The 144,179-nt window shown below is 46.0% G+C and overlaps 7 protein-coding genes and 2 pseudogenes across 12 annotated transcripts; 3 read left to right on the top strand and 6 right to left on the bottom strand.

Moving 5' to 3' along the window:
• Positions 1 to 74,275: 74,275 nt before the first annotated feature.
• Positions 74,276 to 79,307, top strand: LOC123049511 (uncharacterized). The gene is made up of 2 exons (XM_044472418.1): positions 74,276 to 74,498; positions 78,606 to 79,307. The coding sequence occupies exons 1-2, from the start codon at positions 74,433 to 74,435 to the stop codon at positions 79,185 to 79,187; spliced, it is 648 nt and encodes a 215-aa protein (XP_044328353.1). The 5' UTR covers positions 74,276 to 74,432; the 3' UTR covers positions 79,188 to 79,307.
• A 10,890-nt stretch (positions 79,308 to 90,197) lies between these two features.
• On the top strand, positions 90,198 to 91,832 carry LOC123053622 (2-oxoglutarate-dependent dioxygenase DAO). The gene is made up of 3 exons (XM_044477119.1): positions 90,198 to 90,752; positions 90,841 to 91,159; positions 91,262 to 91,832. The coding sequence occupies exons 1-3, from the start codon at positions 90,418 to 90,420 to the stop codon at positions 91,502 to 91,504; spliced, it is 897 nt and encodes a 298-aa protein (XP_044333054.1). The 5' UTR covers positions 90,198 to 90,417; the 3' UTR covers positions 91,505 to 91,832.
• Positions 91,833 to 93,158: 1,326 nt separating this feature from the next.
• LOC123053620 (protein THYLAKOID ASSEMBLY 8, chloroplastic) lies at positions 93,159 to 95,295 on the top strand. Its single transcript, XM_044477116.1, has 2 exons — positions 93,159 to 93,536; positions 94,470 to 95,295. Exons 1-2 carry the CDS (start codon positions 93,228 to 93,230, stop codon positions 94,860 to 94,862), a joined length of 702 nt encoding a protein of 233 aa, XP_044333051.1. The 5' UTR covers positions 93,159 to 93,227; the 3' UTR covers positions 94,863 to 95,295.
• Positions 95,296 to 99,226: 3,931 nt separating this feature from the next.
• LOC123053621 (factor of DNA methylation 1) lies at positions 99,227 to 102,765 on the bottom strand. Of its 6 annotated transcripts, none has more exons than XR_006425717.1 (4): positions 102,083 to 102,765; positions 101,847 to 102,011; positions 100,685 to 100,789; positions 99,227 to 100,532 (listed from the first exon to the last, which is right to left on the bottom strand). XR_006425717.1 is itself a non-coding variant. In XM_044477118.1 (3 exons), exons 1-3 carry the CDS (start codon positions 102,368 to 102,370, stop codon positions 100,512 to 100,514), a joined length of 399 nt encoding a protein of 132 aa, XP_044333053.1. In that variant the 5' UTR covers positions 102,371 to 102,765; the 3' UTR covers positions 99,227 to 100,511. The 6 variants fall into 6 exon arrangements, 2 of the variants coding, with proteins under 2 accessions (XP_044333053.1, XP_044333052.1); XR_006425716.1 differs by having other exon boundaries at positions 99,227 to 100,539; positions 101,847 to 101,936; XR_006425715.1 differs by having other exon boundaries at positions 101,847 to 101,936; positions 102,083 to 102,764.
• Positions 102,766 to 102,995: 230 nt separating this feature from the next.
• LOC123049510 (NAC transcription factor ONAC010-like) lies at positions 102,996 to 104,071 on the bottom strand. Its single transcript, XM_044472417.1, has one exon. It carries the CDS (start codon positions 103,984 to 103,986, stop codon positions 103,369 to 103,371), a length of 618 nt encoding a protein of 205 aa, XP_044328352.1. The 5' UTR covers positions 103,987 to 104,071; the 3' UTR covers positions 102,996 to 103,368.
• Positions 104,072 to 115,369: 11,298 nt separating this feature from the next.
• LOC123049509 (NAC domain-containing protein 67-like) lies at positions 115,370 to 115,959 on the bottom strand (annotated as a pseudogene).
• Positions 115,960 to 122,465: 6,506 nt separating this feature from the next.
• On the bottom strand, positions 122,466 to 123,083 carry LOC123055820 (uncharacterized). The gene has a single exon (XM_044479668.1). The coding sequence runs from the start codon at positions 123,081 to 123,083 to the stop codon at positions 122,466 to 122,468; it is 618 nt and encodes a 205-aa protein (XP_044335603.1).
• Positions 123,084 to 132,361: 9,278 nt separating this feature from the next.
• Positions 132,362 to 133,040, bottom strand: LOC123049508 (NAC transcription factor NAM-2-like; annotated as a pseudogene).
• Positions 133,041 to 137,472: 4,432 nt separating this feature from the next.
• Positions 137,473 to 138,516, bottom strand: LOC123049507 (uncharacterized). Its single transcript, XM_044472416.1, has one exon. It carries the CDS (start codon positions 138,429 to 138,431, stop codon positions 137,814 to 137,816), a length of 618 nt encoding a protein of 205 aa, XP_044328351.1. The 5' UTR covers positions 138,432 to 138,516; the 3' UTR covers positions 137,473 to 137,813.
• Between the last annotated feature and the right edge of the window lie 5,663 nt (positions 138,517 to 144,179).

Here is a 144,179-nt window from a genome sequence, read left to right as displayed (position 1 = left end):
CTTTCTAAACGACCGTTTGATCCAAAATAATCCCTGCAATCTGTGAAACTTGTTTGTGCAAACCTTAGACAAAAAACTGCATCTGTTAGCCATGGCGGCTCATATCGCCGGCTTAAAAGAGGCCATGCTTTGTGAAATTTCCGGCTCATTCATAATAGAGTTTTAAACAACTTGAATCACTTATGATATCCACAGTGGCTTAGATAACCCGACACAATTAGCCATATATCATTAGGCCCCTTCATAAACCGCCATCTTGAATACTGAACTGAAATCTTCCTCCGGCTTAAATTTGAACCGGAAATTTTCTTTTGTCAGAGGCTTCCGTCTTTCACAATGCCGCCCAAGGCTCCCAAGGCACCCATTACGTGCAACTGGGTAATATCCAACGTTACTGATAATACCTTAGATGACTTCGTGAAGACGGGTTACCTGCCTAAGAAGGAGGTCATGTCCTATCATGCCCCTGACCCGTCCGAAGAAAGACCTCAAGCAAGAGACGGAGAGGTTGTTATATTTGCTGATCACATGAGCCGGGGTTTTGCACCTCCCGGCTCGAAGTTCTTCAGAGATGTTCTGCACTTTTTCGATCTGCGACCTCAAGACATTGGACCCAATTCCGTGTCGAACATTTGTAACTTCCAAGTGTTCTGTGAGGTGTACCTTGGAGAAGAGCCCAGCCTACTACTCTTTAGGGAGCTGTTTTACCTGAACCGCCAGAACGAGTGTGCCAACGGGCCTAGCTTGGAACTTGGCGGAATCTCAATTCAACGACGGAGAGATTGCCTCTTTCCTTATGCTGAGCCGCCAAGTCACCCAAAGGACTGGAACCAGACCTGGTTCTACTGCCAGGATACTTCTCCGGCTGATGAGAACCCTCTGCCCAGCTTTCGCGCCCTGCGTCTGGAGTCAAATCACCCCCTGCCAGACAAATTATCTCAAGCTGAGCGTCAACCACTTATCCCCACCATCAACAAGATTAAAGCTCTTCTGGGAAATGGCCTTAACGGCGTTGATCTGGTCCGGGTCTGGATTGCTTGGCGGGTGATCCCTCTAAGCCGCTGCCCCGGCTTAATGTGTGATTACACGGGCCGGAAGGATGATCCTCTTCGGCACAGCCCCAACGACTTACCTGAGGACGTCGTCGATGACATGACCAAGTCCCTTCTAAACGAGAGCTTAGCAGATTGCGGGAGGACAGGCTTAAGTCCCTTCTGCGAAGCTAACCCGGCTCCGGCGGTAAGCCACTGATCTGAGCACCTTACTTTCCATTTAAACAATTTTTGTCTTAACTTCAAGAAACCTTTGTTGTATTTTTCAGGCTAATGATAAGTTCTGGAAGGTCAGGTATGACCATGAGGCTGCTAAAAAAGCCAGTAAGGTTAAAAAAGCCGCCAGGAGAGCCGCTCCCCGCAAGAAGGGAAGTAAGCCTAGCGCCTCAGACCTGCTTCGGCTGGATGATACCTCCGAGTCAGAGGTAGCCCTTGATTCTTTAGGCTCTTCTTTTTTTGTCTGTTTTTAACCACCTTATTAACACTAATTATCAGCAGGATGATACCGGAGCGAGTAACCCGGTGATTGAAGAGGTAACTATACTTTCCTCCGACTCGGAGCCCTTGCCAAGGCTGAAAGTCCGAAGAGTAACCCGGAAAGTAAGGTTTTCACATCCTTTAGCTTATCAAGATCCTCAATTTCTTTTGAAGCGACAGATTCATGAGAGCCGGAGGCAAACCCGGACCAACAAGGATGCAGACCTCTCCTCCGGCTTACCTGAAGCATCAAGGAAGCGCCAGACCGAGGTTATCTCCAACTTATATCCTTTTCATCCTTTGGCGGGCGTCACTCGTCAACCGCTCAATTCTTCTGATTCAAACTATCAGGAAACTTCACCTTCCTTCGGGGACTCCATGCAATCTAACTTGCCGGCTTTCAAGACCGCACCCGGGTAATGATGATCAGCTTATGTTGTGCTTATCTTACTCATGTTTTTGCACTAACCTTTTGACTTTCAGTGCACAAGCAAAGCTCAGCAAGAGGGCAAAGAAAAGTAACCCGGTCGAAGAGCCGGTCTTGGCTGAACCCAACGCTTCTGCCTCTGAGCCGCCGTCTGCACCAGCTCCAGAAACATCCGCTCCAACTGAAGAACAAGCCATGGAGGGTTCTGATAACCCGGAGATTCCCGGCCCAGCTCATCCGGCCGATGACCCGGATGTGGTGATTACCCGGACCGAATTTGTTGAACCGGGAAGACCCACCGTGCTGGCTAAATGCTCTGCTAAGGAGGAACTTCTGGAACGCCGCAGAGCCAGGCTGGACATTACTAACTATGCCAATCTGAGCATTGGAGATATTGTCGCTGGTTATATTGGTCAAGTGCACAACAGCCGGGACCTGGAAATTGACATGGTGAAGCAGATACAGCAAAAATCTGAGGTACAACTCTCTTGCTTACTCCATAGTCATCCTTACCATGCTAGCCCCCAAGTCTATTACTTATGATAGAATATGTTGTAGACTTAATACCGGCTTACCTGGTAACCCTCAAGGGCCGGGTTAAACAGCATAGGTCACCTGATTCTTTCCTTACTTTAACCAGGTAGTTGAGCAATTTGACACATTAGCCCCCAAGTGCCAAGTACCTTTGCCTGCAAAGTGCTTGGGACTTATTTTCATGAACCGGCACTATAAATAAAGCTTCTCCGCCTACATTAGCCCCCAAGTGCCAAGTGTCTTTGCTTGCAAAGTGCTTGGGACTTTAGTGTTGCATGATAATCACTCAAACTGTAACCCGGAACTTGTACAGGCTGCCTGCAAGAAACTTGAATCAGAAATCTCTGATCTGAAGACCCGCCTGAAGACTCAGGAAAATGAGTCCTAGAAGGCCAATGCCAAATTTGAGTTCAGTGTCTCTGCACAAGAAAAACTGAAGAAAAAATTTGAAACAGAGAGAAAAGCCTGGGCCGATGAGAAGACTGCCTTGCTCAGCCGGGCTGAACAAGCGGAGGCTGCTCTTACTGAAAGAACCGCCGAACTCTCCGGCTTAAAACGCCATGTATCGCAGATGGTCGCCGCAATCTTCGGTAAGTTACTCTGTAAGCTTCTAACAAGTTTACATCTTTTACGTATGATAAGTCCCACCATTGCCATCAGCTCACCTGACTTTGTAATGCAGGTCCCAGGAGTTCCAACCTCAACCAGAACATGCTGACCAAGCTGAAGGCGGTTTACACTTTGGTGGAGCAACTTTACACCGGGTCACAACGTGCTTTAGCCGTTGTGGCTCTGTCCAATGAAGTTCCCACTCACCTGGCAGATGTACTCAGGCGGCTTGCCGTACTTCCTCAGCGCTTCCAAGAGCTGAGACGGGCTTCTGCAAGAGCCGGAGCCATAGCTGCTCTGAGCTGGGCCAAGGCGTTTCTACCGGAGCTAGACCCGGCTGACATCGCTCTTGGATACCCCAGCCTGAAGGAAGACGGCACCCCCTTTGACAAGAAAGACTTTGCCACCTGTGTGAAGAGCGTGCGCCCGGTGGCCACCTTGATTGGGAATGACACAGACCTTACCAAGTATCAGCCGGGCTATGACGCGGAGAATCAGAGGATACCAACTCCACGCTATGAAGCAGTCAGCCTGATCCCTCCGACTCATAAGCATACCTTCGCCCCAGAAGTTGACCCGGCCGGGTTAATTGATGATGAGGCTCAATTTGAAGCTTTGAGCGGCATTGACTGGAAATCATCAACCTTCCAGGTCATGGAAACAGCCGGAGGAGCGGAGAGGGATGAGCCGGGAGCTTCAACCCAACAAGCACCTTGATTTCTTAGGCGGCTCATGGTTACGCCTTAAAAACAATGCCTCACCTTTTGGACTCGGGGAGTCCTATAATAGAGTAGGACAAACACTTAATTTTGTCGTGCCATCGTGCACATGTGGAGTGCTTAACTCCATTGAAGCTTCTCTTTTATATTCCTCCGGGTTATGTTTGATCATTTACTTTCCTTAAGTTTAAAGAACTGTCTTTCATTGTCCTGCATAGAAAAAAAATCACAAGTCTCTAGGCGGCTTTCCGCACTGAGAGTCATATATTTTACATATAGCCCGGAATATTAACCAAAGTCATAAAAGACCGGCTCTCAATTATATCTTCGAGGTAACCATAATAGCATACCTGCAAGCCTTCAAGTACACTTCCGGTTTATGTAACCCAAATAATGAGGTTGAGAACTCAACTCCGGTTCACCAACATCGATAATGCTTAATGTGTGCTATCAACATTGTTAATCAAAGTTAAGCTGGCGGAGTAAGAACCGCCCTTGCACACTGTTGATATGATCAAAAGAACTTGTTGCAAACCAAAAGATCAAAACATAGGGGCTTCTGGTTCGAATACGACCAGAGAACCGTCCCAAAGGGGTTAAGCTAAGATTCGAATGCGATCATATAGCCCCCAGTGGCTTTGGCGTTGCCTATCAAGAGGGTACCGACAGCTATGTTCTCTTAGGTTTGGATACGACCCATGTTTGAACAGGAAGTGTTGGGGATATACCCCGCGGTATGACCCGGCCGGAAGTATGACCCGGCCGTACTTGGCGCTTCACCGTGACCCGCCGGAGGACTGGCGACTCACGGGTTTGGGAGCTCACTGTCAGACGACTCACGAGCCTGACAACTCACGGATGACCCCGACGGCGGGTCAAATAGAAGACTAGGCCCAAGGCCCAGAGGGCCGGCTCATGTTATGGTGGGCCGGCTTAAAAGGAAAGGGATGACGAATATTTCCTTTACGAGGAAGCAAGACCCGGACTTGTAATTAACTTGTAAGAGAAGATAGACTAGTCCTAGCCCTACTAGGACTCCACATGTAACCCGCCCCTCTAACTTATATAAGGAGGGGCAGGGCACCCCAAGAGGGAGAAGCAACAAGAAATAATCTCTAGGGCTAAACACTGAGAGCCGGAGCCGGCGACTCTCCCGTGATCATAATGAGACCTAGCCACAAACAGCATGTAGGGTTATTACCGGATGATGTTTCCCGGGGCCCGAAGCTGTCTAAACCCTTGTCTTGTGCGTTGATCCGCCCTGCGTCTCTCATCCCAATCAACCCCTCTCAAGCTACTACATCGATGCGCTGGCCTCACGACTAAGTCCTCACGCTAAGGACATCTGCCGTGACAATTCCACGACAGTTGGGGCCCACCATGGGGCCCGCGCACAGTGGTGTTGAGTTCTTGGAGGGATTTTATCTAGGGTTTGAGAAGTTTGCATCCAGATGAGGAAAAGACCGGTTTCTTGGAAGGATCTGCATCAACGTTAAAATTCACTAGAGATTTTTTTGATGGTGTTCGTCGATTCGTTTGGCAAGATCATCAGAGAAGATCTCGAAGGGCGAGGATTTTTTCGTTCAACAAGTATTCACCAGGTCGGATGGACGCATGTCGCCAATAGGCGCAGGGCCAAGTCTCCGTCGAGCGATCAAGTCAAAAAATATGAGCAAAAGCACTGTTTCATCGCATCCAAGGGTTTCGAGTACTAGTGCATCGTCGGTCATGCCATCTGAGACCGAATTGGTCTTTTTCTTTGTCAACTCCGTTTGGATCCATCAGGGAAGATTACTACGGGAAGGACACGTCTCCGTCTGGATCTATGCTTTCAAGTCGGCCGCAGGTCACCTAGCCAGTGGCCTCCGAGCCGCGGCAACGACCCGCCACCAGCTGCTACACCTCTGCTGAGCCACCTCCGAACAAATCGCCATGGCTCCAGGGTCAAGCCACTTCAACCACAGGCCCTGCTAGCTCGCCGGCCTCCACAAGTCATCTGTGCGGCCTTGTTCCTCCGTCCCCATCCCGCACCGAGTCGCCGATGACTTCATCACCACGGCCCCGTGTTTTCGCCGCCTCTATCGTTTCTGCTCCAACCACCACGCGCTTGGACCGCCGTGCTCGCCTCCTCGATTGCAGGCCTGCCCTGCATCTGAGCCGCCTGTCTGCTGAGAGCTGCCATTATTTCAATCAACCAAACCAACCAACTCAGCCTCAATCCGAGCCGCCTTCCACTGTCGGGCTGCTTCAAGGGCCGTCTGCGAGTCGCCGCCGGGCCTTGACTGCGGTCGAAGCTGCTGTCCCATATTTCCGTGCGCTGTTCCAGCTGCTGCGGTCTACCTCTGCCTTGGGCTTGCTTCAGTCGTGCCACAACGCGCCGCTAGCTCGCCACCACTGCCGGATCAAGTCCCAGGATTTTTTTTCGCCTATAGCCGTACATCAACAGGTTGCTGCTACTTGTGAATATGTGGTTGTGGCAGCAACAAGAACTGCGCTGTACAACCACACGTGCTCAGACAAAAATTGCAAGGAAGGCCATGTGGGGCGGCAGCATGCTGTTAAAAGCTGCAAGCCCGATGCTACGTGGTGAACAATCAACAATGTCCACAAATCCCTTTTTTCCTTATGTGGTAGCCAGGCACTCCTCTTACTACAGCCGTCGCTCCATGTACCAAACAAAGCAGTCTCAGATCAATACAGCTTCTGTTAAGGCCAGCCACACAGGGGAATCTAATGACAAAAGTATCCATGATAGCCGGGTTAACCAAGCATAGTCATGTGCTACTAGCTCATGTGGAGAAGCAAATCCAAGGTCCCCCACTAATAATACTTCTCACGAGGGTACTATCTGAGGGCCATTAGTACCACGTACATTGGAAAAATCATCAGGACGCGCACCAAGCATCATTGTCCGCGTTTGTCTGACAGAAATACCAGATGTTTATCAGTATTGAGCCGTCGGGGCTACGTTGAGCCGCCTCTACTGTGTTGAGCCGCCTCTGCTGTGTTGAACCGTTGGGGCCGCGTTGAGCCGCCTCTGCTCTGTTAAACCGCCGGGGTTATATTGAGTCGCCGGCCTGCCTGAGCCATTTCTGTCGCATTGAACAGATCATATGTCATCCGAACAAATCAGGTGAAATCCATCTAAATTTATTTTATTAACACATATTGTTTTCATCAAAGAACAATTACTTGGTCTATGATATTTTTTCACAGGACCATTATCCCTTACAAAAAGGTGTCACAAAAGGGGCATGAGAAAATATTATTTTTGCACTAATGCTCGTCCTGCGCAAGTTGCCACCCCCGCTACATCAACACACGCGACTGATTTATGGTCCGTGCCCATAGCCAGCTTGCCTGCGTCCGTGCCGCTTACAAACGCCGTGGCCGTCTTTCGCGACCACGCCGGCTTACAACAAGGAGGACAACTCACATGTCTGCGACCGGCTCACAATGTGACGGACAACTTACCCGTCCGCCCCCGCGGCCGACTCGGCGTCCGCGTCGCTTACCGCTCCTGCGGTTGACTCGCCCGACCGCACCGACTTACAACGCCACGGCCGGCTCATCAGTCTGCTCCCACGGCCGGCTCGACCGTGATTGGTTTCAGCTTCACCGTGATGATCATCAACTCCGCGGTGGATAATTTCTGGCCTGACATATCAGGTGAAATCAATCCAGTAAATTTTTATATATTATATATTGTTTTCTTTAAAAAGAGCAATTACTCTGGCTTGCGAGGTTTTTGATACAGGACAATTGTTCGCTACATCAAACACAACGTGGTTGACTCGCCCATCCGCGCGGCTTACCTCGCCGGCGATCGATTCGCCCGTCCGGACCGGCTTACAACACCACGGCCGGATCATCTGTCTGTGCCGTCTCTGATGCAACGGTCATCTTTACCATCCGTCCCTCGCGGGTTGGTCTATATATATACACTGGGCCGCACCTGTATGCATGAGCTGTCTATTGAATATGAGCGAGTCATTGCTTGGGAAGCCCGGTTTTTTTCCAACAAATTGGAGGCGAATTATCATGTATTATCAGCCGCCGTCTGCACTGGATGGTTCAATGGGCAGGCGCACAAGTCGATGCCACTACAGTTTGGTTAACTTCAAAACATCCAGTTGGAAGGAACCATTGGCCGAGTTGCTGACACGGCTCATACGGGATCATTCATAACCCGCCGCAGTCACTTCAACCTTCTGCGGACTCACATTGCGCTATCAATACCAATGATATACACCTTATTCTATGGTCCATATGGAGAATCTCAAAGCCAACTCCTCGAGTCGTCTTGAGACTCGGGGGCTACAATGATATCACTCGGCATCATTGGTCGATTTCAATGCATTCAAGAACTCCGGGTCATTGGAGGGAAAAATAACCCGGTCCCGGAGGCTACCGCCATATTGATGAAAATTTAAAGGCCGTCAGAAAATTGCCGGTTCAAAATAAAAAGTCCGGTTTAAAATCCGGTTCAAGAGATATCTCTCTCCCGTAAAGTTTTGAAAGCTTTCAAATCCGGTTCAAACATCCGGCTCAAGGTAAATTTATATCTTATAAAGCTTTGAAACTCTCAATATCCGGTTTACAAATTTCCGGTTCAAAAAGAGGTTGTTTCTCGCAAAGTTTGAGTTCTCAGGAAAAATTAAAGGGACCAAAGAGAGTCTGTTACAAAGCACAACTCAAATATAGGTACCCTGCTTTAATGACCATTGGGAGCTGATCGTATTCGAATTTAGCTTAACCCTTTTGGTGTGACCCTGATCGTATTCGAATCAGAGTCGTTAAATATTCACATGATCACTAGGGGGCTTCCTGTTCAAACATAGGTCGTATTCGAAGCAAAGAGAACATAGTTGTCGATACCCTTTTGATCGGCACACTGCCGAGCTCATTGGGGAGTTTCTTGGTCATATATGAACCATAGCTCAACCCCCTATGGGAACCGACGTGGATCGTATTCGAATCAGCGTCGTTAAACAACTCTCAAGGTCATTTGGGGGCTTCCTGTTCAAACATAGGTCATATTCGAACCAAAGAGAACATAGCTGTCGGTACCCTCTTGATCGGCAACGCCAAAGCCACTGGGGGCTACATGATCGTATTCGAATCCTAGCTTAACCCCTTTGGAACGGTTTACTGATCGTATTCGAATCAGAAGCCTTGATTTTCTTTTTGTCGGGATTAAGTTTTTTGGATGCCATCTTTTGGGTTTTGAGACTTTTTGCTCATATCTGAAGCATATATATATATATATGTGGTTTCTATTAACCCACCCTGGCTCTCGACGAACAAGTCGCCAGCATATGACAATATTAATACTTGGAAGGTTTGACTTCTAAGTTTTGGGTTATCACCCTTACTGCAGAGGTATCATAAGCCGGCAGTACAATTCAATATCACAAGTATGATATTGTTTATACATGATTATGTAATGAGCCGGCCCTGGCTATGGACTTTAAGCCGCCGGTATGTTTTGAATTGCGCCATTGGAATCATGCGCGTATCAAAGATTGGGTTATCACCCTTACTGTGCAAGTCACATAAACTGACAATGCAAATTCAATATCACAGGTATGATATTATAGTTATGTTTCAAAGTTATGATTCATAACAGGCTTATCTGTGACTCCTTTTTTACACATCAGTGGTCATATGTAAGATATTATGACCCGCCCTGCGGTAAACTGCCAAGGGTTCTTGTGATCTACTTGTGTGCAGGATAAGACTACATTTGGATGGTTACCCGCCCTGGCTTTTGACATTAAGTCGCCAGGGCGTATGTTGTTTAAACTCTGTGCAGGATTTGCAGAACTATGACTTATATAAATATTTAAGTCCAAGCTCATCATTAAAATTGATGCTTCAAAATGATTATCCGTTCTAGATTTTCTCAAAGGCTATAAGCCGCCGGGTTATAAAAATTCTGGCTTACAATGGAGGCGTATTAAATCGCCATCGGCCAAGAGCCACCGGGTATTTAAAACTCCGGATTCACTTGTCAACAGATAAAGTATTCAAAGTCGCTTCAGCGCAATGACGATTATTTTTGGATATGATTTATTCTACACTAGAAGGAATAGTCCCGAGTCGCTGCAGGCTTACGACCCGGCACTTGGGGGCTACATTATTCAAGTTAAGATTACATCAAATATGCAAGTCCCATGTCACTGCCGGCATGCACCATGGCACTTGGGGGCTAATGCAAAGTCATTTTTTGCTCACTTCATTGAAGACCCGACTCATCACATCGTAATGAGCCGGCCCTTGAGGGCTACCAATTTCTCCTGGCAACAATTCAAGACAATTCTAGGATGACCCGGCTACACTACTATGACTATAGCCGACTCATGGGGGCTACACAACTAGATTTTATTTAAAGCCATGGTGATAAGTCCCGGCTTATTCATGCTGATTAAACCGGCTCTTGGGGGCTACAGGTAATATGGATATAAGGGAGAAATATCTTCAAATTCTTAGTTTTGAGTAAATCAGATTAACCTGGTGTCTGCAAAAATCATAAACCGGCGTCGGCGACAATTATAACTTGGCATCATCTATTTATAACCCGGCAATTTTGGTACTCATAAACCGGCAAGTTTTATATCTTTAAGCCGGCTGAATATAAGTTGAATATTTGAAGACCAATATTTTTGTCAAGTCAGAGCATTGAAAGCCGACTCAAGTGGATTATCTCTTACAATATTTCTCAACAAGAGACCAATGTCAGCAAATTGACTCTGAAGCTGGCCTGTTGACCCGGATTTTGAAAGGAAGTATCTGGATTTTTTGCATTGGCAAAATTTGAACATATCTGCTAAAGAGATTTGCTATGAGATTATGGATACATATCAAGAAGGAGGATGACAAGGACTTAAGGATGATGAAGTGCCGGCTTACAAAGAATATTTAACCCGGAACACAACCTGTCAAATTTGTTCTTGTGTTTGTATTGCAGCTTAGTTTAACATGGATAAATCCAAATTAAACTGGGGGCTAATGTTGGGGATATACCCCGCGGTATGACCCGGCCATACTTGGCGCTTCACCGTGACCCGCCGGAGGACTGGTGACTCACGGGTCTGGCGGCTCACTGTCAGACGACTCACGAGCCTGACGACTCACGGATGACCCCGACAGCGGGTCAAATAGAAGACTAGGCCCAAGGCCCAGAGGGCCGGCTCATGTTATGGTGGGCCGGCTTAAAAGGAAAGGGATGACGAATATTTCCTTTACGAGGAAGCAAGACCCGGACTTGTAATTACTTGTAAGAGAAGATAGACTAGTCCTAGCCCTACTAGGACTCCACATGTAACCCGCCCCTCTAACTTATATAAGGAGGGGCAGGGCACCCCAAGAGGGAGAAGCAACAAGAAATAATCTCTAGGGCTAAACACCGAGAGCCGGAGCCGGCAACTCTCCCGTGATCATAATGAGACCTAGCCACAAACAGCATGTAGGGTTATTACCGGATGATGTTTCCCGGGGCCCGAAGCTGTCTAAACCCTTTTCTTGTGCGTTGATCCGCCCTGAATCTCTCATCCCAACCAACCCCTCTCAAGCTACTACATAGATGCGCTGGCCTCATGACTAAGTCCTCACGCTAAGGACATCTGCCGTGACAATTCCATGACAGGAAGCCCCCAAATGACCTTAAGAGTTGTTTAACGATGCTGATTCGAATATGATCCACGTCGGTTCCCAAAGGGGGTTGAGCTATGATTCAAATATGATAAAGAAAAACTCACCAATGAGCTCGGCAATTTGCCAATCAAGTGGGTATCGACAGCTATGTTCTCTTTGGTTCGAATACGACCTATGTTTGAAGAGGAAGCCCCCAAGTGATCATATTGTTAACGGCTAGATTCGAATACGATCGTAAGCCGGATCCACCTCCAAGTGACCATGTAATGTTGTAATGGATAACACATTTACCTTTGGAGGAGAAAAGGACAGAGGTCATGCTTTATTATTTATCATAATATATACATGGCTATAGGAATATGTAAATTATGAGAGCCGGTGGCTCAAGTGTAATAAGGCCGAAGCTGAGCTATGTTCCACGGCCGACGGGTCTCTTCCTCCGACTTACGTGAATCTTTGTGCTCCCGAACATCGATAAGGTAGTATGACCCGTTGTACAAGTTCTTGCTGACCACAAAGGACCCTTCCCAAGGCGGGGATAACTTGTGTCCATCTGTTTGATCTTGGATGAGCCGGAGCACCAGATCACCTTCCTGGAAGACCCTGGAGTTAACCCGGCGGCTGTGATAGCGGCGCAGGTCTTGTTGGTAAATCGCCGAGCGAGCTGCTGCCACATCATGCTGTTCGTCCAACAAGTCAAGAGCATCTTGGCGCGCCCGCTCATTATCCGCCTCAACATAAGCCGCCACTCCAGGCGAGTCATGACGGATGTCGCTAGGGAGGACCGCCTCCGCTCCATAAACCATGAAGAAAGGCGTGTAACCCGTAGACCTGTTAGGAGTAGTATTGATGCTCCATAACACGGAGGGTAACTCCTCCACCCATCAACCCGGCGTCCATTGCAAAGGGACCAAAAGCCGGGGCTTGATGCCCTTCAAGATTTCCTGATTGGCTCTCTCAGCTTGACCATTGGATTGAGGGTGAGCCACTTATGAAACATCAAGCCGAATAGGCTCTCGTTGACAAAACTCCTCCATGGCGCCTTTAGACAGATTGGTACCATTGTCAGTTATAATACTGTCTAGAAAACCAAAGCGAAATATCACCCTCTTCATGAACTGAACCGTTGTGGCTGCGTCACACTTACTAACTGGCTCTGCTTCAACCCACTTTGTGAACTTGTCGACCGCCACCAAGAGGTGGGTCTTCTTATCCTTGGATCTTTTAAAAGGCCCAACCATATCAAGCCCCTAGACCGCAAATGGCCAAGTAATTGGAATCATCCTCAATTCTTGAGCCGGCACATGAGCCAGTCGCGAGAACCTCTGGCAACCGTCACATTTACTGACCAAATCCTCTGCATCAGCATGAGCCGTCAGCCAATAAAAACCATGACGAAAAGCCTTGGCCACAAGGGATTTTGAGCCGGCATGATGGCCACAATCCCCCTCATGAATTTCACGTAAAATTTCATAACCTTCCTCAGGGGAAACACAACGCTGGAAAGTTCCAGTGACACTGCGACGATGCAGCTTGCCATTGATAATTATCATTGACTTAGACCGCCGGGTTATTTGCCTGGCCAAGTTTCATCCTCAGGCAATTCTCCATGGGTCATGTAAGCCAAGTATGGTACTGTCCAGTCTGGGGTAATGTGGAGAGCCGCCACCAACTGTGCCTCCGGGTCAGGAACAGCCAAGTCTTCCTCTGTAGGCAACTTAACAGAAGGGTTATGCAAAATGTCCAAGAAAGTATTAGGCGGCACCGGCTTTCGCTGAGAGCCCAGCCGGCTTAATGCATCAGCCGCCTCGTTCTTCCTGCGATCGATGTGCTCTACTTGGTAACCCTGAAAATGTCCAGCAATGGCATCAACTTTACGGCGATAAGCCGCCATGAGAGGGTCCTTGGAATCCCACTTGCCTGACACTTGTTGGGCCACTAAATCTGAGTCGCCAAAGCACCTTACCCGGCTCAAGCTCATCTCCTTAGCCATCCGAAGACCATGGAGCAAGGCCTCGTACTCAGCCACATTGTTAGTACAGGGAAACATCAACCGTAGCACTTAGCAAAACTTGTCACCTCGAGGGGAAGTTAATACAACTCCAGCCCCCAATCCCTCCAATTGTCTAGACCCGTCGAAGTGAATAGTCCAGTGTGTATTATCCGGTTTCCCTTCAGGCACCTGCAGCTCTGTCCAATCGTTGATGAAATCCACCAATGCTTGAGATTTGATAGCAGTGCGTGGCACGTATTTCAGACCATGAGGCCCAAGTTCTATAGCCCACTTAGCCACTCTTCCTGTGGCTTCTCTGTTTTGGATGATATCTCCTAGGGGAGCAGAACTAACCACAGTGACAGGGTGACCCTGGAAATAATGCTTAAGCTTCCGGCTTGCCATGAATACCCCATAAACAAGCTTCTGCCAATGTGGATACCGTTGCTTGGACTCAATGAGTACTTCGCTGACGTAGTAAACCGGCCGCTGAACCGGATACTCCTTACCCGCTTCCTTACGCTCCACCACCACAGCCACACTGACGGCTCATGTGTTAGCGGCTACATACAGCAATAAGGGCTCCTTGTCAACAGGAGCAGCAAGGACTGGGGGCTCAGCCAGCTGTCTCTTCAAATCCTCAAAAGCAGCATTAGCAGCATCATTCCAGATAAAGTCATCTGTTTTCTTCATCATCTGGTACAGTGGCATGGCCTTTTCGCCCAAACGGCTTATAAACCGGCTCAAAGCGGTGATGCGACCCGCCAGACGCTGGACGTCGTTTATGCACTCCGGCTTAGCCAGAGAGGTGATTGCTTTGATCTTTTCCGGGTTAGCTTCAATGCCTCTGTGAGAAACTAGAAAACCCAAGAGCTTGCCTGCGGGAACACCAAAAACACACTTGGCCGGGTTAAGCATCATCTTGTAAACCCGGAGATTATCAAAGGTTTCTCTAAGATCATCTACCAAGGTCTCCTTCTCCCTAGATTTAACCACGATATCATCCACATAGGCATGAACGTTGCGCCCAATCTGGTTATGAAGACAATTCTGCACACAATGCTGGTAAGTCGCCTGTGCACTCTTGAGTCCAAAAGGCATAGACACGTAACAGAAGGCTCCAAAGGGAGTGATGAACACCGTCTTCTCCTGGTCCTTAACTGCCATTTTAATCTGATGGTATCTAGAATAAGCATCCAAAAAACTTAAGCGCTCACAACCCGCCGTAGCATCAATAATTTGATCAATACGGGGGAGAGCAAAAGGATCAGCCGGACAAGCCTTGTTTAAATCCGTGTAGTCCACACACATCCGCCAGGTGCCGTTCTTCTTGAGCACGAGCACCGAGTTAGCTAACCATTCTGGATGAAAAACTTCAACAATAAACCCGGCCGCCAAGAGCCGGGCTACTTCCTCACCAATGGCTTTCCGCCTCTCCTCATTAAACCGCCGGAGGAATTGCCTGACCGGCTTAAATTTCGGATCAATATTGAGAGTGTGCTCAGCGAGTTCTCTAGGTACACCAGGCATGTCAGAAGGTTTCCATGCAAAAATGTCCCTGTTCTCACGGATGAACTCGATGAGCGCGCTTTCCTATTTCGGATCCAGATTGGCACTGATGCTGAACTGCTGAGATGAGTCACCTGGAACAAAGTCAACAAGTTTAGTCTCATCAGCTGACTTAAATTTCATTACCGGCTCATGCTCCGTGGTTGGCTTTTTCAAAGACGTCATATCTGCCGGGTCAACATTGTCCTTGTAAAACTTCAACTCCTCTGTTGCACAAACAGATTCAGAGTAAGCCGCGTCACCTTCCTCACACTCCAAGGCTATCCTTCGGCTGCCATGAACCGTAATGGTCCCATTGTGACCCGGCATCTTGAGCTGCAAATACACGTAACACGGCCGTGCCATGAACTTGGCGTAAGCCGGCCGCCCAAATAAAGCATGATACGGACTTCTTATCTTAACCACCTCAAAGGTCAGTTTTTCCGCCCTGTAGTTGTACTCATCTCCAAAGGCCACTTCCAGCTCGATCTTACCGACTGGATATGCCGACTTGCCGGGCACCACGCCATGGAAAACAGTATTGGACTGGCTGAGGTTTTTATCAGTTAAACCCATACGACGGAAGGTCTCATAATAGAGGATGTTGATGCTGCTGCCTCCGTCCATGAGCACTTTAGTGAATTTATATCCCCCAACCTGAGGAGCCACCACCAAGGCCAGATGACCCGGATTATCAACCCGGGGAGGATGATCTTCCCTACTCCACACAATAGGCTGCTCAGACCATCTTAAATAGCGTGGAACCGCCGGCTCAACAGCATTCACAACCCTTTTATGGAGCTTCTGCTCTCGCTTGCACAGACTGGTAGTAAACACATGATACTGCCCGCCATTGAGCTGCTTTGGATTGGTCTGGTATCCCCCCTGCTGCTGTTGCTGATGACCCTGGCCGGACTGCTGATTAAAGCCCCCTTGAACATTCTGAGAATTGGAATTTGAGCCGCCGCCCGGGCCATTGTTGCCATTGAAAGCATTGGAATTCTTAAAGGCCTTCATGATTGCGCAGTCCTTCCATAGATGAGTGGCCGGCTTTTCCCTAGAGCCATGCCTTGGGCAAGGCTCATTTAACAATTGTTCAAGCGTCGGGCCTGACCCGCCGGCTCGGGGAGGTGGTCTCCCCTTGCGCCGGTGGTTGTTACCCTGTGAATTGGCGTTGGCCACAAATTCCATACTGCCATCAGCCTTACGCTTGTTACCTCCTTGGTTCGCCGGGTTATGCTGGGGGCCCTTGCCATTGCCATTCCGTTTTCCCTTCCCTGTCCTTTCATCATCCGACGCGGGATCCTTGGTACTATCAGAGTCGGCGTACTTGACCAGAGCCGCCATCAGCGTACTCATATCATTGCAATCGCGCTTGAGCCGCCTGAGCTTCATCTTCAGGGGCGCAAAACGACAATTCTGCTCTAACATTAAGACTGCAGAGCCGGCATCCATGTTATCAAATGAATGTATTATCTCTTTGACCCGGCGAACCCAATGGGTTGTAGACTCACCCTCCTGCTGCTTGCAGTTAGTCAAATCCACAATTGACATAGATTGCCTACATGTATCTTTGAAGTTTTGGATGAACCGGGCTTTTAGCTCAGCCCAAGACCCGATAGAGTTCGGTGGCAGCCCTTTCAACCAAGTGCGGGCAGTCCCATCTAACATCATGGTGAAGTACTTGGCGGTTGCCGCTGCACTGACCTCCAGCAACTCCATAGCCATCTCGTAACTCTCGATCCATGCTCCGGGTTGTAAATCAGCCATGTAATTAGGTACCTTCCTCGGCCCTTTGAAATCCTTGGGCCGACGTTCATTACGGAGAGCCGGCACCAGACAAGGAACACCTCCAGTCCTCGTAGGTATACCCGCGTCGATGGAAGCCGTCGGATAAGCCGGGAGTGGCTGGTAAGCCGTCAACTGAGCCGCCTGCTCCGCCTCTTGTCGTGCTCTGTCTTGGTCTACCGCGTTAAAAGCTCCATTATGAACCGGGCCGTGGCCTGGAGGCAAGTCACCGCGTCGGACATTGCTAGAGCCGGTCGCTGAGACCATGTTTCTGCTATAACTCGGGCTCCGGCCTGGACGAGGGGTTGAATGAATCTTGTCCCGGCTATATGAATATGCCTCCTGTTGCACCAGAGCCGTCTGAAGAAGTTCTCTGACCCAGCGGGTTTCAACCGCCGTCGGAGAGTCGCCATCGATTGGGAGAGCCGCCAGTCGCGCCGCCGCGGCGACCATGTTTTCCAACGGGTTGGCGTAATGACCCGGTGGTATTGGCACGTACTGAGGCGGGGCAGCGTTCACCCGGGGAGGCCCCTTCACTTGGGGCTGAATTGGCGTTCCAGCCCCGGGCGCTGTGATCTCTGGCGGGTTACTGGGCCCTGCACCAGGCGTGCTGAAGAGGTTTCGAGGATCGTAAACCGGAGGGAGTCGAGATTGGGCCTTTTGATGCCTCCTTCTCATGACCTCATTGGACGCGTTCTGATCCATCGTGAGCCGGAAAGACTGCGCCTGAATCAGCTGAGTCTGGGCGTCGAGAGCCGCCCTTTCTGCAGCCATCCTGATCCCTTCCGCCGCCAGATCCTCCTTGGCCTTTGCTAGATCCAACTTTAACTGTGCCACCTCCGCGTCATGCTGAGCTTGATCCGCTGGGGCGACCGTAGCGGTTAACAGGGCCGTCATCTTGTCTGTGAGATCCATCAGCACCTGAGCCGGCGAGGGCACAGGGCTTCCTGCCCCGGCGGCGGGGTTTTGAACAGGTTGTGCGCCAGCCATGAAGATTCCAACCCGGCTCGGCGGCTCAAAGGGGTCCGGAATACTGTCGCCATCGGAACAACCCCTGAGCCTGTCATCTTGAAGTTGGTATAACGAGTCGGTCTCCTCTGTGGATGACTCGCCATCAGAGCGAGCGGCCGTCTCCTCGCCAGATCCAGATCTTTCAGAGAGTCCTCCATGGACGCATCCTACGAAAGCATGCTTCAAGGCAGGCAGAGTCCGGGCGGGTCGTGCACGCTGAGCCATCTCGATGAGATCGGCGCAGAGGTCCGGCTCAAGGCCCGGCTCACCAATCTTGCCAATAAAGACATGGATTCCGCCGAAGGGGACCCGGTACCCGTACTCGATTGAGCCGGCGTCGGGGCCCCAGTTTGCAACGTCAATGTAGAGCTTTCCGCGACGACTCTTGGTCATCCGGCCCACAGCGTATCCCTTGAGCCCTTCGAAGCTGCCCTTCAAGAACTCAAATCCACCGTGCGCTGGCCCCACGGTGGGCGCCAACTATCGTGGAATTGTCACGGAAGATGTCCTCATGCAAGGACTTAGTCGTGGAGCCATCGCAGCTAGGAAGCTTAAAGGGGTTAAGCGGGACAAGGAACATGAGGATTATACTGGTTCGGCCCCTTACGGTGAAGGTAAAAGCCTACGTCTAGTTGAGGTGGTATTACTTAGGGTTTCGATGACCAGGGAGCTAATCGCTATGCCTGGCTCTCGATCTGTTGTCTCTCCCCCTGAACTGCCGCCGGGTCATCCCTTTATATAGAGAGGTTGACGCCCCGCGGCTCTCAGAGTTCCGACCGGCTTATAACAGTATCCGGCTCGGACTCTTAACTACTCTTGCCTTACATTACAAGTATTGCCATAACGACGGTTTATCACTACGGGCCTTAAGCCGCCTCCGGGTCTTAAGCCCATTATTGATCCGCCATCCTCAAGCTTGGTACTGAGCTTCACGTGATGATCATTATGACGCAACCCGACCCCTCCTGGGCGGGTGACTTTAATGGTTATATCCTCAACAGTCTTGCTTAGCGAAGCGAGCGAGTTTCTGAAACTGGGTATTGTATTGATACACGGACATGCTGCCTTGCTTGAGATTGCGGAACTCCTCACGCTTGCTCTCAACAACACTTTGTGGAATGTGGTGAGCTTTGAAGTCTCGGCGGAAATCATCCCAGGTAATCACACAACCTCCTCTGGAATCTTTGTATTGTTGATACCACTCGGCAGCTTGATCCTTGAGTTCAAAAGAAGCGAACTTGACAAAGTCCTCAGGCCTGACATTGCTACATTCAAAATGCTTGTTGATGTCCACGAGCCAATCATCGGCGTCTGTGGCCTCGGCACAGTAGCTGAAAGACTTCGGCTGATTTGCGAGGAACTGGTTGAGGGTAGCAAAGTGGGGCTGATTGTTGCCTTGGCCTTGATTTCCTTGATTGCCTTGCCCTTGGGTGCGCTCTTGCAAGAGTTGCAAAATCATCTGAGCATTGGCGTTGGTGGCTGCCATGATAGCTTGCCATGCCTCCGGAGGCGGAGGTGGTGGCGAAGGGTTCGCCTGACACCCTTCATTGCGTTCCGGATTCTGACGCGTTGGCGGAGCCATCCTGAAGAGGGTGACATCCGTTAGCATCTTGATAGACAAATAGACAAGTTGAATCAACGGATAGAAATTGCAACAAATAGTCTTCACAATAAACATTCGAACGACGATGAACGAATGAATTCCATAGTAAATCATCACACTTCCATAAGGTGAGAAGCCACTTGATAAAGGGTTGATGAATAAAATAACAAGGTGCAACTGGAACAAATAAGTGGTAAGGATTACCCAATCACAAACCAAATATCTGCGGGAAGAAATGCTAAGAGCTACTTGAATCCCACCTATAAACTCCCGACACTTTCTGGTTATGCAATCTGGTGTTGGGGATACAGGGGACACAAAATATATCACCCAAACTAGCAATCCCTAGATCCAGCTGTATCCATCCGTCAACACATAACCAAGAAACCTTCAGATATCGTGTACCTCAACCTTCGAAAAGCATCCGTTATACGAGTTATGGCAATACTCCCGAACTCCCGCCCCAGTACTGGGTGGCGTCGAGGTGATCTCACCAACAACTGCATAAAAGAGATTTTTGATGTCGGCGAAACTCAGGTATTCCAGAACTGCAACGATAAAATTGTGACGACAACACCTCGGAGCTCAACTCCCCGGGACACTGCCACAACCCCTAAATGTCAGGAGGCACCAAGAACAATGTTCTCGTCACAAAACCATCGGAACGATTCCAAGATACCCGCGTGATCCTAAAAAAATTTAGTGAAATTTGAGGAGAGAAGAGTCAAAACTTCTACGTCAGGATGCCTCACCAGAGCGACGAAGGGACTGAGGAGTAAAAACAATCCTACTCTCCGATATATATAATCCTAAGACTCAAAACATTTTTGTTCTAGACTCAACAACGCCAGCGATTCGATCAAGCAGGGGGCTCCTAAGTCGGGGATGGCTCTGATACCAACTTGTAACGCCCACGATGCGGCTATATCTCCCACGTGTCGAGGCACGACTTAGAGGCATAACCGCATTGTAGGTATTATCGCAAGAAGGGTCATCTTCACACAATCCCATGTAATGAACAAGAATGGGATAACGAGAGTAGGCTTTGTCGGGGAACGTAGTAATTTCAAAAATTTCCTATGCACACGCAAGATCATGGTGATGCATTGCAACGAGAGGGGAGAGTGTTGTCCACGTACCCTCGTAGACAGAAAGCGGAAGCGTTAACACAACGCGGTTGATGTAGTCGTACGTCTTCACGATCCGACCGATCAAGTACCGAACGCACGGCACCTCCAAGTTCAGCACACGTTCAGCTCGATGACGTCCCTCGAACTCTGATCCAGCCGAGTGTTGAGGGAGAGTTTCGTCAGCACGACGACGTGGTGACAATGATGATGTTCTACCGACGCAGGGCTTCGCCTAAGCACCGCTACGATATTATCGAGGTGTAATATGGTGGAGGGGGGCACCGCACACGGCTAAGAGATCAATGATCAATTGTTGTGTCTATGGGGTTCCCCCCTGCCCCTGTATATAAAGGAGCAAGGGGGGAGGCGGCCGGCCTAGGAGGAGGGCGCGCCAAGGGGGAGTCCTACTCCCACCGGGAGTAGGACTCCTCCTTTCCTTGTTGGAGTAGGAGAAGGGAAGGGAGAAGGAGAAGGAAGGAAGGGGGCGCCCCCCTTCCCTAGTCCAATTCGGACTAGTCCATGGGGAGGGGTGCGGCCACCCTTTGGGGTCTTCCTCTCCTTTCCCGTATGGCCCATTAAGGCCCAATACGAATTCCCGTAACTCTCCGGTACTCCGAAAAATACCCGAATCACTCGGAACTTTTCCGATGTCCGAATATAGTCGTCCAATATATCGATCTTTACGTCTCGACCATTTCGAGACTCCTCGTCATGTCCCCGATCTCATCCGGGACTCCGAACTCCTTTGGTAAATCAAAACTCATAAACTCATAATAAAACTGTCATCGTAACGTTAAGCGTGCGGACCCTACGCGTTCGAGAACTATGTAGACATGACCGAGACACGTCTCCGGTCAATAACCAATAGCGGGACCTGGATGCTCATATTGGCTCCCACATATTCTACGAAGATCTTTATCGATCAAACCGCATAACAACATACGTTGTTCCCTTTGTCATCGGTATGTTACTTGCCCGAGATTCGATCGTCGGTATCTTAATACCTAGTTCAATCTCGTTACCGGCAAGTCTCTTTACTCATTCCGCAGTACATCATCTCGCAACGAACTCATTAGTTGCAATGCTTGCAAGGCTTAAGTGATGTGCATTACCGAGAGGGCCCAGAGATACTTCTCCGACAATCGGAGTGACAAATCCCAATCTCGAAATACGCCAACCCAACAAGTACCTTCGGAGACACCTGTAGAGCACCTTTATAATCACCCAGTTACGTTGTGACATTTGGTAGCACACAAAGTGTTCCTCCGGTAAACGGGAGTTGCATAATCTCATAGTCATAGGAACATGTATAAGTCATGAAGAAAACAATAGCAACATACTAAACGATCGAGTGCTAAGCTAACGGAATGGGTCAAGTCAATCACATCATTCTCCTAATGATGTGATCCCGTTAATCAAATGACAACTCATGTCTATGGCTAGGAAACATAACCATCTTTGATCAACGAGCTAGTCAAGTAGAGGCATACTAGTGACACTCTGTTTGTCTATGTATTCACACATGTATCATGTTTCCGGTTAATACAATTCTAGCATGAATAATAAACATTTATCATGATATAAGGAAATAAATAATAACTTTATTATTGCCTCTAGGGCATATTTCCTTCAGGCTTACAATCACCACTTCACACAATACATAAATTAATTCATACATCATCCAAAATGCACACATAGACCGACTACGGTCAAATCCAAATGAAAATAAGAAACCCCAAATGCTAGATCCCCGATCGTCCCAGCTGGGCTCTACTACTGATCATCAGGAAAAGAAACATAGTAACGACCGTGTTCCTCGTCGAACTCCCACTTGAACTCGGTTGCGTCCTCTGCACTGGTATCGTCGGCACCTGCAACTGTTTTGGTAGAATCTGTGAGTCACGAGGACTCAGCAATCTCACACCCACGAGATCAAGACTATTTAAGCTTGTAGGAAAGGATGGTGTAATGAGGTGGAGCTACAGCAGGCACTAAGCATATATGGTGGCTAACATACGCAAATGAGAGCGAGAAGAGAAGCAACGCAACGGTCGCGAAGCTAGAAATGATCAAGAAGTGATCCTGAAACTACTTACGTTCATGCATAACTCAAACCATGTTCACTTCCCAGACTCCGCCGAGAAGAGACCATCAAGGCTACACACATGGTTGATGTATTTTAATTAAGTCAAGTGTCAAGTTCTCTACAACCGGACATTAACAAATTCCCATCTACCTCATAACCCCGGGCACGGCTTTCAAAAGATAATACCCTGCAGGGGTGTCCCAACTTAGCCCATTATAAGCTCTCATGGTCAACGAAGGATAAACCTTCTCCCAGGAAAACCCGATCAGTCTCGGAATCCCGGTTTACAAGACATTTCGACAATGGTAAAACAAGACCAGCAAAGCCGCCTGAATGTGCCGACAAATCCCGATAGGAGCTGCACATATCTCGTTCTCATGGCACACCGGATTGTCCAAGCTTCCGATAGGCGAGCCCAGAGTTGCCCCTGGTGGCCACCGGCGACTGACAGGTTGGATCAATACTCAGAGGAGCACTGGCCCGGAGGTTTAAAATAAAGATGACCCTCGGGCTCGCGAAAACCCAACGGAAAAGGGCTTAGGTGGCAAATGGTAAAACCAAAGTTGGGCCTTGCTGGAGGAGTTTTATTCAAGGCGAACAGTCAAGGGGGTCCCATAAATCACCCAACCGCGTAAGGAACGCAAACTCAAGGAACATAATACCGGTATGACGGAAACTAGGGTGGCAAGAGTGGAACAAAACACCAGGCATAAGGCCGAGCCTTCCACCCTTTACCAAATATATAGATGCATTAATTCAATAAGAGATATTGTGATATTCCAAAAAAATATCCATGTTCCAACATGGAACCAACTTCAACTTCACCTGCAACTAGCAACGCTATAAGAAGGGCTGAGCAAAAGCGGTAACTTAGCCAAACAACGGTTTGCTTGGAAAGGATGGTTAGAGGCTTGACATGGCAATATGGGAGGCACGATATAGCAAGTGGTAGGTAGCGCAGCATGGCAATAGAACGAGCAACTAGCAAAGCAAAGATAGAAGTGATTTCGAGGGTATGGTCATCTTGCCTGCAAGGTTCTCAGAGTTGTCGAAAGCTTGATCCTCGTAAGCGTACTCAACAGGTTCCTCATTCACGAACTCATCTCCCGGATCTACCCACGGCAAGAACACAAGCAATGGAACCACAATCAATCACGGGAAATGCACAAGCAACATGATGCAAAACATGCATGATATGCGAGATATGATATGCGATGCATATGCATGCTCCGGAAGAAAAAGGATGAACAAGGCAGTAACTTGGCAAACCAAGTATGCCACTGGAAAGATGAGATGATTTCGGTCGAAATCGATATAAAGATCACCGGAAACGGATGCACGGTTTGCAAATGGCAAGCAAAACAAGAATGACACGATTCTGCGATTAACAACATGACAGCACTTAGAATACATCAAGTAACTATGCTACAGCACCCCAACATAACAGCAAAGCATATTGCAGTAATCTACAGGAGATGCTTGACAAAAGATGAACACTGAGCTACGGCTAGATCACCCCACAACATGTTCAAACAAGCATGGCAAAAGTGCAAAAGATATCAGGTTCACAGACTTGGTGAAAATACTGGACATGGCTGAAACAGCATCAGGTAGCAATGTTCAGAGCAAGCAAAACACATGCTAAGGGAACTTAACATACTAAAACAAGGCATGACATGAATCTACTAAATGCATGTAACAAAAGTCCTTTACTGACCATGAGCCAAAAAGGTACAGAAGATATGATGACACCCATGTAAACATAGCAAGTCTCGTTAACAGGTTTCAGACTTGCCAGAAAACAGAGCATGGCATTAACAGAATTATGAAGGCATCTTGGTGAGCTCGATTCACTCATCACAAAGCAATGCATGACAAAAAAAGCATACCTACAGCAATATGGCATGTTTATGAAGCTAAACATAGCAAGAGCAAGTTCATAGCATGTATGGATCAACTACAACAACCTTGGCAAAATTGAATATCATGTTAACAAGCTGCCAGGAATATTTTTATAGCAAAAGTAGAGCAAGATTAAGACATGCTATGGCACTCCATAATTACAAACAAGGGCATGGATGGATAGAGCACAACTATATCTACAAAACATGCTTACTGAACATACCCAAAAGAAGCATGGATCTCACTGTAGACACATGGATACATGGTAACAAAATAACAACAGTAACAGCCTCGGCAAAATCCTAAGTCCCTGAAAACCGAAACATCACGAAGCCTAGTTTGCATGCTTGTTCTAGTCACCACATAGATCACAAAAATACATGGCATACACCTCTGTAAAGATGGCATGGCATAGATCAAAACACCTGTAGAGCTCATGCCCATAAGATGCACACATCAAATGCAACAAAAATAACAAAACACCAAGTTCTATGCCCATCCAGATCCGGCGCGTGAACCGAGGTTCGCCGGGGTTCCTCGCCGGAGATGGAGAGGAGGAGGCCGGAGGAGGCGTCGGGCGGACGGCGACGGCGTCGCCGGAGATGGAGGCGGCGGGGACGGGCATGGGCGCCGGAGCCGTCGGAGATGGAGGCGGCGGGGATGCCGGCTCGGGCGCGGGCAACTCCGGCGATGGAGCGGTCGCCGGGCGGCGACGGGGAAGGAGGAGGAGGCGCGCGGGCGGCGGGGGAGCCTCGGGTGCGGGCGGCGGCGGTCGGGCCCCGCGGGCCAGACGCGGGCCGCGCGGGCCGGCGGTGATGGGGCGGCGCAGAGGCCACGTGTCGCGCCCCGATTGGTCGGGTGCGGCAGCGGGATTCGTCCGGCTGGACCGGACACATCCGGCTGCGGAGAGAGGAAGGGTTAGGCTTTTGATCTGCGTGAGAAATCCGAGAGGGATCACATATTTATAGGTAGAGGTAGCTAGGAGACTCCAAATGGAGTGCGGTTTTCGCCCACACGATTGTGATCGAACGACCGAGAGCATGGAGGGGACTTAGAGGGGTTATTGGACTGTTTGGAGGGGGGTTTGCTGCAACACATAAAAGGACTTTGCGGTTACCCAGTTAACCGTTGGAGTATCAAACGACCTCCAAATGGAACGAAACTTGACAGGTGGTCTACCGGTGGTAAACCAAGGCCACTTGACAAACCTCGGTCCATTCCGAGAATGTTTAACACCCGCTCACGAAAAGAAACAAGAGGGATGCGCCGGTGCATGTGGGAGTGCCGGATTGCAAAACGGACAACGGGGAAAATGCTCGGATGCATGAGACGAACACGTATGCAAATGAGATGCAGATGATGACATGATATGAGATGCATGACATGAACAAAAAGCAAAACGAAAAGCAAAACCCGACCACGAAGGGAATATCATAACACATAGCCGAAAATGGCAAGAGTTGGAGTTACAAATATGGAAAGTTACATCCGGGGTGTTACAAGGTGGCTCCTGAGGACCTGTCCTCGTCGACCGGCACCTGCTTGGTTTCTGCCTTGTCTTGGGTGAACGGCTGCTTCTTCTTGGTAGGCGCGGCCTCCTTGGCCTCAGGGGTACCGGAGTCGGCGGGCTGCGCCGCCACTGCAGTTTTGAAGGCAAGCTTGAGTGCTGTCACGGCCTCCTCGGTGTCCCCCTTGATGGTGAGGACACCTTTGCTTCCAGGCATCTTCATGAGGTTATAGGCCGGATGAGTCGCTGCCATGAACTGGGCCAGAGCTGGGTACCCGAGGATGGCATTGTACGGGAGGCCGATGCGGGCGACGTCGAAGTCGACCAACTCGGTGCGGTAGTTGTCGCGCGTGCCGAAGGTGACGGGGAGGCGGATCTGCCCCAGAGAGTGGGCAGCGCCACCACCAACTCCTGAGAAGGGCTTGCTGAGGATGAGCCGCTCGGGCGGCACGTGAAGGAGGCCGAAGGCTTCCAAGGACAGCAAGTTGAGGCCAGCGCCGCCGTCAATGAGGGTCTTGGTGACGGCCACATGGCAGATGGTGGGCGTGCAGAGCATCGGAAGCGTGCCCGAGCCGGCGGTGGAGTCGAGGTGGTCCTCTGAGCTGAAGGTGAGGTCGGCCTTAGGCGCAGCCCAGCCGGCAGAGCCCCCGAGCGCTTGGAAGCGGCGCCAACCTGGCGGAGGAATGACTTGATGTGGCGATCCGAAGGAGGCGCCTGAGAGCCTCCTAGCAGGGCCGCGACCGCGTGGTGCGCCGGTGCGGCGTAGCGTGCAGTGAAGAGGTCGTGCAGCTCCTCCCAAGACGCCACCGTGGATCCGGGGAGGTTGAGCAGCGAGGCGCGCGGCTCGCCAGCGAGGGCCATGGGGAGCCAGTTGGCCATGACCTTGTCATCGCCCCCGGCCTCGAGGATGGCCTCCTCGTATGCTAGCAGGAAACCTGTTGGGTTCGCCGCGCCGTCGTAGCGCGGCATCCTCTTGGCTTGAACTTGGTTGGCCACCGCACCCGCCGCAGGGCGGGGGCCAGGGCTCGGAGCCCCCTGGCCCCATCATCGATGCTGGCCGTTAGAGACGATGATGGGGCACCTGCCATGCGGGCGGAGTGTAGATCGACGGAAGAGAAGCTCCGGCGCACCCCTACCTGGCATGCCAAATGTCGGATCTGGGGTTCCGGCAAAACCCTTAAGGTTCGAACTCTGGGGTGCGCGCGAAGTTCTTTCCCTCCTACCGATCTACGCCCTAGCTCGCTAAGATCTCGCGGACAAACTCGACGAACTCGCAACACAGAAAGACACGAGATTTATACTGGTTCGGGCCACCGTTGTGGTGTAATACCCTACTCCAGTGTGGTGGTGGTGGATTGCCTCTTGGGCTGATGATGAACAGTACAAGGGGAAGAACAGCCTCTTGAGGTTGGGGTGTTCTTGTGCTCGACGAACTTGTGTGGGTGAGATGCCTCTGAATGAGTTCTAGACGGGTTGCCCTCTACTATGGTGGCTAGCTCTACTTATATAGGCCCTGGTCCTCTCCCCAAATATTGAGCGGGAAGGGAGCCAACAACGGCGGGCAATTTTGAAAGGGGACAGCTAGTACAAGCTATCCTGACAAAAGTGGTCTTCGCCTGCAAAAGGCTCTGGTGGTGACGCCGTCTTGGGCTCCATGGTGACCTCCGTCTTGCCGTCCTGCTGGTCTTCGGTCTCGTTGCACCGATATGGAAACCTTTGCTTGATGCCTCGGTACTCCGCGCATGCGCCTGCCTCCCTAGCACCAAAGAGGAAACAAGGACGCTGTGCGCGCTGGCGCCCGCCTGGTGTCGATCGCCATTGCTCACGTCACGAGAGCCTTGCGAGGTTTGCCCCGCCTTGATATCTCCGCTCCTTGTGAGCCTGCCGAGCGTGGCCGCTCCAGAGGAGGTCTTGCACCGTCCGCCCCGCGAGGCTTGGCCCCTCGTGAGGGTCTTGAACGCCTTGTCGAGGAAGATGGACCGTATGGCCTACTAGCATAGCCACGTCGTGGGCCGCAGGCAGGCAAGTCTGGGGACCCCCATTCCCAGAACGCCGATAGTCTCCTCTTCCAGAGTGCTCTTTGTTGAAGCAAAATAAGAAGCGTAAAGTTCCTCCTGCGAAGGTGAACAAAGGTGTGAAGAAGCGTGCTTGTGTCGAAGCTGAAGATCCTGTATCTGAAGAAGATGATATCGAAGTTAACTCCGAAGATGAATATGCAGTGGTACGTGTTTGTACTGTATGTGACTTACTAGTTGTACTTGCAATGATTTAATTGTGATGTTGTTTTAAGAGCTAGCCAGGTTAGGGCTGGTCATTGTTTGCATCAATATAGGTTGTACTGATGTTGTTTTAAGAGTTGAACTTGTGCAATCTTTCTTTTTTTGTTTCTTGCCTTCGTATGCTTGTTTTGTTTTCTATATTCATTTAATTAAGTTGTACCTTCTTTATTTTGATTTACAGCCTGTTAGCGTTATGGGTCCGGTGAAGCCGGTGAGAGGCAAAGCCGGAAAAGTTGCTTTGGATGAAGGTGAACTACAGCGATTGAACATAACTATGCAATGTTCTTTGAGAGAGATTGATGTTTGTGCTAAATTGCTTGAGAGTCGCCATGTGGCTAGGGTCCACGCAGCTGGTTTTGGTTCTATCTTCAAGTGGAAGGTGAAGTCTAACATTTCCCGCCCTCTGATGGGAGCTTTGTATCTAAGGATAAATCCTGAGACGATTACTCTTGACATGGGTGAGGCTAATAAGAAGCTTCGCATCACTAGCAATGGTATACAACAACTATTTGGGTTCCCTCATGGTGGTCGTTCTGCACCAAGGCCGTCAGAGGACGGATATGACGAAGCTCTGATGAAGTTAAGATCGGAGCTTGACATTAGCAGGAACAAAGATATCAAGACAACGGATTTGAGGGATAGGCTCACGGTGCTTGTCAAGGATCCTAGCAAAGATGACCTTGCTCTCAAAGTGTCCTTCATTATTGTGTTTATGAAAGTTGTGTTGCCTGGTGCTGCCCCGTGTGTTTCCAGAGAGGCAGCAATGTTTGAGGATCTCGTCATTGAGGACATGGCTAATATGGATTATTGCCAACTGATGGTTGATGAGCTTAGAAGGGCTGTTCTCAGGTACCAAGATGGTGTTACCATGGGGAAGGCAATCACAGGCTGTGCTATAGGGCCTGTACTAATGTACCTTGACTGCCTTATCCGTGGCAAGACTCTGGAACCTGACATGCGAGTCCCCCGCATATGCTTCATGGATCCTGACAAGCTTTTCGATCTGGCTGATGCAGATTTGATAAAAAAAGGCAACGCAGATCCAAAGACTTGGGTGTTTGGGAAGCTTCCGGTGAGTTTTATTTCTGTCGTGTCTTGCAGACCTTTTTTATATAGGTATAGCTATTTTTGCTGGAGTGAACATGTGTACTGGAGAGTTACCTGTTTAGATTTTGTCATTTCTTATGCTTTGTGAGGTTTAGGTATGATTTTTAGTACTGTTGTTTTATGTGTGGTTGAACTGAATCTCTTTGTTCAACTGAATTGTTTGTAAAAACTAACAAATTGGCACTGATAGTGAAAGATCGTTAGAGCTGTTGATTTGAATCTTTTAATATAATGTTTATTTTTTCCTGCGTGTTGCACTGATTAATTTACTCTTTTTCGCCTTGTTCATAGTGGAAAACTCAAGAGGAGGTTGTCTTTTTCCGAGTGTATAAACGGCCAGTCCTGGAGATGCCGTCGTCTCAGGTTCCCAAGATTTCATCTCTGCACGATGAGGTGAGAGATGACCGTGGTGTTGAGGGTTCTGGTTATGATCCCCCTGGCCCTAGTAAGGCTAGTACTTCACAGAGGCAGGGTTTTGGTATTGATGTAGCTGTTTCTACGTTGGAGCGCGCTGAGCATATTTTTAGTAATGTGTGTTCTGAGCTGAAAAAGGTCCCAACTACAGTTGAGCATCTGAGTTGTATCAATGGTATCCTTCCTGAAGGTCATCAATTTAATGTTGAGGAAGCAGTGGAATATATTAAGATGGAGAGAATTTTAATTAGTGACATGCGTGATGGTGCTGCTCAACTAATTCAGAGCTCGGTTCGTCTGTTGAACAACATGAAGCGTTTCAAAAGTATGCAAGACTCTCGCTGCAAGCCTTATGAAGAAAGTGCAAACGTTGTTATCGGCAGATTGAGCAAGATGAGGCTGCTGCCACCGACAGCAGGGCTGGTGATGGTTCTGAGACTAATGTTTCTGATCACCATACGAATGATGTTGGCTTGGAGCGCCCTGTTGTTGATGTGAGTCAGTCCTCGATGTTTACAATTTTTACTATGTTGTTCTGCTGTCGGTATTGTAGTTGAACTTCCTCATCTTCATCTGATTATTAATTTTTCTTTCATGCAGGATGAGGCTGCTGCCACTGACAGCAGGGCTGGTGATGGTACTAAGGCTAATGTTTCTGATCACCATATGGATGATGTTGGCTTGGAGCCTCCTGTTGTTGATGTGAGTCAGTCCTTGATGTTTGCAATTATTACTATGTTGTTCTGCTATCAGTATTGTAGTTGAACTTACTCATCTTCATCTGTTTATTATTTTTTCTTTCATGTAGGAGGCCAATCATAATGTTGAGGCTGTTGTTGACCGTGGAATTAATGATCCATCTACTGATGAGTGCATGTTTATTTTTATTTTTATTTTGTTTATATATATTTTTGAATTTTCATGCGCACCAATGTGCCTTACATGTTCATTTTTCTATCCCATGCCGTTAGTGTGGTTTAATTCCTTGTGTTTATTGTTGCTAATAATAGCATTGTTTTTTTTGCTTCATTACTATGAGTAAGGGTCCTGTTGTTGGCGACGAGCCTTGTTCGACCATTGGTGATGTTCCTTTGAATGTTAGTAGCAGCAAGATCGATGATGTTGCTGTGAATGCTGCTAAGGTTTGTTTTTCTGTGCACCTCTTGCTAGCTTTTTTTGATTGTTAGTTTTTGCTCATATTATTCACTTATTCTGAATTTTTTTCAGATGACTGATGTTGAGCGTGAGGCTACCGTTAGTGGTGGAGATGATGCTTGTGGTGTTCCATTGAGTAGTGGGCACGATGTTGGTACCAAAGTTAGTGATGAGGTTGTTGGTGCTGCCAGCATACTTGATGCCAAATCGTCTGGTGTTGGTATTGCTAGGAATGAAAATCTTTCTGATTGTGAAGATTTCCCGCCGGAAAATTTCCCGCCTGGAGGGCTTGATTACGGTGATGCATTGCATGATGCCTCTGGCGTGGAGCAGGTACCATCCGAGGATGATGATTTACTTCTGTCGATTTCTTCTGGCCCCTTGACGCAGGAGGCGCTCGTGTCGTCCCAGGATTTTCTTTCTTCAGAGCCTAAAGCGCAGCCATAATGCTGTCCTCACAAGATCTTCCATCATCAAACCCTAAAACTGGAGGCATATTGGTGTGATCACAGGAACTCCCGTCCTCAAACTCTGATAGTTCAGGTAAGGACATGTAAATGAGGCGTACTTCTCATTTATGGCATTTTGGACATGTTCACTTGTAGTTCTTGAACTTATTATTTTTTGTTTTTCTTTGCTATTACGAGGTTGCGCACGAACCGTGTGAAATGGTTAGTTTGGGATTTTGCTCGTATCATTTCTGTCTTTTTTCTCTCATATGACTATTGTTATTATTGCAGTAGTTTTAATTCATGTCATCTTTTGTGTTTTCCTAGTGACAAGCCAATGTTTCAAAATCGCGAATGTGATGCCAATGTTGGTTCTATTGCTAAAGCATTTGTCCCCACTGGCATGCTCAACTCGGACAGTGCTAACGTTGTTTTATATTCTCTACGTCAGAAATACCTAGACACTAACAAGTTGATAGTTCCCAGATGGGTGACGGTCAGTATTTTTTTTGTCGATTGGATGATAACTTACTTTGGTAATTTTCTAACTGTTGTTGTTCTTTTTCTACAGCAGACAAAGATCCGTGATGGAAATATTGATGGCAATGTGATACAGTGGTTCACGAGATCAGGGGCTGATGGTTTTGACCAAGTAGGTGAACTTGAACTTATTGTACTCATGAAGTAGAACTGTCATGTTTTTCTCAAGTTTGGGAGGTGGGAATGAACTTGAGTAGGCTGCTTTTGTCCCTGTACTTATGAATGATTTGTGCTTCTTTTTTTAAAGCTGCACTTATTGTCGCAAGGAAATTGAACTGATATGTTTGTTACAAGTTTGGGCGGTGGATATAAACTTGAGTATCATTTATTTTTTGTAGTGGGTTGCTTACTCAATTTCCCTTTTTTTGTCAGCTTCTTTTCCCTACTTTTGATCCGCCATCATTTGCGGCTGCCATGAAGCCTAGTGACGAATCTGGGCATTGGTACTTGATTGTTCTGAATTTGAGGTTCCGTCGTTTTGAGTGTCTTGATTCACTCCGTGATGAAACCTGGAGTGATGCAGTTAGATTCTTAAGGACTATGACTGATAACATAAAGAAGCTTTGGAGGGAGTCCAGCATAGACAGGGCCAAACCGTTCTCGCCGCCGCATATTGATGGTTTCTCTTGCGAGTTTGTGCGGGTGCCGCAGCAGAGAAACACGTGAGTATCCATTTTTAATGATTTTTCTTAGTTGTTTTTGTTGTTGGGAGGATGGTGTTCCTGTTTTTTCGAATTTGTGATGTACCCTTTTGTATTTTCTTTTGTTAACAGGCATGATTGTGGCTTCTTTATGCTACAAAACTGCAAGACCTATCATTGCTGGGAGGATGGTGTGATTGAAATGTTGGATTACAGCCACGAAGACATTCTTGACATTAGGAAGACTTTTCTGTATACCTGTCACGCCCAATATGCGACTCTATCCTAAAGGAACTCGAAGGTCCCACCAAGGATAGAAGCGCATATTGGAGACGCTTTTGCAAGGTGGATATCATTACATCATACCATTACATAATAGTTGGGGATACATACAAGAGGCATACAATGCCAGACGAATACAACATCATCATACATAAGAGCAACATCCGACTACGGATGAAACACAAACAGAAACTCAAATGACATCCACCCTACTAGCCCAGGCTGCCGACCTGGAACCTATCCCCTGATCGAAGAAGAAGCAGAAGATGAACTCCAAAACAAGCAAGCATCGCTCTCACGTCATGATGATCGCATTACCTGTACCTGCAACTGTTGTTGTAGTAATCTGTGAGCCACGAGGACTCAGCAATCCCATTACAATGGGTATCAAGACTAGCAAAGCTTAATGGGTAAGGAAAGGATAAGTGGTGGGGTTGCAGCAGTGACTAAGCATTATATGGTGGCTAACTTACGAATACAAGAATAAGATGAGAAGCTACGCAAACGGTCGCAAACTAGTAATGATCAAGAAGTGATCCTGAAACTACTTACGTCCAAACATAACACAAACCGTGTTCACTTCCCGGACTCCGCCGAGAAGAGACCATCATGGCTACACACGCGGTTGATGCGTTTTAATTAAGTCAAGTGTCAAGTTCTCTACAACCGGCTATTAACAAATTGCCATCTGCCACATAACCGTGGGCACGGCTTTCGAAAGTTTAAACCCTGCAGGGGTGTCCCAACTTAGCCTATCACAAGCTCTCACGATCAACGAAGGATATTCCTTCTCCCGGGAAGACCCGATCAGTCTCGGAATCCCAGTTACAAGACATTTAGACAATGGTAAAACAAAACCAGCAAGACCACCTGACTGTGCCAACAAATCCCGATAGGAGCTGCACATATCTCGTTCTCAGGGCACACCGGATGAGACATCCTACGAGTAAAACCAGCCCTCAAGTTTCCCCGAGGTGGCCCCGCAGTCTACTCAGTTCGGACCAACACTTAGAGAAGCACTGGCCCGGGGGGGTTAAAATAAAGATGACCCTTGGGTTAATTACTCCCAAGGGAAAGGTTATAGGTTGTTAGGCAAATGTAAAACCAAGGTTGGGCCTTGCTGGAGGAGTTTTATTCAAAGCGAACTGTCAAGGGGTTCCCATAAACCCGACTGCGTAAGGAACGCAAAATCAAGGAACATAACACCGGCATGACGAAAACTAAGGCGGCAAGAGTGGAACAAAACACCAGGCATAAGGCCGAGCCTTCCACCCTTCACCAAGTATATAGATGCATTAATTAAACTAGTCGTTAACCCGTGCATTCGCACGGGCTAGCACATTAAGAGCTGCTAACTTTGTACACAATTAAACAAACAATTTAATTTTCTGCACATGTGCAGAAGGCTTATAATTGCACAAAAAACCATTATAATTAACATTTTATTAGATGACGAAGAGGTGCGACGCGGTCTTTGTCGTACTCATATGTAGGTACACATATTAATGGATTGAGAACCATTCTTACGTTATGCCGTCCAATTTATTATAAAATTGGGGTCTTAATTATTTGCCATATGGAAAAATTGCATAAAACAATTAGCTTTAGTGTATAATTTCAAATATGGCTGAACCCTAGGATATAGAGAATCCTAACTTTGTTCATTTGGAAAACAGTAGTCTTTTTATCATGGGAATATTGCTTGTTATTTTTTTTACAGGTGAAGCTCAGCATCACATCCCTTACTCAGTTTTCCCTTTATATCCGATTGGTGTACTAATCCGTCTCGGTACTCTTCTTGTCAGCTCAACACTGGCCAATTGTAAACCTGTTACGACGGATGTGCCAATGGTTTTAAATTCTCACTCCTGTCTAAATGAACATAAAATCGAATAGTTTAGGACTATCTGCATTATCCCCATTGCCATTTCATTTTCGAGGTGTCTCAACATCGGGACAAAACTCACTTTTCACCTGCATGTTGTTCTGTTTGCACCCATGTCCTGTTGCATAGGAGATGGGTGGTAGGTTCCATTTAGACATGATTTTACAGGAGTTATCAAGGAGACTGCTACATTTTTATTTAACACTTTTTGCTGTAATAGTTTTGACTTAGGCAAAGGAAATTCGTAATTTGTAATATATATTTGACATCTTTTTTTCATACATGTAATTATATTGATGTTATATATTTGTGTTCTTGCTTTGTGGTTTTAGGCATGTAATCACATTGAGTACACATATAATAGATCTTTATCTTATCCCGTAATACTAAGTCTTCCTACTTTGAACATGTGTTGTATGAGTCAAATTCAAGCAGACCGAGGGATGAAAAGATAAATATGATTACCGTCCACAGCAAGTTATTGTGTTTGAAGAAAACCCACGAAAAGAAAATAGCTAAAACTTGGAAATAGCAATACATGTCCAACTAAAAACTTCTGCCTCATGAAACTAATCTTTCAGGAGGATATGTATGACTACAACAAATAAATTATTAATAATAACGAAAACCATGTGCTTGCACTAAAAGTATGCAAAGAAAGGGATTATAAATAGTTCAATTCCACCTAAATATCTAGTTAATCCAAGAAAATGTTACAATATTACAACGCTTGTTTTAACAACTGAACTAAGTATTCTATCCACATGCTTTGTGGTACCTTATGACACTGATGATACATAAACACTGAGGACCAACTTAAAGGGAACATTAGAAAATTTTGACATCTCAAACGAATGAACATGTAGTGAAAGAGGATAAGCCTCATCAGATGATACTGCAGTTAAGTTTAATCACCTTCAGTACTAATTTTAGTTGGAATAATTTCCTCATCTTTTGGCCACAGCAAAGATGCAGGTTTGCTAAACAAAGCAAAACACTTTCTGAAAAAAGATTTTAGGCGAGAGCTTCTACAAAAGAGAAATACATGTTTGGAAATACTAATCCTTTACTAAAGAATAACAGCAGATGAAGAAACAATAGTGCAATCTCACTGTTATACTTGATATGCTGCTAAAAATAACCATCAAGTACCAAAGCAAGAACCTTGATTTCCTCTCATGTTAATCAAAATTTTAGTTCAGAGTTTCAAATGCATTTAACAATGTGTGCATGTATGCTTGGCTGGTTGCCATATCCGGTACTGAACCAAAATCAGACCATACTGAGTTATCTGTCTTTGGTTTATCTGTCCATTGTTTGGATGATTTGATTAACTGAATAGTATATCCTCGCAAAAAAAACTGAATAGTATATGATCCAATATTTACCACTTGAACAGCATAGATTAGTACTCAGTTCTCACAGGCCTAATGATAGAAGTACGCATGACTAAAATTCATGTCCTAGCTAGGCGGGTTAGCATGCAAGCCAAAAATAAAATGCGGGTTAGCCGTCATGGCTGCCAGTAAATTATTTTCTAACACAAATGCATTTGATGCTATCCAATGAATCATAGTAGGGAGGGCATAGGCATGATGAATCCACCTCAATCGAGGGCTAATGACAGCAGTACGTATAACCAAAATTTCTCTTACAGCTAGTCGATCGAGTTAGCCTGCATAGCTGCCTGCAAATTCCTGTCTAACACAAACTGATGTTGTCCAAGTAATTGTAGATGGGAGGGCATACGCATGTTTCATCCATGTGAATTGACACAACAACAAAAAATATAGGAAACTAACTCAACTGAATTGCATGAAACATGCTATTCTTATCCAGTCAGGCCATGTGCTTACCTCTTGGTTGCCACTTGACCAAATCAGGAGGCTTGGGGAAGGGGTTGGCAGGACCGAGCTAATGATTGATGTCCATCAGGACCCTTGCCCATAGTCAAGAACCCACTCGTAGGACTCGAACCTGTCGCCTAAGTGCACGCCCTTACGCACTTTCCAGCGCGGCATCATCGCCTGCAGCGACTGCGATGCATGAGACGTACAACAACTCATGTGTCCTTCCTCGAGCACGCCGCCACAGCCCAGTAGGTTCTGGCACAGTTCCCCAACGATTCCGCTGGATCATGGGAGAAAAAAGAGGAGGAGGAGGATGTGCTTCCCGTGGCGACGGTGGCTCAAGCCTAGAGGTCGGGAGATATTAGTTTTTGGCAGGGTTCTGAACTTAGGGAGAAATTTGGATCTGCAAGAGAAATAAGAAACATGAATCTTCAAGATAGAAAAGAAGGAATAAGTAGAGAAGGAGGCCAACTTGGATCTGCAAGAGAAATAAGAAACATGAATCTGCAAGAGAGAAAAGAAGGAATAAGTGGATGCGCTATCCTGCAGCGGCGGCCTCAAAAACTGACAACGACACTAAAAGAGACCTGTTAGAGAGAAGATGCGGAGGAGGATGCGCTGCTCGCGGCAGCCCTTGCTCGATTGGGCAGTGTGGTAGGTTAAGCCAAGTTTGATGGATGGAGATCGAGAGAACAACAACAGCGTGCCTGGCGATTGATAAGGCTCTGAAGTCGTAAGAAATATTAACATGGACGCTTCATTGGTGCCTCTGAGAAGAGTTTTTTTTACATGAGAGAGTTTCGTTTTACATGAGAGAGTTTCTTCGAGACACGTGAGAGATTGAGAGAGTTTTTTCTATGGAGAGATTGAGAGCGTTGGAGAGATAAATGGAACGTGAGAGATTGAGAGAGTTTTTTTATGGAGAGATTGAGAGAGTTGGGTCGTGGGAGAGATACCTAAGTTTTTTTCCTATGAGTTGATCTAAACCGTAATAATTCGGTCCCACCAGATTAACGGCTCGTAAAATCTAATTAACGTAGGAATTTCTAGGGAGTCACGAATTAGTATAAGTATAGATAAGAGATATTGTGATATCCCAACATAATCTTGTCCAACATGGAGCAATCTTCAACTTCACCTGCAACTAACAACGCTATAAGAGGGGCTGAGGAAAAGCGGTAACATAGCCAAACAACAGTTTGCTAGGAAGGGTGAAAAATATTAGAGACTGACATGGCAATTTGGGAGGCTTGATAAACAAGTGATAGGTAGCGCAGCATAGCGATAGAATGAAGCAACTAGCATAGCAATGATAGTAGTGAGATTTAGGGTAACGGTCATCTTGCCTGAAATCCCGCAAGGAAGAAGAACGAGTCCATGAAGAAGACGAACGGGCTAAGACGAACCAAGCGTAGTCGAACGAATCCCCACGATCGCAACGAAACAGAAACTATCGAGAAGAAGCACAACCGGAAAGAAGCAAACAACATGGTAAACACACAACACATAAACATGACATGATGCTCAACCAAGTATGATGCATGACAAAGGCTATATGATGCTACTCATGAGAAGAGATGATGCAAACAAGAACAACACATCAAAGCAAGTTTAAATGAGGCCGGAAATAACATATAACAAATCCAGTAAGTCCTCATATGCAAATTTCGAAATTGGTTCAGATCTGAATAAACCTTATGTTCAAGTTGTTAAATAGTAAGTTAAGATGCACCAAGATGATCTACACAAGATTCTAGACTAGTTACATATAAAGTTCGTTTAGTTCGGAGGTACGCCCTAGAAGATATGAGCAAAACAAGTTAAACATGGCATTGATGCAAAATGCATTCAAACATCAAGAAAACACACCCAAAACATGGTGCAACATGAAATGATGAAACTACATGCAATTCTAAGCAAGTTTCAAATAGAGCATGCTCAAAACGGAGCAACGGTGCAACACATACACTCCAAACAAGACATAACAATCTGACCAAAACAGCAAGTAGGCACTTTGCAAACAACAAAACAACATGATACAGGAATCATATGAGCATAAACTTGATATTTACTTCATGTACAGATAACATACTTCAAATATCATCAAGGTTCAGGTTCATAGGCATGAATATTAAACCAATATGATCAATGCAAAATGCAACTTTGTAACACAGGAGCATATACATGAGAAGAGTTAATATGATGGCAACTTGAGAGAAAGAAAGAGAGAAGCTACGACAAGTAAACATAGCAACCAAGGGCATGGCATCAAAGTACACATAACAAGGAGCAAATAACATCATGGCATAATATACATATGGCTCATGGATTAGTAGGAAACAACATGACAAGATTGAATGTTGAAACAGTTTCAGCAAGTGTAAAACAGCAACATTATGATAGCATGTTTGCAAGAATGAAACAGAGGCATATGACATCCAAAATTAGCAAACATGGCATGTGAACAACGTACTCATAGCATAATTCAAATCATGTAACTGGAAAATCTCCAAAAGAGGCATAGAATAATTACTATCAAGCTCACAACATAGCATCATGAAGTTAACAGGAATCTGGAACATTATGTAAGCATGTTCATGGTAATGAAAACGTATGCTACAATATATGTATAGGGCATCAAAAGGCATGGAATGATAGACCATAACATGGACAACAAGACATGTCAAATAAGTATCTCCAGAATATGCATGAATTAATTGGTAGCATCAAGCAAACATGGCAACATGATATGACAGATTCAGCATTGACAGAACATTAACAGCAAGTAGCCCACTTCACAAGCTTGATGCACTTACTACATGGCATACAAAAATACATGGATTGCACCCCTGTAAATCTGGCATAAAAATGCTCCTAAAGCATGTAGACATTATCCTCAAAAGAAAATCAACCAAAAAGATATAAAAATGACAAATAGGCAAGTTACAGCAGTTTTCAGCAGTTAACAACAACATGCACTTTTGCAACACAGATTTCTCTTTTTTGTTTCTTGATATATGTTTCGAATTTTGATCTGAATTTTTTAGGGGTTATCTTAATATATGCTGTGAACATGCATGATTTTTTTCAGATTTTTTCGTAATGTTTAAATTTGAATTCGGGCCGCAAGGCACACGGCGCATGTCACCTGATGATCTCTGTCCCGATGTGGCTGGGGATCTCCTGGTCGCTGTCTCTTATCCATTCGGCTGGCCAGGACGGTCCTACCTGGGCTGCTCCGTGCAGCCCATTTGCATGTGTTCTAGCAACATGCAGCTCTATTTTTGCTTATAATTGCTCTATATTTTAGCCTTTTAGCAGATTATAGTATTCTAACAGTAATTCTAGCAGTGATTCCATTCATGTCTTAGACCCTGTTAATTACTGTATTTTCTGTTGAATTTTAAAATTCCGGAAATATGTGTATGTTGATACTTGACATGTTCAATGTGTTTACCACATATCAAATTCTTTAGAACATGTTTTCCGCGATTGAGATTAAGTTTTCTCGCACAATAATATAGATTTGCGATTGAGAATTATTATCTTTTTACAAAACAATCTCATTGCGATTGAGATCAATTTTCTCTCGCAAATTATTAATTCACCTTGCTGAATTATCTTGCAACTTGATACAAGATCATCTCATTTTAATTTGAGGTATATACAATTCAAGTTTTTCACTTGAACATCAAGTTTGCAACATCATTATTATTCATTACGTTAGTAGTATTTTTCTGTTGAGTACCGAGATGTATTCCAGATTTTAAGTTGATGTAATACATTTCCACGTTTATCATGTGTTGAGATTAATTACGTCCATTTGCAGTAGAGATTTTTAATCTCTTGCAAAGATAAATTCAGTACCTCTCTGCAGTATTGTTTCTCCGTTGAGTATGAGGTATTCCGGAATATTTCTATGATGTATCTATTTCCATGTTAAACCACATGTTGAGATTAATACGTCTATTTGCAATTGAGATTTTTAATTTCTTGCAAATACGGATGCAAAATTCAAAGTGTTTTTTTAATTGATGTTTTGGGATCACGAGGTAGTGTGTAGATTTATCTACCACTACTATTTAAGCCTACATTTTGTCATTTTTGACATTATGATTGCCAATGTGCTCTCCCATACATTTTAAATAAGTTATGACATAAGGCATTCGAAGTGTGAGTATCTTATACTCCGCTAATGCTGCTAGATCTACTCCACAAAAGTTCTTTTGGAGATTATCTACAACGTGTCATGCTTAACAATTTGAAGTTCACGCTAATGGTTTCAAGCTAACTTCTTGAAATATCATTAATTTTGCAAAGTTCATTACAACATCAACCATGATGGTCTTTAATTTACTGATAGTAAGTTAATTATCGCTGGTAACCGGTGGCTAGAAAATGTGAGGCATTCGCCCTCAATGGCCACCAATGCCCTATGTGGGCCATGGACATCATGATCGCTCTTATGGCTTGTGGGTCGGAATCACACTGCTAACAGAAGGAAAATATGTTGTCTTATACATCATAAGGCATTATATCGATCCAGATCTCAGCATCTGGTTATTCTCTATTTAGCAAACCCTGGGACACGGAGGACCTCAAGGGCAAAGGTTGAAGCTCACTTCGACCTTCAACCCGACATCACCATCAGTAATGGGGGCCCTGTGGACACGGAGAACGTGATGGTTGAATATGCCTCAACCAACATGTTTGAGACTATGACTGGTCTCTCAATCTCCTGAGTGGTCAATATAATTAATATCCATTTACGATGGTGTAACAACAACATAAGTATTGTTGTCATCATATATTGTATATCACAATATATTGTATCAGCACTTTGATACAAATACATTTGTACGTATTCTATATATCTGACAGTGATTTTCATATTGAGAATCTTCATGTCTATATATAGATTTCTATGAGAGTCAATCCGATGAAAAATGATATGTGCCTTGTGGACATATGTACCACAAACTCTATACTCAGGGAAGTCCAATGTTTCCACTCTCATTGAGAGAAAGGAGATATTTAAATCGCTAGACGCGATGAGGTATTTGTTGGCTCAACTCGAGTCATATTTACTATCCCTGTGGGTACTCAAGTAACGTCGGGATGCTTTATTGCTTCCCAGGTTTAACTCGTACCCTACTAAACTATGGAGATATCCATCAAAATAGTTTCCATAGCCAAACTTATGATGACAGCAAAGAGAAATAACTTCTCTTTACCATATGCAATGGATATGGCAAGCACATTCTCTGTGTATCATCTGGATTGTACTACACATACGACACAACCCTTAGCACATGTTGTGTATGAGATAGTTTTCCAGAGTGTCTTGTACATGACAAACTTGGCATACTCGCCTTGGTCATCGAGACATTGGGTTGAAACTGAAACTATCAGCAATTCCAATAGTTTATGATTATTATGATGCTAAATTCTAATAACATTTGGATTTTATGTGCACTACAAGTGACACAGGGAAGCTAATTTTAAGGCTCGAACACCTTAAAGTCTATGCTGAACCACTCAGACTCATTGAATGCATCAAGTTGAGGTAAGTGGCTCTTCTCATCCATTACTAGACTATTCAGGTATTCCATGGTTCTAAAAGAGATATCTACATGATGGTCTTAAGTGTGTGCTTTATTCACATGAAACCATTGGCTCATTATCATGACACCGATTTCAAGCAAATCGAATGGATAACATTGTAGAATTCTCCTTGAATGCCTTCTCTATGGCCTTTGGATTGAAGTTTAGCAATTTGTCCTAATGTCTAGACTTAAAATGGTTTGGTAGAATCCTATCCAAAGAGTTAAGCTCATTGCATTATCTTTACTTTGGAATTGCAACTTACCAACTTTACGTTTGAGTCATGCAATTTTACACGCTCATGAAAGAACTGCATAATATTATTCCCCTCTATCTTTGATATGTGGATATCTACCAAGTATTTCCTATCTGCGGTAATTCGGTTGCATACCGATATCACCACCCGGCATACATCATTTGCCCCTCAACATATAGTTGGGATCTATGTGAGGAATAACTGTATTTCCGTCAATACCTCAAGCCCCTCGCATGGGAGTTATTCAAGGCCAGTATGTTGATTCAATGAGGAACATTTCCAGGCGTTAGGGGGAGATTTCAAGTACCATAAAGAATGCCAGGAAATTAGAGGAATGTTCAACACATTTCTGCCTCAAATCCACGTACTCAAAGATCTGAACCATGCGTTCAGAAGATTTGCAACACATTGCAAATAACCTGCCAAATTCATTTACTGACTATAAAGGTGTCACACAATCCTACAATCCTGCAAAAGTACGCCTGAAAGAGTGGAGGTACCAGCAAAATCCACTCCACTCCCCGTTCAAAGCAATAGGGGGAGATGTATGGCAGAAATACATCAGGATTCAGCTTCTCGCAAGCAAGGATATCAAGGCCTGTGAATCAGTAAATGCAAGTCAATTTCACGTTGACAGACACCTAATGGGTAGTATACACCCAGTGGATGGGAAACCTCCACCAACCCAGGTCATAGTGCACACAGTGACCGGGACATCGGAATACTCGACTCAATCGCATTGGGAAATCGCGAGCAGTCACCATGGGTAACGATATTTCCATCAACTATATATTGATATATAGATTCTGGAGAATTATATAACCGGAAGTCTACAATTGTCGACATACATTTCTCAACTAGATTGCAAAAACCTTTCAAATGATTCAGATCCAAAGACCATGGCCATGGCAAAGTGTGAACAACTGTAACACCCCGGATGTAACTTTCCATATTTGTAACTCCAACTCTTGCCATTTTTGGCTATGTGTTATGATATTCCCCTCGTGGTCGGGTTTTGTCTTTCGTTTTGCATTTTGTTCATGTCATGCATTTCATATCATGTCATCATGTGCATTGCATTTGCATACATGTTCGTCTCATGCATCCGAGCATTTTCCCCGTTGTCCGTTTTGCAATCCGGCGCTCCCAACTCCTCCGGCGCCCCCTTTTGTTTTTCTTTCGTGAGAGGGTGTCAAACATTCTCGGAATGGATCGAGGCTTGTCAAGTGGCCTTGGTATACCACCGGTCAAGTTTCGTTCCATTTGGAGGTCGTTTGGTACTCCAACGGTTAACCGGGCATCCGCAAAGTCCATTTATGTGTGCAGCAAAACCCCCTCTCTAAACAGCCCAAAACCCACCAAACTCTCTTCCATGCTGTAGGTCGTTCGATCACGATCGTGTGGGCGAAAACCGCACCTCATTTGGACTCTCCTAGCTCCCTCTACCTATATATTTGCATCTCTCCCGATTTACATTCGCAGATCAACCCTAGCATTTTTCCCCCGCCGCCGCCGGACACGTCCGTACCAAGCCGGGCGAAGCCCCGCAGCCACTCTGAGCTCGACACGTGGCAGCCGCCGCCGCCCGTACCCCGCGCCGTCGCGGCCCGCGAGGGCCCAGCGCCGGCCCCCGAGCCCGGTCGCGCCCCGCCGCCCGTGCCCTCCTCCGCGCCGCGCCGCCGCCGTGCCCCGCCGCCGTTGCCTCGCCGTGCCCCGCCGCCGTCGCCTCGCCGCCCCGCGCCGCCGACGTCGCCCCGCCGCCTCGCCTCGTCCCCGACGCCTCCTCTCCCTCCGACGCCGGCCACCGCCTCCCTCTCCTCTCCCGTCGCCGGCGAGGGCTCGTGCCAGATCCGATCTGGGATCCCCGTACGTTGACTTTCTCTCCCCCCCCCCCCAAGTCATTTTATTCTACAGCATGTGTCTATGTTCATAGCATCATAACTCTCTGCATATAGCTCCGTTTCGCGCGTGTAATATATCGAAATGTTTGTCTCGTGATGCTCTACATTTCGTTCAATTGCACCATGTTCATTAGAGGCCATCTTGATGCCCAAATCTCTGGTGCAAGAGTGCTAGTTGTTGTTATCTGCTGGTTCTTAGCAGAACTTGGAGATTTGTTATTTTTGTATCATTTAATCTGTGCATCTTATGGGCATGAGATCTACATGTGTTTTGTTGTATGCCATGCTATCTTTCCAGTGGTGTATGCCATGTATTTTTGTGATCTGTGTGGTGACTAGCACAAGCATGCAAACTAGGCCCCGTAATGTTTCTGATTTCAGGGACTTAGTAATTTCTCCAAGTCCTTGTCTGATGTTATTTTGTTGCCATATAAACTTGATGCTACAGAGAGATCCATGCATATTTTGGAGATGTTCAGTAAAGATGTTTTGTAGATATAGTTGTAATTGATGAATTCCTGCCCCTGTTTGAAATTATGGAGTGCCATAGCATGACTCAATCTTGCTCTACTTTTGCTATAAAATATTTCTGGCAGATTCTTAACATGATATTCATTCTTGCCAAGCTTGTTGTAGTTGATCCATACATGCTATGCTTTTGTTATTGCCATGGATAGCTTCGTAAACATGCCATCTTGCTGTAGGTATGCTTGTTTTGTCATGCATTGCTTTGCGGTGAGTGCATCAAGCTCACGAATATGCCTTCATATTATTGTTTCTGCCATGCTCTGTTTTCTGCCAAGTCTGGAACCTGGTAACGAAACTTGCTATGTTTACATGGTTGCCATCATGTCTTCTGGTCCTTTTTGGCTTATGGTCACTAAGGGAATTTTGTCATATGCATTTGGTAGAATATTGCCATGCCTTGTTTTTCCATGTTAAGTTGCTGTAGCATGTTGATTTCGTGCGCTGAACATTGCTACCTGATGCTGTTTCAGGCATGTCCAGTAATTTCACTAAGTCTGTGATCCTGTTATCTTTTGCACTTTTGTCATGCTTGTTTGAGTTTGTTATGTTGTGATCTAGCCGTAGCTCAGTGTTCATATTTTGTCAAGCATCTCCTGTAGATTACTACCATATGCTTTGTTGCTACGTTGGAGTGCTGTAGCATTGTTGCTTGTTGCATTTAAGTGCTATCATGTTGTTAATCGCAGATTCGTGTCATTCTTATTTTGCTTGCCATTTGCAAACCGTGCATCCGTTTCGGGTGATCTTTATATCGTTTTCGACCGAAATCATCTCATCTTTCCAGTGGCATGCTTGGTTTGCCAAGTTACTGCCTTGTTCATCATTTTTCTCCCGGAGCACGCATACGCACCGCATATCATATCTTGCATATCATTCATGTATTGCATCATGTTGCTTGTGCATTTCTCGTGATTGATTGTGGTTCCATTGCTTGTGTTTTTGTCTTGGGTAGAGCCGGGAGACGAGTTCGTGAACGAGGAACCTGTTGAGTACGCTTACGAGGATCAAGCTTTCGACAACTCCGAGAACCTTGCAGGCAAGATGACCACCCCCCGAAATCACTTCTATCTTTGCTTTGCTAGTTGTTCGTTCTATTGCCATGCTTTGCTACCTACCACTTGCTATATCATGCCTCCCATATTGCCATGTCAGTCTCTAACCATCATTTCCTAGCAAACCGTTGTTTGGCTAAGTTACCGCTTTTGCTCGGCCCTTCTTATAGCGTTGCTAGTTGCAGGTGAAGTTGAAGTTGGTTCCATGTTGGAACATGGATATGTTGGAATATCACAATATTTCTTATTATATTAATGCATCTATATATTTGGTAAAGGGTGGAAGGCTCGGCCTTATGCCTGGTGTTTTGTTCCACTCTTGCCGCCCTAGTTTCTATCTTACCGGTATTATGTTCCTTGAGTTTGCGTTCCTTACGCGGTTGGGTGATTTATGGGACCCCCTTGATAGTTCGCCTTGAATAAAACTCCTCCAGCAAGGCCCAACCTTAGTTTTACCATTTGCCACCTAAGCCTTTCCCCCGGGTTTTCGCGAGCCCGAGGGTCATCTTTATTTTAAACCCCCGGACCAGTGCTCCTTCGAGTGCTGGCCCAAACTGGGCGATGTCCGGCGCCCCCTGGGCAACCAGGGTCTATGCCAACCCGACGTCTGGCTCATCGGTTGTGCCCTGAGAACGAGATATGTGCAGCTCCTATCGGGATTTGTCGGCACATTCGGGCGGCTTTGTTGGTCTTGTTTTACCATTGTCGAAATGTCTTGTAAACCGGGATTCCGAGACTGATCGGGTTTTTCCGGGAGAAGGTTTATCCTTCGTTGACCGTGAGAGCTTATGATGGGCTAAGTTGGGACACCCCTACAGGGTAATATCTTTCGAAAGCCGTGCCCGCGGTTATGAGGCAGATGGGAATTTGTTAATGTCCGGTTGTAGAGAACTTGTCACTTGACCCAATTAAAATACATCAACTGTGTGTGTGCCATGATGGTCTCTTCTCGGCGGAGTCCGGGGAGTGAACACGGTTTGAGTTATGAATGACGTAAGTAGGACTTCAGGATCACTTCTTGGTCATTACTAGTTGACGACCATTCAGTTGCTTCTCTTCTCGCTCTCATTTGCGTAAGTTAGCCACCATATATGCTTAGTGCCTGCTGCAGCTCCACCTCATTACACCATCCTTTCCAATAAGCTTAAATAGTCTTGATCTCGCGGGTGTGAGATTGCTGAGTCCTCGTGACTCACAGATTCTACCAAAACAGTTGCAGGTGCCGACGATGCCAGTGCAGATGATGGGATCGACCTCAAGTGGGAGTTCGATGAGGAACGTGGTCGTTACTATGTGTCTTTTCCTGATGATCAGTAGTGGAGCCCAGTTGGGACGATCGGGGATCTAGCATTTGGGTTATCTTATTTTCATTTGGATCTTGACCGTAGTCGGTCTATGTGTGTATTTTGGATGATGTATGAATTATATTTATGTATTGTGTGAAGTGGCGATTGTAAGCCAACTCTTTATCCCATTCTTGTTCATTACATGGGATTGTGTGAAGATGACCCTTCTTGCAACAAAACCACAATGCGATTATGCCTCTAAGTCGTGCCTCGACACGTGGGAGATATAGCCGCATCGTGGGCGTTACAACAACACTCGGACTGAACTCAAGCAAAGGGTATAATCTAGGTAGAAATGATCTTGCTCAGTAATGGGAAGGTATTCATAAGCAATACCTACACCAGTTTTCTTCTGGAAACAGAATTGAGAACAACCAGGTGGTGAAACAAAGAGCAAGTATTGTAGCACAAGGGTTCACGCAGATACCCAACTATTCTCTAGAGGTGGAATCTCTTTCCGATAACTTATATCATTGGTAGTACAAAATCATCTATCTCTGCAGTTGATAGATGTAGTGATCACATATCCATGTGGATCACTAGATTCAGACATATATGGTTGATTCCCGATGGAATCTCACTTCTGAATCGAAATGCAATAAGCAACATACATTTTGTAAAATCATTAAGTCACCATACGGCTTATTATTGTCGATACATTTGGTACAACCGATGTAGTGAGTTCCTTATTCACAAGGATTACTCCTACACCGATGATTACCCATGCATGTTAAGCATGTGATCATCTAAATGATGGAATTTGAGATGAAGGGTCTGGGTAAAACCTCGAGCACCTTCACTCATACATTATGGTATACTATGTTGTCTATATCCATAATATATTGGAGAAATTCATTGTGGACAAATCTTACCCATCCATAACTCTCATGGTAGTTCATTCTCTAGACGTAGAGAAAGATCTATTTAGACCAAGAGATGATGGGAATGAGATATTGGGACTCAACGTTCCATAATGCCATTGGATCCACCAAACACAATTGGTTGGTACTCAAGAATATTTTTCGATATCTCCAAGGCATCAAACATCTTGTCCTGGTTTTTCAGTTTCACAGAAATATGAACACCGATATCATTGGATACATCAATCAGATCCCCACTATGTCAGATCATAGACAAGCTTAGTGTTCCTACTAGGTGTGGTAGCCCTCTCATGAAGAGTCTTCAAAACAGACCTCATGGCTACATCCACCAACCATTATCTCAAAGATAATGTTGCTTGTGTTGCCTGGATGCAAACAGGTTACTAATAAGCAATATCTTTATATTGCATATCTTGCAAGTCAAATCATGCAGCTGATTTGTTCACCAAGTCTCTACCAACTTTTACATTCCAGAAACATGTTCATGGAATTGGTATATGACGGCTTCGGAATTTGCAAGAATCAGGGGGAGTATCTTCCTGAATTGTTCCTGTTCAATGCATCATATTATACTCTTTTTTCCTTCATGAGTTTACTATACTTGTTCTCATAAAGGTTTTTAATGAGGTAATATCAACATGAGATCATATGTCATACTTTCAGTTTTCCCCATCGAGTTTTTTAGGAAAGTATAACGACATGTTTATTGTTCTCCAAACTATATGGTTCTTACATATTGAGTTAACGGAGATGATAACCACCGTATGTTGCAGCATTTTCTCCTTATTTTTCCCACTGGGTTTGCAGGAGTTTTCGCAACATATCATACACTACTCCTCATATTTTTCCTACAGGGTTTTTGGAGGAGACTTAATCAAGATGATGAATTCTTATACCATGTAATGTCTACTACACAACCTTCTTCTTGTAGATGTTGTTGGGCCTCCAAGTGCAAAGGTTTGTAGGACAGTAGCAAATTTCCCTCAAGTGGATGACCTAAGGTTTATCAATCCGTGGGAAGCGTAGGATGAAGATGGTCTCTCTCAAACAACCCTGCAACCAAATAATAAAGAGTCTCTTGTGTCCCCAACACACCCAATACAATGGCAAATTGTATAGGTGCACTAGTTCGGCGAAGAGATGGTGATACAAGTGCAATATGGATGATAGATATAGGTTTTTGCAATCTGAAAATATAAAAATAGCAAGGTAACAAGTGGTAAAAGTGAGCGTAAACGGTATTGCAATGCTAGGAAACAAGGCCTATGGTTCATACTTTCACTAGTGCAAGTTCTCTCAACAATAATAACATAATTGGATCATATAACTATCCCTCAACATGCAACAAAGAGTCACTCCAAAGTCACTAATAGCGGAGAACAAACGAAGAGATTATTGTAGGGTACGAAACCACCTCAAAGTTATCCTTTCTGATCGATCTATTCAAGAGTCCGTAGTAAAATAACACGAAGCTATTCTTTCCGTTCGATCTATCATAGAGTTCGTACTAGAATAACACCTTAAGACACAAATCAACCAAAACCCTAATGTCACCTAGATACTCCAATGTCACCTCAAGTATCCATGGGCATGATTATACGATATGCATCACACAATCTCAGATTCATCTATTCAACCAACACAAAGTACTTCAAAGAGTGCCCCAAATTTCTACCGAAGAGTCAAGACGAAAATGAAGGAAATATGCCCTAGAGGCAATAATAAAGTTAGTATTTATTTCCTTATATCATGATAAATGTTTATTATTCATGCTCGAATTGTATTAACCGGAAACATGATACATGTGTGAATACATAGACAAACAGAGTGTCACTAGTATGCCTCTACTTGACTAGCTCGTTGATCAAAGATGGTTATGTTTCCTAGCCATAGACATGAGTTGTCATTTGATTAACGGGATCACATCATTAGGAGAATGATGTGATTGACTTGACCCATTCCGTTAGCTTAGCACTCGGTCGTTTAGTATGTTTCTACTGCTTTCTTCATGACTTATACATGTTCCTATGACTATGAGGTTATGCAACTCCCGTTTACCGGAGGAACACTTTGTGTGCTACCAAACGTCACAACGTAACTGGGTGATTATAAAGGTGCTCTACAGGTGCTTCCAAAGGTACTTGTTGGGTTGGCGTATTTCGAGATTAAGATTTGTCACTCCGATTGTCGGAGAGGTATCTCTGGGCCCACTCGGTAATGCACATCACTATAAGCCTTGCAAGCAATGTGACTAATGAGTTAGTTGCGGGATGATGTATTACAGAATGAGTAAAGAGACTTGCTGGTAATGAGATTGAACTACGTATTGAGATACCGACGATCGAATCTCGAGCAAATAACATACCGATGACAAAGGGAACAACGTATGTTGTTATGCGGTTTGACCGATAAAGATCTTCGTAGAATATGTGGGAGCCAATATGAGCATCCAGGTTCCGCTATTGGTTATTGACCGGAGACGTGTCTCGGTCATGTCTACATTGTTCTCGAACCCGTAGGGTCCGCACGCTTAAAGTTCGATGTCGGTTATATTATGAGTTTATGTGTTTTGATGTACTGAAGGTAGTTCGTAGTCCCGGATGAGATCAGGGACATGACGAGAAGTCTCAAAATGGTCAAGACGTAAAGATCGATATATTGGATGACTATATTCGGACATCGGAAAGGTTCCGAGTGATTCAGGTATTTTTCGGAGTACCGGAGAGTTACGGGAATTCACCGGGGAGTATATGGGCCTTATTGGGCTTTAGGGGAAAGAGAGAGGAGAGGCTGCGCGCCCCCCAAGGCCTAGTCCGAATTGGACTAGGGGGGGCTGCGCCCCCTCCTTCCTTCTCTTCTCTCTCCCCTTTCCTTGACTCCTACTCCTACTACTTGGAAGGGGGGAATCCTACTCCCAGTGGGAGTAGGACTCCTCCTAGGGCGCGCCATAGAGAGGGTCGGCCCTCCCCCTCCTCCACTCCTTTATATACGGGAAGGGGCCACACCTTGGAGACATAACAATTGATCTCTTGATCTCTTAGCCTTGTGCGGTGCCCCCTCCACCATAATCCACCTCGATTATATCGTAGCGGTGCTTAGGCGAAGCCCTGCGTCGGTAGAACATCATCATCGTCACCATGCCGTCGTGCTGACGGAACTCTCCCTCAAAGCTCAGCTGGATCGGAGTTTGAGGGACGTCATCGAGTTGAACGTGTGCAGAACTCAGAGGTGTCGTGCGTTCGGTACTTGATCGGTCGGATCGTGAAGACGTATGACTACATCAACCGCGTTGTGCTAACGCTTCCGCTTTTGGTCTACGAGGGTACGTGGACACATTCTCCCCTCTCGTTGCTATGCATCACCATGATCTTGCGTGTGCATAGGAAATTTTTGAAATTACTACGTTCCCCAACAGAAAACGTGTGCCAACCCCTATGCATAAGTTCACAAGGTCACTGAACCCGCAAGTTGATCACCAAAACGTACATCAAGTAGATCACGTGAATATCCCATTGTCACCACAGATAAGCACATGCAATACATACATCAAGTGTTCTCAAATCCTTAAAGACTCAATCCAATAAGATAACTTCAAAGGTAAAACTCAATCCGTTACAAGAGAGTAGAGGGGGAGAAACATCATAAATCCAACTATAATAGCAAAGCTCGCGATACAACAAGATCGTGCCAAATCAAGAACACGAGAGAGAGAGAGAGAGAGAGAGAGAGATCAAACACATAGCTACTGGTACATACCCTCAGCCCCAAGGGTGAACTACTCCCTCCTCGTCATGGAGAGCGTCGGGATGATGAAGATGGCCACCGGTGAGGGATCCCCCTCCGGAAGGGTGCCAGAACTGAAGGAAATATGCCCTAGAGGCAATAATAAAGTTGTTATTTATATTTCCTTGTATCATGATAAATGTTTATTATTCATGCTAGAATTGTATTAACCGGAAACATAATACATGTGTGAATACATAGACAAACAGAGTGTCACTAGTATGCCTCTACTTGACTAGCTCGTTGATCAAAGATGGTTAAGGTTTCCTAACCATAGACATGAGTTGTCATTTGATAAATGGGATCACATCATTGGGAGAATGATTTGATTGACTTGACCCATTCCGTTAGCTTAGCACTTGGTCGTTTTAGTTTACTGCTATTGCTTTCTTCATGACTTATACATGTTCCTACGACTATGAGATTATGCAACTCCCGATTACCGGAGGAACACTTTGTGTGCTACCAAATGTCACAACGTAACTGGGTGATTATAAAGGTGCTCTACAGGTGTCTCCGATGGTACTTGTTGAGTTGGCATAGATCGAGATTAGGATTTGTCACTCCGATTGTCGGAGAGGTATCTCTGGGCCCTCTCGGTAATGCACATCACTATAAACCTTGCAAGCAATGTGACTAATGAGTTAGTTGCGGGATGATGCATTACGTAACGAGTAAAGAGACTTGCCGGTAACGAGATTGAGCTAGGTATTGAGATACCGACGATCGAATATCGGGAAAGTAACATACTGATGACAAAAGGAACAACGTATGTTGTTATGCGGTTCGACCGATAAAGATCTTCGTAGAATATGCAGGAGCCAATATGGGCATCCAGGTTCCGCTATTGGTTATTGACCAGAGAGGTGTCTCGGTCATGTCTACATAGTTCTCGAACCCGTAGGGTCCGCACGCTTAACGTTCGTTGACGATATAGTATTATATGAGTTATGTATGTTGGTGACCGAATGTTGTTCGGAGTCCCGGATATGATCACAGACATGACGAGGAACTCCGGAATGGTCCGGAGATAAAGATTGATATATGGGATAATAGTGTTTGGTCTCTGGAAGGGTTCCGGAATTCACCGGAAGGGGTTCCAGATGTTTCTCGAAATGTTTGGGTACAAGAACACTTTATTTGGGCCAAAGGGGAAAGCCCACAAGGTTTTTGGAAAGCGCAAAAGGAAGTTTTGCGGAGTCCAGGGGCCAGACGCCGGGAACCCTAGCGTCTGGCCCAGGAGTCCGAGAAGGACTCTTGCCTTTCGGGTGAAACCGACTTTGTGGAGGCTTTTACTCCAAGTTTCGACCCCAAGGCTCAACATATAAATAGAGGGGTAGGGCTAGCACCAAAGACACATCAAGAAACACCAAGCCGTGTGCCGGCAACCCCGTCCCCTCTAGTTTATCCTCCATCATAGTTTCCGTAGTGCTTAGGCGAAGCCCTGCGGAGATTATTCTTCACCAACACCGTCACCACGCCGTCGTGCTGCCGGAACTCATCTACTACTTCGTCCGTCTTGCTGGATCAAGAAGGCGAGGACGTCATCGAGCTGAACGTGTGCTGAACGCGGAGGTGTCGTACGTTCGGTACTTGATCGGGGCGGATCGTGAAGGTCTATGACTACATCAACCGCGTTGATAAACGCTTCCGCTTAGCGATCTTCGAGGGTATGAAGATACACTCCCCCTCTCGTTGCTATGCATCACATAGATAGATCTTGCGTGATCGTAGGAATTTTTTTGAAATTACTACGTTCCCCTACAGGAACAGGGTCCCGATTGGTTTTTGGTGGCTACAGAGGCTTGCGGCGGCGGAACTCCCGATCTAGGTTATTTTCTGGAGGTTTGGGTATTTATAGGAATTTTTGGCGTCGGTCTCACATCAAGAAGGTCTCCGAGTCGTCCACGAGGCAGGGGGCGCGCCCAGGGGGTAGGGCTTGCCCTCCACCCTCGTGGACGGCTCGGGACTCTTCTGGCCCAACTCTTTTACTCCGAGGGCTTCTTTTGGTCCATAAAAAATCGTCAAAAATTGGCACGTCATTTGGACTCCGTTTGGTATTCCTTTTCTATAAAACTCAAAAACAAGGAAAAAAACAGAAACTGTCACTGGGCTCTAGGTTAATAGGTTAGTCCCAAAAATCATATAAAATAGCATATAAATGCATATAAAACATCCTAGATGGATAATATAATAGCATGGAACAATCAAAAATTATAGATATGTTGCAGACGTATCAAGCATCCCCAAGCTTAATTCCTGCTCGTCCTCGAGTAGGTAAATGATAAGAACATAATTTTTGATGTGGAATGCTACCTAACATATTTATCAATGTGATTTTCTTTATTGTGGCATGAATGTTTAGATCCAAATGATTCAAGATAAAAGTTTAACATTGACATAAAAATAGTAATACTTCAAGCATACTAACAAGTAATCATGTCTTATCAAAATAACATAGCCAAAGAAAGCTTATCCCTATAAAATCATATAGTTAGGCTATGTTTCATTTTCGTCACACAAAATACTCCCATCATGCACAACCCCGGTTTCAACCAAGCAATTGGTTCATACTTTTTAACGCGCTTCAGCTTTTTTTCAACTCTCACGCAATACATGAGCGTAAGCCATGGATATAGCACTATGGGTGAAATAGAATATGATGATGGAGGTTGAGTGGAGAAGACAAAAAGGGAGAAAGTCTCACATTGACGAGGCTAATCAACGGGCTATGGAGATGCCCATCGATTGATGTCAACATGAGGAGTAGGGATTGCCATGCAACGGATGCACTAGAGCTATAAATGTATGAAAGCTCAACAAAGGAAACTAAGTGGGTGTGCATCCAACTTGCTTGCTCACGAAGACCTAGGGCATTTTGAGGAAGCCCGTCATTGGAATATACAAGCCAAGTTCTATAATGAAAAATTCCCACTAGTATATGAAAGTGACAAAATAAGAGACTCTCTATCATAAAGATCATGGTGCTACTTTGAAGCACAAGTGTGGAAAAAGATAGTAACATTGTCCCCCTTTTTTATTTGGCCTTTCTTTTTTTTGGCCTTTCTCTTTTTTTAAGGGACAATGCTCTAATAATGATGATCATCACACTTCTATTTACTTACAACTCATGGATTACAACTCGATACTAGAACAAAAGATGACTCTATATGAATGCCTCCGGCGGTGTACCGGGATATGCAATGAATCAAGAGTGACATGTATGAAAAATTATGCATGGTGGCTTTGCCACAAATACGATGTCAACTACATGATCATGCAAGACAATATGACAATGATGAAACGTGTCATAATAAATGAAACGGTGGAAGTTGCATGGCAATATATCTCAGAATGGCTATGGAAATGCCATAATAGGTAGGTATGGTGGCTGTTTTGAGGAAGATATAAGGAGGTTTATGTGTGATAGAGCGCATCGTATCACAGGGTTTGGATGCACTGGCGAAGTTTTCACCAACTCTCAAGGTGAGAAAGGGCAATGCACGGTACCGTAGAGGCTAGCAATGATGGAAGGGTAAGAGTGCGTATAATCCATGGACTCACATTAGTCATAAAGAACTCATATACTTATTGCAAAAGTTATTTAGCCCTCGAAGCAAAGTACTACTACGCCTGCTCCTAGGGGAAGGGTTGGTAGGAGTTAACCATCGCGGGATCCCGACCTCCACTCATAAGGAAGGCAATCAAAGAGCACCCCATGCTACAAATTTGTCACACAACTTTTACCATACGTGCATGCTACGAGACTTGCCAACTTTAACACAAGTATTTCTCAATTTCATAACTACCCATCTAGCATGACTCTAACATTACCACCTCTATATCTCAAAACAATTATCAAGTATCAAATTTATCATAGTATTCAATGCACTTTCTATGATAGTTTTTATTATACCCAACTTGGATGCCCATCATATTAGGACTAATTTTATAAACAAAGCAAATTACCATGCTGTTTAAGACTCTCAAAATAATATAAGTGAAGCATGAGAGTTCATCTATTTCTTCAAAATAAAACCACCACCGTGCTCTAAAAAGATATAAGTGAAGCACTAGAGCAAATGACAAACTACTCAGAAAGATATAAGTGAAGATCAATGAGTAGTCGAATAATTATGTAACTATGTGAAGACTCTCTAACATTTAAGAATTTCAGATCTTGGGATATAATTCAAACAGCAAGCAAAACAAAATGACACTCCAAGCAAAACACATATCATGTGGTGAATAAAAATATAGCTCCAAGTAAAGTTACCGATGAACGAAGACGAAAGAGGGGATGTCATCCGGGGCATCCCCAAGCTTAGGCTCTTGGTTATCCTTGAATATTACCTTGGGGTGCCTTGGGCATCCCCAAGCTTAGGCTCTTACCACTCCTTATTCCATAGTCCATCGAATCTTTACCCAAAACTTGAAAACTTCACAACACAAAACTCAACAGAAAACTCGTAAGCTCCGTTAGTATAAGAAAATGAATCACCACTTAGGTACTGCTGTGAACTCATTCTAAATTCATATTGGTGTAATATCTACAGTATTCCAACTTCTCTATGGTTCATACCCTCCGATACTACTCATAGATTCATCAAAATAAGCAAACAACACATACAAAACAGAACCTATCAAAAATAGAACAGTCTGTAGTCTGTATCATTCGAATACTTATGTAACTCCAAAAATCCTACCAAATTAGGAAAACCTGAGCAATTTGTGTACCAATCCATATCAAGAAGAATCAGATCAAAAGCACATTTCTGTGAATTATCAAAACTAATTTACTGGGCGCAAAAGTTTCTGATTTTCAGCAGGATCAACACAACTATCACCGTAAGCTATCCTAAAGGTCTTACTTGGCACTTTATTGAAACAAAAGCTATAAAAGATGATTACTACAGTAGCATAATCATGTGTACACACAAAAACAGTAAGGGTAAATATTGGGTTGTCTCCCAACAAGCGCTTTTCTTTAATGCCTTTTAGCTAGGCATGATGATTTCAATGATGCTCGCATAAAAGATAAGAATTGAAACATAAAGAGAGCATCATGAAGAATATTACTAACACATTTAAGTCTAAAGCACTTCCTGTGCATAGGGATTTTGTGAGCAAACAAGTTATGGGAACAATAATCAACTAGCATAGGAAGACAAAACAAGCATAACTTTAAAACTTTAAGCACATACAGAGGAAACTTGATATCATTGCAACTCCTACAAGCATATATTCCTCCCTCATAATAATTTTCAGTAGCATCATGAATGAAGTCAACAATATAAATATCACATAAAGCATTCTTTTCATGATCTACAAGCATAGAAATTTTATTACTCTCCACAAAAGCAAAATTGTTCTCATGAATAGTAGTGGGAGCAAACTCAAAAAATAACTATCATGTGAGGCATAATCCAATTGAAGATTAAAATCATGATGACAAGTTTCATGGTTATGTTTATTCTTTATGGCATACGTGTCATCACAATAATCATCATAAATAGCAGGCATGCTTTTACCATAATAAATTTGCTCATCAAAACTTGGGGGACAAAAAAAATCATCTTCATCAAACATAGAATCCCCAAGCTTGTGGCTTTGCATATCATTAGCATCATGGGTATTAAAAGAATTCATACTAACAACACTGCAATCATGCTCATCATTCAAAGATTTAGTGCCAAACATTTTAATGCATTCTTCCTCTAGCAATTGAGCACAATTATCGGAATCCTTATTTTCACGGAAGACATTAAAAAGATGAAGCACATGAGGCACCCTCAATTCTATTTTTTTGTAGTTTTCTTTTATAGACTAAACTAGTGATAAAACAAGAAACTAAAAGATTCGATTGCAAGATCTAAAGATATACCTTCAAGCACTGACCTCCCCGGCAAGGGCGCCAGAAAAGAGCTTGATGTCTACTACACAACCTTCTTCTTGTAGACGTTGTTGGGCCTCCAAGTGCAGAGGTTTGTAAGACAGTAGCAAATTTCCCTCAAGTGGATGACCTAAGGTTTATCAATCTGTGGGAGCCGTAGGATGAAGATGGTCTCTCTCAAACAACCCTGCAACCAAATAACAAAGAGTCTCTTGTGTCCCCAACACACCCAATACAATGGCAAATTGTATAGGTGCACTAGTTCGGCGAAGAGAGATGGTGATACAAGTGCAATATAGATGATAGATATAGGTTTTTGTAATCTGAAAATATAAAAACAGCAAGGTAACAAGTGGTAAAAGTGAGCATAAATGGCATTGCAATGCTAGGAAACAAGCCTAGGGTTCATACTTTCACTAGTGCAAGTTCTCTCAACAATAATAACATAACTGGATCATATAACTATCCCTCAACATGCAACAAAGAGTCACTCCAAAGTCACTAATAGCGGGGAACAAACGAAGAGATTATTGTAGGGTACGAAACCACCTCAAAGTTATCCTTTCTGATCGATCTATTCAAGAGTCCGTAGTAAAATAACACGAAGCTATTCTTTCCATTCGATCTATCATAGAGTTCGTACTAGAATAACACCTTAATTAAGACACAAATCAACCAAAACCCTAATGTCACCTAGATACTCCAATGTCACCTCAAGTATCCGTGGGCATGATTATACGATATGCATCACACAATCTCAGATTCATCTATTCAACCAACACAAAGTACTTCAAAGAATGCCCCAAAGTTTCTACCGAAGAGTCAAGACGAAAACGTGTGCCAACCCCTATGCATAAGTTCACAAGGTCACTGAACCCGCAAGTTGGTCACCAAAACGTACATCAAGTAGATCACGTGAATATCTCATTGTCACCACAGATAAGCACATGCAAGACATACACCAAGTGTTCTCACATCCTTAAAGACTCAATCCAATAAGATAACTTCAAAGGGAAAACTCAATCCGCTACAAGAGAGTAAAGGGGGAGAAACATCAGAAATCCAACTATAATAGCAAAGCTCGCGATACAACAAGATCGTGCCAAATCAAGAACACGAGAGAGAGAGAGAGATCAAACACATAGCTATTGCTACATACCCTCAGCCCCGAGGGTGAACTAGTCCCTCCTCGTCATGGAGAGCGCCAGGATGATGAAGATGACCACCGGTGAGGGATCCCCCCTCCGGTAGGGTGCCGGAACAGGGTCCCGATTGGTTTTTGGTGGCTACAGAGGCTTGCGGCAGCGGAACTCTCGATCTAGGCTATTTTCTGAAGGTTTGGGTATTTGTAGGAATTTTTGGCGTCGGTCGCACGTCAAGGGGGTCTCCGAGTCGTCCACGAGGCAGGGGGTAGGGCTCGCCCTCCATCCTCGTGGACGGCTCGGGACTCTTCTGGCCCAACTCTTTTACTCCCGGGGCTTCTTTTGGTCCATAAAAAATCGTCAAAAATTGGCACGTTATTTGGACTCCGTTTGGTATTCCTTTTCTGTAAAACTAAAAAACAAGGAAAAAACACAAACTGGCAATGGGCTCTAGGTTAATAGGTTAGTCCAAAAAATCATATAAAATAGCATATAAATGCATATAAAACATCCTAGATGGATAATATAATAGCATGAAACAATCAAAAATTATAGATACGTTGGAGACGTATCATCAAGCGGTGATTAGGGGGAGTGTTAAAAATAAATAACCCTAGCGGTTATTACGGGATAATCCCCGCTTCCTACACATCACGTACGGTTCCACGACTTCAGCGAACCGTCACGACAGTTCTTGGAACAGCGCCTCTAAGAGCGGTCGCATCCCTCCGAGGCGCCTGTTCCCTATGTATATAAGTGTACAATCATCATCAATAAAGAATAGTTCGATTCATTGTTGTCTCTCGATTTGCCTCTCGATTAGTTCAAACAGCCCGCGACAGGACCCGAGTCAGCACGGCCACATGGATAGCAGCCATGCGAGCGGAGCCAGGGATTGCACATATATATGTGTGTGGGTGCGGGGGTGGGTAGGGGGGAATCGAAAACTGGAAATTTCGCACCCCATAACGCATTGTAAATAGATCTCTTTTCCGAAACCATGGTAAGTTGCCTTCTGTGACAATTATCTAAATTTAATACTCCCTCCGTCCGAAAATATTTGTCATCAAAATGGATAAAAAGATATGTATCTAGAACTAAAATACGTCTAGATACATCCCATTTTATCCATTTATTTTATCCATTTTGATGCCAAGTATTTTCAGACGAAGGGAGTACTTAGCTTATACTATTATTGCCTAAAGATATACTAAACATCTATATCTATCTCTACTATCTAAAAAGTTAGCAAGGTTCCTTTTCCTGCCAAAGGATCGTGTCCTACCGAGCCTTTCGTCCATTGTCCCACCCCACGTCCCACCTCCCCACGTATTTTTGAGTCCACCATTATATTTTTGTTGTCCAACCAAAAAACCACCCACTGCATATTATTGTCGCACAGACTCACAGTATTTCGCTCGCTCTTTATGCGCCCCTCCCCGGACGTTGATTTGGTACACAAGCAGCCAGTTTGGCAAGTCAAGATTTCAATCACCATAAATTAAATTCCTTTTTTACACTCTATTCCGTGAATCACACCGTAATCACTGGCCGGGATCAACGAGACCACGGGATTATACCAAAAGAACTGCAAAGGCCGACGAGCAAGAGAAGTGTACCCCTGGAAGGAAAACGTCGGGCGAGATCAATGAGACCACGGGATCTAGACCATGAGATCCGCAAAGCCGAGGACCGGCGCCTGTCCCTGGTACACCTGCAAGGAGGACGCGGTGCTCCAGGCCCTCGAAATCAAGAGGGCTCCACGCCCTTTCCTGAGGCCTCCAGTCCTCACCCTTGTCCCGCGTGCTATTTTAGATTGGTCATAGTGGAGAGTAACATAGACTAGTAATATGGATATGTTACTAGTCTATGTTAATACCTTCATAATGGCTAGTGTCATATATGTGGTAACATAGATGTCTTCATTTATTACTTTATAGACTCATTTTGCATTGGAAAGCGCTATGTGATGATAACATATTATGTTACTCTATTTGTCTCTCTCCTCATTAAGTACTTGCCACCTCATCATTTTTGCTTATGTGGCATCTATGTTATTATCTATATTACTCCCACTATGACCAGCCTTAGTTCTCCAGATCTGAAGCCCTAAGTGTGAGCCCTGTCGAGAGTGAACTGCAGAAAACCATCACATTGAAGCGTAGGTTTGCAGAAATCACTCTTTTACGAATTTGGGACAAAAAACACCGATTCTCGGTCTAATCTTTTGCAGAAAACACTGATCAGTCGCTTTAGGCATTTTAACCATGATTATGACATGTGAGGCCCTCGTTTGACGACGTGGCGCAACAGTTCACAATAGACGACGTTAGATGAGGGATTTTCTAGATTTACAAAACATTTATGTGATTTTACAAGGACAACCTTCAAGCAAAAAACAAAAAGCAATCTTCTCCATCTATGGATTTTGGGCTGCCGGCGGGAGTAGACGGCACCGGCACAGGCGTGCGGCTGCTACAAGCTCACCTCGTCGGAGCTTTTGGGAGGTTGCGAGCTCACCTCCCCGAATCAACTTGCTGCTGCTTCGCGCCGCCGTGCTTGACCAGTGATGTGCACCTCTGCCCGCCACTGCTACTCGCGGCCGTGCAGCCGCCCGCCGCCGTTGCGCGCTGCCACCAGCCGCTGCTGCTCGCGGCTGTGCCGGTGTTGTACGCCGCCGCTGCTGCTCGCACTGCTCGCGGCCGCACCGCTGCTGCACGTCCCCGCCGCCGCTGCTACTCGCACTACTCGCGGCCGCATCGCTGCTGCGCGTCACCGCCGCTGCTCGCGAACCGTTACGCCACCTCATCAAATGCGGGCCCACATGTCATAATCATGCTTAAAATGTTTAAGCAACCGATCAGTGTTTTCTGCAAAAGATTAGAGCAAGAATCAGTGTTTTTTGTCCCAAATTCGTAAAAGAGTGTTTTCAGCAAACTCACGCTTAAATGTCATGGTTTTCTGCAATTCACTCCCCTATCGATAACACAACGCATTGATGGTAGCAGATATGGTTCCGACCCCCAAAGAAAATGGCGCTTGTGAGGGTAGCAACCAAGGTGCTTCGGGCCAGCGAGCAGGACGCCGAGATCCTCGTCTCCAAATTCCCCAAGGTGATGCACATCTCCTTCTCTCTCCTCTGCAATCTCCAAAAAATCCCAGCTCCTACCTGCTCATTGCATTGCGATGTTTATGAAACAGGAGGCATTGAAGCAGCCCACACATGCAGCACGTGGTAATCCTTATCTATTGTTCATTCTTTTTATTTGAGATTTAGGAATCGACCATGGATGGATTTATTCCCGGCTCTGCCCTGAGACTTGCTGCTCTCCATGGCGTGTGTTGTGTTTTTGTTCATGCTCAAGTGGATATGCTATATGTATTTGACTATTTCAGGCCACCACAGGCTCTTACACACACTGATTCTATTTCTTGCATACATGTTGGTGGATCCCTCGCATTGGCTCACTTCAGTGTCTTGTTAAAATGTGTGCAAACAATCTAGAGTTGGAAAATAATGCTTTGGTATATTACCAAATTATTGTGGGTTGCAGCTAATGAGTGTTTTAGTAGAAATATTCACTGATGTTGAAGTTTCATCAGGGACTTCTATCTTGCTTACAACAATGCATCTATTAAATAAATAGGTGCATTGGGACGACGTAGACGATGCATTGGAGTTATGAAATATGTACGTCCCCGTTGCAGCGCACGAGCATTTACCTAGTACCAATATAAAAAGACTCAAATAGGCAGATCCAACAAATCTCGACCATCCGTTCGCATTAATCCAACAGTTTTTATTATCCTAATGGTGAGGGACTAAACACGTTTAGCACTAAACACTCCTTTCTTTTTCATGACCCCCTTCCTTTCGCACAAAAGGAAACTAACGCAAAAGGTAACCGCCGCACTGTTGGGGATGCCGCCTCGCTCCGTCCCAATCGCCTCGACCCGCAGCACATTCACGACGTCGATCCCATCGCATCAAGTCGTCGCACCGAGTTGCCGCGCCTTCAAGACTCTGCCCCCATCACCTTGATCCGCCGCCCCGCACATCTCCATGCCGCCCCACCCATCGCCTCACCTGGCCTCGGCCATTGGCGAAGCCGCCTCCTGCCTGGCCTGGCCGGCCGGCCGTCCAGGACGCCGCCTCCTACACCGCCTGGCTGGCCGTCGGGGAGACGCCGCCTCGCCGTCTGGCTAGCCCTCGGGTACGCCGCATAAACCGTTTTGGCCGGACGTCGATGGCGCCTCCTAAACCGTTCTCAGTTCACATCTCCATGTCATCTCGCACAGTCAGGGGACACGCTGCCTTAAAAAACGGAGTCGCCTAGCCGGAGGCCTGTCATCTCTGCTCTCTTTCTTTCTCTGTTTCCGCATAGCGTCCGGCTTTAAATTAATAAAGCCTCAAGGCAGCATCCACACAAGGTTTTTAACCTTACAAACCAAATAAACATAGGTTCCACGGACTCGACGTGCCGGCAAAGGTAGGGTACCAAATAGCTAAAGTATCACAAAAGCGGAGCAAAGCATAAAACTGAATGCAAAAGCCTCAAGTTTGTTGTCCTTCTTGTCTTGATTTCACCATGCATAGCTTGATCTGCTCCAGAATCTCGATCATGCGGTCATCATCACGCTGCTTCCCCAACGGCGCCCAAGCCTGTAAGAAAGTGTGACATTTGAAAAGTACATCAGCTGGGTGTGCAGGAAACTTGTGTTCAAAGGTAATTTTGTTCCGCACTGACCAAAGCGACCAAAGCTGCGCCCCTACGCAACGCCAGACAACCCTCGCATTGGCACCTCTCTGTGCCGACAGCAAGTTCAGCAAATCGTCGCTAGATTGCGGGTTCCAATTCAGCTTGAAAGAATCTCTAACCGCGCTCCACGCAAATCTATCAAGACAGCACTCGAAGAACACGTGATTAGCATTTTCCCCAAGGCCGCAGATGGTACATGTTCCGTCCGCCGGCACATTCCGTTTGGCCACGTTATTAGATGTTGGAAGGCGATTACGGAACATTTGCCACATAAAAATCTTGATCTTAAGGAGAATGCCAGCCTTTCATAGCCCCGTTGCCATGTCTAGCACATTCCCCTCAGTCAACTTCTCATATAAGGATTTCACCGAGAATTTTCGGGAGGAAGTTAGCTTCCAAGCTATAGAGTCATTCTCCTGGCTAAGAGTCCTCCCCTCGAGGTCAGCCACCAGCGCGTTCCAAGATGCGGCCTCTCCTACCTCCAGAGTCCTGTAGAAGGAAATCGCCGGAGGGTGCATGCGCAGGGCGTCGGCGACCAGAATGTTAGTGTCAGTGGCCAGTTGGTAAAGCTCCGGGTGAGATTGCCACAATGACGCTTGGCCCCACCAACAATCAATCCAAAACCGCGTGGACGTGCCGTTGTTGACGGTAAATTGGGCACCCACCGAGAAAGCCGGTCTCACCGCTTGGATCCCATTCCAAAACGCCGAGCCCTTGAGCTTAGCCTTGAAAAGATTTTCGTCCGGGAAATATTTTGCCCGGAGGATATCCCGCCAGAGTCCCGACTCATTTTGGACAAGGCGCCACCACCATTTGGTGAGCAGGGCAACATTCATGAGTTTGGAGTTCGTGATCCCCAAACCACCGAACTTTTTTGGTCTGCAAACCGCGGCCCATTTCACCAAATGATATTTGCGTTTAGTCCCGGTTCCTTCCCAAAAGAACCGGGAGCGCGGAGTGTCGAGCTTGGCATGCACTCCATCCACGAGGAGAAACATCCCCATTGTGAAAAGAGGGAGCGAGGACAGGCTCGAGTTGGTCAAAATCAGGCTAGTTACTGATGACATAAACCTCCCTCTCCACGGACTGACCCGGTTAGCCACTTTGCCATAGAGCGGCTCCCACTCAGCTATGGTCAGATTCTTGTGCGAGATCGGAAGTCCAAGATATTTGATCGGGAATCTCCCAATCTTGCAATTGAGCAAGTTGGCAATCTGCCTACTTTCTTGATCCTCCATCCCAATGGTGATCACTTTGCTTTTTAGAAAATTGATCTTAAGCCCCGACAAGATCTCAAAAGCGAGAAGCGGCAATTTAATCGAGGCAATACTATGCTTGTTTGGTTCGAAAAGAAGCATCGTATCGTCTGCGTATTGTAAGTGAGTAATGCCGCCAGGGATGAGGTGGGGAACGAGCCCACGAATGTGTCCCGCCGCTCTGGCTTTGTTAATCATTGCCGCGAGGGCATCCGCAATGAAATTAAAGATAAGTGGCGAGCTCGGGTCTCCCTGCCGAAGGCCACATTTGTCGCGGAAGAATTTTCCCATAGTACCGTTGATGGTAACCGCCGTGTGCCCACTACACACTAGGTGCATGATGCGGTGAACGAATCCCGCCTCAAAACCCTTCTTGAGGAGGACCTCACGCACGAACTACCAGTTCACGCGATCATAGGCTTTCTCAAAGTCCAACTTGAGTAGCACGCCTTGCGACTTCGTACATTTTAGCTCGTGGACAATTCCTTGAAGCGCTGTGGGGCCTTCAAGAATGTTGCGATGTTTGAGAAAACCAGTTTGGCTATGGCTAATCACCCGTTGGGCCACCAGAGCCAAGCGCGATGCATAGGCTTTCGCGCAGATTTTGAAGGGGACATTGATCAAGGTGATCGGTCTAAAGAGTTTGATGTCATCGGCCCCTTTCACTTTAGGAATCAAGCTAATCGCCCCATAGTTAAGACGCGACAAGTCAACCGTACCCAACGCAGAGTCGTTCACGATATCGTAGAAAAGGTGCTTGAGGTGCTGCCAAAACTTCTTGAAAAGTTCTACCGGCCACCCATCCGGCCCGGGTGCCGTGTCCATTTTCATATCGTTCAAGGCTTTGTCAATTTCTTCCGGAAGGAACGAGAGAGCGAGCCCTTCGTTCTCCTCCTGCGGCACCCGTTCATTTGGATCCCACAGGTCCTCCCGGAGGGAAAGAGCTTTTTCCTCGGCCGTCCCCAAAAGGCCAATGAAAAACTCATAAATGTGGGCCACGATTTGCTCGTTGCTTAAAAGGAGTTCGTTATCAGATTGCAGGCACGGAATAGTACACTTTCGTTTTCTTCCGTTAGCGTAAGCGTGGAAGTAACCAGTGTTTGTGTCTCCTTTAGTAACCCACTTGACACCGCCCCTACGTCGCCAATATTCTTCCTCCGCTCGAAGAATTGCGAGCACTTTGTTTTCTAGATCGTATCTATGTGCCCATTCTCCCTCTGAGAAGGGCCGGCAATCTGCCTCCACGTCCAGTGCATCAATTTCCTCAACAATCCTAGCACGCTCCTTTTTGGATTCACCGCCGTGGTTTGCACCCCACCCATGCAGGAAAGCCCGAAGATTGCTAGTCGTCGCGGTCCAACACTCTGCCGGTCCGCGCTGCGGCCCAAGATTGGCGCGTATCGATAACCAGCGCTCAGCTACCATTTGTGCAAACCCCTCGGATTCGAACCACGCCGTTTCGAAGTAGAATCTAGGGCTATGCCTAATGAAATCCTCCCCCGAGGAAAAGATCAACGGAACATGATCCGAGCCAATACGCGTTTCAGCGACAAGATTGCACAAGGGAAAAAGAACCTCCCACTTGGGTGTAAAGAAAACCCGGTCTAGCACGCTCCGAACCGGCTACAATTGCTTGTTAGTCCAAGTAAATCTGGCTCCGGTCCTAGCAGCCTCCCTCAATGCCGCTGCCGCAATGGCATTATTGAACATGGACACCCTAGTCCAGTCAATATTGGCGTTGTTCTTGTCTGCCCCTGAACGGATTAAGTTGAAGTCACCGCCTACCAACAGTGGCAAGTTAATAGCCCGTTTGGCCCCGACCAAATTGGTAAGTTCGAGCAGGAAATCCACCGAACGGGCGTGATCGGCAGGACCGTACACGCACACACCTACCCACGATTGACCTGAGGCACAATATTTAATGGTAGCCGCAAGTAAAAATACACCAACCTCCCATCTCAATACATCACATACATCACGACTACAACCCATCAAAATGCCACCTGAGTGGCCAACCAAGGGCACCCAATGCCAATCAAATCGTTGCAGGGGATCGAAAGCAAGAAGATCGCGGAACGAAAAATCCGTTTTAATCGTTTCCTGAAGCGCTACCACGTTGATCCTCTCCCTGGCCATATACTCCTTGAGCTGAGTACGACGCCCTCCATGGCCACAACCACGGATGTTCCAAAACATGCAACGCATCTAAATAGTCCTATTACGAAGGTGCACTCCCCTGGAGGACACCGCTTTCGCCACTCTCTTCCGAGCTGGAATCCGGCTGGAAGAAGGAAGACCAGAAGCCACCCTAGCTTATGTCCCCTTAGCGGGCCCCGCCTCGCCACTAACCCCTACTGGTATGATGGCCAACTGGTTCTTCTCAGCGCAACGGGCAGCCGCGGCCGCGAGCACAGCATGCGCTCCTTCCCGCACGCGCACCAGCGAGATGATATCGACGTTAGGAGCACGAATCGCCACATCGCTATCGTCTAAGATACTAGCGAGATGATCATCCGAAAAAGCGTTCAAAATACGATACGTGGGCAAGGGATTACCTGACGATTCCAGGTTCTTGTCGGCGAGACGAAGCTTGGCGCTCTCCAAGGAGGACAGTTCACCCAGCTTGGCCTTGGCCCGCACGCTGGGCGCCCGCTGCACCATCGGCGTCGCCTTGGAGCGCCTGGCCTTGCTGCCCGTCCCGGTCACTCCCAACGCCGCCCCAAGCTCCCCACCAAGCGTCACCGTCGCCACCGAATTGGCCTGAGCTTGCTTGTTGGCCGGCTTTCTGCCTGCCGTCTTCTTGGCCTGGCGACCAACACTGTTGGAGCCACGCTTGTTTGCTGGTGTCATGTCGCAGTCGACATCCACCACACACCCTGAGTCCATCCCCATCGCCACCAGATGAGAGGACGTCAGGATAACAGCCGGAGTGGACCCAACCACCTCGAGGTGCCCTGCCCTCACCGGAATCTGGGCCGAGAGGCTGGACCCGTACTCGTCAAAGGTCAGCGCGAGGGAGTGGGCCAGCGGCGGCACACTCACTGCCGTGTCCTGGGTCGCCATCCCCATGGCCCCAGCATCAGCCGGCAGGGCACCCAGCTTATCCCACGTCTCAGTGTCAGTGTCATGTAGGCTGTCCTCAAGCTCCTCTCCACAGTCTTGCATCTTGGCATCCGGATTCGTGGCCGCGTTGGACGCCCCGCCATCGCCCTGATGAGCGTTGCCTGGCTCAGCACCGCCAGGCCGCGGGCTGCCTGGTGGCTGAGCACCCCCCGCGAAGTCAGAATCCTTGGGCGGAGGGTAGGAAGGCCCAGCGCCAAGAACCACCCGCTCGCCACCGCGCTTGGGCAGCACCTCACGCTCCACCTTGATCTGATAGCCCTCGTGATTTAACCACACTTCCACAAACCCGTTAAGCTTCTCCGGAGCCTTGCACGCAATCTTCATCCTCACCGGCCCCAACCTGATGAGGGACAACTCGTCCACCACAATTGGATGGCCGAGCATCCGGAACCCTTCCTTGATGCGGTCCTCGCGCCTGTGCTTCTTAGGTATGTCGTGCAGCCGCACCCACGTCTCGGGCATGGCCATCGGCTGGACTTCCTCGTGAAGCATGTCCCGCACCATAGCAGTGATGTCATTGATGGACAAGAACAACTTCCCACTTGACTTAGCCATGTGCAGCAGATCTGCGGACGGAAAAACTACCAAGAAGTCATTGTCACCAACCTGAGTCACTTGCCAATCCCAGTCCCCGGCCACCATGTGCTTCAACTCTTGCTTGAGGATGCGGAGATTGAGCTTTCCATGCTCAGCAGCAAGGATAGCCGCATTCTCGATTCAAGCATCTACGGGCAGATCGGCCTCGGCATCCTCGTCAAACTCCAGGCAGAAGAAACCCTCGCCAGAGATGGCGTTGCCCATGATCTGCAAGTTCAGTTGGCGGCCTCGCGTCGGGCAGTGGGCGGAAGCGTGATCCTCTTCCTTACATAGCACGCAGAGAGGCTTGAACTTGCACTTGGATTGAAAGTGACCCAAGCGACCACACTTGAAACACTTGATGTCAGGAGCTTCTTCCACCGGGATGGGCTCCTCCGCCGTGCCCTTGGACGAAGAGGGAAGCGCCAGCGCCAGCGGATCCGCGAGCGCCTAAGGCTTCTTGGCCAGCGGGTCACCATGGCCCCCACCACAGTTTGGATGCGCCATGGGCTTCCGCTCAAGCTCACGCCGCCGTTGATTGGCCTTCTTCTTCTTCTTCTTGCGTTCTTGGAGTTGGATCCACCACGGGGGAGGAGGACCCCAATCCCCCTTGCGCCCGCCCTGGTCACGAGATCCATCGCGCTCCTCCCGAGCCTCGCGTCCACCAGAGCGCTCCCGCATCGCACGCTTCGCCTTGTCCCGCAAATCTCGCTCCCTGCGCCTGTCCGCCTCATGGTCGGAGATCTCCATGGGCCGCTTGTCAGCCCTCCGGTCACCCATCACCGCCGCCGCGAAGGATTTGAGCAGAGGGGGAGGAGGAGGAAAGATCTTGAGGGTGCGGGCGGAGTGAGTGAGGCGCCACACCTCACTGGAAGTGGCTGGAAACCCTAAATGGGGATCCAGGCAACCCCTCCGCATATATGATTGATTCACGTTGATAAAACTGAAGCCAGCCAAAGCAAGCTTGTTAGCAGAGTTTAAAGATCTCTTTGGTCGGTTATTTGAATGCACACATTCAGCAGATAGGGATCCACAACGAGTATTAGAGTTAGACATGCCAGCCCTGTCCAATCATTCATTTTTTCTATTCTCTAATTTTTCTTTGGAAAGGGATCATTGTGACGAGAGATTGTCCAGCCATTATGTTTGCTTTTTTTCAGCTGGCACGGAGGGGATCAAGCATTCCTTTGTTGTCTTGTGCATTCAGCCTTCAGCCAGCAGCCACAATTGATCTTGTGCAGTTCAAGACTCGCCTGAAGCGTCGCAATTAATCGTTGTAACGGTTCCTACGCACTCGGGAGATAGCTTCTTGGACACCCTCGGTCTTAGTTGTTAAGGTTGTTTTTATTGTAATCAGGCACTACGTACGGCCTAACAGGTCGTTCAGATACAATACGAGGTTTGTTGGAATCCACAATGGACCGTAAATACAATTCAGTCATGTTAACATGCCATGTTACTTGCTATTAGACAAAGCTTAGGCAATTTTGGTGAGGTTGTTTCTCTTCTTCTTTTATCCTTTATTAGTTCTCAAGGCACCCGGTTCTTTTGTCTAGCTCTATATCCACTCAGCATTGATGCTTTTTTTTTCTTAGCTTTGTATTTCATTGCTGCCTTGACATTCACACTTATATCACCAGTGTTGAAATTCTAACATGCAGGGTTCTTGAACGGTTGCTTGGGGGTCCTGTCGTACATGTTCTCTTTCAAACTTTTGTGTAGTTTCATCTGCTGGGATTTTCAAGGTAGCATAAGCTTTGCTATTTTGTACAAAAAGGGTGTTTTTCTTTCCTGATGTACACCCTTTAGTCTCTGTGTTGCTGATGCAAGTAAACAATTCACATTTTTTATTGATCCGTCATAATGTTTCTTTCTTTGTTTACTTGGCCATATGGTTATGTAAACCGAGAAGCAAGTTTGTTATGATATGACAAAAACGGATTTACGCGTAGGAATATGAAACAGATACTCGGCTCGGTGTGGTTGTATTAGATGTGTCGCACCTGGTGAAGGCTAGCTTCTGCAAATTCATTTTTGTTGTTTTTATGCATATTACCATACATAACTGTACATTTGGTATACATTTGTATTTATTCAGATCAGCAAACGTGTTGTAAGAAACTCTACAAGAACTCTTGCAGAATTTTTTGTCTGGTCTTCAGGTGTGTTGCATCTTGCTAATTTTTTTTAAATAATACATTTTTTTATTAATTTTCATAAATATTACGCTGGGTAAATTTTTTTCAAAAATAATACACCGTCCGCCCGCTGCAGGCCGATTGGGCCTAGTCGGCCCACAGCAGGCTGACTGGCCCCCTTGTCGGCCCACTGTGGGCTGATTGGGTCTTGTCGGCCCACTGTGGGCCGACTGGAGCTAATTGGCTCGCTGTGGGCTAATTGTTTTTGCAAAAAAAGTAGGCATAAAAAATATATGTTTAAAAAAATGTTAATCATGTAATTAAAAAATGTTAAACGTGTATAAAAAATGTTCCTGATGTATACAAAAAATGTACAATATATATGCAAAAAAGTTGACTAAATATATGTTTTAAAAAGTGTTAATCATGTATTTAAAAATTGTTAAATGTGTGTATAAAAAAGTTCCTTATCTATACAAAAAATATAGAATGTGTATGAAAAAAAGTTGACACCAAAAAAATATGTTTGAAAAAATGTTAATCATGTATTTGAAAAAATGTTCCTTATCTATACAAAAAATATAGAATGTGTATGAAAAAAAGTTGACGCCAAAAAATATGTTTGAAAAAAATGTTAATCATGTATTTGAAAAAATGTTCAACGAGTACACAAAAATGTTTCATGTATTGGAATGAAAGGTTAAACGTGTATAAAAAAAGGTTCCAGCTCCGGATCCGGTATGGGAGCATCACGGACCTAAGTATGATTGGTTGCTCTTTTTGTATGAAATTGGAACATTTTTTTCAAACATATTTTTTTTGTGTCAACTTTTTTTCATACACATTCTATATTTTTTGAATAGATAAGAAACATTTTTTTATACACACATTTAACAATTTTTAAATACATGCTTAACACTTTTTAAAACATATTTTTTATGTCAACTTTTTTGCATATATATTGTACATTTTTTGTATACATCAGGAATATTTTTTTATACATGTTTAATATTTTTTAATTACATGATTAAAAAAATTTAAACATATATTTTTATGCCTACTTTTTTTGCAAAAACAATTAGCCCACAGCAAGCTAATTAGCTTCAATCGGCCCACAGTGGGCCGACAGGACGCAATCAGCCCACAGTGGGCCGACAGGGGGCCAGTCGGCCCAATCGGCCTGCTGTGGGCCGACTAGGCCCAGTCGGCCTGCAGCGGGCCGACGGTGTATTATTTTTGAAAGTTTTTTATCCAGCGTAATATTTATGAAAATTAATTAAAAAATGTATTATTTAAAAAAAATAGCCTTGCATCTTCAACCATCGGAAGTATAGCTGAAAATATCGGGAGGTAATGTACAACCACCTGGAGTTACGAGCTTAGCTATGTTCATTTTAATCTCTGGTATTTTTCATTTATGGAAAGTATGCTTGGCTTGGTAAGACGAATATGAGGTCATGGTGTGGCATGTCACCTCTCTCACACACTTAGATTAACTTGTATACAAGTTGGCACATTAATCCTAAAATGTTTCCTTAATCCTAAGATGGGGGAAACAAATGGGGTGGAGAACGATATGAGTAAACTATTAAAGTTGTGTTCTCCCAAGTGTAAGTGACATCTGGATGCAAGATAGGCAACACAAAATTCTTCCTAAAGAATGCACGTGCAAACTTTGTTGAATATATGAGCAAATTACCATGAGATTTAATCCGAATAAACACAAAATAAATCACGACGACAATAATAGAGATTAAACTAATCATGTGAACTAGCATAGTAGATGAACAGATCGAATCTAGAGCGTAGACTAGAAACATGAATTCTACCATGATCTCGAACAGGAAGGACAAAATCACATACGGTGCAATGGGAGCAGCACCGTTGGCGTTGAGGTTGTCTCCCATGTTGTTGAGGAAGAGGTTGCCAAGGTCGGGGAAGAAGTCATCGCTGCCAGCAGTCGCGCGAGCGCGCTCCCTAAAAACCTGATCGCCCCTCTCCGTACAGGGTCACGAGAGGCGGGGTTCCGGAGGCCTGCCGTCCCTTCTCGCGGTGCACGCCGAAAGGAGGGATGGAGAAGACTTGCGTAGCGGCGCAATGATCTGGAACGGTGGTGCCGGGTAGGTCATGGGAGTAAACACCACGTCCCTCGCGCGAGTGCGCTCCCCAAAAGCCTGATCGCCCATCACGAGAGGCGGGGTTCCGGAGGCCTGCCGTCCCTTCTCGCGGTGCAAGCCGAAAGGAGGGATGGAGAAGACTTGCGTGGCGGCGCAATGATCTGAAACGATGGTGCCGGGTAGGTCGTGGGAGTAAACCCCACGTCCCGAGTCGCGATCCAAAAGAATCGGAAACAGTCCAGTATAGACAACGTGTATAGCTCTGTCCTCGGCTCATTTCCACGGTGCAGCGGGGCGTGGCGAGGAGGAGGAGGAGCGTGCGTGTAGGTCTCCTCTTCTCATGCTCATACAAGTGGTAGAAGAGCTCACCTTATAAAGAGGTGCAAGGCTCACTCAACTTCTGGGGTGGGACTAAATTTTAGTCCCACTCATACGATTCACAAACTATACATGAATGGGCCAGGAGAATTCCATCTTCATTTTTTTCTTTGGTTTTCTTATTTCTTCTCCATTTTTGTTTGGTTTTCCTTTTTCTTCTTTATTTTTGTTTTTTCTTATGTTTGTTTTCATTCTCACTCTACATTTTCGTTCATGTTAAAAACATTTATTTAATAAGTGATCAACATTTTTTATATACCCATTCAACATTGTTCGAATGTTTATTCAACATTTTTCAAAATATTGCTGACCATTTTAATACTTATTCAACAATTTTCAAATACTTGTTCAACATTTTCAATACTTATTCAACATTTTTATACATGTTCACCATTTTCAAATACTTATTCACCATTTTCAAATACTTATTCAAGATTTTCGAATAATGGTTCAAGATTTTTCAAATACTCGTTCAACAATTTTTAATACTTATTCAACATTTGTCAAATATTTTTTCAACTTTTTTAAACTTATTCAAAAAATTCGGATACTTGTTCAACATTTTTGAAATACTTATTCAACATTTTGCAACATTTTTCAAATATATTTTTGAAGAGTGTTTTTTATATATATGTACAATATTTTAAAGTATGAAGAAAAGTACAAAAATAAAGCAAGAAACAAGAACGGAAAACAGAAATAAAAAACAAAAAACAGGCCGTGGCCTCCCGCACTGATGGGCTGGGACATCTGGGCTACCGCGACGCGGGGCATCCCCCCCTGCCCCGGAAAGTTCTGTTACAGAGTAATCGGCCTGGGCTGACTAAGTTCTAGAAGCAGCAAATCGGAAAAGATTGTCTCATTTGTCTCAAAAGAAAAAGGAAAAGATTGTCTCAAAAAAAAAAGCAAATCGGAAAAGAGAGATTGCCCAGGCCGCAAGACTAGGTTTGGGCATATATATATATACTACCAGCGCCATCGGATCGATCTAGGGTTTAATAACCTGCCAAGGGCCGCCGCCCCCTATCCAATCGCTGCCGCTGAACGGAGAAGCATGCCGCTGAGCGTTTCCGCCGAACCCGAAAGAGCATGTTGGAGTGCCGTCTTCTGCTCTCTGCAGGTATTTTGATTTTGTATCTGCTAGCTAGACGAAATAGTTTACCCAACATCGATCTGATCGATGGAAGCATGATTGATTACGGTCATAGGAGTATCTCTTTCTTTTTCATTATTTACAACACTCGATCCTCTCCTGAAACAGGCCTGCATCTCTGAGCCCATTAGATTTATTCATTACGGGACTCTCGATGTTGTTCGACGGCTTTTTTTTAGTAGAGGTGTAAGGGAAAGGGCAAGGGGAACGGGAACGGGAGAAGAAACTGTCAATCCTGCTGATGAGCAAACGGGAGACAAAGATTCTCCTGCTGCAGATGATGATTACAGCGAGCAGCTTGCTGAATACGGCCACAATAGTGATCGCTACGATGGCAGTAACTGTGGCGACTACTATGACACAGATGGCGACTGGCACTAGTAGAAAAAGAGGCTTCCATACGCCCTCATTAGTCCCTAAAATAATTGAACCGTGACAAAAGGGTTCTTTAGTCGCGGTTCGGGAGGAGACCCGCGACCAACTATCTGGGCCCAGCGCGCTCGGTCGACAGCTGGCGGACGGGAGGGGCTTTAGTCCCGGTTGGCCTGGCCAACCGGGAAGGTCCTCAGGCTGGCTCGAAGGCCTTTAATCGCGGTTGGCCAGACCAACCGGTACTAATGGGATTTGAGGCATTAGTACCGGTTCACGGCACGAACCGGTACTAAAGGGCCCATCAAACTCTACCCCCTCCCGGACCGCCTTTTCAGTTTTAGAAAAACCAAAAGAAAATGATGGAAATGTCAAAAAAATAAAATAAAATAAGTTTCTCATGTGATATGTGGTCTAGTTGTTGGGAAAATTAACAAATATGAATTTCGACTTTATTTGCAAAATCTCTTTGGAATTTTTTAAAATGGGCATAACTTTTGCATACGAACTCGGATGAAAAAGTTTTTTATATGAAAAATCATCTACTCGAAAAGTTACATCCGAATTTAACGGGGCAAACCCCGTTAAACATTTTCAAAATCCTCAAAAACCTAACAGAAAAAAGATACGGGGCTTTTAAGATCTGGAGAGGCAAAAAAATTCAAAAAATTTCAAATTGTGGTCAAATTGTGGTCAAACAATGGTCAAACTAATTATTCTAGAATATTAGTGTTACTAAATAATTATTTCAGTTTTTTTAAATTTTGGTCAAATCTGGTCAAACTGTGGTCAAACTAATTATTCCAGAAATGTTAGTGTTACTAAATAATTATTGTTTTTTAAAACAATAGTTTCAAACTCAAACAGTGAAATGTGTCACTTCATGCTCAAGCTAAATTCCTGAGGGTTAATAGAATTGACATCCTATTATTGTCAGGAAAACAACAAGTGCAGACTTGGAAACGAGGGAGAATAGAACCCGAAAGTTAAGCGTGCTCAGGCTGGAGTAGTGAGAGGATGGGTGACCGTCCGGGAAGTTAGATGATTTGGAATGTTGAAGGGTGATTAGAGATTAGAGGATAAATTGAGCAATGATGAGGGGTGGTGATTAGAGATTAGAGGTTAAAATAATTTAGAAATTTGAATGTTGAAGGGTGATTAGAGATTAGAGGATAAATTGAGCAATGATGATGGGTGGTGATTAGAGATTAGAGGTTAAAATAATTTAGAAATTTGAATGTTGAAGGGTGATTAGAGATTAGAGGATAAATTGAGCAATGATGAGGGGTGGTGATTAGAGATTAGAGGTTAAAATAATTTAGAAATTTGAAAATAAAAAAATAAAAAAAATTCGCAAAAAACCTTAGGAAGGCTAAAACCCTAAACCTGCGGAGGAGGCCGCCCACGTGGACGGGCCTTTAGTCGCGGTTCGTAAGAGGCGCGACTAAAGAAAGGCCTATTCTCTACCAGTGTGGTCTGAGACCGGTGGATATGATGAGTACTACAGAAAGGATATTCCACCGAGTCTCAAAATTGGCTATCACGGAGACAGCATTGATCTATCGATGGCTTACAGCTTATCTCGGGACTTGGTGGAGCTGTTATCTGTGCGTCCCCGATTTCCCTTCGTGGGCACCTTTGTTGCTTTCAACGATCGTTCCCATTACTACTGCAACTCGGAGAATGGACCACTTCATCGTAATGTTGATTCACAGGTATATGTAATGCACCCTCTGTTTCATAGTAGAGCGCTTCTTATGGCTTATTCTATTCAAAGATATTTCATATTGTTTTTGTAGGATTTAGATCCTTAGAATGTTTCCTTGTAGGATTAGAACTTTAAGACAATTTCCCTTATGATTCATTTGCAATCTATTTTGGAGTTATAGATATAGACTGGCACAATCCAATTCAACATTTTGTTCATTCAGGTTTGATTGTGTCAATAGTTTCTATAGCTGGAATTTGATTTATTGTTGGATGAACTGCATTCCTAATATTGCTACCAAGAAAAAAAATAGTAGCTACAGCTAGTCCATGAGTAGCCAGCCATCGTATTGTAAAAATAGGATAGGTTCGATCTGTGATCATTTAGGCCTCCTAAAAAGATCTACGAATTCGTCGATTTGTTATAAAGAAACAAAACGGTCATTTATTAATGGAATTCTTTGTCGGCATTCCGTGAAATACTCGTTTGGCCGAACACTTCGAAACACGTCATAAGCTAAACCCGTACTAACAAATAACCAACCTGCAATGAACAGGGAAGGTATTACATTCAACCTTCCGTTAGAATCCCTTTGTTTCTTCTACGTTTTCAAACACTCTTGCATCTCAATTTTTAGGGCCAATTTCATTCAAAGGAATTCGTGTGGAATTTTCTCTATGTTGGTTGTTTGATTTGTAGGATTACAATTCATATGGAATTTACTTCAAAAATTTCCATATGGTTTTCGTGTGCATGATCAAACATCCATACAACTTTGTAGTACTCCATTTGTTCCTATATGTTAGGCGTATTTGTTTTTTTTACTATATTCTACAATGTAAGGGGTATTTGTAACCCCATATAATTCGGCTTTTACTCCTCCACCATCATGTACATGGCAACCTCACGATAAAATCAAGCCAACCTCCCAATCGGTTGGTTGAACAAAAAAAACTCCCAATATTTTTATTTTGGTTTGTATGCAATCCTTCTTTCGGGGGATGCCTTGCGTGGCCCCATGGTTTTTGAGCCGAACTACTAAAAGTTGGCCCTGCCTGTCATATTTTTTTCCATTTGCTTGCACAATCCCCCCATGTAACCTAGATCGCCCCAGAATTCCCCCCGACCCAAACCTATCCCGGCTTTCGCGACCCTCTCCCTTGGCTGCCGCCGCCCCCACAATCCTGCCGACCGGCGCCGCCGCAAGCTGGTCTGCTCCTCCCCTGGTTGCTGCTGCTGGTGGTGGTTTGCTCCTCCCCTGGTGCTGCGGCTCCTCCCTTGGTTGCCACTGACTATTAATAAGTATATACATATACTATGGTAATTTTTTTTGTACAGTCAAGACTAGTCAAGAGTCGCTACCCTAGAACGACTTGTTGACTCAAAAACATTGCGTGACCCATGCAAATAGAGTACGCGATCATGTATGCGGGCGACTTTGCTATTGCGGGCCACCGAATCGACTTGCTTCCGTCTGAAGCGGATTCCAGCTTGTGTTTCCGGTCTTTTAATCTTTCCATCGAAGGGATTAGCAAGGTGTACTTCAGCCCCAATCGCTTCTTAATTATGTCTCTTGGTCATTATGTCAAAAATAATACACCTTAGATAAAGGAACGTGGTGAGTATAAGATGGCATGCCATTCTATTCATGTGTTTTTCCTATTCATGCATTTTATAATTCTTGCAAATAGAAGAGGTCCTTAGTTCTGTAACCCTAATGTAATTCTAATCTGTTTTTCAAGTTCCTGGGCTCGAGAATCCTATGAATAGAATAAGCTCTAGCTTTTATGTTTTCTTTCTCCACACTACAACGCGTCTTACAAAATAGAGACACGTCGAGCCTATGCATGCAACAACATATATGACCAATGGCCCTATGAGTTGATGCATTCAGACTAAACAACCTATCTTTTAACTTCTTGAAATGAAGGCAGTATATCATTATTTTTGTTTTTTTGCATCTTTTGAATCATTTTATTCCATTGCCATATGCGCAGGGTAATTTGATTCTCAGGGCAGAAGGGGCGGCGCTTGAGGACTATGTCCGCATTAAAGTTGAAATCCCAGAGGATGATAACCGGATTGACACTGCAAACTACGTCTTCTATGTGGACCCGTACTTATGTAACAGTGTCATTGTCCACACAATGCCAGCAAGATATGGCCGTGATATAGACGTGTTTTTCGTGACGATGTATCGTGCTATACAGGCCAGCTTGTGTGTCAACCTTGATCTCGCATCTGGCAGTGGCTGTAGCTATGCATATGGCGAAATCACAGCGCACCATGAGTTCTACGGTGACTTTAATGTCCTGCTTTTTCAGTGTGGAGAAGATGATATGGCAGAGGTTGTTGATGGCAGACTTCCATTGTTGCGGACTTGGGCAGCTGTTCCGATATACTTAGAGCCGCTCTTGATAATCAAGCTGAACCTTAATGTTTTTACTAATTCTGACCATGTTAATGACGGTCATGCCATCTCCTTCCAAGGTGATCTTACCTTCTACCATGACCAGTATGAAAAGACAATCTGCAATGCTGACCATGGTACAGTTGAAGTGCAGATTGGGTACCGTTAATTGCCCAGCAGGGGGATGCTATCCGTTGTAAACTAACCTTTTATATGTATGATATTGCTGTATGGATCAGCTGGATTTATGTCATATATCCCTCTGAATGGCTGGCCGGTTATCATGTCTTTTTTGGCGTTCTGGTACATTATGTTGCCGCTGGATGTCTACCGGTGATATTTTTTCTGAAGTGTTGTGTCGCCTTCATGCTTTTCCTCGTAATAGATCGACCCGTGGAAATTGTTTTACAGTTCTGAGACGTGTCGTGTCTATGGCTGCCTCTCACGTTTATATGCCGCAATTTGGCCACCGAAGATTTGAAGCCTGGGGCACACAGGTTTGTGCACGCTGTGTCGGGGGCGGCAGAACGGACCATGTACTTCTCCGGATGCTTTTACACTATGGCAAATTTATTGTATTCACCATCGCATTTTTATTTATAGTTACCATGGAAGAAAAATCTTCACCCGCAAAAAGAAAAATCTTGTACTTAGCATGTCGTTTTTATTGTGCATATCATGCCAAATTCTTTTTGTACATAGCATATGTAAAAAAAATCTGCCATGACCTTTACAAAACAGGTTTTTGTCTTTTCCAATTTGTTTCGCCGTGATGTTTTAGTGAACATATTATTTCTTTAATTTTGACATGGAACATGAAAAATTTATGTTTATATGTAGCTTAACCATGGCAAATTTACTGTACAAACCATGACAAATTTATTTTAAATACCATGACAAAATTTCCAAAACTTGCCATGTTTTTAGAGAACAAATTTCCTAAATTTACCATGTGTCCATGGAAAATTCTAACATTTGTCATCTTTTCAAAGAAATAATCACCAACTTTGCCATGTGTCCATTACAAATTCCCAAAAGTTGACATGTGTTTTTAGAGAACAAAAATTGTAATTTTTGCTATGTGCCCATGAAAAAATCCTGAATTTTCCATATTTTGAAAGACCATTGTAAATTATTTTTATATACTATCAGATTTATTGACATGGCAAATTTTCGCCTTTACACAAGCACACACTTTTTTTGCAACGCAAGAATTAGCCGTGTGAACACTATGATATTTTTTTTATAAATTTGCCATGTTTTTTACAAAAATAAGAATTTTTTTCTTAATCAGCCATGTTAAAAACCCACTTTTTTAATTTTTGCCATGATTTAGATAAATATTTTTCTGTTAAAGTTGTCATCGGAACATTCATATTTTGTTTATAAATAGTAATAATGCCCGTGCATTGCAACGGGAGAAAAAAAAGTCACATCACTCAACATTGGAGCTTCAAATGGTGGATGAGCAATCGATGGTGGAAAAGATGAAAAAAATATCCTAACAAAAAGATATAGACATATAAAATAGCAAAGGGTATTATGAGAAAACTATAAAACTAACTTATAACACCATATGAAGTGACCCTTGTAGAATGCATACAAACGTAATCCAGCCATCCATTTTGTGATGATATGTTAAAAAAAAACTTTAGTTGTGATATTACTAGCTCATGTTTCAATTGGTAAATACTCCCTCCGTCCCAAACTAAGTGACTCAACTTTTTACTAGCTTTAGTACAAAGTTAATAGAAATTTGAGTCACTTATTTTGGGACAGAGGGAGTAAGAAACTTAATGACGCTGCGTGTCGTTTCAGGATGACAATTATTCTGCCCCCATGGAAGAATTGTTTCAATTCTTTAAAGAGAGAACCATACAACAAAAACCTGCCAAACTCAAGTGGTCAACATAGTCTGAATCAGTTCATACACTCTGAAATATAAATTCATGCCATATACATTCAGTTTGTACTACAAAAAAAATTGTAGTTGGAAACCTAGCAAGTATTACACTTCAAACACCAAAAGCTTGAAAGTGGCATCACTTGTTAGTCCGAGCACCATCTATATATGGCAATTGTATCGGTTGTACATACTTTCTTTCTGGGCAAACGTTCTACAATCTATACTTACAATGTGATAAAAGCAATCGATCACCATTCTCTGCTCATCCTCTTTCTCCGGACCAGAGCAAGCACACCGCCGATCAATCAACCTTATATAATGCCCTATTGAAAAGTAAAAACTGGGAACAAAGAGCATCACTACAATAGTTAGTATTCTTATGTAAACTAGAATTAAATTCATGACTTTAGTAACAAAAACAAAAGAAGTCAATACATCAATGGTGTTTTGTGTGTCACTTTACTATTAATGAAATACAAATTTTATAAATACATCTTTCCCATCTTTAAAAACTCACGAAGCTAGAAGTGAAAATTTTCAAAAGGAACCCTCTCTAATCTGGTGTAAGGATGCAGACAATGATGTTAATTATTAAGCGAAGGAGATTTCAGCAATGAATCTGCTCAATTTTGGAATGAACATCATGCTGCTCCTTTTGATCTTGATTGTTCCTTCCAAATAGCCTATTCTCAGAGCATTCTCTTCTCTATAGCACTAGCAAGATCCTATATACATCTAATCCAGTCAAACACATACGTCGGAAAACAATAATCCAAATACACATCCCAAATCATAAGAAGCATACCTTTTCCACAGATAGGTCCTATGCAACCTTGGACCTTCAAAGATTTTGCTAGCATTTCTTGAGCTTTTTCTAAAAGAAAAAAATCCTAAGCTCATCATTAGTCCTGCTCGAGCCCCGGCAGAAGGACTCTCGCATGGCTGGCAAAGAGGATGAGTCGGGGTTCCGGGCGGAGAGAACACCCATCTGAGCAATGGGCTTGGTGTAGTAGTGCACGCCGTTAGTGTATCTATACTTCTATACTACTATTAAACAAGAAAACATATTCATCGTTAAGTACACCCAGCCTATTGTACACATAACAACACGGATCAATTACAGCCTCACGATCGGAACTGCTTAACTTGATCTAACCGTTATGATTATACTAGCCCTTAACTAAAACTGCGCTTAGCAATTTGCCTCAGCGGACGAAAACTCTGCCAGACGAAACCGTTCCGCGCCCAGCGCCCACTCCGAATATATCACCTCCCTAATTCAAGGAAGAAAAACAAACACAACCCGATGGCAAACACACATCATTGCAGGCGAGCGATGTGGTCATCGCGGGGCGACGGCGGCAGCTCGACGCAGGGAACGGTGATGGCCAAGGCGTGGGCTCAAACAGGGCTGGCGTGTATCTGGTGGATGGCAGCCGGATCGGGGCGACGACGGGCGGCTCCGGCGAGTCGGAGGGACCGCGACGGCGGCTGAGCTCCTCGATGGTCTACTGTGGTTCCAGGGAGAGAGAGCTTCGAAGGTGGGGAGGAGATAGAGAAGAATAGAAGGAAGGGGGACGAGGAAGGGCAGGGGTGCGGCGGCCTCGACGGTGAACCTCCGGTGGCGACGGTTTCCGGCGAGAGGCGGCCTCGGTATCAAATTAGATCTAAAATCTCCACCGGAGGCCATGGCGGGGCTGCGCGCCGGAGGGCATTTCCCAGCTCTGTGCCAACCATTATCTGCATCTGTCATTGCTTGGGGCTGCGCCGGGAGGAGTAGCGACGGGCCGAGGACCGCCGTGCATTCCAGGATGGTGGCTGCTGTGCACTCCGGGATGGAGGCCGCCGTTTCGTCCAGAGCGGGGCAGCCTCCGGCTGTCAGCATCTGTCACTAGGACGAGGCCTCAGCGCCTCGCTACGTCAGGGTGTCGTCGCCGGGGGGGACGCGTAGTGCCGAGCGCAGGAGCAGGCCCGTGTGTGAGCTGATCTAGCCATGCCACGAGCGCTGTGTTGGCCATCGACGGGACTGCCGCCGGCAGCACCCTTTCCCGCGGGGTCCCGCACGGGAGATGTGGCACTGACAGTGGCTGCACAGGTCAGCTCATAGCTGGCGTGCACTTTGGTGGTGGCGAAATGAGGCCGCCGCCCGGCGCACGCCACATCACCATCAAGATCAGATGCATGTACTGGCCGGTAATTTTCTGCAACTGCCATCTTCTCTTTTCACTTTTCTCTCTTGCGATCTGCCCATCTAAATCATGACCAAAATTCAGTTTAGATTTACTGCATTAATGTTTCATTTTCTGAAGGTTGCTCATTGTATCTGATATGATGGCGTGTACTTGAGTTCAAACGTTAACACTGTTGGGGAACGTAGCAGAAATTCAAAATTTTCTACGCATCACCAAGATCAATCTATGGAGTTTACTAGCAACGAGAGGGAAGGAGTGCATCTACATACCCTCGTAGATCGCGAGCGGAAGCGTTCAAGAGAACGGGGTTGATGGAGTCGTACTCGTCGTGATCCAAATCACCGATGATCCTAGCGCCGAACGGACGGCACCTCCGCGTTCAACACACGTACGGAGCAGCGACGTCTCCTCCTTCTTGATCCAGCAAGGGGGGAGGAGAGGTTGATGGAGATCCAGCAGCATGACGGCGTGGTGGTGGAAGTAGCGGGGTTCCAACAGGGCTTCGCCAAGCGCTGCGGGAGGAGGGAGATGTGTCACGAGAGGGAGAGGGAGGCGCCAGGGCTTAGCCTTTGCTGCCCTCCCTTCCCCCCACTATATATAGGGCCAAGGGAGAGGGGGGGCGCAGCCTTGGCCCTTCCTCCAAGGAAGGGTGCGGCCAGGGAGGAGTCCATCCTCCCTAAGGCACCTAGGAGGTGCCTTCCCCCTTTAGGACTCTCCCTTTATCTTATCTCTTGGCGCATGGGCCTCTTGGGGCTGGTTCCCTTGGCCCATATAGGCCAAGGCGCACACCCCACAGCCCATGTGGCCCCCCGGGGCATGTGGACCCCTTGGTGGACCCCTGGACCCCTTTCGGCACTTCCGGTACAATACCGATAATGCGCGAAACCTTTCCGGCGACCAAAACAAGACTTACCATATATAAATCTTTACCTCCGGATCATTCCGGAACTCCTCGTGACGTCTGGGATCTCATCCGGGACTCCGAACAACTTTCGGGTTACCGCCGACTAATATCTCTACAACCCTAGCGTCACCGAACCTTAAGTGTGTAGACCCTACGGGTTCGGGAGACACGCAGACATGACCGAGACGACTCTCCGGTCAATAACCAACAGCGGGATCTGGATACCCATGTTGGCTCCCACATGCTCCTCGATGATCTCATCGGATGAACCACGATGTTGAGGATTCAATCAATCCCATATACAATTCCCTTTGTCAATCGGTATGTTACTTGCCCGAGATTCGATCGTCAGTATCCCGATACCTTGTTCAATCTCGTTACCGGCAAGTCTCTTTACTCGTTCCGTAACACATCATCCCGTGATCAACTCCTTGGTCACATTGTGCACATTATGATGATGTCCTACCGAGTGGGCCCAGAGATACCTCTCCATTTACACGGAGTGACAAATCCCAGTCTCGATTCGTGCCAACCCAACAGACACTTTCGGAGATACCTGTAGTGCACCTTTATAGCCACCCAGTTACGTTGTGACGTTTGGTACACCCAAAGCATTCCTACGGTATCCGAGAGTTGCACAATCTCATGGTCTAAGGAAATGATACTTGACATTAGAAAAGCTCTTAGCAAACGAACTACACGATCTTGTGCTAGGCTTAGGATTGGGTCTTGTCCATCACATCATTCTCCTAATGATGTGATCCCGTTATCAACGACATCCAATGTCCATTGTCAGGAAACCGTTACCATCTATTGATCAACGAGCTAGTCAACTAGAGGCTTACTAGGGACATGGTGTTGTCTATGTATCCGCACATGTATCTGAGTTTCCTATTAATACAATTTTAGCATGGATAATAAACGATTATCATGAACAAGGAAATATAATAATAACCAATTTATTATTGCCTCTAGGGCATATTTCCAACAAACACTGGCTGCTAAGCCACTGTTTAGGAATCCAATACTCAGGCTAAGAGAATTATTTTGGAAGGGAAACTAAGAGAATTTAAAAATCATTTGTTTATTGTCTTGAAGTAGCTGTCCAAATCTCCCTTTCTTGACTGACAGAATCAGAACAAATTTCAATTTATTTCTAAGACACATCTCTGCATTCTTGAGTGATGCAAGTAAAACAATAATCATACCCCCCATGAATATGATTTGACCACAAAGAATTGAGATTACATACGTGGAACTACCGGAGAGCAATGGACAGGTCAATATTTCTTTGCAAGCAGATGTAGCTTTTGGTGTAAATTCGAAGCATGGCATATCTGTCCATGCATATCTGACAAACTTGAAAATTCAGTGGAAAGGCTAATCGTTATCTTCCTTTTTCCATGATACTCCGTTTACTAGACACCCTAGGAAACCCCCACCCTACGCTCCTCACCTCTCGAGTGGTCAAGGATTTTCCGATCTTCTTATTGCAGAATAGCAGATCGGATATTTGTGTTCATGTCTAAGCTATAGAAGAGCATGGAGTACACCGATGGCTGTTCATGCAGCTGCGGCAGTAGGGATGGGGTGATGAAAGTGAGTACCAGACTAGCACTTTGCATGAGTCATGGGTCTCCCTGATTGGTGATGACACACTTTGGCTGAATATTGCATCAGCAATACTTGTATTCAGCTTATCAATATGTCTGTCCATGCATATCTTCTTGAGGAACAGAACATAAACCGTGCATATCTTCTTGCTTTGACAGATTTTATGCATTCAAAAATAGTTCTAACTGCATCCGCATTAGCAGAGAAGGTCAAGCGAATGTTGCATGGACATGTGAATCAGTAAACATGCCTCATCATTCTTCTATATGTGCGTCAAAGTAAAACTCTACAATAAAAAGCAAACCAAGATACTTGGCATTAGTGAAATCCATAGATCAGCTGGTAAGTACAAAGCTACGAATTTCCATGATGTTTCCTACTTTTCAGTCTATGAGTAAGTTTATTAGTTGATCCAGTGCCGAAAACAATTCAATTGGACATGTTTGTTCTAGCACTTTTTAGGCAACCATTCACGTACATATGCTGTTTGATTCCATGTGAAGTCAATGACTGTTTTTAATGAAATTCTTCAGGTTTGCTTAGTGAAGTTTCATTTACAAAAGAAGATATGTTTAATTATGGGGATTTTTTGCCGGTAATGTACACCTAGCACTACTTTTTAAGACTGATGGGTGTACAGTACTTAAAAGAGCTCATGTTGCATGGAGAACGTTTTTTTTGCCTAATTGTTGCATGTAAATAAGAGTACTGAAACAAAAGACAAATGGGTGTACAAAACTAAAAAGAGCTGATGGCGCTACTTGAGAACTTAATCATGCCATTGTTCAATCTAAAATTTCAAACTTCAAATAGTGTGTACATGTCCTCTAATTTGCTGATTATTGACAAAATGCTGGAGATCTATTGTTGTTGTTTTTTTGCGAATCACTAGACATCTATTGTTGTTTTTATCTTAGTGTTACATTGCAGAATCATATGTGGTAACAGACGTGTTAACCAGGGCGTAAGTTTGTGTATACCTGATTTCCGAAGTACTATTAAATTTTGGCAGATCTCTTGAACTATAAATAATGGCTAATAGTTTTCAGAATAAACTATTTGTATTTCTATTATGGTCGAGCTAGCAAGCTACTCAGGAGAACAAATGTGATTTACCATGTATTGTAATTAATCAGTTTTTTATAGTCCAATTCAGTTAGCTTTTAAAGTCCTAAACATCCCATTGTGTTAGCGTTGTTCACTAACGGGTGTGCCATTAGGCGTCCGAGCACATCCCCTTGGGATCGACCATGTTCAGATGCATTGTGATTAGGCCGACATGCATCCACTGTCGATGAGGGTGGGATGGAGGATAAGCGTCCACACGGGTGGGACTACGTTGAATAGAGGATGTCGAGCTATGGAAGTCTTGAGCTATACTTATTGGGTTAGAGGCGTATGATAATTTTTTCGCACACAACAAATTTGGTTCCACATCTTGACTCTTTCAAGTCACATGACAATTACGCACGTAGGCTGCTGCTTTTAGTTGTGCATAACTCTAGGTTTAGAAAATTGATCCCGAATTGGACACACGTCAGCCGACCTTAGATTTCAGCAGTGCCCACTGTTTAAGAGTGTTCATGCCACAATTCATTAATTTTCAAGAAGGGACACTAACAATTCTATCATTATCGATGACGAACATAAAAAGTGGCAATATGAACGAGTGACTAGGAACGTGCAAGGATATTTTTTTGGTTGTGGATACGAACCATCCTATCATTATCGCTGGTGAACATAAAAAGTGGCACTAGATGATATTTATCGTGGTGCAATGCCCGTGCAAATCACTATCAACAATATCATGCTCAGTTTAGGTTTCTTCCATCAAAAGTTTGTTAGTATGTATAGTGCCAAATACGGGGCATGCATGTTGATTCTCATAACAATTTTTTTCGTGCACTTGCTCTACTACACCAAGAATGAAGCTTTAGACAACATCGATGAGAACTGCATAAGCTTATAGGGAATCATTGAGACAATTACTTATGTTCTTGCTCTATGCATACAATGCTAAATTATAGTCTTTCTTGAAACTCATTTAAATTATAGGCCAAATTATAGTATATTTAGTGCTATCAGAATGTATTCTATGCATGTGAATTCTCACATTTGGTTGTAATATTTGTCAAGACGTGCGTTGCACGTGCACACTTACTAGTGATAAATAGATACGATCACAAGTCATCTTTTTTATCCTAGCATGGGTAAGATCATAACTTGCTGAACTATACCAATAGTGCTAACTACAACGTGAGCAGTACTACGATGGATCTACTAGATAAAAAGGCATTCCTCCATACCAGTTCCAAACACAGCAGGCATCATCTCATGGACATGACAACCATACTAGTTCTCATGCCATACCCTCGACCGACAGTTGGCCAGAAGCAATGGCTGCCATGGTGTCCTTCTTAAATTATGTAGGATGCGACTTTGTCTCAGGAACATATATGGAAGGTTAATTAGCCTCGCTTTCATTCCTCCTCATTTCTCTGTGACGTCGCCTTTGAATCCTCTATGTGAATCAATCTTGTTGATTTTACTGGGTCGTGCAGTTAATTAGCCTCTCTTTATTTACTCATTTCTCTGTCATTATCTCAGAGATGAGGAAACTCAAAGACGTACATTAATCGGGTAGATTGCATGTAAGGGAGGGAGGTGGGACTACTAAATACGTGAATCGACCTTCACTTTTACAGACAATATGAGCTAGCTGAGTTGGCCATGACATTATACAATCGGTGATAGGTTTTTGAGTTCGACTCTGCTCACAAGCAAGTTTTTTTTTGCTTCAAACGGGATAGGTGGGCTAGCAAGTATTCAGGATAGGTGGGTCGTTCTGTTATCCTGGCTCGCACAAACGACGAAAGAAACTTGGCTCTACGAATTAGTACCACCTTGTGTATTTTTAATAGGAGACGGATGAAAAATCGGGTGAAATGCACCTTGCTTTATTAATAGGTATAGATTGGCGCAATGCTATTTTAATTTTTAAGATAACATGGCACATTTATTGAATATACCATGGTAAATTGTTAAATTAGAGGATGAAATTTTAATAAAATATAGCATTACAATTTTCTTAAATTACGGCATGCCATTTAGTAAATTTGTGCTTTATGCCTTTTATGTATCATCATTTTTTCCTGATGGCAATTTTTATTTCTTGCAAGAAGCAGTTAAGTAGGCCTAGCCCTTTTTTCCTCCCCGTTCTCTCGACTAGCATGGGGGCTCACGATGGAGCCCGCTAAAGCGAACATTCAACAAAGAGAGATTGGTTCACACGATCGAGAGCGATGGTGTCTTGCTTATAGCGGGACCTAACGTACGCTCGCGTCAAGGATGCACCGGTGGGCCGGCCTAGTATTTCCAGTTGTGACTAATGGGCCAGCCCAACTTCCAAGGTTAGTTACTTTTGTTTATATTTTGAACATATATTTAAACTTTAAAATCAAGAATTTAAGAGCGTAAATGTTTTGTTAGCATAACTTAAGAAAATGTTGATATATTTGAAAAAAGTAGACATCAAAACATATATTTGAAAAAATGTTAAACATGTATATAGGAAAGTTAAACCTGGATAAAAAAATGTTTTAGATATATACCAAAAAGTATAATGTGCATGAAAACAATATACGTTAAAACATATATTCAAAAAATGTTAACCGTGTAACTAAAAATATATTAAACGTGTAAACAATTTTTTTGGATATAATAAAAATATATGATGTGTACGAAGAAAACATATGATAATCGGGAAAGAAACAAAGAAACCCAAAGAAAAAGAAAAAATGAAACCGAGGAGAACTAGTAAAAAAGAGAGTGAGAAACAAGAAAGAAACAAAGAAAAATACGAAAAAAAGAAAAAAAAAGAAAAACCATAGAAAAGCAACCAAATAATATAGCTAACGACCTTCTTCGTTCGAAACCCGAGCGAGCCGCCAGCATACAGAAAAAGAAAAGATAGACCGGGCAATACCTACGTGAGGGACTAAAAACTTCACCCAGGGGAGCATGTATCTCGCTATAAGCTTTATATGGGGCTCGGTGGTCTATAATCTTACACTCCCTCCAGTTGCTTAATGTAGTGTGTATAGTTTTTTTTGGAAAAGTAAACCTTTTGAAAACGTTGATCAAGTTTATAGAGAAAACTACTCGCTCCGTCCGGAAATACTTGTCAGCCCAATGAATGTATATAGACGTATTTTAGTTCTTAGATACATCCATTGTTATCCATTTATGCGACAAGTATTTCCGGATGGAGGGAGGATTTATATATACAATATCAAATATATGAAAGATGAAACTACGTCTTACGATGAATCTAATGCTATATGTTTGACATTTTAGATGCAAATATTTTTCTTCACAAACTTGGTCAAAATTTGTGAGGTTTGAATCTTAAAAAAATACATATGCAGTAAATTAGATATGGTGGGTGTATGTTTTAGCGTGGCGTGGATAAGCTTTGAAGAAGACTAATCCAATGGTTTCTTCAAAATTGAGACAATCGTGCTGTAAACAACCCCTAAAAAAATGGCAGTGGTTGACGTACACGGATATGTGTCGGCTGATTGTCTCACCAACCTCGGTACACAGCAACGGTTGTCCCGACAAGCGGCGGCGCGACTCGCCGCCCTGCCCCCTGCGTCCCTCACGGCCGGCCTCTAAATACTACTCCTACATCACCACGGCCGCCCCCCTGCAGTAGATCCCGCAGGCAAGCCAGCGAGATCGGCGCGTCGCGTGACTCCGCCCAACTAGTAAAGCAGCACAGATGGTGGAGATCCCGGTGGTCGACCTGCGGCTCGCCGGCGCGCAGCAGGAGGAGTCGGCGCGGCTGCGGGACGCGTGCGAGCGCCTGGGCTGCTTCCGCGTGTCCGGCCACGGCGTCCCCGGGGCGCTCCAGGCGGAGATGAAGGCCGCCGTGCGCGCGCTCTTCGACCTCCCCGACGAAGCCAAGCGCCGCAACGCCGACATCATCGCCGGCAGCGGCTACGTCGCGCCCAGCCCCGCCAACCCGCTCTACGAGGCCTTCGGCCTTCTGGACGCCGCGGACCCCGCCGACGTCGACGCCTTCTGCGCGCGCCTCGACGCGCCGCCCCGCGCCAGGTCGGACCAAATCGACCGCGCCTCTCTTGGCACCAAATCAATTTCGGATCCTCCAATTTTGACCTCAGTTCGCGCTAATCTGTCGCAGGGAGACCGTCAAGAGCTACGCCGAGGCGATGCACGAGCTGATCGTGGACGTCGCCGGCAAGGTGGCCGCGAGCCTGGGGCTGGAGGGCCACCCGTTCCAGGACTGGCCGTGCCAGTTCCGCATCAACAGGTACAACTACACGCAGGACACCGTGGGCTCCTCGGGCGTGCAGATCCACACGGACTCCGGCTTCCTCACCGTGCTCCAGGAGGACGACTGCGTCGGCGGCCTCGAGGTGCTGGACCCCGCCACCGGCGAGTTCGTCCGCGTCGACCCCGTCCCCGGCTCCTTCCTCGTCAACATCGGCGACGTCGGCACGGTACCATCGAGCATCGATTTGTTTAAGCTGGAAATTCTTGGGAGTATTCGTTTCCGTCCGGTGCGCTGAGCCTCTGAGTGAGCACCCTGTTTTGTGTTTCAGGCGTGGAGCAACGGGAGGCTGCACACCGTGAAGCACCGGGTGCAGTGCGTGGCGGCGGTGCCGCGCATCTCGATCGCCATGTTTCTGCTCGCGCCCAAGGACGACAGGGTGTGCGCGCCGGAGGCGTTCGTCGACACGCAGCACCCGCGCCGGTTCAAGGCGTTCAACTATGATGACTACAGGAAGCTCCGGCTGTCCACCGGCGAGCGCGCCGGCGAGGCGCTCGCTCGAATGGCGGCCTGAGACGCGTGACGTAGCTATTTGGCGGGGGCTCTGCCTGTTGGCTCGAGAGTGTAACTCTGAGCTTTTCAGAGAGAGCTAACCTTCAGTCGATTATTGACAGTTGAACCAAGTGAGGCTGTGAATTGTCGTTGTTTTCATCGATCAATAAAATCTTGTACGAATTGCAAAAGTGAAAACTGCAAAAAGTGCAAACACGACGGCAATCTTTTTTTATTTTTATTTTTTTCAGCCAATTATTATTCTTAGAGCAACTAGTGGTCATGTGGGCAGCCCACCATGTGTTTTGAAGGTTGCACGCAAGCAAATACCAAGTCATCGTTATTTGCAATCATCTGAAGTGTTGTGCTTACCTTTTCAGTGGGTCATCCGTTCTCAAATTGCTCCCGATTAAGCACGCTTAACTTTAAGATTTTTTTTTTGGAAAAGCTCATGAAAAAAAGATGCAACTTGTTGATATGAATGGTCTATCATTTCTATTAAGTCGGGATGTCACATCCGCCATCAAATCCATCTACACATAATGTGAATCCTATGTCATTTATGAGCCGCTAAACAAAATATACAAGAAAAGTTTGGAGAAATTTACCTCCAGGCAAGCTGCCGAACACCTTGAGGGCGCGCGGTCAAAGGGATGGCGTGGCCGGACTACTGGAAGAAATTGCAAAGCTGTGAGGAAGCGTGGGAAGTCCATCGACGTCTCAGCGGTGGCGATTGGGGCCAAATCACGGCGGTTTAGGCAGCAGAGTGGCACCAAACAAAGGCGGTGTGGGGATGTGGGCGGTGACGGAAGGGAGCACACGTTCTGAAATGTCTATGGCGCCAATTTTTAGGTGGATGGAATGCACACGTCTTGCCCAATCTTTAAATATTGAGGCTCGCGAGTTGGATTTGGAGCACGGGATGAAACTCTGCTAAATGGGCCTTTATGGGAGAACCTGGCATAATGGTAGTTTTTATGAAGATCAGGCCGATATAATGACTTTGCTAGAGTTGCTCTTACCTCACATCCCTTCGATGGCGGGAGGTGGCGGTGGTAGAACAAGGTTCTGAACGAGGATATAGGTGGCGGTCAAATCAGGAATGGATGGAGACACATGTGTGGGTCTAGTACTGTTAGAGATATATTTGGTTTACATGTATTTGGTAGTCTAGAATTGTAATCCGTCTCCTACCTTATCTCTAGAAGAGGTTTCTTACCCTCCAAGTCTATACTCCTATATATACTCGTCCGTGAGGCTCAATACAACATCCATCATATTCCGTCAATCTTCTCTCTATTCCCTTCTAACTAGTACGCTCTAGGCATGACGGGATATATCGGCGCCTGTGGTGACAACGTGAGGTGGCGGTCGACGCCAAAATGCCAAATATATATATATATATATATATATATATATATATATATATATATAATATGATGCTACAGTGGTTCCTGGCCTCTCTCGCCTTCGGAGGGGCAGACGGAGGATCTCGACAAGTTGAGGACTAAGGAGGAAGAGAAGTGCGGCTCAAATAGTGTGGCAAAGCAGAATGTATTCTTTTCATCAAAAGGAAAGTATTGGTCTGATTTTGGTTAGGAGTTTCAGCTGCAGGGCAAAATGTTTCCGTTGTAAGAAAAAAAATGTTCATATTCCAATAAGAAAAACAAAATTCAGTGATTCTTTTTCCTCTCTCCTGATGCGCACCTCATCCAAAACCACCGCACTCCCGCCGCCGCACGGCGATGCTCTCCTCGTCGCTCGCCTTCTCACCCCACCGCCTAACCCCTTCCTCCGCCGCTGTTCGCCGGAGCACATCTTCCACCATCACGATGCGGGACCGAGGCAAGAACCGGAAGCCGATGCAGCGGGGGCGCTACCTCAGCACCGAGGCCATCCAGGCTGTCCAGTCCCTCAAGCGCGCCACCCTCGCTGGAGCCCCCGCCGGCGGCGCCGTCGCGACGGACCCCAAGCTGCGGCGGCTCCTGAAGGCCGACATGGTCGCCGTCTTCCGCGAGCTCGCTGCGCAGGGCGAGGCCCACCTGGCACTCGAGGTATAGCCTAATTCGTGTGTGCACTACTGGGAGCAGAGTGTATTGAGTTGGGATTCATAGGATTTTAATTCTGAGTACAAAAGTTACTGATAATTCAGCTAAATATTTTCACATTTGTTGATTAACCCAGTTGTGTACTCACAGTTGCTGATTATGAGCCTTCCTGGACATTAGGGTGGATAGGTTGTATTTCTAGCCTGCTCCACCGTTTTATCACTCAGGAAACCTAGGCTATTCATGAACTGTCTGTTCAGACCACCTGCCGTCGTTTTGAAATAGTGTGTACTCTGGCTACGTATGAATCACAGCTCTCCAAATTGTTCCTGCTTTGTTCTAAACCAATGTTATTTCAGTATATGGCTGCATTAGGTGTGCCATAGATGACATTTCCTAAGCATGCCAGCAGGGATAAATCTGTGAAGTGATGAATGTGGGTATAGTTCTTTATCATCTTGCAACAAGAATCTTAAATAGCAAGTTTGTTTTAGTCTACATTAAGAATGATGTACGTGCCAAATTTACATGAGTGGTAAATTTTGCTCGAGCAGCCGCCAACTAGCAGGAGGTGGTGGCCATCCTTTTAGAGGGAACATGCCGAAGCCCCCTACAAAACACGCGAACTACTGATATTGCGGCCTACACAAGGTGCTTGTGCTGTGAGCCTGCTGGTCATGAATAGTGATAATCCATTGGCAGTAAACGGGGATGCCGAGATTTACTCTGTTGTTGTTGCCCTTTAACCATTATGAGTTTCGTAAATGCTTCCTTTTGGGGTATTTGCATGGCAATTTACTTTGTATTCATCAGTACAGTTTCTACTATAGTGTTATTACCTGCATTTAGATTAATAGATGATGCTGGGAAGCAGATACTTCTTGACTGGAACTGAGAAATGCATGCTAACATGCTTCTCGATTTTGTCATCTATGTTAGGTCTTTGAGGAGATTCGAAAGGAGCACTGGTACAAGCCTAGGTTGTTCTGGTATGTTGATCTTATTACAGTGCTTGCCAGCAAAGGTTTGAGGTCCGAGGTTGGCAAAGCCTGTTCGTATCTGAAGAGGGAACAATTGGAACCTGACACGGATGGTTTCAATCTGCTTCTGAAGACACTTCTAGATGCTGAATTCACACAATTAACGATGGACTGCTTCCGTCTTATGAAACTATGGGACAGTGAACCTGACAGGATAACATACGTAACACTGGTCAAGGGTCTTGAATCCCTAGGAGAGATGGATCTATCTGCTAAGATGAGGTTGGAAGCAGAAAGTGACTATGGTGACCTCTGGGACTTCTTTGACGAAGAGGAGACGGCTGAGACTTGAGCAGTTCGTTCTTAAGAGGATGTTGTATGGCCATGTGGGAAGGGAATCATTTCTAAAGTTTATTATGCAGTGTTAGAACAGAAGAATGGAAGTCCATAATCTTGGACCCAGCAGAATTTTTTGTGCAACAAGTAGTGATTAGTTACTACCAATATCTACCTGAGATTCATAAATACTCCCTCCGTCCCAAAATAAGTGTCTTAACTTTGTATTAACTTTAGTACAAAATTGTACTAAAGTCAAGACACTTATTTTGGGACGGAGGGAGTATTAGCGAAGGGCTGCCTGCAGCTTCATCAGTTCATGTTTTTCTCTAGGAGTACAACCTGTTAGTTCTTTCCTTGAGAAGTTCTCTGTGTATAATGAATCACATTGTTGCTTCTCGATGTACAGTCACACTGATGTGTACAATCAAATTACTGATATCTTTTCATGATTTCATTTCAGTATGAATGGCTACGCACTTGCTTGCGAAAATGTAGGCACCATCTGCCTTGAAGAAAGATAAGATGTCTTACAGCTATCTGGTAAACATAACAGTTCATCTGTTCTTGCCAATTGCAGTAATCAATTCTTGACAATTGCAGTAATCAGTATGAGTATAAGATGACCATAGAAGGATAGACAGATCAAAATGTCATCATATGTAAAGAAGCAAACGGGAACATTCCTACCAACTCTCACCTGTACAAGTTTCTTCACTTTCAGAGAGTAATGCAGTTGCCAACAAAAATCATCCATGCAAGGCAAATCAAAAGCTTCGTGAACGTTTGCTGGCTGCAATGGAGATGCCTCCAGAGCCAGAACACCACTGAAGAAACAGCCGGGTTAATTCCCTTCCGTGTTCTGTGCGTGGCCGTGGATCAATGTCGAACCCGGCGTGAGCGGTTAGTTGTTCAAATCAATGTCGAAAACAATCCTGGGCGCATCTGAGCCCTTCCTCGCCTGGTTCTCCGCCTCGCTCGAGCGGGCTGGCGGCGGCGGGGTGACCACCGGCTTCGTGAACACCTTGTAGACCACGAGGTCCATGTTGGCACCGGCCGGGCCGGCTGTCGCGCCGCGGAAGGCGGACGCGCCCTTGTGGAGCGCGTACTCCTTCATCAGCCACCGCGTCTGCTCCCACGTCACCTTGCCGCCGCCGTCGTCCGCCCGCGCCGCGCGGAACGCGAACCTGCGGTGGCGGGCGTACACCTCCCCGCGGAACTCGTACCCCTTCGCGTCGCCGTACTGCATCCACCACCCGCCGGGCGCCCGCCGCATGCTGCTGGCGGGCTTCGCCGCGAAGAAGTAGCCCCACGCCTCCCCGCCCTGCTTCCTGTGGCTGGGCGGGAAGGGGAGCGCGTCCGGGCTCGCCGCGAAGATGTCCACGCCCTCCGCGACGGAGCCCGGGGCGGCGCGGTCGGCGATCTTGCCAGTGGTCGCCTTGGGGCCGAGGTACTCGACGATGATCTGGCGGCCGCTGGGTACCTTGTAGTTGTAGTTGTACTCCCCGCCGACGCGCGTCCACGACATGGCATTGTCGTTGAGGTTGCCGGCGTCCTCGTTTACGCCGGAGTGCGCAGGCGGGGCAAGGATCACCTGCTTCGCGATGACCTTAGGTGGTCGGTCCGAGCGCGGCGGAAGGGGGCTTCCTCCTGGCCGGAGCGCCTCGCCAGGGCGGGCACACGGCAGTAGCGGTGGAGCGCCCCCTCGGGCCTTGACGAACGCCGCCCGGGTTGGTTGGGCTTGGCGCGACGGAACGCTGCCTCCTACCCGCCGGACCACCAAGCCGGAGCGGGCAGGCGGCGGCACGGGAACCGCCGGCTTGGTGAAGACCTTGCGGACCACGAAATCCATGTTGGCGTTGGGGTGGTCGGGCAGCTTGCTGCGGAAGACGGCGGCGCCCTTGTCGAGGCGGTACTCCTTCATCAGCCACCGCGTCGGCGTCCACACCACCCGAGCCCGCACCGCCCGCGTGGCGTAGAACGCGCACCTGCTCCGGTAGCCGAGCGCCTCCCCCTTGAGCTCGTACCGCTTCTCGGCGCCCTGCCGCACCCAGCACCCGCCCGGCGCAGGCTGGGCGCTGTCGGCGGTCGGGGCCGCGGCGGCGAAGTAGCCCCACACCTCCCCGTGCGCCCCCCTGTGGCTCGCCTGGAAGGGGAGCGCGCCGGGGCTCGCGGAGAAGACGTCCACGCCCGCCGTGACGACGCAGCCGCCGGGGATGACGGCGGCGTCGGGGAGCTCGCCGCGGAGCGCGTTGCGGCCGAGGTACAGCGTGATGAGCTGGCGGCCGCTGGGCCTGAACACTACTCCTGGCCGCAGCGTCAGCCCCGCGGGTTGCGGCGTCGCCATGGGGATGGAGAGTTGCGAAGCGAAGAGGGCGAGGAGGTGGGGTTGTTGGGCTTGGGGCCTCGGAGGGTTGTTTACCCAAAACTACCGGTAGGGCATAAAAAACCATCAAAATTACGCTTAATGTGTAACGCGGAGCACTGATGCTGGAATCTGGCCATGAAAACAGCCAAACCGACAGGTGGGTCCCGCCTGTCGGGCTGACGTGGTGAAGACCGAGCACAACACAAAATGATGACCAGGTGAGGTGGCATGTGAGATGTGGGCCCCGCCTGTCATTGGCTACATGATCATCTTCATCTCATCTTTATTTCCTTTGAGCAATGCATCGAGCAGTTTGTGTGCGGTCGAGCCACCTCTGTCCATGCGAGACGAGAGCTTCATGGCCATGGCGCAGCCCCCTGCTCAAGCTAGCCCCGTCCGCCTCAGACTCTTCCCCGCGCGCCATGAACCCTTGAATCCCGCCGCCGCCCTGCTGGGATGGACGGCCGAGCCGAGAGCTCCATGGCCACCATGGCAACGGCACGCCGCCGTCCTCCTTCCCCGTCTCTCTCCTTGCCGAGTGGCCGCGCCCACCTATCTTCCCCCGTCGTCACGCCATGGAGAGGAAGACGAGCCGCCGCCGCTCCCCATGAGGCACCGACGCCACCTCCCGGAGGTCGGCCCGCAGCTCGCCGCTGCGCTCGCCGTGCGCCGCCGGCAATCCATGGAGAGGCAGACGAGCTGCTCCGCTTCCCATGAGCCCCTGACGCCACCTCCTCGAGCTCGGCCCGCAGCTCGCCGTTGCGCTCGCGCCACCATCCGCAGAAGAACACCATGGACGTCGGGCCGTTGGCCGCGGGCGCGCTAGCGGCGGCGACGCTCGACCAGGGCGATCCCTGCCGAGCACGAGCAACCCAAGTCCCCCGTCGCCTCCACAACCGCACAAGAAGAACCATGGACGCCACCCAAGTTTCTCACTGCCGCGGCTGCATCTGCCGGCTCCATGGTGCGCCGCCGCGCGACCTCACCTGTGCGTACGGTCGCCTTCTTCTTCACGCAGGCGCCACTACTCTCGGGTGGAGGCGTCCGGCCGCCGTTCCTCTGGTCCTTACTCTCGCCGTTCAGCTGGTCACTGCTCCGGCGTGGCCATGTCGTGCGGTGCCTTCTTCGGTGACCAGAGGATGAATGCACAGAAGGTGCTCGATGGAATGCTCCATAGAATAAATGTTGTGAAGAAGATAACTTGCTAGTCATTGACAGGTGGGGCCGAGTCTCATTTGCCACATCAGTCGGTCAAACTTTTGGGTCTTCGCCACGTCAGCCCGACAAGCGGGACCCACCTGTCGGTTTGGCTGTTTTCATGGCCGAATCCCAGCATCAGTGCTCCGCGTTACACATTAGGCGCAATTCTGGTGGTTTTTGATGCCCTGCCTTGAATCTGATACCAAGTTGTTACCCTAGCCCTAAGTGTGGTGGTTTTGGGTAAATAACTCTCGGAGGGAAGAGGAGTTCGATCGAATCAAGGGAGGTTTGGGATTAGGGGCTGTATATATAGTGGCACGATCGTGATGGCAGGCAGTGATGTTCTCCAAGCCAAGTCCTATTGCAAATCCAAGATTGTCCTTCGAAGTGAATAATAAGCTTCTAAAAATCCTGGGAGTATTCGATTCTGGCCTCCTGGGACTTTCTGTAACAGCAGTGGTCAGTAGATTCCTACACAATGTGCAGTTGTGGACAGCATTTTCCTCCAACAAAAACACAGTAGGATGGTAAGTCACAGATACATGGATGATGGATCCAATTCTGGAGATCATATTCAGCTAGTTATCTGTGCTGCAAAATCGTTTGTCGGCCTCGTTTCGAACACACACAAAACTTTCCTCGTCATGATCTGCTGCTATTATTAATAGAAAGTGGAAACTAAATGCTCGGCAAGTGAAGTGCTACAAGATCTACCAGTCATTGGTAAGCTCTGGACCGAATTGACTAGCACAAATTTAGTCCTCTGGATCATGAATATTCCAGTCATCAGTAGCATTGAAATTTACTCGTGCTTCAGTTCAGTCCAATTTATAGAAGGGATCCGCACTATGATTAGGTGATTACAACTTTTCTGTGAGACTGTGACCAACCCTCGGAAATTATAATCTCTAAACAGGTACAAGCAAATAAAATCATAGGGTTACCTGAAGGTCGAAGGATATACCTCCTGAAATATACTGGCAGTTTTCTGAAATTTTGTATATTCATTATGCAAGGTGAATGTGCATCATAAGGACATAATTCAGATATAAGTCAGAAAGGCACTAATTATTTGTTGAATTAAAACCATTACTCCTTCGCAAATGCAATTGCTACAAAATCTGCTTGACTTGGCTAAAGCTCTGGAGACTGGAGAGCAATGGCTAGAAATATTTTGAACTTCAGGGTCTTGACTCTTGAGTCTAACACATCAAAGTGCTGCCAAAAATAACTCGTGCAGCCCTAAAGCGATTATCGTAAGCTTGATAGTATTTCAGCCAGTAGCATGTACGGAGAAATTTCCCTTAGCCTTAGCCTCTCAGTTCAGTCCAATTCATATACTCCCTCCGTCCCAAAAAACATGTCGCGGGCGCAGTTCAATGTTGATTTTGCAAAAAAGCCCTTGTAGTTTTAAAATTGTCTGAAACAAGCCCCTCCGCCCCCTGTCTTCTTCCTCCGCCGTCGATAGGGGCCGGCGCCGCCCAGCTGCGCGACTCGCCGCCCATCAGGAAGTGCTCCGCCGCCGTCGCCACCTACCTGCTCCGCCGCTGCCGTCGCCAAGTACCTGCTCCGCCGCCTCCCCCGCTCAGACCTGCGTCGCCGCGATCCCCTCCCGCCTCGATTACCTGCGGGCATCGTCGGGACCTCCGGCCACGTCCTCCTCGAGCTCGCGGGCGTACACCTCGAGCTCCCGCGCATCCTCCTCAAGCTCCAGCGCATCCTCCTCAAGCTCCAGTGCATCCTCCTCGAGCTCCCGCGCGTGCGCCGCCGCAATTCATCCCGGCCGCAATCCCCTACGGGCGTTGCCGGAAATTGCCTCCACGATCCGGTGGACCAGGAGCTCGCGCGCGTCCTCCTTCTCCCCTGCCCGCGCGCCCTCCTCAATCTTTCGCGCGAGCCCGTGCGGCTGCTTCTCCCCTGCCCGCGCGCCCGTGCGGCTGCTTCTCCCCTACCGCCGGTGCTGCTGCTGCTCGTCTGCCCGTGCTGCCGCCAGAGCTCCTGCTCGTCAAGAGGAAGAAGGTACCGTAAGGAGTTGCTCCTCTGCTCCCTGTGCTGAATATGATCAGTGTACGGGAGTTGCTGCTCTGCTCTTGTTCGTCAGGAAGAACTGCTCTGCTCCTGTTAACTGAATATGATTAGTGTTAATTGAATAAAAATCAGTAGATATCAGGGGGGGTGGAGGGAGCAAGCTAGAAATAATTGGTTTTGAACTGTCCATGATTTAGATGAATCCAGCTTTTCAATTTAATCTGTATGCTGTTAGCAGAAACCTTGGAACTTGAAAACCCAAATCTGGTTCAGTTGAGTAAACAGCAAGAAACACATATTTTTGGTCTGGAACTTGTTTTGCATGTTGGTGGATGGCCATGCTTGTGCTGCAAGTACAAGTTAAATGAAAATAATGTTCAGATTTCTACAGAGAAACACTGAATAAAACAGTTAACAGTAGGTGTGTACAAAACGTGGTCTGAAGCTTGTTGGGAGAAAATCATTACATAAGGCACATATTCACATTAAACCTTGATACAGAAATTATTGGTTACATAAGGCACATATTCACACTAAATCAGTTTCGACAGTGTCAAAGCATACAGTAGTAGTGACAGTAATTTTGATAATTCAAGCAAATTAATTGAACCTATCTATGCTTGACATGGCACAGAAAAAATCAGTAGATGCAGAGCAATTACTAGGAGTAGCTGTGAAATTGTGAAGCCTTTTTTTTAAAATGAGAATGTGGATCTTGTTAAGCCAGGCAGAACAAGACGATTTAGTGGCATTAGCACTTTAGCAGAGCACATCACAGTTCAGAGACAGAGAAGGAAAAACCTGCTCCAAAGTAGCAGAAATAAGACAAATTCATTAATGGCAGTAAAAAAGAGGTTAGGAGCAGAATCATGAGATGATGAGTAAGTAAGTAGAGTAGTTATATATGGCACTTGCTAGAGGAACTGCTACTAGCTCTGGGACCTCTATCAGTACTAGAGGAACAAACAAGAGAACGGCTGTAGAAACTACTGTAAGTAGAGAAGCAAGCAAGCAAGAAAGGAACAAGAAATGAAATGGTGTTACAAAGGCTCCTGTCATAACATTTCTTAGTCAGTAGTTCACATTTTTGTAATGGTTGCAAGGCTCCTGTCATTCTACTCATTTTCTGTGTGTATATCCTTGTTATGGTACCATGATGTACTCATCTTTTGTCATTGCTAGCAGGAGTATGGATTATCTGGGTTATTTGAATTAATTTGGGTTATTTGGATTTATTTGAAGAAGCACCAAATCAGTTAGACTCTGACATAGCTAGTTCAGATCAAAAGATCTCTAACATCTTTCAGAGTATTTTGTCAGGTTGTTGTAACATAGCTAGTTCAGATCAAAACATCTCACATTCACTAAAATTCAGTAGATCTTCAGTGTTATAAGGGCACAAACCTTGTGTTTTTCCACAAGCTTCAGGACATTTTCGTCAGTCTTCTGTTGCTCCAATGTTGCCATCTTGAGATATTTTGCTTTGATCATGTTCTGTATTCACCACAACGGCCTGACATGAGTGTTATGCAGAAACAATTTTGTGGTGGTCTTTTCTTTCAGCGTAATCTAGAAAGAAGCACGGAAACAATCAACCATCATCCATATGATTTTTTTTACGGCAGACATTTGGCACGTACCTTTTCCTTCTCCTTCTCTAGATTCCTTCTGTCAGATTCGCTACGCACAGCAAGCTCATCAAGCTTCTTGGATTTGAGCTCAAGATCCTGCATCTTGCAATCCAGCTCCGAATGGACCTTCTGATTCTCGTCGATAATCATCTGCGAGTGCCTACGAGCTAGATTCTTGGATTTCTGGATTTCTGGAGCAGGCGCGGAGCAGCACGTCCCTGGCGACCAAGCAGAGGGTCGGGGATGGCCGAGGAGCGCCGGAGAAGAGGGGCTAGGCGCAGTCCTCGCGGAGGGCATTCACCGGCGGCGGACGCGGCGTACTGGCAGGACCAGTTGCAGGGGGCAGGAGATAGGGTTGGTCGCTGGAGGCTGTGGAGATTGGCAGGGGGCGCCGACCTCGGTTCCCTCCTCCTGTGGTGGCGCGTGGGTCGTCGAGCTTAAGCTGGGGAAATCGAAGATTTTTATGAGGAAGGGGGGAGCTTGGGGAGGCAGGCGAGCGGCAGCTGCGGCGTCGGAGCAGGAGGCAGCTGCGGCGAGGGAGTGGGGGAGCAGGGGAGCCGCGGCGGCGGGGAGCAGCGCAGCTGCGGCGGGGGAGCGGGGAAGCGACGGCGGCGGGGAGCAGCGCAGCTGGGGATTCTGTCGGAGGAGGACGACGAGGAGTGCGGGTTTGGTCGGGAGAAACTAAAGTTTTTTTTTGTAAAATTGCCCTCGCGACATGTTTTTCGGGACGGAGGGAGTATCTAGAAAGAAACGGAGACCAATTAATTCTCAACCTCACTGAATTTCTGCAGCATGATTTGGTGCTTACAAATTTTCTAGTATGAACAATAAATGTGCAGAGAAAACTGTAAGTTCTCTAAAAGATATAACACCTCTGAACTGTTCTGATAGATGTTGCAAGGAAGATGGATCACATTTTTTTTTGATAAAGGGGGAATTTTATTGACTCAAATGAAGCATCAACCAAATATATACAAACACAATGAGCACAATCACAACCCTCACATAGCTAGGATACACACAGCCACACCAACACACGCACACACAGATAAATACACATACAAATAGCAAAGTCATACAAGATCAAAGCTATGTCTAAGCGACAGAAGAAAACTCCGAAACGATGAAAACAGCGATCGATGAACTAGAGCAACCAATCTGCCTCAACTAGATCGAGCGCACAATCCAGAACTGAAATGAAACAAGAGACACACACAACAACGCTGAAGAAATGAACATGCAGCTGTGGCGTAATGCTACTCCTGCAGGAGGGGCAGCACCGCCCCTTGGTCGCCCTAGTTCCCCTCCGTTAACCTCCGCATGATCTCATCGAGTCCCGGGTATACGACGTAGCTCTCGGAGCCCTCGTCCTCGCTGGAGCTGCTGTCGGGCGGCAGCGGCGGAGGGATCAGCGGCTTCCTGTAGACCTTGTGGACCACGAAGACGACGTCTGGTGGCACGGGGCCGGGGTGCGCGCGGCGGAAGGCGGCCGCGTTCCTGTTGAGCCGGTACACCTTCATCCGCCAGCGCATCTGTGATATTACCTCCCCGTCCCTCCACGTGTAGCGGTACGCGAACCTGCGCCTGAACGCCACTGCCTCCCGGCTGCCCTCGCCGCCGTAGTACGCCTTCTCCTGGCCGTACTGCTCCCAGCACCCGCCCGCGCCCGGCGTCGGGCACGTCTCGCCGGCGGGCTTTGCCGCGAAGAAGAAGCCCCATACCTCGCCGTAATCCCTCCTGTGGTTTTTCGGGAAGGAGAGCGCGCGTGGGCGCAAGGACAAGACGTCCACGCCCTCCTCGATGACGGCGGGGAGGAAGAAGCCGCCGAGCCCCGCCCTGGGCATGAGGTAGTGGCCGACGAGCTCACGGCCGGTGGGTTGGAACACGTAGCCAGCTTCTGCCAGATTAGCCATCGCCGGCCGATGCCGAAGTTGTAGCCTAGCTAGGAGGGGTAGGTTCTGTGGGCGACGCGAAATGTTAGGTGGATCAGAGAGTTCAATTATGCCATGGGAGAACTCAGATCCGGGGGACCTGCTGCTCCTCCTTCTTTTGTACATGGGACGGCATCATGGCAGTTGGCAGGGAAGGTTCCAGAAGCAAGTACAGATGGCACACCAGATAGAGGGTGTCAAATTCGGTCGCGTGTGCTCAGTTCGAACAAAATTTGATGGCCCATTGATCAAGAGTGTCCAATCTGAAAAACAGGATTAGACTGAATGGCCTTTTTCGTCTCGGCTTTGTTTCACAGTCGTGCTTGGCCCAAGCAAAAGCCATCGGATTAGAGTCCACCTAATATAAGAGAGGGAGGTTGATATAGGCTTCGGAACACCTTAGCATTTCTTGCCAGAGAATTGAGAGAGGCACGCCTGCTAAATGGGGTTTTTAAGGTTGCTTTTCCGAAACAAGTATGCGTCACAAGAGTAAGTTGTTGCCAAATCTGCATGGCTTTCGGACAGTTGATAAGGAGGTGATTTGTGTTTTCGGAAGGAACAAAGTACCTTACACGGGCGGCGGCTTATGAGAGATGACTGTTAAACATATGTGGGTTGATTTAATTTGTCGCCGAACAATAACCAAGCAACAAATATTGACTATATTTGGAGCACGACAACCCTAGATGAGCTCGGCATGATGACACTCCACATTTTATCCCATATGAAACCATACATGCTAATTTTAAAGAGACAAAAAAATAGCGGAACAATTCACCATCGATATGCATACATCTATCCGACAAAGCAATGATGTCAGCGCTCTAAATGTTACTTCCACTAGTAGGAGAGGGAGGGTGATCTAGGTTTTGGAACGCCGCAGCATTCCCTAAGTCCTTAATTCAGATAATTGAGAGAGGCATCTCTGAATAAATGAAGTTTTTGAGCTTGCTTTTGGCGTAGTAACAACCCATAAGCCCCGGAAGCAAGTAGGCATGGGTTGTTGCCAAATCCGCATGTGTTTCGGACAATCGATGAAGAGGTTATGTGTCTTTAGAAGGAACAGGGTACCTCATATGGGCGGCGGGTCGGGAGAGGTGCATGTCGAACATATTTGCATTGGTTTAATCTTTTCTCAAACAATAACCAAGCAACAAATATTGACCATATTGAGCATGGCAGTGCTAGATGAGCTCGGCATGATCACACTTCACATTTTTTATTGCATGTGAGACCATACATGTTAATCTTAAAGGGACAAACATATAGCGACAAAATCAATGACGTCGGCGCTCTAAATGTTATTTTTTAAGCTTCAAAATGATATATCTCTCAAACCATTTTGTGTGCATATCCATGGTCCGCTTTGTTTCGACGAGATCATTGAAACTAGACCCTATGTTGTTGAGCTTCGACGTTTATATCTTTCACATGTGTCATAATTTGTTTTTCTATGAAGTTGGCTTAGTAGCAAAGTTACTAAGCGGCAAACATGGAACATCAACTTTATGGACGTTTTAAAAAACATCTCTACCTCTATATCTATATCTATATATGTCTTTTCCTATCTAAAAAAGGGAAAGGTTTTCCGTTCCGCTCCACACTTCTTCCATCCCCCCTCGCACTGCTGTTTTGTTTCGTTACCATGTGAAAGACCAGAGAAAATTCGTCGTGTGAAAGTCCCACGCACGCACCTCTGGCTAAATGAAGTTTTTGAGGTTGCTTTTGGCGTGGCAATAACCCATAAGTCTTGGAAGCAAGTAGGCATGAGTTGTTGCCAAATCTGCATGGCTGTCAGACAGTTAATGAAGAGGCGATTTGGGTCTTGGGAAGGAGTGGAGTACCTTTGACAGGCGGCAGCTTGAGGTGCTTGTCGAACATATTTTTCTTGGCTTAATCTTTCCTCAAACAGTAACTGAGCAAAAAAATATTGACCATATTTGGAGCATGACAATGCTAGATGAGCTCTACATGATCACACTATACATTTTTATCCCTGTGAGATCATACATACTAATTTTAAAGGGGTAAAAATGTAGTGGAACGTTTCACACATGCATCCATCGGTGATAAAAGCAATGACACCATCACTCTTAATGTCATTTGAAATTTCAAAATGATATATCTCTCGAACCATTATTAGGATTTCCAATCTATTTCCATGGCCCGCTGTTTAGACGAGATCATCAAAACTAGACCCATATGTTGTTAAGCTTTGATGTTCTTTCTTTCTTCCAAAAGTGTCGCCAAATTTTTCTATGAAGTTGCCTTAGTACCAAAGTTACAAGGTGGCAACTTTGATACCAATACAACAACAAGTTCATTAAACGTGGGTTGACAACTTTATGGATGGCTTTCCTTTTTCAAAATATATCCATCTCCTAAATCACTAAGCTCCATGGGGCAAAAACTCCCAGGAACCGATTTCGCTAGTGGTCTCAATTTTGGCCATGCAGGCACGTTGAGTGGGCCCCTTTGGTTGGGCGTGCGGGGGTGCGGGCCTAAGCGTTGTGGCCATTGCGAGGGGTTTGTTTGGGTACGTGTCGCACGGTTGCCTCCCTCTTCCACGCTCTTCTTGCATCAGTTATGAGAGATGACACGGTCTACAGACCCTAGTGCCGCCGAAACCTCCCATCCACGCGTCGCACACTGCCATTCGTCGTGCCTTCTTGTTCCTGTCGGGGTGCCGCCAGCTCCCAGGCCAACACCCGCCTGTTTTTCGTCGTCGTCGGCTGTCCCCGTTGAGTGCTGGACTTGATAAGCATTGGCGGTGCATAATCTCGTCAGTATGCTCGGTGGGGTGGTGAATGTGGCCGTATGTACCAGATCGAAGGCCGCACAGGGGTTTTACCCTAATTCAGGCCTCTAGTGAGGAGTAATACCCTATGTCATGCTTTGAGTTCTTATTGATGGTGGGTGTACCTCGGGCGAGGGATTACAATGGTGGAGATGAGATTGCTAGCGAGAGTCTAGTCTATGAGAGTGTATCAGAATGAGAGCCCTGTAGCCCTCTCCATATATGCACGGTGAGGGCTATAGTTTTATAAGAGGGAGATCCAATCATGGCTGCCGCCATGCTGGCTTGGGGGGCAAGATGATCCTTGGAAGCCTACCCATTCCCCTGGGCACCTTCCTATTGCTAGCTACGTGGTCGGCCTCCTGGGCCCCTTGGCAGGTCTGCCATCGGGCTCCCTATGGAGAAGGCATCCTCGGTGCATCACACCTTTAGTAGCCCCGAGCTTGTGTGGGGTTGGAGCTTTTTGGTTTTCAAGAACCCACGAGAACTCCTCGTCTTTGTGTTGGATGTTAGGACTTCTTTCTAGATGCTCGACCTTGAAGACATCTGCGGGCCTGCTTACCGCGAGGACTCCGGGAACGCCTTCCATTGCGGGCTCGGGTATGGCGTGGAGCTCGCTGAAGGCCGAGGCCCCGCGTTCTGGGCTATGCTGTCAAGTCTTTGGTTGATTGAATCATCACAGCCAGGCCTGTGTTGTCTTGTCAAAGCAGGCTCATCGACCCTTGAGGGCGCTTGTTGGTTGCCCGATGACATGATGATAATGCCTGAATTCATACGCCCACATCTTGCGGAATGGGAAACCACAGAGGATGTGGGGAGCTTGTCACACCGTGAGTCCCAACCATTCAGTTTTATTGTGTCAGCTATAAAGCGGGGAAGAAAGGGTAATTTCTCCTTCCCCTCCCTTCATCTTCATCCTCACGCATTCGCCTCCTTGCATCCTCTGCTATTACCACACATCTATAGCTCGCACAACCTTCCACCTTGATCATCTGCGTCCATCGAGATAGCCAAATCCAGGGATGGTCAGGGACAGACCCACGCAATACGCCGCTTAGGCGACCGTGACCGCGAAGCAAAAATGGAAGAGGGCCGCCGACGACCATGACCCGCAAGCCGAAGTAGCCTCGTGCGGCGAACAAAACCACGGGGAAGTAGTTTCTGTCATCCGTCCGCGCTAAGGAGCTCGACCAGCTGGTGGTGGAGAAGTGTACCCCGATAGATCTGGTCCGCACGCCCGGGAAGGAAGCTCCACCGGCGTCGACCACCAAAGAGCACGTGCTTCATCAGGAGTTCTTCGGACAGAAGTGCGGTGATTGATATGGTTATTGTTCTTGCCAACACATGAAGTGATTAAGTTGAAGTCGCCGCCAAGCAGCCACAAACCAGCACACAACAGCCTGCATCCTGGAGGTCTGCCAGGAAGTGCAACTTGTCGTCGTCGCCTTGAGGGCCATAAACCTTCAAAAAAATGAGTACAGGTTCGCCACGATAGTAGAAACGAGAGCCGTAATGTGGTGCAAGACAATGGTGAGACTGGAGATAGACACAGCTAAGCGTTGCTAGGCGAGAAGAATGCCTCGGCGGGTGCCAATCATGGGGAGGACGAAGAAGTCCTGAAAGCTTGGGCCAACTTCTTGATCACCGTGGGCAGGATGATAAGGTCCAGTTTGATCTCTTCGAGACAAACCACAGTAGAAGAAGCAACAGAAATAATAGTACGAATGGTAGCGTGTTTGGTAGGACAATTAAAACCGTGAACGTTCCAGCAAATCGCACGAAGATTGCACTATATGAAGACCAAGGATGGGTCCAATGGGGGATGGGGGAGGGGGCACGATACTAGGCTATGATAGTTTGGACACTGGCAGTGATGTGGTGCAGCCTGGAAAGCACTGTGTTAGGCATGTCCCACCCGAAAAGTAAATGGATGAACCTACTTTGGAAAACTCATTCTAAATGCCAAAAAACCCCGAAAAAGTTTCACACATACATCTTCACATTCTATGTGCACACATAAAGTTTTGCGGAAAAACAACTTTTTCTTTGGCACGTGCAAAAAAGACAAAAAAATGCATCTTGAACGCTTTTAGAAGCATTGAAGTTTGTCTTTTTCGCAAAGGCAAAATAAAAAGTGTTTTTTTTCACAATACTTTGTGCTGCATACACATGCGTGCGAAGATGTATGCATTTGTTTCGTTTTTTTGACATTTTAAAACGTGTTTAAAACACATTTTTGAAAAACGGGTTCATATGCCCATGAGTTTAAGACTTTCCCACTCTATCTCACCCATAGTAATCTGCAAACGCCTGGACAACGTCCTCTGCAAGGGGATGTTCAAACAGCCTGAAGTACTTGGCCAGACTCTTTCTCATCTTCTTGCAGAATGACACGACAGCGTAGAACACAATTGGCCTTAGTATCGAGAAAAGCAATGCACCAGCTGCGTCTAGGCATGGATGGGGTAGCTAGCAACGACAAGGGTGCAAATTTGCACGCCATGCACAGAGCTAATTTTTTTTAAATAATACATTTTTTTTGTAAATTACAGAAATATTACGTTGAAAAAAGAATTTTTAAAAATAATACACCGTCGGCCCGCTGCAGGCCGACTGAGCCCAGTCAGCCCACAGCAGGCCGACTGGTGGCCCATCAGCTTGCTGCTGGCCGATTGGGCTGTCGGCGACCAGATCAGGCCCAGTCGGCCTGTAGTTGGCCGATAGGCCTGCAGTGGGCCGACTAGGCTTGCTGTGGGCCGACTGGTGCATGGCTAGCATTTTTTTTGAACGATCGGTTGTTTATTTTGTAAAACTTTGACGTATTCCGCAGAACCCTTTCCCGCCACCCATTTCCCGCCACCCGTTTCCCGCCACCCCTTTCCCGCCACCCATTTCCCGCCAACCCTTTCCCGCCACTCGTCCACCCGTTTTCCGGCACCCGTTTCCCGCCACCGATTTCCCGCCAACTCTGTCCCGCCACCCATTTTCCGCCACCCATTTCCCGCCATACTGGAGCTCGCTTTCCCGCCACCCATTTCCCGCCACCCCTTTCCCGTCACCCATTTCCCGCCAACCCTTTCCCGCCTCTCCATTCCCGCCACCCGTTTCCCGCCACCCATTTCCCACCAACTCATGTGAGTAAATTCACTCAGATCTGCTCCCAACTCATTTGTTTGGACAGTACCAAGACCATAGTAAAATCTCAACTTCACTACATCGGACATCTCGACTCACCTATTTTTTTAACAACGAAATACAAGTATTAGACATGTCTATATATTACCAGGACCATAGTAAATTTCACGATCAATATAATTTAATCTATGTGGACGATTATGATGAGTTGCTTGACTCTTGTTTTAATAATAATATAATAAATAGGCCCATGTTTACTAATAATAAATAGGCCTCAAATAATAATAATAATATAACCGAAAAATATGATAATTCATTTTATTTCAATTATATGGCCCATGTTGATGTATTTTTAATTTTAATCAATTTTAAAAATATTTGTCTCTTCTTTTGAACTTTTTATTCATGTTTCAAACTTCTTATCACGCACCTGGGTACGTGTCAACTATTAACCAACAACTTATTATCCCCACTAACAACTAATACAATTCACACATCTAAAACTATATTACGAAAATTTGCCGTAGCAACTACAAATATTTACGTATACTATTGGGCCAAATAAAAATAATCGCACACAAATTTTATTTCACATCGAACGAAGCGTGGGTGCGAACGAATAATATGTATGTATACTACCGGCGCAAATAACAATATTTACGTATACTACCGGGCCAAATAAAAATATTGCGGTATACTACCGGGCCAAATAATAATAATCGCACATAAATATTTACTTATACTACCGGGGCAAATAACAATATTTACGTATACTACCGGAGCACATACAAAAAATAAAATATGGGCTGAAATATACCCTTGAAGCGTGCGTGCGAACGACGAACGACGAACGGCGAACGAAAAACTGCCGGTGCTCCGGCTCCAACGAAGCACGACGAACAACAGCCACGACCACCACGAGCTACCCCGTCACCACCACGACCACCCAACTTCACCACCACCACACTGCCACAACTTCACCACCACCACCTCCACCAAAATGCTCACCACGACCACCACGAGCTACCCCGTCAGTAGATCGACACCTCTTTTGGCTGCCCTAAATGAGTTGAACCCATTCACGGTGCCAAAATCGCGAAAATGTAGCTCATTTAGGTGCACAAATGGGTGCCATTTTTCTGTAGAGAGAGGAGAAGGAAGAACACAGAAGAAATGAGCAACGGGAGAAGAAGAATGGAGGAAGGAGAGGAAGGAAGGAGAGGATAAGGCCGGGCCGGCCAGCGTGTCAGGCTACAGCCCCCTGTCGGCCAGCAGCTGGCCAATCGGCGGGCGGTAGGCCGACAGGGGCGCACAAGCCGACAGCCCACTGCGTCCCCCTCGCGCGACGTGGCCCGACCAACCACAGGCCACCGCGTGCAAGCCGGGCCTGCAATCGGCCTGCTGCTAGCCGATCGGCCTGCTGTGGGCCGATTGGCCTGCTGCTAGCCGATCGGCCTGCAGCGGGCCGACGGTGTATTATTTTTGAAATTTCTTTCTTTCGCGTAATATTTCTGTAATTAAAAAAAAATATTATTAAAAAAAAATAGCATGCACAGACGCATGCAAAGCGGGGTCCACCACCGAAGCCGCATGGGGGTGCATCAATGTTTGGCTAGAAAAGATCGCAACCAAAACGTTGCTGGGCCAGACAGTGTTTAGCTGGAAGAAATATCTAAAACATTGCTTGGGAGGTAGTAGCAAATATTGTTTCTACACTACTGTTGTGGAATCATTTTCTCAAAATATATCAATTGATATCATGACGGCAAGTCACAGATATACATGAATATTACGGCTTACAAGTATGGTTATTGTACTCAGCAAGTTATTTGAAATGCAAAATCGTTGGTCGGCCTCGGCCATGGAGCCATGGTCTGCTGCTATTGGAAGTGGAAAGTAACTACTCGGCACATGCAAGTGCTACAAGACCTACCTGACCAGGCTAAGCTCTGGAGTGAATTTTTTTTGAAAGATCCAGTAAATTGCTGGCTTCAATTAGATTTAGCAGAAAGCAACGGAAAAAACAACATGAGGAGGATCCGAAGATCAAAGGAAAAAAAGAAAAGGCAGCCCTATTAGCTGCAGAACAACACTACACTTACAAGACGGAATGCCATCCGCCCACCGCAAGACAACGCAGCTCCGACTCCGGCGGAGAAACTACGGAGAACAAAACAAGGTTGGCGTCACCGGAGATCGCCGAACGGACCACATGTCGCTCGTCATCGTACGCTACCAGAGCCCCGCACCGCAGCTTCGACTTCACAGCAACAAGCAGCCGAGGTAATCTCACGGACACGCCGGAGAAGAGCCGACTACCATGACCAAAGCCACGCCTCCGACAATGCTCACCACCGTCATCGTTGCCACAGAAGTCAAAACCTCCCTCATCGCCGGACACGACCAAGCAGCACGAACAACATCCTCCATCTATCACTGGTCCCCCTGGCCGGTAAGGAGCTCCTGAAACGATGCCCCAAGAGGCGCGACACACATCGCCTTCATCGTCCGATCCCATGGGATCAAGGGTTTCCTCCGATCCCATGGGATCAAGGGTTTCCCCCGAGCAGCCTTGCGTGGTGGAGCGAGCAGAAATGCCTCAGCGACGCCTTCAAGAAGGAAGCGAGGCCCGCAGGCGTCGCCGTCGCCTGCCCCAGCCCAAAGAGTGGCAGCAAGGTCTTCACCCGACGCTGCACCTCCAACCACCAACCCGAGCCAGGCCACCACCGCAGACACACGCCCGACGGCCGCTGGCCCCACGCGCCCAACGTCCGCCGCAGCCACCAGATCCGGACGCCGGGGCCCAGGTCTCCATCGCTGCCGCTGGTCCGCGCCGGATAACCGCCAGCCCCTTGCGCCCGACGGTCATCGCAGCCACCTCGCAGAACAGGACGCCGGGGCCCGATCTGCCTCACACCGCCCTCTGGAGCTCATCGAGCCGATGGCCGGCGACGCGCATGAAGAGCCCATGCGCCGCCGAACAGCTCGCTCCCGCCTGACCCCTCTCCTCCGCCGCAGCGCTGACCACGACCCCGCCCCGCGGTAGGCACTCTGCAAATCCAGCTGGGGCTCGCCCGGCGCAGCGCGCCCACGTCCCGCGCGACCGGCGCACGCCCAGCCCGCATCTCGCGCGGCCACCGCGCGCCCAGCCCGCAGCTCAACGCATCACCACCAGCCTCGCCTCGCCGCCCGTCCAGCACCAGAGCAGAGGAGCTCCACCTTTGCAGCCCACCACCGGATCCCGCGCCGTACGCCAGATCCGCGCCCTGCGCGCCCACGCCTACGCGCACCGCGCCTCCGTGCGCCGCCTCGCCGGCCAGCCGCGTCGCCCCGAGCGCGCGCAGCCGCTCGAGCTCCCGCCGAGACAACCAGCCCGCGCCAGCCACCAACGGACGGGAGGAGGAAAAGGAGCCCCGCCGCCGCTGAGCCGCGCGGGCTTTGCTCGGCGACCGCTGCCGGCGGCGGCGAGGGGAGGAGAAGGCGGTGGGTGGGCTGCTGGCGGCGGCGGCTAGGGTTTGCTCCCAAGCCGCCCGCGTGGGCGACGTGAGAGCAGTTCAATAACAATCATGTGTATTTGGGTGTAGAAGAACCCTGCAGCTGCAGCGTCATCTAACCATCGCTCTGGAGTGAAATGACCAGCACAAATGGAGTGAAATGACCAGCACAAATTTAGTCCCCTGGATAATGAACATATATAGCCTTATAAACTGAAACTGCACATCCTTGCAATGATTGCCCAACACTCCAGTCAATAGCATTGACATCTGGGGGTAAAAAAAAATAGCATTGCATCTACTACTAGTCTTTAGTTCAAACAAAAATAACATCTACTACTAGTGTCTCAGTTCAGTCCAATTTACAGAGAGGCAAACGATTCTAAATTTGTATGTGCACTGAATAAAATAAGGGAGTACCAATTTTCACATATTTACAAGTTTCGGCACTATGATTAGGTGATTACAACTTTTCTGTAACCAGCCCTAATTTTCTCTCTCTAAACAACTACTCCTGAAGGTTGAAGGATATACCTCCTGAACTATCCTGGCAGTTTTTTAAAATGTTGTAATTACATGACTCAACCTTATTTCCCGAACTAGATGAACGAAACAAAGCTACGAACAACCCAAACATGGGAAGATACGACCAAGACTCATGTCCACATAAAATCTAAATCATAATATGAAACGATCAAGACATGCATCAGCCCACATTGCCAAGAATCAGTTTTAAACTAATTGATGACTCTTCACAAAGGCAAGTATGTGTTGTTGAAAACCCTCTTGTTCCTCTCTCACCATATGCTCCAGATGATTAGAGACACCTAGGAATTTAAAGCCTTTCTCTTTGTGCCATGAGTTCTCGACCCGGCCTCCTGCCACCATCGTGGATTGGAAGGGAAGCCGAGGAAACGATCTCGCTTAGATTTGCCCATTGCAGCACCGAGCTCCAAATGATTGAAATGAGCCGCCTCCTGTGTAGATGTACAGAAACAACAAGTATCATTATGTGCTAAATCCCTCTTGTGGCAAGAGGGTCTGCCGTCCAAACACGACGATGAGCCAAAGAAAAAGTTTGCACTTCAACAGCGCCCAGAATTGCCTTATGGTGCAATCCATACTGCAATTGATTGCCGCAGTGAAATAAGCACTATATACTATTGCCGAAAAAACTCCTTTTGAATCCCAACTCCAGGTCCACTTATCTTCAACGCCATGGATCGTCGGGGTTTAAGAAATAATTTCCAGAAGGTAACCACCTGCAGGAAAGTGTGAATGTTGATCTCACTATTGATATCTTTGATCCAAGCTTCATTAGAAGTGGCTTCAGCAACAGTCCTGCGTGACCTGACGACCGGATATACTAGTTATTTGTTGGTTTAAAATCTGCTAGGTAAGTCACAGACGCATGAACATTACAGCTTATGTCCGGCAAAGTCATCCAAAGCTTAGCTTCCAATTATTCAGATGTGAAGACATCTTTAGCTTGTTTGCTGTGACTGAAACTGGAAACCGTTACTCCCAAATACTAAAACTGAAACTGGAGTGGTATTCAAAGTTTCAAACTGATGTCTCTCTCTCCAACCATTTTGAAACTGAAACTGGAGTAGTAACCATTACTCCTAAATACTACTCCAGTTCCAATTATTCGAACAAAGCAGACCATGAAGATAGATCATAAAATATAAAATTATTCAGATGGGAAGACATCAGACCAAGACTCACGTCCACACAAAACATAAATCATAAAATGAAATGGTGATAATACCTCCGAACTGTTCTAGCAGATGCTGCGAGGGAGGGTGATTACATTGCACTTCGAACGAAACGGATCAATCAATCTACCTCAACTAGATCGAGCGCACAATCCAGAACTGAAATGAAACGAAATAGAGACACAACAACTCTGAAGAAATCAACATGCGGTTGCATAATTCTACCGCCTCTTCTTCAAAACGATGGAGCGCTCGGAGCCCTCCTCCTCGCTGTCGCTGGAGCTGCTGTCGGCAGGCGGGGGGAGCACCGGCTTCCGGTAGACCTTGTGGACCACAAAGACGACGTCCGCCGCCTCGGGGTCCGGGTGCGCGCGGCGGAAGGCGGCCGCGTCCCTGTTGAGCCGGTACTCCTTCATCAGCCAGCGCGTCGGCGACCATACCGCCCCGCCCTTCCACGTGTAGCGGTACGCGAACCTGCGCCAGAACGCCACTGCCTCCCGGCCGCCCTCGCCGCCGTAGTACGGCTTCTCCGTGCCGTACTGCACCCAGCACCCGCCCGCGCCCGGCGTCGGGCACGTCTCGCCGGCGGGCTTTGCCGCGAAGAAGAAGCCCCATACCTCGCCGTAAACCCTTATGTGGTTTTCCCGGAAGGGGAGCTCACGCGGGGGCAAGGACAAGACGTCCACGCCCTCCTCGATGAAGCCGGGGAAGATGCCGCCGCCGAGCCCCGCCCTGGGGACGAGGTAGTGGTGGATGAGCTCACGGCGGTGGGTTGGAACACATAGCCGGCTGTCAGATTAGGGTTCGCCATCGCCGACCGATACCGAAGTTGTAGCCTAGGAGAGGTAGATTGTGTGGGTGACTCAAAATGTTCGGTGGATCCGAGAGAGAGAGAGAGAGAGTGTGTTCGATTATGCCATGAGATAACTCAGATTTGGGAGGACCTGCTCCTGCTTTTGTAGATGGGTTGGCATTAATGCTAGGAAGGTTCCAGAAGCCAAATACATATGGCGCACTAGATAAGGGTGTCTAATTCGGTCGGTGATAACATGTGCTCAATTAGAACAAAATTTGATGGGCCAATTGATCAGGATTGTGCAATCGGATTTGTTGCGCAATCGTGCTTGGCCCAAACAAATGGCAACGGATTAGAGTCCACAAATATTCCTAATACAAAAGAGGGATGGTGATCTATGCTTCGAAACACCTCGGCATTTCTTAGTCCCGAAATTTCAAGAGAGACGAGTCTCAAAATTTCTAGAGAATTGAGAGAGGCACTTGTGGTCAAGTGAGTTTTTTGAGGTTGATGATGACGTAGCAACGACCCCCTCCCCACCCCTTGCGCGCAGAAGCAAGTTGGCGGCGGAACGGTGAGTTTTTGGCAAATCTGCATCGCTTTCGGACAATTGATGAAGAGGTGATTTGTTTCTACGGAAGGAACGGAGTACCTTTTACGGGGCGGTGGCTTGGAGTGAGTTGTTGGCAAATCTGTATGACTTTCGGACAATTGATGAAGAGGTGCTTGTCGAACATATTTGCCTTGTTTTAATCTTTCCTCCAACAATAACCAAGCAACAAATATTGACTGTATTTGGAGCACACAACAGCGTCAGATGAGCTCGGCATGATCATATTTCACATTTTTATTCCATGTGAGACCATACATGCTAACTTTAAATGGACAAAAAATATAGCGAAATGATTCACCAGCGATATGCATGCGTCTATGGGCGACAAAAGCAATGTCGTAGCACTCCAAATGTTACTTTTGAAACTTCAAAGTCATATCTCTCTCAAACCATTACTCGGATTATCTTCATAATCAGCTTTGTTTCAACGAGATCGTCGAAATTAGACTATATGTTGTTAAGCATTAACTTTTTTTCCTGAATGGTGTCGCCAAATTTTTCTATGAAGTTGCGTTAGTACCAAAGTTACTAGTCGAGAACTTTGATATAAATACAACACCAAGTTCGTTAAACATGAGCTAACAATTTTATGGATGTTGAAACTCCTAGGAGCGATCCAGTCGATAGATCTGCTTGGCTGTCCCTGATTTTGACCGAGTCACGCGTAGGCTTGGCTGGCGGCTGGTGGGCCTTGGTCAACATTTGGGAGTGTGGCCCTGGGCTGTCGGCGAGGGGAATTTCGATCGGCTGTCCCCGATTTAGTACAAAATTTATTTTTAATTTTTTTAAAAATGTAAAAAAATCAAAATTTGTTTAGAATTTCAAAATGTGTTCTAATTTTCAAAAATGTTTGTGTTTTAAAAAATTTTTCAATATTTTGAAAAATGTATGCGTCTCAAAAGGTAATCGATTTTTTCACAGAAAACGTGTTCAAAATTTTAAAAAACCTTCAAATCTATGGATGTTTGTAGTTCTTAAAACTCCGTGCAACTCATTAGTAACGAAATTTTGCTTGATCCGGTTATTGGCTAGGCTCGTGCACATGAGAGATGGAGGTCCTGTGTTCAACCCCTAGGGAGCGCAATAATTTGTAGAATTTTGCACAAAGCCCCCACTTTTGGGCCGACCCAACTGGCTATTTGTGTGTTCTTAGGGCTGTTATTCGCTGTGAAATGTTGCAGATAGGAGCTCAAATGGGGGTGGGAGTTCTTGGGGAGGTCCTATTTCGCGCGATGCATGCTGGGAGGAGGCGCAACGCGCACCCCCCTCTTACCAAGAGTGCCCTTTTGGGCCGGCCCATGTACAAGGCACCCTATTATTTGATTTTATTTTTTACTTTTTTATTTTCTGTTTTAAATTATTTTTCTTCTTTATATAATTTAGGATTTTAGAAATGTTCTAAAATCCTAAAAAGAGAGAATTTTGAAAAAAGTAATCATGAAATCATAAAATATTCACTGATTCAAAAAAATGTTTGTGATTAAAAAAATTGCATATTCAAAAATTATTCATGATTTTCAAAAAACGCTACTATAAATAAAAACTGTCATGATTTTGAATAAATATTTTTGGATTCAAAAATGTTCACAGATTCAAAAGGTATACATGAATTTTTGAAAATGTTTACAAAATTCAATTTTTTTGTGAATTGCAAAAACATAGATTCCAAAATTTCGCTGATTAAAAAAATCATGTATTGGAAAAATAATGATGCATTTCAAAAATGTTTGTCAAAACAAAAAAATTATCTTGAATTTCACAAATGGTTCCCAATTTCCAAAAATCATCCATACCAACACGGCAGCACACGGTTTTCATGTGATCGACCAAATAAGTCAGTCACCGGTAACCTTATAAATCTTTCATATCTTTGGCAACACATTAAATTCAGATTAACCTGTACAAATCCAATAACAACCAATCTTTTGCTATCTTTGGCAACCCATTAAATTCGGATTAATCGGTATAAATAAATTTGGATCAATCTGCGGTAGCCTAATAAATCTTTAGTATATTTGGCAACCAATTAATTCAGATCAATCGGTACAAATCAATCAACAATCAATCTTTGGCAACCCATTAAATTCATGTAAACTAGTACAAAACAATCAACAACTGATAAATCAACAGCTACACTATATTCGTTCACCGCTCCACCTTGCTCCCATGGTTTGTCGTGCCTCCCCGCTGCCGAGGACAACGTCCAGCTCACGGTAACACCCCTGTAACTAAACTACAGTGATCTCCTCCTAATTATTGCCATGTCATCGTGTTTTGCAATAATGCAAGCCACTTTTCCCAAATAAAACTCAAATTCAAATTCCAGTTACAAGTCAAAATATTATTTCTTCAGACAGTAAAACAAAAATGTTTGTAATATCCTAAATCATCCCAAAGTAATTGTCATGAAGAAACCAACCATGTTTAAATTCCCAAAATGCCCCTAAAATATTTAAAGTGGACCAACAACAACTATTTAAGTCAATCAAATATAAACCCAAATATAAATGTTTGCGAATGGCCTGATATTAGGCTGCTATTTTTTACAGGAAAAATGAGATTTTTATTGTTTTACCTTGAGGATTACAATCATGTTGGTGTAGCAAATCAATCTCATCTGGTCCAATCTAAGCCAAACTGTTGTACGCATGTGATGATGCCCTATGTGATGATCTGCTGCTATTAATAGTAATGCTCGGCAAATGAAGTGCTACAAGATATACGGGTCATTGCGAAGCTCTGGACTGAATTGACTAGCACAAATTTAATCTTTTTTTCTGAACTCAGTACAGATGCAAACGCTTATATATACACGCATACACTCACCCACAAATTTAGTCTTCTAGATCATCAATATTCCAGTCAGTAGCATTGAAATTTACTAGTGCTCCAGTTCAGTCCAATTTATAGAATGGAAAACGATTCTAAACTTGTATGTGCATTGAACAAAATAAAGGAGTACCAAATTTCACATCTATACAAGTTGCCGCACTATGATTAGGTGATTACAAGTTTTCTGTGACCAACCCTCGAAAATAATAATCTCTAAACAAGTATATATAAGCAAATAAAATCATAGGTTGCCTGAAGTTTGAAGGATATACCTCCTGAAATATCTTTCTGAAATATTGTACTTCCTCCGTTCCTAAATATTTTTCTTTCTAGAGATTTCAATAAGTGACTACATACGAAGCAAAATGAGTGAATCTACACTCTAAAGTATGTCTATATACATCCGTATGTGATAGTCGATTTGCCATGGAGTAATTCATTATGCAAGGTGAATGTGCTACATAAAGACAGCAAAGTGAGCAGGTCATTTTTTTTCCCAATTCATATCATGAATGCTAATTTCAGATATAAGTCAGAAAGGGACTAATTATTTGTTGGTTTAAAACCATTACTCCATGGCAAATGCAATTGCTACAAGATCTGCTTGACCTGGCTAAGCTCCGGGCTCCAGAGACCGGAGAGGCATGGCCAGAAATATTTTGGACTTCAAGGTCTTGACTCTTGACTCTAACATATCAAAATGCTGCCAAAAATAACTCCTGCAACCCTGAAGCAATTATTGTAAGCTTGATAACATTCCAGCCAGTAAAATTTATGGAGAAGTTTCCCTTAGCGTTAGCCTCTCAGTTCAGTCCAATTCATATATCGACAAAGAAACGGAGATCAATTAATTCTCAACCTCACCGAGTTTCTGCACTATGATTTGGTGCTTACAAATTTTCTATGAACAATAATGTGCAGAGAGAAAACAATAATAAGTTCTCTAAAAGATATACTACCTCTAAACTGTTCTCATAGATGCTGCAAGGAAGATGGATCACAGTTTTTCAGATAAGGGGTGAATTTTATTGACTCAAATGAAGCATCAACCAAATACAAACACAATGAGCACAATCACAACCTCTACATAGCTAGGATACACACAGCCACACCAACACACGCACACAAACATAGCAAAGTCATACAAGAACAAAGCTATGTCTAAGCGACAGAAGAGAACTCCGAAACGATGGAAACAGCCATCGAAGAACTACAACAACGATCTACCTCAACTAGATCGAGCGCACAATCCAGAATTGAAAACACAAGAGACACAACAACGCAGAAGAAATGAACATGCAGTGGCGTAATGCTACTGCTGTAGGAGGAGGAGCACCTGAAGGAAATATGCCCTAGAGGCAATAATAAAGTTATTATTTATTTCCTTATATCATGATAAATGTTTATTAGTCATCCTAGAATTGTATTAACCGGAAACATAATACATGTGTGAATATATAGACAAACAGAGTGTCACTAGTGTGCCTCTACTTGACTAGCTCGTTAATCAAATATGGATATGTTTCCTAGCCATAGACATAAGTTGTCATTTGATTAACGAGATCACCTCATTAGGAGAATGACGTGATTGACTTGACCCATTCCGTTAGCTTAGCACTCGATCGTTTAGTATGTTGCTATTGTTTTCTTCATGACTTATACATGTTCCTATGACTATGAGATTATGCAACTCCCGTTTACCGGAGGAACACTTTGTGTGCTACCAAACGTCACAACGTAAATGGGTGATTATAAAGGTGCTCTACAGGTGTCTCCAAAGGTACTTGTTGGGTTGGCGTATTTCGAGATTAGGATTTGTCACTCCAATTGTCGGAGAGGTATCTCTGGGCCCACTCGGTAATGCACATCACTATAAGCCTTGCAAGCATTGTGACTAATGAGTTAGTTGCGGGATGATGTGTTACGGAACGAGTAAAGAGACTTGCCGGTAACGAGATTGAACTAGGTATCGAGATACCGACGATCAAATCTCGGGCAAGTAACATACCGGTGACAAAGGGAACAACGTATGTTGTTATGCGGTCTGACCGATAAAGATCTTCGTAGAATATGTGGGAGCCAATATGGCCATCCAGGTCCCGCTATTGGTTATTGACCGGAGACGTGTCTCGGTCACGTCTGCATAGTTCTCGAACCCGTAGGGTCCGCACGCTTAACGTTACGATGACAGTTTTATTGAGTTTTGATGTACCGAAGGAGTTCGGAGTCCCGGATGAGATCGGGGACATGACGAGGAGTCTCGAAATGGCCGAGACGTAAAGATCGATATATTGGATGACTATATTCGGACTTCGGAAAGGTTCCGAGTGATTCGGGTATTTTTCGGAGTACCGGAGAGTTACGGGAATACGTATTGGGCCTTATTGGGCCATACGGGAAAGAAGAAAAAGGGCCTCAAGGGTGGCCGCACCCCTCCCCTTGGTTTGGTCCGAATTGGACTAGGGAAGGGGGGCGCCCCCTTCCTTCCTTCTCTTTTTCCCTTCCTCTTTTCCTATTCCATATGGGAGGTGGAATCCTACTAGGACTAGGGAGTCCTAGTAGGACTCCACACTTGGTGCGCCCCCTCCTAGGGCCGGCCTCCTCCTCCTCCCTTGCTCCTTTATATACGGGGGCAGGGGGGCACCCCAGAGACACAACAATTGATCCTTGAGATCTCTTAGCCGTGTGCGGTGCCCCCCTCCATCATATTACACCTCGATAATACCGTTGCGGAGCTTAGGCGAAGCCCTGCGTCGGTGGAACATCATCATCGTCACCACGCTGTCGTGCTGACGAAACTCTCCCTCAACACTCGGCTGGATCGGAGTTCGAGGGACGTCATCGAGCTGAACGTGTGTAGAACTCGGAGGTGCCATACGTTCGGTACTTGATCGGTCGGATCGTGAAGACGTACGACTACATCAACCGCGTTGTGATAACGCTCCCGCTGTCGGTCTACGAGGGTACGTGGACAACACTCTCCCCTCTCGTTGCTATGCATCACCATGATCTTGCGTGTGCGTAGGATTTTTTTTGAAATTACTACGTTCCCCAACAGCACCGCCCCTTGGTCGCCCTAGTTCCCCATCGTTAACCGCCGCATGATCTCATCGAGTTGCGGGTACACGATGTAGCTCTCGGAGCCCTCGTCCTCGCTGGAGCTGCTGTCGGGCGGCGGCGGCGGAGGGATCAGCGGCTTCCTGTAGACCTTGTGGACCACGAAGACGACATCCGGCGGCACGGGGCCCGGGTGCGCGCGGCGGAAGGCGGCCGCGTTCCTGTTGAGCCGGTACTCCTTCATCCGCCAACGCGTCTGCGATATTACCTCCCCGTCCCTGCATGTGTAGCGGTACGCGAACCTGCGCCGGAACGCCACTGCCTCCCGGCCGCCCTCGCCGCCGTAGTACGCCTTCTCCTGGCCGTACTGCTCCCAGCACCCGCCCGCGTCCGGCATCGGGCACGTCTCGCCGGCGGGCTTTGCCGCGAAGAAGAAGCCCCATACCTCGCCGTAATCCCTCCTGTGGTTTTCCGGGAAGGAGAGCGCGCGTGGGCGCAAGGACAAGACGTCCACGCCCTCCTCGATGATGCCGGGGAAGAAGACGCCGCCGAGCCCCGCCCTGGGGATGAGGTAGTGGCCGATGAGCTCACGGCCGGTGGGTTGGAACACGCAGCCAGCTGCTGCCAGATTAGCCATCGCCGACCGATGCCGAAGTTGTAGCCTAGCTAGGAGGGGTAGGTTCTGTGGGCGACGTGAAATGTTGGGTGGATCAGAGAGTTCGATTATGCCATGGGAGAACTCAGATCCGGGGGACCTGCTGCTCCTCCTCCTTTTGTAGATGGGACAGCATCATGGCAGTTGGCAGGGAAGGTTCCAGAAGCAAGTACAGATGGCACACCAGATAGAGGGTGTCAAATTCGGTCGCGTGTGCTCAGTTCGAACAAAATTTGATGGCCCATTGATCAAGAGTGTCCAATCTGAAAAACAGGGTTAGACTGAATGGCCTTTTTCGTCTCGGCTTTGTTTCACGGTCGTGCTTGGCCCAAGCAAAAGCCATCGGATTAGAGTCCACCTAATATAAGAGAGGGAGGTTGATCTAGGCTTCGGAACACCTTAGCATTTCTTGAGTCTCAAAATTTCCAGAGAATTGAGAGAGGCACGCCTCTGGCTAAATAAGGTTGCTTTTCTGAAACAAGTATGCGTCAGAAGAGTAAGTTGTTGCCAAATCCGCATGGCTTTCGGACAGTTGATAAGGAGGTGATTTGTGTTTTCGGAAGGAACAAAGTACCTTACACGGGCGGCGGCTTATGAGAGATGACTGTTAAACATATGTGGGTTGATTTAATTTGTCGCCGAACAATAATCAAGCAACAAATATTGACTATATTTGGAGCACGACAACCCTAGATGAGCTCGGCATGATGACACTCCACATTTTATCCCATATGAAACCATACATGCTAATTTTAAAGAGATAAAAAAAATAGCAGAACGATTCGCCGTCGATATGCATACATCTATCCGACAAAGCAATGATGTCGGCGCTCTAAATGTTACTTCCACTAGTAGGAGAGGGAGGGTGATCTAGGTTTTGGTACGCCACGGCATTCCCTAAGTCCTTAATTCAGATAATTGAGAGAGGCATCTCTGAATAAATGAAGTTTTTGAGCTTGCTTTTGGCGTAGTAACAACCCATAAGCTCCGAAAGCAAGTAGGCATGGGTTGTTGCCAAATCCGCATGTGTTTCGGACAATTGATGAAGAGGTTATGTGTCTTTGGAAGAAACAGGGTACCTCATATGGGCGGCGGGTCGGGAGAGGTGCATGTCGAACATATTTGCATTGGTTTAATCTTTTCTCAAACAATAACCAAGCAAGAAATATTGACCATATTGAGCATGGCAGTGCTAGATGAGCTCGGCATGATCACACTTCACATTTTTTATTGCATGTGAGACCATACATGTTAATCTTATAGGGACAAACATATAGCGACAAAATCAATGACGTCGGCGCTCTAAATGTTATTTTTTAAGCTTCAAAATGATATATCTCTCAAACCATTTTGTGTGCATATCCATGGTCCGCTTTGTTTCGACGAGATCATTGAAACTAGACCCTATGTTGTTGAGCTTCGACGTTTATATCTTTCACATGTGTCATAATTTGTTTTTCTATGAAGTTGGCTTAGTAGCAAAGTTACTAGGCGGCAAACATGGAACATCAACTTTATGGACGTTTTAAAAAACATCTCTACCTCTATATCTATATCTATATATGTCTCTTCCTATCTAAAAAAAGGGAAAGGTTTTCCGTTCCGCTCCACACTTCTTCCATCCCCCCTCGCACTGCTGTTTTGTTTCGTTACCATGTGAAAGACCAGAGAAAAATTCGTCGTGTGAAAGTCCCACGCACGCACCTTAGGCTAAATGAAGTTTTTGAGGTTGCTTTTGGCATGGCAATAACTCATAAGTCTTGGAAGCAAGTAGGCATGAGTTGTTGCCAAATCTGCATGGCTGTCGGACAGTTAATGAAGAGGCGATTTGTGTCTTGGGAAGGAGTGGAGTACCTTTGACAGGCGGCAGCTTGAAGTGCTTGTGGAACATAATTTTTCTTGGCTTAATCTTTCCTCAAACAGTAACTGAGCAAAAAAATATTGACCATATTTGGAGCATGACAATGCTAGATGAGCTCTACATGATCACACTATACATTTTTATCCCTGTGAGATCATACATACTAATTTTAAAGGGGTAAAAATGTAGTGGAACGTTTCACACATGCATCCATCGGTGATAAAAGCAATGACACCATCACTCTTAATGTCATTTGAAATTTCAAAATGATATATCTCTCGAACCATTATTAGGATTTCCAATCTATTTCCATGGCCCGCTGTTTAGACGAGATCATCAAAACTAGACCCATATGTTGTTAAGCTTTGATGTTCTTTCTTTCTTCCAAAAGTGTCGCCAAATTTTTCTATGAAGTTGCCTTAGTACCAAAGTTACTAGGTGGCAACTTTGATACCAATACAACAACAAGTTCATTAAACGTGGGTTGACAACTTTATGGATGGCTTTCCTTTTTCAAAATATATGCATCTCCTAAATCACTAAGCTCCATGGGGCAAAAACTCCCGGGAGCGATCGAGGCGGCCGATTTCGCTAGTGGTCTCAATTTTGGCCGTGCAGGCACGTTGAGTGGGCCCCTTTGGTTGGGCGTGCGGGGGGTGCGGGCCTAAGCGTTGTGGCCATTGGGAGGGGTTTGTTTGGGTACGTGTCGCACGGTTGCCTCCCTCTTCCACGCTCTTCTTGCATCAATTATGAGAGATGACACGGTCTACAGACCCTAGTGCCGCCGAAACCTCCCATCCACGCGTCGCACACTGCCATTCGCCGTGCCTTCTTGTTCTTGTCGGGGTGCCGCCAGCTCCCAGGCCAACACCCGCCTGTTTTTGTCGTCGTCGGCTGTCCCCGTTGGGTGTTAGACTTGATAAGCATTGGCGGTGCATAATCTGGCCAGTACACTCAGTGGGGTGGTGAATGTGGCCGTATGTACTAGATCGAAGGCCGCACAGGGGTTTTACCCTAATTCAGGCCTCTAGTGAGGAGTAATACCCTATGTCATGCTTTGAGTTCTTATTGATGGTGGGTGTACCTCGGGCGAGGGATTACAATGGTGGAGATGAGATTGCTAGCGAGAGTCTAGTCTATGAGAGTGTATCAGAATGAGAGCCCTGTAGCCCTCTCCATATATGCATGGTGAGGGCTATAGTTTTATAAGAGGGAGATCCAATCATGGCTGCCGCCATGCTGGCTTGGGGGGCAAGATGATCCTTGGAAGCCTACCCATTCCCTTAGGCACCTTCCTATTGCTAGCTATGTGGTCGGCCTCCTGGGCCCCTTGGCAGGTCTGCCATCGGGCTCCCTGTGGAGAAGGCATCCTCGGTGCATCACACCTTTAGTAGCCCCGAGCTTGTGTGGGGTTGGAGCTTTTTGGTTTTCGAGAACCCACGAGAACTCCTCGTCTTTGTGTTGGATGTTAGGACTTCTTTCTAGATGCTCGACCTTGAAGACATCTGCGGGCCTGCTCACCGCGAGGACTCCGGGAACGCCTTCCGTTGCGGGCTCGTGTATGGCGTGGAGCTCGCTGAAGGCCGAGGCCCCACGTTCTGAGCTATGCTGTCAAGTCTTTGGTTGATTGAATCGTCACAGCCAGGCCTGTGTTGTCTTGTCAAAACAGGCTCATCGACCCTTGAGGGCGCTTGTTGGTTGCCCGATGACATGATGATAATGCCTGAATTCATACGCCCACATCTCGCGGAATGGGAAATCACAGAGGATGTGGGGAGCTTGTCACACCGTGAGTCCCGACCATTCAGTTTTATTGCGTCGGCTATAAAGCGGGGTAGAAAGGGTAATTTCTCCTTCCCCTCCCTTCGTCTTCATCCTCACGCATTCGCCTCCTTGCATCCTCTGCTATTACCACACATCTATAGCTCACTACTAGGAAAAGGCCTAGTAGTGGCGCACCAGTTTTGCCTACTAATGGCGCACTACTGGTGCACCACTAGTACCACGCCACTAGTATTAAATACTAATGGCGCACCACTGGTGCGCCATTAGTATCTGGTATACTAATGGCGCATCACGCCATGCGCCATTAGTATAGACCAACATGCGCCATTAGTGTGCCTCCCAGGGGACGATATTTACACATGTGCTTTGCCATACTAATGGCGCACTGTGGGGTGATGCGCCATTGCTATTTTTGAATTTTGAATTTGGATCTGGATCGCGAATTTTTTGCCCATTTTTGCTCGTTTTTTTGCACGATATTTTTTCAAATTTTGTTCTCGTTTTTGGATCTTGTACGTTCTTTTGCCGTGTTCTTTTGCCGGAGAGGAGTTCGCCGGAGAGGAGGGCCGAGGTCACCGGAGAGGAGGAGGAGGAGGTCACCGGAGAGGCGCTCGCCTACATCGCCGAAGAGGAGGAGGAGGTCGCCGGAGAGGAGTTCACCGGAGCATCGGAGAGGAGGAAGGAGAAACCATGAGGGGAGGGGAGGAGAGGAGAGGAGAGGAGGAGCTCACCGGAGAGGAGGGAGGAGGAGATCACCGGAGAGGAGGGAGGAGGAGATCACCGGAGAGGAGGGAGGAGAAACCGTGAGGGGAGGGGAGGAGAGGAGGGAGGAGGAGGTCGCCGGAGAGGAGGAGGAGGAGGAGGTCGCCGGAGAGGAGGAGGAGGAGGAGGTCGCCGGAGAGGAGGAGGGGAGTATGGTGGAGGAGAGAAGGGGAGATGGAGTGGAGGAGAGGAGGAGATGGAGTGGAGGAGAGGTGGAGTGGAGGAGAACAATGAAGAGGTAAGGAGGAGAGGACCCCGCCCAGCCATATATGCGGCATAGTAATGGCGCATCGTGGGCAAGTGCGCCATTACTAACTTTTTTTTATTTTTTTTATTTATTTTGAATTTTGAAGGCGGGAAGATAGTAATGGCGCACCGTGGGCAGGTGCGCCATTACTAACTTTATTTTTATTTTTTTGATATAGTTTGAATTTTGAAGGCGGGAAGATAGTAATGGCGCACCATGGGCAGGTGGCGCCATTACTGAGTTTGTTTGTTTTTTGAATTTTTTTGCCTCTCCGGATCTTAAAAGCCCCGTAACTTTTTTTCTGTTAGGTTTTTGAGGATTCTGAAAATTCGGATGTATCTTTTCGAGTAGATGATTTTTCATATAAAAAACTTTTTAATCCGAGTTCGTATGCAAAAGTTATGCCCATCTTACAAATTCCAGAGAGATTTTGCAAATAAATTCGAAATTCATATTTGTAAATTTTCCCAACAAATAGACCACATATCACATGGGAAACTTATTTTCTTTTATTTTTCTGACATTTCCATCATTTTCTTTTATTTTTTCTAAAACTGAAAAGGCGGTCCGGGGGTGCATTCGGTGGAATTATTGGGGCAAGTTACTAATGGCGCACCGTGGGAGTGGTGCGCCATTACTAACTAGTAATGGCGCACCACACACACGATGCGCCATTAGTAGTTTTGAAAAAAAAATTAAAAAAAATTTGAAAAAAATTTACTAGTGGCGCACCGTGGATGTGGTGCGCCATTACTAGTTTAACTAGTAATGGCGCACTATCCCCTGGTGCGCCATTACTAGTTTTGAAAAAATAAATAAAAGAAATTTGTTACGAGTGGCGCACCGTGGATGTGGTGCGCCATTAGTATTTGGACACTAATGGCGCACCAACACATGGTGCGCCACTGCTATATAGTAGTGGCGCATCACATGTCTGGTGCGCCATTAGTGTCCATATCATCTATAGCCCTTTTCCTAGTAGTGGCTCGCACAACCTTCCACCTTGATCATTTGCGTCCATCGAGATAGCCAAATCCAGGGATGGTCAGGGACAGACCCACGCAATACGCCGCTTAGGCGACCGTGACCGCGAAGCAAAAATGGAAGAGGGCCGCCGACGGCCATGACCCGCAAGCCGAAGTAGCCTCGTGCGGCGAACAAAACCACGGGGAAGTAGTTTCTGTGATTCGTCCGCGCTAAGGAGCTCGACCAGCTGGTGGTGGAGAAATGTACCCCGATAGATCTGGTCCGCACGCCCGGGAAGGAAGCTCCACCGGCGTCGACCACCGAAGAGCACGTGCTTCATCAGGAGTTCTTCGGACAGAAGTGCGGTGATTGATATGGTTATTGTTCTTGCCAACACATGAAGTGATTAAGTTGAAGTCGCCGCCAAGCAGCCACAAACCATCACACAACACCCTGCATCCTGGAGGTCTGCCAGGAAGTGCAACTTGTCGTCGTCGCCTTGAGGGCCATAAACCTTCAAAAAATGAGTACAGGTTCGCCACGATAGTAGAGACGAGAGCCGTAATGTGGTGCAAGACAATAGTGAGACTGGAGATAGACACAGCCGAGCGCTGCTAGGCGAGAAGAATGCCTCGGCGGGTGCCAATCATGGGGAGGACGAAGAAGTCCTGAAAGCTTGGGCCAACTTCTTGATCACCGTGGGCAGGATGATAAGGTCCAGTTTGATCTCTTTGAGACAAACCACAGTAGAAGAGGCAACAGAAATAATAGTACGAATGGTAGCGTGTTTGGTAGGACAATTAAAACCGTGAACGTTCCAGCAAATCGCACGAAGATTGCACTCCATGAAGACCAAGGATGGGTCCAATGGGGGATGGGGGGAGGGGGCACGATACTAGGCTACGATAGTTTGGACACTGGCAGTGGTGTGGTGCAGCCTGGAAAGCACTGTGTTAGGCATGTCCCACCCGAAAAGTAAATGGATGAACCTACTTTAGAAAACTCATTCTAAATGCCAAAAAACTCCGAAAAAGTTTCACGCATACATCTTCACATTCTATGTGCATACATAAAGTTTTGCGGAAAAACAACTTTTTCTTTGGCATGTGAAAAAAGACAAAAAATGCATCTTGAACGCTTTTAGAAGCACTGAAATTTGTCTTTTTCACAGAGGCAAAATAAAAAGTGTTTTTTTCACAATACTTTGTGCTGCATACACATGCGTGCGAAGATGTATGCGTTTGTTTTGATTTTTTTGACATTTTAAAACGTGTTTAAAACACATTTTTGAAAAACGGGTTCATATGCCCATGAGTTTAAGACTTTCCCACTCTATCTCACCCATAGTAATCTGCAAACGCCTGGACAACGTCCTCTGCAAGGGGATGTTCAAACAGCCTGAAGTACTTGGCCAGACTCTTTCTCATCTTCTTGCAGAATGACACGACAGTGTAGAACACGATTGGCCTTAGTATCGAGAAAAGCAATGCACCGGCTGCGTCTAGGCATGGATGGGGTAGCTAGCAACGGCAAGGGTGCAAATTTGCACGCCATGCACAGACGCATGCAAAGCGGGGTCCACCACCGAAGCCGCATGGGGGTGCATCAATGTTTGGCTAGAAAAGATCGCAACCAAAACGTTGCTGGGGCCAGACAGTGTTTAGCTGGAAGAAATATCCAAAACGTTGCTTGGAAGGTAGTAGCAAATATTGTTTCTACACTACTGTTGTGGAATCATTTTCCCAAAATATATCAATTGATGTCATGACGGCAAGTCACAGATGTACATGAATATTACGGCTTACAAGTATGGTTATTGTACTCAGCAAGTTATTTGAAATGCAAAATCGTTGGTCGGCCTCGGCCATGGAGCCATGGTCTGCTGCTATTGGAAGTGGAAACTAACTACTCGGCACATGCAAGTGCTACAAGACCTACCTGACCAGGCTAAGCTCTGGAGTGAAATGACCAGCACAAATTTAGTCCCCTGGATAATGAACATAGCCTTATAAACTGAAACTGCACATCCTTGCAATGATTGCCCAACACTCCAGTCAATAGCATTGACATCTGGGGGTAAAAAAAAAATAGCATTGCATCTACTACTAGTCTTTAGTTCAAACAAAAATAACATCTACTACTAGTGTCTCAGTTCAGTCCAATTTACAGAGAGGCAAACGATTCTAAATTTGTATGTGCACTAAATAAAATAAGGGAGTACCAATTTTCACATATTTACAAGTTTCGGCTCTATGATTAGGTGATTACAACTTTTCTGTAACCAGCCCTACTTTCTCTCTCTAAACAACTACTCCTGAAGGTTGAAGGATATACCTCCTGAACTATCCTGGCAGTTTTTAAAATGTTGTAATTACATGACTCAACCTTATTTCCCGAACTAGATGAACGAAACAAAGCTACGAACAACCCAAACATGGGAAGATACGACCAAGACTCACGTCCACATAAAATCTAAATCATAATATGAAACGATCAAGACATGCATCGGCCCACATTGCCAAGAATCAGTTTTAAACTAATTGATGACTCTTCACAAAGGCAAGTATGTGTTGTTGAAAACCCTCTTGTTCCTCTCTCACCATATGCTCCAGATGATTAGAGACACCTAGGAATTTAAAGCCTTTCTCTTTGTGCCATGAGTTCTCGACCCGGCCTCCTGCCACCATCGTGGATTGGAAGGGAAGCCGAGGAAACGATCTCGCTTAGATTTGCCCATTGCAGCACCGAGCTCCAAATGATTGAAATGAGCCGCCTCCTGTGTAGATGTACAGAAACAACAAGTATCATTATGTGCTAAATCCCTCTTGTGGCAAGAGGGTCTGCCGTCCAAACACGACGATGAGCCAAAGAAAAAGTTTGCACTTCAACAGCGCCCAGAATTGCCTTATGGTGCAATCCATACTGCAATTGATTGCCGCAGTGAAATAAGCACTATATACTATTGCCGAAAAAACTCCTTTTGAATCCCAACTCCAGGTCCACTTATCTTCAACGCCATGGATCGTCGGGGTTTAAGAAATAATTTCCAGAAGGTAACCACCTGCAGGAAAGTGTGAATGTTGATCTCACTATTGATATCTTTGATCCAAGCTTCATTAGAAGTGGCTTCAGCAACAGTCCTGCGTGACCTGACGACCGGATATACTAGTTATTTGTTGGTTTAAAATCTGCTAGGTAAGTCACAGACGCATGAACATTACAGCTTATGTCCGGCAAAGTCATCCAAAGCTTAGCTTCCAATTATTCAGATGTGAAGACATCTTTAGCTTGTTTGCTGTGACTGAAACTGGAAACCGTTACTCCCAAATACTAAAACTGAAACTGGAGTGGTATTCAAAGTTTCAAACTGATGTCTCTCTCTCCAACCATTTTGAAACTGAAACTGGAGTAGTAACCATTACTCCTAAATACTACTCCAGTTCCAATTATTCGAACAAAGCAGACCATGAAGATAGATCATAAAATATAAAATTATTCAGATGGGAAGACATCAGACCAAGACTCACGTCCACACAAAACATAAATCATAAAATGAAATGGTGATAATACCTCCGAACTGTTCTAGCAGATGCTGCGAGGGAGGGTGATTACATTGCACTTCGAACGAAACGGATCAATCAATCTACCTCAACTAGATCGAGCGCACAATCCAGAACTGAAATGAAACGAAATAGAGACACAACAACTCTGAAGAAATCAACATGCGGTTGCATAATTCTACCGCCTCTTCTTCAACACGATGGAGCGCTCGGAGCCCTCCTCCTCGCTGTCGCTGGAGCTGCTGTCAGCAGGCGGGGGGAGCACCGGCTTCCGGTAGACCTTGTGGACCACGAAGACGACGTCCGCCGCCTCGGGGTCCGGGTGCGCGCGGCGGAAGGCGGCCGCGTCCCTGTTGAGCCGGTACTCCTTCATCAGCCAGCGCGTCGGCGACCATACCGCCCCGCCTTCGGTACGCGAACCTGCGCCGGAACGCCACTGCCTCCCGGCCGCCCTCACCGCCGTAGTACGCCTTCTCCGTGCCGTACTGCACCCAGCACCCGCCCGCGCCCGGCGTCGGGCACGTCTCGCCGGCGGGCTTTGCCGCGAAGAAGAAGCCCCATACCTCGCCGTAATCCCTTACGTGGTTTTCCCGAAAGGGGAGCTCACGCGGGGGCAAGGACAAGACGTCCACGCCCTCCTCGATGAAGCCGGGGAAGATGCCGCCGCCGAGCCCCGCCCTGGGGACGAGGTAGTGGTGGATGAGCTCACGGCCGGTGGGTTGGAACACGTAGCCGGCTGTCAGATTAGGGTTCGCCATCGCCGACCGATACCGAAGTTGTAGCCTAGGAGAGGTAGATTGTGTGGGCGACTCAAATGTTCAGTGGATCCGAGAGAGAGAGAGAGTGTGTGTTTGACTATGCCATGGGATAACTCAGATTTGGGAGGACCTGCTCCTGCTTTTGTAGATGGGTTGGCATTAATGCTAGGAAGGTTTCAGAAGCCAAATTATGGCACACTAGATAAGGGTGTCTAATTCGGTCGGTAATAACATGTGCTCAATTAGAACAAAATTTGATGGGCCAATTGATCAGGATTGTGCAATCGGATTTGTTGCGCAACCGTGCTTGGCCCAAACAAATGGCAACGGATTAGAGTCCACAAATATTCCTAATACAAAAGAGGGATGGTGATCTATGCTTCGAAACACCTCAGCATTTCTTAGTCCCGAAATTTCAAGAGAGACGAGTCTTAAAATTTCTAGAGAATTGAGAGAGGCACTTGTGGCCAAGTGAGGTTTTTGAGGTTGATGATGACGTAGCAACGGACCCCCTCCCCACCCCTTGCGCGCGGAAGCAAGTTGGCGGCGGAACGGTGAGTTGTTGGCAAATCCGCATCGCTTTCGGACAATTGATGAAGAGGTGATTTGTTTCTACGGAAGGAACGGAGTACCTTTTACGGGGCGGTGGCTTGGAGTGAGTTGTTGGCAAATCTGTATGACTTTCGGACAGTTGATGAAGAGGTGCTTGTCGAACATATTTGCCTTGATTTAATCTTTCCTCCAACAATAACTAAGCAACAAATATTGACTGTATTTGGAGCACACGACAGCGTCACTTGGCATGATCACATTCCACATTTTTATTCCATGTGAGACCATACATGCTAACTTTAAATGGACAAAAAATATAGCGAAATGATTCACCAGCGATATGATTGCGTCTATGGGCGACAAAAGCAATGACGTAGCACTCCAAATGTTACTTTTGAAACTTCAAAGTCATATCTCTCTCAAACCATTACTCGGATTATCTTCATGATCAGCTTTGTTTCAACGAGATCGTCGAAATTAGACTATATGTTGTTAAGCATTAACGTTTTTTTCCTGAATGGTGTCCCCAAATTTTTCTATGAAGTTGCGTTAGTACCAAAGTTACTAGTCGAGAACTTTGATATAAATACAACACCAAGTTCGTTAAACATGAGCTAACAATTTTATGGATGTTGAAACTCCTAGGAGCGATCCAGTCGATAGATCTGCTTGGCTGTCCCTGATTTTGACCGAGTCACGCGTAGGCTTGGTTGGCGGCTGGTGGGCCTTGGTCAACATTTGGGAGTGTGGCCCTGGGCTGTCGGCGAGGGGAATTTCGATCGGCTGTCCCCGATTTAGTACAAAATTTATTTTTAGTTTTTAAAAAATGTAAAAAATTCAAAATTTGTTTAGAATTTCAAAATGTGTTCTAATTTTCAAAAATGTTTGTGTTTTAAAAAATTGTTCAATATTTTGAAAAATGTCTGCGTCTCAAAAGGTAATCGATTATTTCACAGAAAAACGTGTTCAAAATTTCAAAAAACCTTCAAATCTATGGATGTTTGTAGTTCTTAAAACTCCGTGCAACTCATTAGTAACGAAATTTTGCTTGATCCAGTTACTGGCTAGGCTCGTGCACATGAGAGATGGAGGTCCTGTGTTCGACCCCTAGGGAGCGCAATAATTTGTAGAATTTTGCACAAAGCCCCCACTTTTGGGCCGACCCAACTGGCTATTTGTGTGTTCTTAGGGCTGTTATTCGCTGTGAAATGTTGCAGATAGGAGCTCAAATGGGGGTGGGAGTTCTTGGGGAGGTCCTATTTTGCGCGATGCATGCTGGGAGGAGGCGCAACGCGCACCCCCCTCTTACCAAGAGTGCCCTTTTGGGCCGGCCCATGTACAAGGCACCCTATTATTTGATTTTATTTTTTACTTCTTTATTTTCTGTTTTGTATTATTTTTCTTCTTTATATAATTTAGGATTTTAGAAATGTTCTAAAATCCTAAAAAGAGAGAATTTTGAAAAAAGTAATCATGAAATCATAAAATATTCACTGATTCAAAAAAATGTTTGTGATTAAAAAAATTGCATATTCAAAAATTATTCATGATTTTCAAAAAAAAGCTACTATAAATAAAAAATGTCTTTATTTTGAATAAATATTTTTGGATTCAAAAATGTTCACAGATTCAAAAATTATACATGAATTTTTGAAAATGTTCACAAAATTCAATTTTTTTGTGAATTGCAAAAACATAGATTCCAAAATTTCGCTGATTAAAAAAATCATGTATTAGAAAAATAATGATGCATTTCAAAAATGTTTGTCAAAACAAAAAAATTATCTTGAATTTCACAAATGGTTCCCAATTTCCAAAAATCATCCATACCCACACGGCAGCACACGGTTTTTATGTGATTGACCAAATAAGTCAGTCACCAGTAACCTAATAAATCTTTCATATCTTTGGCAACACATTAAATTCAGATTAACCTGTACAAATCCAATAACAACCAATCTTTTGCTATCTTTGGCAACCCATTAAATTCGGATTAATCGGTATAAATAAATTTGGATCAATCTGCGGTAGCCTAATAAATCTTTAGTATATTTGGCAACCAATTAATTCAGATCAATCGGTACAAATCAATCAACAATCAATCTTTGGCAACCCATTAAATTCATGTAAACTAGTACAAAACAATCAACAATTGATAAATCAACAGCTACACTATATTCGTTCACCGCTCCACCTTGCTCCCATGGTTTGTCGTGCCTCCCCGCTGCCGAGGACAACGTCCAGCTCACGGTAACACCCCTGTAACTAAACTACAGTGATCTCCTCCTAATTATTGCCATGTCATCGTGTTTTGCAATAATGCAAGCCACTTTTCCCAAATAAAACTCAAATTCAAATTCCAGTTACAAGTCAAAATATTATTTCTTCAGACAGTAAAACAAAAATGTTTGTAATATCCTAAATCATCCCAAAGTAATTTTCATGAAGAAACCAACCATGTTTAAATTCCCAAAATGCCCCTAAAATATTTAAAGTGGACCAACAACAACTATTTAAGTCAATCAAATATAAACCCAAATATAAATGTTTGCGAATGGCCTGATATTAGGCTGCTATTTTTTACAGGAAAAATGAGATTTTTATTGTTTTACCTTGAGGATTACAATCATGTTGGTGTAGCAAATCAATCTCATCTGGTCCAATCTAAGCCAAACTGTTGTACGCATGTGATGATGCCCTATGTGATGATCTGCTGCTATTAATAGTAATGCTCGGCAAATGAAGTGCTACAAGATATACGGGTCATTGCGAAGCTCTGGACTGAATTGACTAGCACAAATTTAATCTTTTTTTTCTGAACTCAGTACAGATGCAAGCGCTTATATATACGCGCATACACTCACCCACAAATTTAGTCTTCTAGATCATCAATATTCCAGTCAGTAGCATTGAAATTTACTAGTGCTCCAGTTCAGTCCAATTTATAGAATGGAAAACGATTCTAAACTTGTATGTGCATTGAACAAAATAAGGGAGTACCAAATTTCACATCTATACAAGTTGCCGCACTATGATTAGGTGATTACAAGTTTTCTGTGACCAACCCTCGAAAATAATAATCTCTAAACAAGTATATATAAGCAAATAAAATCATAGGTTGCCTGAAGTTTGAAGGATATACCTCCTGAAATATCTTTCTGAAATATTGTACTCCCTCCGTTCCTAAATATTTTTCTTTCTAGAGATTTCAATAAATGACTACATACGAAGCAAAATGAGTGAATCTACACTCTAAAGTATGTCTATATACATCCGTATGTGATAGTCGATTTGCCATGGAGTAATTCATTATGCAAGGTGAATGTGCTACATAAAGACAGCAAAGTGAGCAGGTCATTTTTTTTCCCAATTCATATCATGAATGCTAATTTCAGATATAAGTCAGAAAGGGACTAATTATTTGTTGGTTTAAAACCATTACTCCATGGCAAATGCAATTGCTACAAGATCTGCTTGACCTGGCTAAGCTCCGGGCTCCAGAGACCGGAGAGGCATGGCCAGAAATATTTTGGACTTCAAGGTCTTGACTCTTGACTCTAACATATCAAAATGCTGCCAAAAATAACTCCTGCAACCCTGAAGCAATTATTGTAAGCTTGATAACATTCCAGCCAGTAGCATTTATGGAGAAGTTTCCCTTAGCGTTAGCCTCTCAGTTCAGTCCAATTCATATATCGACAAAGAAACGGAGATCAATTAATTCTCAACCTCACCGAGTTTCTGCACTATGATTTGGTGCTTACAAATTTTCTATGAACAATAATGTGCAGAGAGAAAACAATAATAAGTTCTCTAAAAGATATACTACCTCTAAACTGTTCTCATAGATGCTGCAAGGAAGATGGATCACAGTTTTTCAGATAAGAGGTGAATTTTATTGACTCAAATGAAGCATCAACCAAATACAAACACAATGAGCACAATCACAACCTCTACATAGCTAGGATACACACAGCCACACCAACACACGCACACAAACATAGCAAAGTCATACAAGAACAAAGCTATGTCTAAGCGACAGAAGAGAACTCCGAAACGATGGAAACAGCCATCGAAGAACTACAACAACGATCTACCTCAACTAGATCGAGCGCACAATCCAGAATTGAAAACACAAGAGACACAACAATGCAGAAGAAATGAACATGCAATGCCGTAATGCTACTGCTGCAGGAGGAGGAGCACCGCCCCTTGGTCGCCCTAGTTCCCCATCGTTAACCGCCGCATGATCTCATCGAGTTGCGGGTACACGATGTAGCTCTCGGAGCCCTCGTCCTCGCTGGAGCTGCTGTCGGGCGGCGGCGGCGGAGTGATCAGCGGCTTCCTGTAGACCTTGTGGACCACGAAGACGACGTCCGGCGGCACGGGGCCCGGGTGCGCGCGGCGGAAGGCGGCCGCGTTCCTGTTGAGCCGGTACTCCTTCATCCGCCAGCGCGTCTGCGATATTACCTCCCCGTCCCTGCACGTGTAGCGGTACGCGAACCTGCGCCGGAACGCCACTGCCTCCCGGCCGCCCTCGCCGCCATAGTACGCCTTCTCCTGGCCGTACTGCTCCCAGCACCCGCCCGCGTCCGGCGTCGGGCACGTCTCGCCGGCGGGCTTTGCCGCGAAGAAGAAGCCCCATACCTCGTCGTAATCCCTCCTGTGGTTTTCCGGGAAGGAGAGCGCGCGTGGGCACAAGGACAAGACGTCCACGCCCTCCTCGATGATGCCAGGGAAGAAGACGCCGCCGAGCCCCGCCCTGGGGATGAGGTAGTGGCCGATGAGCTCACAGCCGGTGGGTTGGAACACGCAGCCAGCTGCTGCCAGATTAGCCATCGCCGACCGATGCCGAAGTTGTAGCCTAGCTAGGAGGGGTAGGTTCTGTGGGCGACGCGAAATGTGGGTGGATCAGAGAGTTCGATTATGCCATGGGAGAACTCAGATCTGGGGGGCCTGCTGCTCCTCCTCCTTTTGTAGATGGGACGACATCATGGCAGTTAGCAGGGAAGGTTCCAGAAGCAAATACAGATGGCACACCAGATAGAGGGTGTCAAATTCGGTCGCGTGTGCTCCGTTCGAACAAAATTTGATGGCCCATTGATCAAGAGTGTCCCAATCTGAAAACAGGGTCAGACTGAATGGCCTTTTTCAGTTTCGTCTCGGCTTTGTTCCACAATCGTGCTTGGCCCAAGCAAATGGCATCGGATTGGAGTTCACAAAATATTCCTACTATAAGAGAGGGAGGGTGATCTAGGATTCGGAACACCTTACCATTTCTTGAGTCCCAAAAATTCCAAAGGATTGAGAGAGGCACGCCTCTGGCTAAATGGAATTTTTAAGGTTGCTTTCCCGAAGCAAATAGGCGGCAGAAGAGTAAGTTGTTGCCAAATCCGCATGGCTTTCGGACAGTTGATGAAGAGGTGATTTGTGTTTTCGGAAGGAACATAGTACCTTACTCGGGCGGCGACTTACGAGAGGTTATTGTCAACAATATTTGCGTTGATTTAATCTGTCATCGAACAATAACCAAACAACAAATATTGACTATATTTGAAGCACGACAGCGCTAGATGACCTTAGCATGATCACACTCCACATTTTTATCCCATATGAGACCATACATGATAATTTTAAAGAGACAAAAAAAAGCGAAACGATTCGCCGTCGATATGCATGCATCTACTTCCTCCGTTCCTAAATATAAGTCTTTGTAGAGATTCCACTATGAACACCATACAGATGTATATAGATGCATTTTAAGTGTAGATTCATTCATTTTATTTCGTATGTAGTCTATCTAGTGGAATCTCTACAAAGATTTATATTTAGGAACGGAGGGAGTATTTGACAAAGCGATGATGTCGACGCTCTAAATGTTACTTCTACTGGTACGAGAGGGAGGGTGATCTAGGCTTCAGAATGCCGCAACGTTCCCTAAGTCTCAAATTCAGATAATTGAGAGAGGCACCTCAGACTAAATGAAATTTTTGAGCTTGCTTTTGGCGTAGCAACATCCCATAAGCCCCGGAAGCAAGTAGGCGTGGGTTGTGGCCAAATCCGCATGGGTTTGGGACACTTGATGAAGAGTTTACGTGTCTTTGGAAGGAACGGGATACCTTGTATGGGCGGCCGGTCGGGAGAGGTGTTTGTCGAACATATTTGCGTTGGTGTAATCTTTCCTCAAACAATAATTAAGAAATAAATAATGATCATATTGAGCATGGTAGTGCTAGATGAGCTCGGTATGATCACACTCCACATTTTTTTAATTTCATGTGAGACCATACATGGTAATTTTAAAGTGACAAACATATAGCGATAGAATCAATGACGTCCACGCTCTAAATGTTATTTTTAAGCTTCAAAATGATATATCTCTCAAACCATTTTTTTGGGAATCTCCATGGTACACTTTGTTTCGACGAGATCATTTAAACTAGACCCTATGTTGTTGAGCTTTGACGTTTTTATCTTTCACAGGTATCATTTTTTTTAGAGGAAGTTGGCTTAGTAGCAAAGTTACTAGTTAGCAAACATGGATCGACAACTTTATGGATGTTTTAAAAAAATATCTCTATGTTTATACCTATATCTATACTTGTATATCTATATCTATATATGTCTCTTTCTATCTAAGAGAAAGGTGTTCTGTTCCACTCCACACTTCTTCCATCCTCCCTCGCACCTCTGTTTTTTTTCTTCTGGTACCACAAGATAGACCAAAGAAAATTCGTTGTGGGAAAGTCCCACGCACACATCTCTGGCTAAATGAAGTTTTTGGGGTTGCTTTTGGTGTGGCAATAACCAATAAGCCTCGGAAGCAAGTAGGCGCGGGTTGTTGCCAAATCCACATGGCTTTCGAACAGTTAACGAAGAGGCGATTTGTGTCTTGGGAAGGAGTGGAGTACCTCTGACAGGCGGCGACTTGAGGTGCCTGTCGAACATATTTTTCTTGGTTTAATCTTTCCTTGAACAGTTACCAAGCAAAATATATTGGTCATATTCGGAGCATGACAATGCTAGATGAGCTCTACATGATCACACTCCACATTTTATCCCTGTGAGACCATAAATGCTAATTTTAAAGGGGTAAAAAATATAGTGAAACGTCTCACGCATGCATGTGTGGGTGATAAAAGCAATGACCTCAGCGCTCTAAATGTTATTTGAAACTTTGAAATGATATATCTCTCAAACAATTATTCGTATTTACAATCTATCACCATGGTCTGCTGTTTCGACAAGATCATCAAAACTAGACCCCCACGTTGTTAAGCTTTGACATTTTTTCTTTCTTCCAAAAGTGTCACCAAACTTTTCTATGGAGTTTAGTACCAAAGTTACAAGGTGGCAACTTTGATAACAATACAACAACAAGTTCATTAAACATGGGTGAAAACTTTATGGATGGTTTTCTTTTTTCAAAATAAATGCATCTCCTAAATCACTAAGCTCCATGGGGGAAAATCTCCCAGGAGCGATCGAGGCGATAGATTTCACTAGTGGTCTCGATTTTGACCGTGGCAGGCATGTTGAGTGTTCCCCTATGGTTGGCATGCATGTGGGGGTGTGGGCCTAAGCGTTGTGGCCATTGGCAGGGGTTTGTATTGGTATGTGTCGCACGGTTGCCTCCCTCTTCCACGCTCTGCTTGCGTCAATTATGAGAGACGACACGGCCTATAGGCCCTAGCGCCGCCGGAACTCGCATCCGCACGTTGCACACTGCCACTCGCCATGCATCGCCTTCTTGTTCCTTTCGGAGCACCGCCAGCTCCGAGGCCAACACCCGCCTATTTTTCATCGTCGTTGGCTTTCCCCGTTTGGGTGCTGGACTTGATAAGCTCTGGCAGTGCATAATCTGGTCAGTATCCTCGATGGGGGTGGTGAACGTGGCCTTATGTACCATATCGGAGGCCGCACAGGGGTTTTACCCTTATTCGGGCCTCCAGTGAGGAGCAACACCCTACGTCCTGCTTTGAGTTCTTATTCTTGGTGGGTGTACCTCGGGCAAGAGATTACAGTGGCGGAGATGAGATTGCTACCGAGAGTCTAGTCTATGAAAGTATATGGGAACAAGAGCCATGTATCCCTCTCCTTATATGCACGATATGGGCTAGAGTTTTACAAGAGGGAGATCTAATCATCGCCGCCACCATGCTGGCTTGGGGGGCTTTGCCGCGAAGAAGAAGCCCCATACCTCGTTGTAATCCCTCCCGTGGTTTTCTGGGAAGAAGAGCGCGCGTGGGTGCAAGGACAAGACGTCCACGCCCTCCTCGATGACGCCGGGGAGGAAGAAGCCGCCGAGCCCCGCCCTGGGCATGAGGTAGTGGCCGACGAGCTCATGGCCGGTGGGTTCGAACACGTAGCCAGCTTCTGCCAGATTAGCCATCGCCGACCGATGCCGAAGTTGTAGCCTAGCTAAGAGGGGCAGGTTCTGTGGGCGTCACGAAATGTTGGGTCGATCAGAGAGTTTGATTATGCCATGGGAGAACTCAGATCCGGGGGGCCTGCTCCTCCTCCTCCTTTTGTAGATGGGACGGCATCATGGCAGTTAGCAGGGAAGGTTCCAGAAGCCAAGTACAAATGTCACACCAGATAGGGGATGTCAAATTCGGTCGCGTGTGCTCAATTCAAACAAAATTTGATGGCCCATTGATCAGGAGTGTCCAATCCGAAAACTGAGTTAGACTGGAATGGCCTTTTTTGGTCATGTCCCGACTTTGTTTCACAACCGTGCTTGGCCCAATATAAATGGCATCGGATTAGAGTCCACAAAATATTTCTAATATAAAAGAGGGAGGTTGATCTAGGCTTCGGAACACACCTTAGCATTTCTTGAGTCCCAAAATTTCCAGAGAATTGAGAGAGGCACACCTCTGGCTAAATGGAGTTTTTAAGGCTGCTTTTCCGAAGCAAGTAGGCAACATAAGAGTAAGTTGTTGCCAAATCCGCATGGCTTTTGGACAGTTGATAAGGAGGTGATTTGTGTTTTTGGAAGGAACAAAGTACCTTACACGGGCGGCGGCTTACGAAAGATGACTGTTAAACATATGTGCGTTGATTTAATTTGTCGCCGAACAATAACCAAGCAACAAATATTGACTATATTTGGAGCACGACAACCCTAGATAAGCTCACCATGAAGACACTCCACATTTTTACCCCATATGAGACCATACATGTTAATTTTAAAGAGACAAAAAAAATAGCGGAACAATTCGCCATCGATATGCATACATCTATCCGACAAAGCAATGATGTCGGCGCTCTAAATGTTACTTCCACTAGTAATGGAGGGAGAGTGATCTAGGCATTGGAACGCCGCAACATTCCCTAAGTCCCTAATTCAGATAATTGAGATAGGCGCCTCTGAATAAAATGATGTTTTTGAGCTTGCTTTTGGCGTATTAATAACCCATAAGCCCCGGAAGCAAGTATTGTTGCCAAATCCGCATGGTTTTCGGACAGTTGATGAAGAGGTTATGTGTCTTTGGAAGGAACAGGGTACCTCGTATGGGCGGCGGGTCGGGAGAGGTGCATGTCGAACATATTTGCATTGGTTTAATTTTTTCTCAGACAATAACCAAGCAACAAATATTGACCATATTGAGCATGGCAGTGCTAGATGAGCTCGGCATGATCACACTTCACATATTTTATTGCATGTAAGACCATACATGTTAATTTTAAAGGGACAACCATATAGCGACAATATGAATGACGTCGGCGCCCTAGATGTTATTTTTTAAGCTTCAAAATGGTATATCTCTCAAACCATTTTGTGTGCATATCCATGGTCCACTTTGTTTCGACGAGATCATTGAAACTAGACCCTATTTTTTTGAGCTTCGACATTTATATCTTTCACATGTGTCATAATTTATTTTTCTATGAAGTTGGCTTAGTAGCAAAGTTACTAGGCGGCAAATATGGAACATCAACTTTATGGATGTTTTAAAAAACATCTCTATCTCTATATCTATACTTTTATATCTATATCTATATATGTCTCTTCCTATCTAAAAAAAGGGAAAGGTTTTCCGTTCCGCTCCACACTTCTTTCACCACCCCCCCTCGCTCAGCTGTTTTGTTTTGGTACCAAGAGAAAGACCAGAGAAAATCCGTCGTGTGGAAGTCCCACGCACACACCTCTTGCTAAAAGAAGTTTTTGAGGTTGCTTTTGGCATGGCAATAACCCGTAAGTCTTGGAAGCAATTAGGTGTGTGTTGTTGCCAAATCCGCATGGCTATCAGACAGTTAATGAAGAGGCGATTTGTGTCTTGGGAAGGACTGGAGTACCTTTGACAGGCGGCAGCTTGAGGTGCTTGTCGAACATATTTTTCTTGGCTTAATCTTTCCTCAAATAGTATGTGAGCAAAAAACATTGACCATATTTGGAGAATGACAATGCTAGATGAGCTCTACATGATCACATTTCACATTTTTATCCCTGTGAGATCATACATGCTAATTTTAAAGGGGTAAAAACGTAGTGGAACGTTTCACACATGCATCTATGGGTGATAAAAGCAATGACGCCATCGCTCTTAATGTTATTTGAAATTTCGAAATGATACCTCTCTC

This window comes from Triticum aestivum, chromosome 2D, assembly GCF_018294505.1.
Source record: "Triticum aestivum cultivar Chinese Spring chromosome 2D, IWGSC CS RefSeq v2.1, whole genome shotgun sequence".
In the NCBI taxonomy this organism is placed as follows: Eukaryota; Viridiplantae; Streptophyta; class Magnoliopsida; order Poales; family Poaceae; genus Triticum; species Triticum aestivum.
Note: the sequence above shows the minus strand (reverse complement) of the source record. Positions and strands in the feature narration are given on the sequence as shown.

Coding starts and splice junctions, on each gene's coding strand:
- LOC123049511 (XM_044472418.1), top strand. CDS start 74,433: ATGCCGCTGAGCGTTTCCGCCGAACCCGAAAGAGCATGTTGGAGTGCC. Junction 74,499..78,605: donor CCGTCTTCTGCTCTCTGCAG/GTATTTTGATTT, acceptor CCATATGCGCAG/GGTAATTTGATTCTCAGGGC.
- LOC123053620 (XM_044477116.1), top strand. CDS start 93,228: ATGCTCTCCTCGTCGCTCGCCTTCTCACCCCACCGCCTAACCCCTTCC. Junction 93,537..94,469: donor AGGCCCACCTGGCACTCGAG/GTATAGCCTAAT, acceptor CATCTATGTTAG/GTCTTTGAGGAGATTCGAAA.
- LOC123049507 (XM_044472416.1), bottom strand. CDS start 138,431: ATGGCTAATCTGGCAGCAGCTGGCTGCGTGTTCCAACCCACCGGCTGT.
- LOC123049510 (XM_044472417.1), bottom strand. CDS start 103,986: ATGGCTAATCTGGCAGAAGCTGGCTACGTGTTCCAACCCACCGGCCGT.
- LOC123055820 (XM_044479668.1), bottom strand. CDS start 123,083: ATGGCTAATCTGGCAGCAGCTGGCTGCGTGTTCCAACCCACCGGCCGT.
- LOC123053622 (XM_044477119.1), top strand. CDS start 90,418: ATGGTGGAGATCCCGGTGGTCGACCTGCGGCTCGCCGGCGCGCAGCAG. Junction 90,753..90,840: donor GACGCGCCGCCCCGCGCCAG/GTCGGACCAAAT, acceptor AATCTGTCGCAG/GGAGACCGTCAAGAGCTACG. Junction 91,160..91,261: donor ACATCGGCGACGTCGGCACG/GTACCATCGAGC, acceptor TTTGTGTTTCAG/GCGTGGAGCAACGGGAGGCT.
- LOC123053621 (XM_044477117.1), bottom strand. CDS start 102,370: ATGCCCTCCGCGAGGACTGCGCCTAGCCCCTCTTCTCCGGCGCTCCTC. Junction 101,937..102,082: donor TAGAGAAGGAGAAGGAAAAG/GTACGTGCCAAA, acceptor TGGTGAATACAG/AACATGATCAAAGCAAAATA. Junction 100,790..101,846: donor AGCTTGTGGAAAAACACAAG/GTTTGTGCCCTT, acceptor TTGTACTTGCAG/CACAAGCATGGCCATCCACC.